The 144179-nt window shown below is 31.9% G+C and overlaps 2 protein-coding genes across 4 annotated transcripts; one reads left to right on the top strand and one right to left on the bottom strand.

Moving 5' to 3' along the window:
- Nucleotides 1-61823: 61823 nt before the first annotated feature.
- LOC143229834 (H2.0-like homeobox protein) lies at nt 61824-92336 on the bottom strand. Of its 2 annotated transcripts, none has more exons than XM_076462651.1 (4): nt 91849-92336; nt 77887-78078; nt 67257-67468; nt 61824-62648 (listed from the first exon to the last, which is right to left on the bottom strand). In XM_076462651.1, exons 1-4 carry the CDS (start codon nt 92153-92155, stop codon nt 62436-62438), a joined length of 924 nt encoding a protein of 307 aa, XP_076318766.1. In that variant the 5' UTR covers nt 92156-92336; the 3' UTR covers nt 61824-62435. The 2 variants fall into 2 exon arrangements, with proteins under 2 accessions (XP_076318766.1, XP_076318767.1); XM_076462652.1 differs by having other exon boundaries at nt 61828-62648; nt 77887-78009; nt 91849-92299.
- An 18173-nt stretch (nt 92337-110509) lies between these two features.
- On the top strand, nt 110510-139639 carry LOC143229833 (alpha-soluble NSF attachment protein-like). 2 transcript variants are annotated; one of them, XM_076462649.1, is made up of 10 exons: nt 110510-110932; nt 124658-124737; nt 126080-126196; nt 129315-129361; nt 134463-134540; nt 135430-135485; nt 136123-136207; nt 137666-137770; nt 138103-138171; nt 139043-139639. In XM_076462649.1, the coding sequence occupies exons 1-10, from the start codon at nt 110841-110843 to the stop codon at nt 139190-139192; spliced, it is 879 nt and encodes a 292-aa protein (XP_076318764.1). In that variant the 5' UTR covers nt 110510-110840; the 3' UTR covers nt 139193-139639. The 2 variants fall into 2 exon arrangements, with proteins under 2 accessions (XP_076318764.1, XP_076318765.1); XM_076462650.1 differs by lacking the exon at nt 137666-137770.
- Nucleotides 139640-144179: the final 4540 nt, after the last annotated feature.

The following is a 144179-nucleotide window of genomic DNA, read 5'->3' as shown; positions in this document are numbered from 1 at the left end:
ACATAAGACCATCTCTACATTTCTAGTATCAAAACAACTATCTGACTCATCACATGCCCATTATATTTTACGAATGAAAAGTAATAGAATGTTTTACAAACACGTGAATGGGGAAGAATAATAACGTGACTATTCAGTATAAATTTAAAACAGTATGTGAGCTATTATCGTTCGTACATGAACTGTTGTAAGATTAATGCAATTATTTCTTACGTACATAGAAGAATGGAAATAATTTCATTAATCTTACATAAAATTAAATACTAGCTAGATTCTTCTGAGTATTTAATTTTATACATAAGTATAAATATATATATGTAGTAAAATATACTGACAATCTGCTATAGTTTTTAAGCTACGATTTTTAAAGGAAAAAAAATGTTTTGATGACAGACTCACACTACAGATACTATGCACTTTTGTATCTTAAAACAGACACAACAGATGAGGTAGGAACTTTCACTCCATTACAGACCTGCTATGGACAATGTACCGCATTACAGACGACATCTAGGTTCTTCCACTGACTGAATAAATCAATTATTTATAATCCCATCATTAACGTGTTCGAAAATTAGTACTAAAATGTTACTAATTTTAATTACTTTAGAACCTATAGCTTCAATACACGCATGCTGTGTGAATCTAAAGATGAACACTGCACTTAGCTTTAATTATCAGCCGATCTTACTTCAGACGACTTACGATACAACTGACGTAATACAATGCAACATAAATTCATGGAATGTTGCATCAGACTACAAATGACGCACCTTTTTTGATACTGATCAACGCCCTTGTTGATATAAAATGAAATTATAAGCCAAAGCTGAAATATATACAGTGGAAACAGGAACTGTTTAAGTATATTTAATAGTAACATTTCTACTACCACTTCCAATAAAGTGTACAGCAATTTTTGTATTTGAAATAAGTGTAAACACAAAATGGTGCGTATGCCAGACAAAAATATATTTATATCAATATTTCAAATTCTAGTTCTTTATTTATATATCAATAATATAAAATTATACTTATTTATAGAAATGATATACTTTTAATCGCAACAACTTAAAATACAGTTCTTTCTCTACCTGTTAAAATAACAGTTCTTTAGCATCACGTTAAATACAACTAAGCGGCCCGGCATGGACAGGTGGTTAAGGTACTCGACTCGTAATCTGAGGATCGCGGGTTTGAATTCCTGTTACACCAAACATGCTATCCCTTGCAGTAGTAGGCACGTTATAATGTGACGGTCAATTCTACTATTCGTAGGTAAAAGAGTAACCCAAGAGTTGGCGATTAGTGGTGATGACTAGCTGCCTTCCCTCTGGTCTTACACTGCTAAATTAGGGACAGATAGCCCTCGAGCAGATTTGTGCGAAACTCAAACCAAAACACAACTAAGTTTCTATGTAATAATAATTCTTCAGTGTCACGGTGAATATAACTACAGCTGTAAGTAATACTAATGAAACAATTGCAGTAACTATTTAAATGTAGCTAAAGCTGCAGCTTATAGAATATTTTTCTAGTAATGATTCCAACCTAAACGTTGCACAAGACTAAAAAACCTCCACTTAAAAATAATTTAAAGTACAGCTAAATTTCACAAGAACAATTATATTTTTCCAGAAAAGTTTAACACACAACTAAGCTAGTCCACGACACTAATTCTTTTAGTGAAACTGCTTAGAGAATAAACAAACTAGTCTGCGAAGTTAACACTTCTATAGATAGAGTTTTAAAATTAATTAAACCTGTCTACTATACTGATACCTTTATAAAATATGTTCGGAACTCAATTAAGCCTGTCTGTAACACTAACACCTTTATAAGAACTGTGTAAAACCCAAACTAAACCTAACCACCTGACTAAAAACTCTTAAAAACTGTTTAAACTAAACTAAACTTACCCGTGATGCTAACATCTTTATAAAACTAATCAAAACACAACTAAGTCTGTCCACGACACTAACACCTCCATAAAAACTGTCCACGACACTAATACTACTACAGAAATACTCTGAGAAAAAAAAACATAATTAAATCTATAAATAATACTGCCTTTTTGAAATAGATTAACAAAACTAAACTTACCCTACTATTATTGTCTCCAGAATAATTTGTAGACACGATGCCATAAGTACAATGTAAACACAATAATAATAATTAGTAGTATCTTAAGTATACAACTGTAACTTTCATTTCTATGCTGACATTTCACGTGGATAAAGGATTCCGTTAATGTCAAAACGTAATAATAAAATGCTTGCTACATCGTGTTTCATTGTAAAACTTTGATAATTTTAACAAGCAGATCTGAACCGGTAGGTTTGTATGGATATCAAAATAGTACAGAATAAATGCACTGTCGTGTTTCAGAAACACTAAGTCTAAATCCTCTTACTGTAGAACTGATGGTGTAGATAGAATGAACTCTTTCTACATAAGCTATTTTGAAAATTATTTGCAATTTATATATAATTAAACCGACGATGACATCAGGCTAGACAAAGTGAAGTCTTATCTGGTTCTAAAGGGGTAAACAAAATAGTGTAAGTATACTTTAATTGAAATATTGTTTTAATGTTTAGTGAATAATCTGTCTCATACTGGTTAAAAATACAAAGTTTTAAACAAACATCAACAAAATCAATATATTTTCACTTTGATAACTGCTATTTTATATCCACAAACGAACCATAGAACACAGCGAGTAGACCTCTTCGAACATGCTGTTACGAACAAAATATCTAGTCATAAATGTAAATTGTGCTATTGAAAAACCAGGCTTAAAAGCAACTAGTGTTTGAGCACAAAACCTTTGAATAAAGATGACCACCTGTTTACAGAGCTGGTTGTTCTGTCTTACCTGTTCTAGTAACAAACTATACAAGTTTAATGTCTTACCTGTTCTAACAGCGAGCTGATCAAGTTTAATGTCTTATCTGTTCTAGCAGCAAGCTGATCAAGTTTAATGTCTTACCTGTTCTAGCAGCAAGCTGATCAAGTTTAATGTCTTATCTGTTCTAGCAGCAAGCTGATCGTGTTTAATGTCTTACCTGTTCTAGCAACGAGCTGCTCAGGTTTAACTCTAGTTTTTCAGTTGAAATTTTGGTCAGCGAATTAAATTTTGCTCTACCCAAATTAGTGATAGTGAATAAACAGTGCTCCCGTGTTTGATAACCTTTGTAGACGTGTGGATTGGGCATCAGCAGTGTGATGCATCTAAATATTTCACGAAACTGTTATCTAATAAGAACTTGGAAAAAGAGGAAGAACTTAAAAAGATACCTGCTGTCTCTCACACAACTCAGTTTGTTAATCTTAAAATTAGGTTACAAGGAAAAGTATTACAAATATGACCCATTGGTCAGCACAATCTTTGTAGACTTCTCCAAGGTCGCTAGAAAACACGATCTGAGATATTTTTAAACTCTCTTCTAAGCTAAAAATAGCATATACGAAAGTAATATAACAATTTTTGAAAAGTATATTTTAATATACTTGAGGTTAATATTCATATCGAAAAAGTGGGTTCATCTGTTGCTTACTAGCAGAAACTGCTCCACCACATGGCATCCACTCCAATGAAGTAACAGCTATTCAACCGAAGGTCTAGCCTTAATTGTAATATTTGGAAGCAACATACCATAATTTTTCCTTACTTGGCGTAAATAAGTTTTATTTAAACATGGACGTAATGAAATGGGAAATTCATTGATAAACAAATCTCGTAATTAAGTTAGTTTCTATAATGTTATTATTTATATTTATTTGATTTAAAGGAAACAGCTGAATGAAGTTCAGTTTGGCTCGATATGCGTGAAATTGTTCTGATATATTAATGGCAAATCCCTTGTTGGAAAGCATCAAACGATTAGTATACAGAACTTTTATTCTTTAGGAATATCTCTTGAAGCTGTTCTATCCTCAGATTTAATACACTATCTCAGTTTAGAAGCTGAAATTATTACAAATAAACGAATGAAACACAAATCTTAGACTGTCGATCCTTCGATATGTTGCTGAACGTAATTCTCGTTTTCAGCTATAAAAATTTCAACCTAAACGACATATTATGCACAAGGACTGAGCGACCAGGTCAGAGTTCAGCTATTTACTAGAATCTGTTGTCGCAAAGCTTTTAAAGCCGAATAGTGATACTGGCGCCTTAATTACATGTCATAAGCAGAGAGTGCGGAGCATGTTTATTGGCACATACAAGGTCACGCCCGTCAACGTGTTATAAAAATGACAGTCAGGCTATTTAGTTAAGAGTACGCTTGTAGGCTGTAGGTGCTTCCGACCGCTTTCTCTTTGTCATAAAAGGATGACTACGTTTGAAGCTAAGCGAAATGACCTGGTCGTTTATCCTAGGTAATGGATAAGGCGATATTTATTTTAAAAATACTAGGTACCAAAATACATAGTGCTAATTAACGGCGGACTCAGAAACAAATAATATTAGTTTCGTTTATGAAATGCTTTTGTATGTTGTTTTTAACGTTTTGTTCAATTGATATGAACATGAAATATATTTGAACTAAAATATTTATAATTAATGTATTTTGAGTTAACTCTTGGTCTGCTTGAGAAAATATACCCTCGTTAACATGCTGTTCTTAAAAAAATAGAAGACTGAAAATTTATTTCAAATGACGAGAAAGAAAGAATTTATATTGTTAATTAACACGTGATAATAAAAATAATTTCAGAAGTTATTTTGATGAATTACTACCATCATAGCGTGTAGTTTGAAAATTTCTTTTTCTTAACGCATCCGTGCCCCCTTGTAGTACAATTGTATATCTGCGGACTTATACTGCTAGAAACCGGTTCTCGATACCCAAGGTGGGCAGAACACAGATAGCTCTTTGTGTATTACAACAAAACAACTTAACGCCTCTGGTGGCAACATGTTAAACTTCGTTGTGATCCAAAAAGAATAATTGGAAACAGCAGAAATATACACTGATTCGTTAATAATACAGTTTATTCTTGGGGTCATCATTAGTGATAGGCTATAAGAGTATATTATATCTGTTTTGTTATATATATTTTATCATATCTATTTCATTATATCTACTTTATGATATATTATATCTATTTTGATATCTGTTTTGTTATATATATTTTATCATATCTATTTCATTATATCTACTTTATGATATCTGTTTTATTATATATATTTTATCATATCTATTTCATTATATCTACTTTATGATATCTGTTTTATTATATATATTTTATCATATCTATTTCATTATATCTACTTTATGATATCTGTTTTATTATATATATTTTATCATATCTATTTCATTATATCTACTTTATGATATCTGTTTTATGATATATATTTTATCATATCTATTTCATTATATCTACTTTATGATATCTGTTTTATTATATATATTTTATCATATCTATTTCATTATATCTACTTTATGATATCTGTTTTATTATATATATTTTATCATATCTATTTCATTATATCTACTTTATGATATCTGTTTTATTATATATATTTTATCATAGTATGTGTATGCATTTGTATTTTCTTTACATTTTAATCACGGAATTTTTCTCTCTCTCCAGTGTATTCTCATAAAACATTATCGAAATTTCTTTCATTTGCAGTTTTAGTCTACATAGTAAAAGAATAAAATTCAGTTTGTTGTTTTGTTATAGTAGTTCTGGTGAACTTGCGTCCAAATGACTTAAACATAACCGTTAATCGATTAGACAGTAACAAAAAAAAATATTATGACAAGTGTTTGATTTATTATTAGAAAAAATTTTAAATAAAATAATCACAATGAGTTTTTCATTACTATAAAGAAACGACATTGTTAAAATATTATTAAGGTTCAAACGATTTGTATTTTTGTTGTTTACAACTAATGCAATTCAAACCAAAATAATAAGTGTGACTCAAAAATTCAAAGTTGGTTAATTTATAATTGCGTGGACTAGTTCAGCATGTTTTTCCATGACTAAATGTGAGGATATACTAGAAATACTTCCAATAATGAGGAATAAATAGAAACTGATTGGAGTTTCTACTTTTTATTTTCTATATTTCACTTGGGAGGAAACCGGTGTTTGTATTTGACAAATTGAATTTAAGCTAGTTATAATGATTTTCTTGCATATTGCAATATGAACTGAGTAAATACTGAAACTTTAATAAGAAATAGAAGTGAAAAAGACGTAAAATATATAATGCCGCTCAAAGGAAAGCTTATTATATAGATAAGAAATTGGAAAGTTAAATGAGTAATCTAGAAATTGATTAGGATAACCCTCTATAATAATGATCATAAATACGTGATATAGTAATTTAATACATCAAAAATCTTATTCCTATAACGATTAAAATGTATTTAATCACCAGCTGAGTATTAACGACATTATCGGCCATATTCCTATTAATGCAACATGAAGTCCAACTAAACTAGAATACTTTACTACAAAACAACGGAACAGTCTGTATCTTAAGACGGCTGGTCATCTTCAGATTAACAAAGAGAGAGTTTGCAACTGACCGTTGCCGGACACATGTTTTAGGGAAGAGAGTGTAAACGCAAAAAAATATATAAAATATTTGGAAAAACTTATAACAAAACACAACATTCCAGTAAACACCACATTTATTCAAAAATTAAATACAAAATTAAAGTCCATTCTATGTAAAAACTACGCTGACAAATACCAACATTATTTACAAAATACAATGCAACATTTGCCATGACTTCTATATTGGAAAAACGAGCAGAAAAAATGGAAACCAGATTCAAAGAATACAAAAAAAAAACACCTTCACATGTCTTTGAACACTGCAAATCAAATAAACACAACATAACCATATAAAACACCTAGATACTAATTAGGGAAACAAATATAAACAAACAAAATCAATGAAGCCCCACTTATACAACAACAAAAACCAAAATTAAACCAATATAAATGAACACCTTTACACCTATTCTAATTAATAATCTGACATATAACTGCAACGTCCCCTACAATCCTGTACCCGTTTATACTCTCGTCCCTAATACATCTACCCAGCAACGGTCAGTTGCAAACTCTCTATTTGTTAACCTGAAGATGGCCTAAGAAAGTCGAAACGTTGTTCTCTGCTTTATTAGTATAAAAGTTAATAGTCATACCAGCCGTGCTGAAATACATTTTTACTTCAAGTGGGTTCCTCGTCATCACAAGCAGAATAATCTATTGGTCACATAACACAAGCAAGCTCCTGTTGTGTGGTCTTGTAGCTTACCAGTACATGAAACGTGAATTAACACATTGAGCATCTGAAATTGTGAACGTTCAAGTAACTAATATCCACAGATAAACACGCTAGCTACACATCCAGCGAATTATGTTTCCCAGCATATTACTTGAATAAGCATATAATTCTACATTTAACCAATTTACATTAACATAAGCTACCACACAACTTTAGTTACTAAGTAATATTTTATATTCGTAGTAATTCGTGTATTTTATTTCACGATTTTGTACTTTCTTTTGTTTATATGAATTAAAACGAAATTAACGCAGAATTGTTAAAGGAGATGAATAGTCTTTGAAAGTTTCCTTAACCGTATAATAATAAAATAATAATTCATTTTAGAACGTTTTGCGTAACTCAATCAATATTGTGTTTACAGCACTTTAGAAAACAATATTAATTCTGAGTTTATGAAATTTACTGGGTTTTCATTTTTGCGTACAGCTATTAAAACACAAACTAAGGTAATTACTATTTTTATATCAAAATTACTACGAACACGACTTTGTTTAATTTAAGTTACTCGGAGTTCTTTCAACATTCTTCTTGTCAAAAGGAATGGAGTCATTATAAAAATTTTCGCCTTCAAGAAATGGGTTCTTACTCCTTATCGTTTATTAATGAGCCGCAACCTCTCCCGTTGTTTTCTGTGTACACCAACAGGAGGCGGGAAGATTCTGAGCGCCCCCAAGTTCCTAGGAAAATCCATCAGGATAGCTAACTAATTAAAATGTCAAGTGAGTTAGAATTTATTTATTTATTTGGAAAAAGAGAAGGTAATAATAGTAATAATAGAAATCATGTTTCGAGTAAACTGAAGTACAATTACGTCGTTTTCATAAAAGACCTTGCATTTGTTTGTAAAAAATGGAAAAAAAACAACATAATAATCTCTTCTCGATATAAGTTATAATTAAACTTAAATTTAAGTACCTGAGAAATGCAGTGAAGTTGACAGCAGTATGCAAACACTTATTAATGTACAGTTCTAAAACATTCTGCGAAACATATGGTTTCTATTTGTTACATTATTAGAAATGCATTGTAAACTCTAAATATGTCACTTTATAGATTCTCAACTTTAAAGTAGTAATGCATGATACATTTAAAAGATTTTAGTTGGTTTACTATGTTGTAAAACTACTTTATATATAATACAAATATCTCTAGGTTTACATTGATATAACTATATTTAATGCACATTGTAATCTTTCTATAGATGCACGCAATCGTTGGTTCATTATATAGTTACTTATCCAGATTTTTTACGTAGGTTTATACAGACAATAATAAAACATTATTTCTATAAGCTGATGTTGGCTTGAGATTTTCATAGGTTTATATAGCCAAGAACAGAAAATTCTTTTCATAAGCTACTAACAGTATGTACCGATTTATTATATGTAAAGCATAATGACCTATTTTTAGGCACATAATAGCTGTAACGTGCTAACCATACAAGAACAAATTGTTAAACCACATTCGCTTGACTACCGTTATTAAAATTTAGAATACCCTTATACATAATAAAGTCGTCAGCATTTTATCTGCCTATTCATCTTTCTTAACAGTGTGCATAAAGTATTCAATGTACCAAATATCATTTATCGTGCCTTGCACTATTTTTGAATACTTAAACTCTCCAACAGCCTTTATATTGGTACATATTGCTATAAATATAGTTTCTGAGCAAGGTTTCTTTTGTTCAAGTTGATATAATTAGGTTTAATAAATAGAACAGCCTTTGTCTATGTTCACAAAACCATAAATTTACTCATGGCTTGCAACAATCACTCTAGACTATCAGTGGTATAAATATAGTTCCAAAGTAGGGTTTCTTTTTGTTCAAGTTGATATAATTAGGTTTAACAAATAGAACAACCTTTGTCTATGTTCATAAAACCATAAATTTACTCATGGCTTGCAACAATCACTCTAGACTATCAGTGGTATAAATATAGTTCCAAAGTAGGGTTTCTTTTTGTTCAAGTTGATATAATTAGGTTTAACAAATAGAACAACCTTTGCCTATGTTCACATAACCATAAATAACTCATGGCTTGCAACAATCACTCTAGACTATCAGTGATATAAATATAGTTCCAAAGTGGGGTTTCTTTTTGTACACGTTGATATAACTAGGTTTAACAAATAGAACAACCTTTGCCTATGTTCACATAACCATAAATAACTCATGGCTTGCAACAATCACTCTAGACTATCAGTGATATAAATATAGCTCCAAAGTAGGGTTTCTTTTTGTACACGTTGATATAACTAGGTTTAACAAATAGAACAACCTTTGTCTATGTTCACATAACCATAAATAACTCATGGCTTGCAACAATCACTCTAGACTATCAGTGGTATAAATATAGTTCCAAAGTAGGGTTTCTTTTTGTTCAAGTTGATATAATTAGGTTTAACAAATAGAACAACCTTTGTCTATGTTCATAAAACCATAAATTTACTCATGGCTTGCAACAATCACTCTAGACTATCAGTGGTATAAATATAGTTCCAAAGTAGGGTTTCTTTTTGTTCAAGTTGATATAATTAGGTTTAACAAATAGAACAACCTTTGTCTATGTTCATAAAACCATAAATTTACTCATGGCTTGCAACAATCACTCTAGACTATCAGTGGTATAAATATAGTTCCAAAGTAGGGTTTCTTTTGTTCAAGTTGATATAATTAGGTTTAACAAATAGAACAACCTTTGTCTATGTTCATAAAACCATAAATTTACTCATGGCTTGCAACAATCACTCTAGACTATCAGTGGTATAAATATAGTTCCAAAGTAGGGTTTCTTTTTGTTCAAGTTGATATAATTAGGTTTAACAAATAACAACCTTTGTCTATGTTCATAAAACCATAAATTTACTCATGGCTTGCAACAATCACTCTAGACTATCAGTGGTATAAATATAGTTCCAAAGTAGGGTTTCTTTTTGTTCAAGTTGATATAATTAGGTTTAACAAATAGAACAACCTTTGCCTATGTTCACATAACCATAAATAACTCATGGCTTGCAACAATCACTCTAGACTATCGGTGATATAAATATAGCTCCAAAGTAGGGTTTCTTTTTGTTCAAGTTGATATAACTAGGTTTAACAAATAGAACAACCTTTGTCTATGTTCACATAACCATAAATAACTCATGGTTTGCAACAATCACTCTAGACTATCTGTGATATAAATATAGCTCCAAAGTAGGGTTTCTTTTTGTTCAAGTTGATATAATTGGGTTTAACAAATAGAACAGCCTTTGTCTATGTTAACATAACCATAAATATATTCATAGCTTGCAATAATCACTGTAGACTATTAGTGGTATAAATAAGGCGAAGGCGCGGTTACGATCAATATTAATACGAATAACAAACATTTTATTTTGACAATTGTACTTGTTGTGACCGACAAACGGTAGATATTGTGCAAAGAAAATGGACTAACGATTAAGAGAGTTAACACAGACGCCATAACATATTTACACATCCGGTTATAAAGATATTTATATGTAAGTTGATTGTTATAAACGGTTATTAGATATCATATTGTTGTTAATGGCTTATGAAAAACTGATCGTCAGTTGTTTAATAGAAAAGAAAGATTGCGAGGAGCAGTCCTCATGATAATGAGTTATTGAAACGTTTGAAGTTCTTACAAATATGCTTATTATGTATTAGTCCAGGATTCATGCAAAGGTAAAATTATCGATATACTTGGAATATAATGTTTGTACCCACCAGTGACTGAGAACTTGTAACCCTAAAAATTAGTTTTAGTACTTGTAATAGGATAGAGTACAAATAGCCCATTTTGGACCTTTGTATTTAACCATAAACACTAAACAAACGAAACTGTTTGTTTTCATTTATTCGTTTGTTTTCTACTGGGACGGAAACATCGTTAAATACCTAAACAATAAGTGAACTTTTAAACTAACGTATGTATATGACGAAATTATTAAAACCAAAAGAAAAAAGGACTTGTAGCGCTTTATTTATATTATTTTTATCAAACCATATTTCAACATAAATTACTAGTTGTTTTTTGTATTGTATTGTAATCTTATGCTCATTCTAATGAAAATAATTTATTTTTATAAACATAAACCAGAAACCCAATTTAAATAATTTATTTTTATAAACATAAACCAAAAACTCAAATTAAATAATTTATTTTTATCAGCATAAACCAGAAATGCAATGTAAATAATTTATTTTTATAAACATAAACTAGAAACCCAATGTAACAAATTTATTTTTATAAACATAAACCAGAAACCCAATGTAAATAATTTATTTTTATAAGCGTGAACCACAAACTCAACGTAAATAGTTTGTTTTATAAGCATAAACCAGAAACCCAATGTAAATAATTTATTTTTATAAGCATGAACCACAAACTCAACATAAATAGTTTGTTTTATAAGCATGAACCACAAACTCAACATAAATAGTTTGTTTTATAAGCATGAACCAGAAATCCAATGCAAATAATTTATTTTTATAAACATAAACCAGAAACCCAGAGTAAATAATCTATTTTATAAGCATGAACCTCAAACCCAAAGTAAATAATTTCTTTTCATAAGCATGAACCTCAAACCCAAAGTAAATAATTTCTTTTTGTAAGCATGAACCACAAACCCAACGTAAATAGTTTATGAGTAATCAGTGATTTTAAACGCTCTTTGTTTTGAATGTTCATAAATTTTCCTAAACTGGATACACGTACGTATTGCTGGAAAATTTAGGTTGTAAATACGTGAGAAGTGATGGTTGTAATAAACAACAAAATACCGCTATGTTATAATGTATTAATGTTTACCCAGCCGAAACATAGTCACTCAGTTCCATCTATATTGCTCTTTTAAAGTCTAATCCAACTGAATATATATAAATATAAGTACTAACGGAAAATTCAGGGTATGAATCAGTGACATGTAATGGCCGAATAAGCAAACAAACATTTTCTTATCATCCAATTATCATTCACTGCATTACTCCCATTTATATCATTGTTTAGTCATTTAACATAATATTTCTTTTCATAATTTCAGTTCGTTCGTAAAATATACCAAACTAACTCGGCCGCCTGACTGCTTATTTAACTCTTATGTTAATGGCAATTATAAACTAAGTTTAGCTAAAATGTATACGTACCAAGAAAATATAAAAGTCCTTTAAAAACGAATGTTAAACTGATGATGAAGAATTCATTCGATCGTTTGTGCCAAATGGTTGTTTTTCAATATGTAAAAACGTTGACTTGCAAATCAGCGATTTTTGATATTATTTTTTTAAATACATTCATAATTATATTTCAAAGTGTTAATAACATCAACAGTACCTGAGTTTGAACTCCGGTGCTCTAATTATCAGACAATAGCGATTATCAGATAACGAAGATCACATACATTCAGGGTAACATTATATATTAAATACTATTACATTTAGTGGTCATCATATGTCAAGTGTTATAACATGTTACTGGACAAATATCAGATGTTATAGGGTGTTAGTTATTATCAAATGTAAAATATTATAGCATATTAGTAACGGTCATATATTCAATGTTGTAGCATGTTGATAACTATTTATTATTGTATGTAGCATGTTATTAATATAATAACAAGATATCAAATATGGTATCATATTAGTAATCATAACACACCGAAAGTTGTAACATGTTAGCAATCATTATGTGTGAAATTTATAGCATGTTAGTAAACATCATGTAACACATGTCGTATCATATTGATAATAAACATATACTGTCTTGTAACATGTTAGTAATAATCAACTATCGAGTGTAGTGTGTTAATAACAATCAATTATCAAGTGTTGTCAAATATATTCTTTACACGTTAGCAGCATTCACACACCAGAGGATGCCAGTTTTCAATCAACAAATCACATTTGTTGCCCTCTCGTACTCTGGTTGTCAGACCAGTGTTATCGAAATAAGGTGTTCAATGCAGTGTCATACTTTTAAATTCGTTTATCTTACTTCAAATTAACATCTTGTCTCTTCAGGTGTTTGTTATAGTAATGATGTCAATCGGTGCTTTTCCTGGTCTGTGAAACATTTTGTGAAAAACGAAAACAAAATCGTACATGTTCTGTTTCACTTTATTTACATAAATTGCTATACAATTGATTAAAACTTTAAAATTATCCACCATACTAATAAAACAAGTTTCTTCATATTAATTTTTCTTCTGATTCATTTTCAGTGAAAAGAGCATAATAATTCAATTGTCCATAGGTTGTTACTTTAATAACTGCGTAACGCTCAAGTTTATACGTAAAAAAGTCATATCTCTTAACAGTAATAAGGCCATTGTATAAGACTGCATTCACACTCGATAAACAGGAAACAACACAGTTATTGTTAGTTATTTTATTCATTACTACAATAATAGCTGTGTGATGGGGTATCACATTCACTGGGAGACGCAACCACCTTTTCATGCCATGAGAGAAAAGATTGGAGAGATAAAAAGCCAAATCACAGAAAAAAAATATTATTTCTTGTCGAACAAACAGATAGGAAAAGAAGAAATTAAAGTTAGATTGAAAAGAAAGTATTGTAAGGAAAGTAATTTTGCAGTAAGTGAGTAAAATCTAAGAGTTACTTATTTATTTACCGGCTTTGTTATAAATTTTCTTGTTAAGGTGAACAATCTATTTTCATGAAGTGGTCTGTAGACAAACTTTTCGACGGGGAAAATTTCACTCGTATAGACAGATAAAAAAACGTAGTTAGTTGTTTTTTTTTGTAAACATTGAACATTTAAGGAATTAGTATTACCTTTACCTGTGAGACATTGTGATAAAGAAAAATGTACTTATATATATGTATTTATAAATATATGTATTTTATATGTATTTATATATATTCCATGAGAATATGGAAAGAAATACATAAACAAACGTCAGGTTTCATAGAAATAAGAAGCAAAAACATGAAAGAGAAATGCGCAGAAGTAAAAAAAAAAAATTAGGTTATCTGCTGTAACACACAGTCATGACCAAAATGTTTGCATACTGTTCAACACTGATGTCATTGACTACACGCATGGAGTAGTTATTGAGATTTAGCGCGAGAGAAGGTAACGTATGATTGGACAAATATGAATGAGTGGTTATTCAGATTTGTATAACTTGTCTTAAGTATTAGTTCCTATAACACACATACAAACTTGTGTGGTATAAAATGATGTGTTTTGGGTATAATTTTTTATGAAAAAAAAATCAGCGCTTTGTTCAGGTAATTTTTCTGTAGTATTTGGTGTAGAGTCAAACCTCGTCACGTGCCACAAGCTATAAGACGTCAAATTGTTTAACTGACCAGATTTAGCATGAAGCAAACAGCCATTGCTAGAACAATGGCGTACCCTCAGTGTTGTACTGTATCCAGAATTCTAAAATATCATACGACAACAGAAGACGTTGTTGGGGAAAGGCCTACTGCTAGATACCGATAATTCACGAGATGACCATGTTTCGATCAGGTTAACAAGTGATGTTCAAAAGAAGTATTACAAAACTTTACAAGAGGTAAGAACACATTCATAACAAGCTATCCAGAAGAACAGTAAATAGGAGACTAACCAAATGAGGTTCTTCTGCAAGAAGAACTATTTGCAAATTAATGTTAACCAGAATACATCGCTGTTATCGTTTAACTTGGGCAAGACAGTGTGTCAACTTACAGTTAGGACACTTCTAACGTAACATAACGTTTTGGGACAACATGGAAACTATTGATCTCACTTGGCTTTTTCATTTTCTAAACTATACTGCTAGGTTATTCGAAAAATAATGGCGGATATTAAATTTTAGCTTTAATAAGAAATAAAAAAGTACAAAGCAGCTTTAATAATCAAAATAGAAACCTAGTGAATCTACAAACTTTTGTCCATGGGAAACAAGATTATTTATGCCATGACGATAAAACTCTGAAGTCCTAGAACTAAAACATTTTTCAAAGTAATTCTCTGCTGCTGCTTTGTTGTTGAATATTTTGTCCAGTAAAAAGCTGTTCGAATGCTTGTGTAAAAAGGGTGAGGTAATGTTTCTTAGCCCAATTCGTTGAGTTTCTGGAGTGCTATTTGAGCAACGTGTGGCTGAGCATTATCGTGAACCAAGATTGGTCCTCTTCGACTGACTAGTGCTGACAATTTTTCATGCAACTTTCTATGCATTTCTTCCAGGTTTTGACAGTAAATCTCCGCAGTGATATTCTGGCCCTGATTGAGCACACTGTTATGGATAATACAAGCCACAGACCACCATACAGTGACCATAATTTTCTGTTGTTAAAACTTTGGCTCTTGGAAGTGACTTGTTGCCTCGCGACGGTTAAGCCATCGTACAGATCGCTTTCTGTTGTCGCGAATGATCCACATTTCATTACAGGTGACAATTTGATCAAAAAATGGGGCATTTCTGTCATTAATCCAAGTTGGCCAAGCTCCACTAGTAACAACCCTCTGCTTTCTTCTATTCAGCCACTCTTCTATCGAATTTGCTAACTTATTCTCCACACCTATAGAGATAATTTTGACAAGTCTTTTCTGTTGCACCTGGTTAAATGCTTTCTAGAAATAGAGATACACTAAATCACTCTTACTCTCATCTACCTTTACACTCACCCTTTCAAAGAATATCAAGTGATTTGAAAGGCAATATTTTTCTTTAGTGAAACTATGTTAACTATCCAATAAAATCCTAAACTTTGTTAAATGGCTATCCAAACATTTTTTATGAGATTTTCCAAAGGTTTTCCCAGAAATGGATAATTTTTATCATCTCCTCTGAAGACATAAGTCATATTAGCTAGCTCCCAATCCTCTGGTACCCGTTCATGATTCAAATACTGACGAAAACCAGTAACAAGTGACCCACATATTCAATATTTAACCTCCTTCGATACCCTTGTGGAAATATTATCTGGCCCATGATCCATATCGTTCTTTAAATATGTAAATTTTTTAACCAGTTTGGAAGTAATGTAGTCGTCTTGCTCGATTTTGTTTACATCAATGAACTGCTGATGTAGAATCGTGCTTACATTTTCGTTAGTAAAAACCAAAGAAAAAACAAAATTTAATTATCCAGTCGTCTCAAAATTATCAAATACAAGTTCTCCTTTTTCATCCCTCAAGCCATTCAACCATATTGTACTAAAAAAGTCCTTATTGTTATATTTTACACTTTTAGCTAACTTTCTCTCGTGCACCTTTTTTGCTATTCTAATTTCGTACTTTCCCAACCTTTATGACCTTCCATAATCTTCTGTCATGGTAGTCATTTTTAAAGCTGTTATGCTTTAATTTGGTTTTATCTCATACTCTTTGTAAGCCAACCAGGTTTTTACTTACATCTAACTTTTTCTTTCTACGAGAAATATTTTATCTTCAATTGTCAAAAAAATATATTTAGTATTTTTTTCACTTTTGATGCAATATTGAATCTAATAAAGCAATGATAACCTGTAGACAAATAATCCCTATCTTCTACACTCTCAATCATTTCGATATTTGAAGCTAACAATAAAATTAAAACAGCATTGTTTGTTGTAGTTTCTTTGGCTAAATAACGGAGAAAGCCATCTTGAACGGTTTCCAAAACCTAACTTTCCAAAGGTTTGACTTTAGCATTTCCCAGTCTATATGTTTGAAATTAAAATCACTCGTAAGTATGACTCCTTAACAGCTGAAGTCTTAATCTTATGGTAAATTTCTTAATAATATCATTTGGTGGTCTGGAAAATGTTCCCACTGAAAACCTTTCTCCTTGATGTTCACTGACATAAACCCAAATGGATTCAATCTACTTGCTATTATATTTGACATTTTCAACTTAAACAGGATGTAACTGACATTTTATGTATAAACCAACTCTTCCCATCTTTAGTATGCTAAATAATCTACAACTCTGTATTTCAAAGAAATTTCTGTCATCAAAATCATATACTTTTAGCTGTGTTTCTGTTATTCCCATGATATCAGAATCCTTCATTCCAACATGTGATCTAAGGTCATCTGTTTTATTTCTTATACTTCTATCATTGTAACTGTAAAAATTAAGCCTACACTTTTAAGCACTTTTGCACTCCTTTCCTATGGTGAACTTTCTCTGTCTCCTATTCTATTTGCATTTAGTTTTTCCTAACCTTCACAATTGTTTTGTTCTAATTTAGAACTTCTCTTATAACTGAGTTACTTACCGTAGGAAACAATCCAGTTCCTGTTTTATTTAAATGTAAACCATACATTCCACCAGTCGAACTAGCCAGTTCTCTCATCCTTACATGCTACTAGCATTTAGCCCTAGTGACAATATTTATGACTAAATCATCACAGTTAATTCTTGGCAGTTAAGGCCTTTTTCTTTAAATGCCTTTATCAACGTCTTTTTATTTATTAATGAGATCCTCTGTTCAATGTTTCCTTACATCATTAGCTCTACATGCACCACAAAAATAGCGTCTCTACTAACCCCCTTTATTATATCTACTGCTCTCTCTGTTATATCCTCCTTCTTGGTAGCATAACCTTATTCTTTTCTTCCCGTTTAACTCACAGACAGTCCTGTCCACAAGTAATCACCAATAACTTTTACTTCCATATCATCTACATCCTACTCTGACCTTTTCGGGTTTTTTTCCTCCAACAGTTCTTCGTCTGCAGAAGCCAAGGGATAAAATTTGTTCCTCAATGGAACATGATCATTACAACTAAACTCACTGCCTTTAGTCCCAGTAGTAACTTCCTGTTAACTGATGTATTCCTTCCAAGTAAAAGTTTAAGCTCCACACCAGCATGACACCTTTTCGTATGCTTCCTGTTTCTGTGTTGTTAAAACTGATGGCAGGATTGGTGTTAGTCGTTTGTCTGGAGAACATGTGGGAGGAGATTGTCTTTCCTGCAGAAACACGTAGGAGGTAGAATAGTACATGTTTGTGTAATTAATGGTCATGATAGAAAACACTGCTCTTTTTATCTTCCAGGAAAATGTCAGTGGCCCTTCTACAGACATCGCATGGAGATAATATTTCTGCCATATGTTAGGAAAGGTTCGGCAATAACTTCGCAGCAATGGTACTGCCCACAGTATGCACCTTGTACAGGAATTTCGCAAACAGAAATATGCTACAAGATTATCATGGCTAGCAAAGTCTGCAGTTTCTAATCCCATTGAAAACGTTTAGACAGAACTGAGCCGCAGAATTATTAACCACAACATGAACGTGCTACTTTAACTGAGTTGCAGCGCTCTCTAGTAACAAGTTGGGATAAAATCATAACTGATTATTTCAATAACTTCATCGACAGCATGCCATGTCGCCTGGCGGAGGTTATTAAAGAACGAGGAGAACCAACCAAGTATTGAATGTTTAAACTGAACTGATATAAGGTTACAGGCTATTGATAATAATTTGGTGTTATATTTTCTCATTATATATGTTTTGGTAAGGTTTTATTGTGGTAGATCAAATGTCGAATTACACATCCTTCTACAGGTATCTCACAAAATTGTTTGTTCTTCTAATAAGTCGTTCACAATGTTCATAGAACCTGTCTTATACAAATTACATATACTTTTCAAAAAAAGAAACGCAAAAGGAATATTTTTTATTTTAAAGAGAAATATATGTATTAACGTTACAAGCTCAGAGTATGTGATGTTACACGTGTTAAGGCACTGATTGTCAGACCAAAATGACAATAAAAGTTGTGCACTTTGAAAATGGAGAAAAACATCGGATTTTTCGCCAAAACGCATTCGTGTCCAATAAATTTGTTTGAGAGATCTACATGTTCTGCATGTGCAACATGTGCAAAATCCCTATAAAAGTGACGGGTTCTCGGTTTCCATAGCTTAGTGTTAAGCCACCGACACGCAATACAGTTACGCCAAGACTGACAGAAGCACAACGCAACAACGCCATTGGTTGCTTGGAAGCAGGCGAATCTCGATCAGATGTTGCCAGAGCTGTGAATGTTTACCCAAGCACCATCACAAGGCTATGGAATCGTAACCAACAACATGGATCAACTCGTGACCGTCCACGATCTGGCAGACCTCGTGTGACCACGACCGCACAAGATCGCTACATCCGGTTACGTCACCTTCGGGATAGGACCACCACTGCGATGTCTACTGCCTCAAACATACTAGGGTTGCGTAGGATTTCCGATCAGACCGTACGCAACCGTCGACGAGATTCTTAGGCCCCATGTGCAACCCATCATGGTGAAAGTCAACGACGTTTTTCAACATGTCAACGCCCGTCCTCACACAGCCCGACTCACTACTGTCTTCTTGAGACACCACAACATCAACGTTCTTCCCTGGCCCTCCAGATCACCAGATTTAAACCCCATCGAACATCTTTGGGACGAGTTGGACCGACGTCTGCGACAGCGACAACCTCAACCGCAGACTCTACCTCATCTTGCAGCAGCTTTACAGGCTGAGTGGACAGCCATTCCACAGGATGTGATTCGTCATCTCATCGCTTCCATGGGCAGGAGATGCCAAGCAGTTATTGATGCTCACGGGGGGCATACTCGTTATTGACGTTGAGTGACGTTAAACTTCAACTAGTGAGCGTGAACTTCGCCTTTGCAGACTTTGGATGCTCAGCAGTGAATGTGCAAAGTTTCACAGATGTCATACAGAACTACCCGGAATAAATGTGTCAACAATTTGTCTCAAATTTTGCCTTTCGCGTTTCTTCTTTCAAAGAGTATATGTACATATTTAATATAGTATGCATTTATCAGTTTGACAGCACTAAATGTATTTGTATTTATCTTAATAATAATGATCTTATTTCTAACAAAATATATAAACATTTTGGCCAAGACTGTATCTTCAATATCAAACACATCATAAAATACTTTGGAATGAAATTATTCTGCTATCACAGCCCCAAACCACAAAACAAAGAGAATGTTTAGAAACTATAAAAATCGTTAAAGCAGACGATTTCTGACTAAACCTCTAGCAACATCAGCTGTATTTGGCAAGGTTTATTCACTGGTCATCCATTTGACTATCTATATCATGTCACTTACTGACGCTATTTCAATTACATTTACTCCTTGTGTCTTTGTGTGTATACACCTTGCATCACGTAGTACTGACCACACTTGAAGAAGACAGACCATTGATCTGGCGAAACATGTACTATGTACCACCATCAATAAAACATTTATGAATCGTTGCTTGCCTACCAGTTACTAAGTGATATATTTAAATAAAACATACATACCTATACCAAATTGAGAATGTCCCCCGTTGGGACAACGGTAAGTATACGGATTTACAACGCCTAAAATCAGGGGTGCGATTCTCCTCGGTGGACACAGCAGATAGCCCGATGTGGCTTTGCTATAAGAAAAACACACATAAATTGATAATTATAATATGTGAGATGGATAATTTTGCATTATAAATAAAATAATTACCTAATACAGTGTGTAACATATGTTTGCTTGTTCTTAAGTGCAATGCTATACAATGGGCTATCTGTACTCTGTCCACCGCGAGCATCGAAAACTATTTATAGCGTTTTAGGCCATTAGACACGCTGGTGAGTAACTGTAAATCTCGATATGTAACGTACTAATCGTATTTATACATATCACATATGAAGAAAAATTCTTCATGTGGAATTTTAATAAAATTTGACTTTGTATATAATAAGCCATTGATATTCTTTAATTCACTTTTTAAAATAATTCTAATTTACCATTTTGCTTTGATCTTATATATTCAAATATAATTCATGATTTTAATCTGGCAATCAGATAATTAGACAGATATTTGGCTAGAAGTCACAAAATGAAACTCAAGCACTCAACAAGACGAAAATCTATTGTATATCTCTGCTTCTTGTTTATTTTTCTTTATGTGTCCAAAGTTTGATGTAAAAAGATAACACTTTTTATGAGAATCTTTTTGTAAGTTAGCTGCATACTGTCTCTATATTTCCCGGGTATTCGTATAATTTGCTTTTCTTTGTGTTTGTAATACAGGGGGGGTCAATAAGTACATTGATATGCAAATAAATCACAAATGTACAATTTTTTTTTTGTTATTATTATTTAAAGTTAGCCACAAAGCGACATAATGGGTTATCTGTGCTGTGCCCACCACGATTATCAAAACCCAGTTTCTTAACACTATAAACCTTCAAAACCCGGCGTGGTCAGGCGGTTAATGCACTCGACTCGCAATCTAAGGGTCGCGGGTTCGAATCCTCATCTCACCAAACATGCTCACCCTTTCAGCCGTGGGGGCGTTATAATGTGATGGTCAATCCCACTATTCGTTGGTAAAACAGTAGCCCAAGAATTCGCCGTGGGTGGTGATGATTAACTGCCTTCCCTCTAGTCTTACACTGCAAAATTAGGGACGGCTAGCTCAGTTAGCCCTCGTATAGCATTGCGCGAAATTCAAAACAAACCAAACCAAATAAACCTTCAGGCTTACCGCTGTGCCACTGGGAGCTTAATGGAGAGCTATATGGAACAATATTGTATAGTGGTTTGGAATAATTCTCATTTATTCAGAGTTTACATCGTTGTTGTACAACGATTTGACAGTTTTTGTTTGTTTTTTCATTTAAAGCGCCTAATTTATTATTGTCCATGCTTTTGCAACTGAAATATTTGGGTTAGGATGCACAGTCATAAAATTTTCTTGTAATATGACCTCTAACATGACCTTAAATAGTTTCAACGATATTATTTCATGGTAAGTCCATAATACTCTATTCAGTATTAATAATTTTATTACCCACCAGTGGCACAGCGGCATATCTGCGGACACACACCGCTAGCAACTGGGTTTCGTACACAGATAGCTTATTGTGTAGCTTTGTGCTTAATCCAAAACAAATAAAAAATAATATAATTATTTTCTTACTTGTCTGTTAATAGGACTTTTTGAATCACCCGGCAAATAAAAGCATGTACTTTATAACGTATTCTCGAACACAAAGATTTACTCTATGATTTTATTTATATGTGTGTGGTTATTATTTGCCAAATGCAAGAATCAGATAAAGTGAAACAACTTCTTTAAATTTGTATTACACAAGAGTGATTTTTCAGTTTAACAGCTTAAACAGTTTAATAAAACAGTCAGAAGATCACCAGCAAGTCTACGTTTTAAGCTAAAAAATCAGGTTTCAATACTCGTGATAAGCACAGATAATCCATTGTGTATCTTTGTGTCTAACTACAAACAAACCCTATACAATTTTGTACGAGTTGTAAACCACAAAAATATTTCGTAGGAAAAAGGCTTCTTTTCATCCGGATATTTGGGCAAAGTACAGAAGAGCTAGATATGTGCACAAGTAGTCCATTATTTTCGATTAACAGGCCAGATAAAATTGACATTTAGTCAATATCACCCACCGCCAACTCTTGAGCTACTTTAATCAAATAGCGGGATTTAATTGTCATTTTTAATACACTAACTGCTGAGCGTTTTTTGTGTTTTTTTTCTTGTAGCAACGAGACTCAAGAATCCGTAATCTCGCAAGGTAGTCACAGGACCACGATCGGATCATAGGAAAAGATGAAAATGGACTAGAAATTAAGCCTAAATCAATATATCAATATTTGATTTTTTTTTCTCATTTGGTTTACTTAAATATACCATATACTTAATGTAACAGTTACAAAGTGTATACTATAAATTGTATCTTAAACACAAAGATATTGTCTTTGTCATTTGTAACACAAACATATGTTGTTGAAGGAAAAAGAAACAACAGAACCATTTGAATTGTAGTTTCAAACTTACTATATAAGTATAAAGACATGAAGATTGAGTTATAATATACTGGCATGTTATGATGTAACAGATAAACAAATTCTTAGTTTACTGAAACAAAATGTTTTGAGGTGAAATCCTGACTAAGCACAAATAAACAGTACGTCCAAGTGAATAAAGCTTATCACAGTGTTCAGATTAAGTAATATTATCTACGAGCACAGATAACAATGTGTGACAATCTGGGTGTGTTTGAATAATGAACACGTATTACTATGGTTCCGCCCACTCTTTTTGTGGGTAATTATAATGTACTTATTACATTGTTTTATACAGGTTTCTGTTATATTTACATAATTAATCTGTCAACAGCCATTTACAGTTAAATCTCATTGTATTTTAACGCAAATGATTACTACAGTCATAGAATAACATTCCATCTTTGGATACATGCCGTTGTTCATAAAATCATACTTTAAAAAGATTATACGAAATACTACACTACGGACAACCCACAGAATAGTTTGGTTTGTTTTGAATTTTACGCAAAGCTACACAAGGGCTCTCTGTGCTAGCCGTCCCTAATTTAGCAGTGTAAGACTAGATGGAAGGCAGCTAGTCATTACCACTCACCGCCAACTCTTAGGTTACTCTTTTACCGTCGAATAGTTGGATTGATTGTCACATTATAACACCCCACGGCTGAAATGGTGAGCATGTTTGGTATGAGGGGATTCGAACCTACGACTCTCCGATTGCGAGTCGCGTGCCTTAACCACCTGACCATGCCTGGCCCACAGAAGAGTAACCTAATATTTTTAACAAAATTACTTTGTTTTGTTGAACTTAGCACAAAAATGGTAAAAAAAAAATTATATTAGAAACTAACTTTACACACAGGATATAAATCTAGCAACCACACTGTTAAGTAAATAAAGTAAGAACAACCACAATGGAGATTCTTAATGGTATCAACCAACTTAAGACAAAGATAAAATACTGTAAAATCAATTCGATTACTTGTGTTTAGGATCTTTTTTGTTTGTTTGGGAATTTCGCACAAAGCTACACAAGGGCTCTCTGTGCTAGCCGTCCCTAATTTAGCAGTGTAAGACTAGATGGAAGGCAGCTAGTCATTACCACTCACCGCCAACTCTTAGGTTACTCTTTTACCGTCGAATAGTTGGATTGATTGTCACATTATAACACCCCACGGCTGAAATGGTGAGCATGTTTGGTATGAGGGGATTCGAACCTACGACTATCCGATTGCGAGTCGCGTGCCTTAACCACCTGACCATGCCTGGCCCACAGAAGAGTAACCTAATATTTTTAACAAAATTACTTTGTTTTGTTGAACTTAGCACAAAAATGGTAAAAAAAAAATTATATTAGAAACTAACTTTACACACAGGATATAAATCTAGCAACCACACTGTTAAGTAAATAAAGTAAGAACAACCACAATGGAGATTCTTAATGGTATCAACCAACTTAAGACAAAGATAAAATACTGTAAAATCAATTTTACTTGTGTTTAGGATCTTTTTGTTTGTTTGGGAATTTCGAAAAGCTAGTATCTGTGCTAGCCGTCCCTAATTTAGCAGTGTAAGACTAGAGGGAAGGCAGCTAGTCATCACCACCCACCGCTAACTCTTGGGCTACTCTTTTACCAACGAATAGTGAGATTGACCGTCACATTATACACCCCCCACGGCTGGGAGGGCGAGCATGTTTAGCACGACGCGGGCGCGAACCCGCGACCCTCGGATTACGAGTCGCACGCCTTACGCGCTAGGCCATGCCGGGCCTGTTTGGGATCTACTCGCTCGTTTGTTTTTGATTTACAGTTGTCCCACTAAACTATAGAAAAGACTATTTGTGCTTCACCGTCCCTAGTTTTAAGCTGACAGAACAGGAAGATGATATCATATCAAAAACAGTTACCGATATATTCTGAGCTAATCTTATCTGAGCAAAAACTACGATTTCACCATTACTCTTGAAAAAAAAAAAACGAGATGCCTAGCATGTAGCTGTAACGCCACCCATATATTATAAAGGCAAAATCTTGTGTTTTTTTTTGTTTCAGTTTGATTGTTTCTCTGTCATTTACAAATACGAGCCTTGGAACACAAATGGCTCCCTCTTTTTAATAAAACATTTAATGTTTAACAATTTTTCTAACTCTATTCATAGTATTCTTATATTAGTAATTGTCCTAAAGATTGTTAGATTTGTCATTTTTCATAGATTTGCTGCAGATGGAATATATATAATTCAGAAACGTTCCTTAAAGATGGTTACCCTTGTTGCTGATACTCTACCATTCGCTATCAACTTACAATCAAATTACGTCACAAAATGGCGCGCATGTAGCTGACGGGGTCGCGGGTTTGAACAAATGTGTTTTGCGCGAAATTGAAAAAACAAAAAAAAGTAGCTGTAACGCCACCTATATAGGCAAAACTTCTCGTCATTTACAAATACGAGCCTTGGCTCTCTATACCAAATGCCACATCGGTCCTAAAGATTATCTGCTGAGTTCACCGAAGGGGAGAACTAGTAAAATAGCTGAAGAGCAGAATTTTTTTTTTCAAATAAAAAAATCACTTCAAGTGAATTACTTATGTTAATAATGGACAAGTTCAAACTTTTATACATTCTGAATACATGCATCAAAATTCGTCTATAACAACAGCAATATTATATTCTTTCTTTGTTCCCTTTATTGAATTTCGCGCAAAACTCTTTGAGGGCTAGCTGAGCTAGCTGTCCCTAGTTTTGAAGCAATAGAGGAAAGGCAATTAGTTAAAATCACCCACCACCAACTCTTGAGCTACTCTTTACCAATTAATAGTGGGAATGGTTATCACATTATAACGACCCTTAGGCTAAAAGTGCGAGCGTGCTTGATGACAAAATGTGAGCCGGCAGCTCTCATATTGCGAATAGGGTGCTCTGACCTTGTTTTAGATTTATAACGCAACACTGATCAATATCTATAAAAAATATTATCTTATTTGTTGATTAACTACTTCGTATGTGATCATTTATAATTTGTAAAATGTGACGATTTAAAAGATATAAATAAATATAGTTTCCGATTCGTCGTTACTAGTTGAGCTGCTGTACCGTTTCTATTGTTTAAGAAAATACCAGAATTATAGCAACGAATAGAAGACCCCCGAGCTAGTTAAACAAACAATAGCTGATCACCATGTGGGAAGCCTACCGAAGGTGTATATGTGTTAGCTGAACCTTATGTTTGCTTTGTTATATAAATAGACTAGAAGCCAGCTACTGAATGGGTTACTAACTTTTATTCTTGTTCAGCTTTTATCCAACTAACAGCAAGCAAACATAAGGACATAAAAACAAACATTATTGTATTCAGCCATCGTTGTCTCATTGAACGTACAAACACGTAGGCGTTTCTGTACCATCGAATCAACTTTCGTACAAACTTATACAAAACTCCCTTCATTAATTTTTTTCATTCTAAAAATGGGTAAGGAGTAAATATAAGACCTATATATTATACTGGTCAGAAATGAATTACGACTGTAAACATATTTAAATTATTTAACCGAATCATTAAATAATTATTGGAATAAATCCTAAGTTATGGTATTTCATCGTGGTCTGGTTTCCTTGTAATTTTAAATGAAAATTTCTTACTGAGTTAAATATTCGAATTAAACCTACAAGGATACATTTAGTATATATCTTATTTTTTTAATGATAAAAACTAAAGAAATAAAGACCGTGGTTCCATAGAATATATCAATATATTTTATTGGTCTGAAAATGTTCCTCCATGTTTCTTTTCAATAAAAATACAACAGAGACCTGAATAAGAAGTGGCCATTACTTTGATTATAAGTGATAGACAGATTATAAGAGATTAACTGTTAGAAAATATCTGCACCGAGCAAGTTAATTCTGATATGCTGTGGTCTAAAGATTAAAAGCGGGAGTACCGCAAATTCCCCTTGGATACCATAGAATTAGTCAAAGATGTTTTTGCTTTTGGTTTGTTTGGTATTTTCAGAATTATTCTTGATTTTTTTATTTCTTCCCAGAAACATATTTAACATAACTGGAAACGTCTTTATGCCACCTTGCAGTGAGTTATAAAATATGTTTCCAGAAAAAAAACAGACTCAGCTTTAACATTGGTTTGTCTATAGTCCAGGTAATTCTTCACAAGTATAGTAAACGTATTTTGTCAAAGAAACAACGTATAATAAAAGTATCTTCATAGATACAGCACTAGAGTGTCTGAAATACGAAACTGGACAGAGAATAACGTCATAAGTGTAAGACAACTCGTCGTCACCACCCACCGCCAACTCTTCGGCTACTCTTTTACTATTCAAGAATTGGAATGATCGTCACATATGTCACTTCCCCGACCAAAATAACGAGTATGTTTGGTATGACAGGGATTTGAAGCCGTGACCCTTAGATTAAGAGTCGAGTGCCCTAACCACCTAGCGAAGCTAGACCAACATTAAGGTAGAAGAAACAGGTGGAATAAACTTTCTATTTGGGATTCAATATTACGCAGTTATTTCAATCTTGGCTACTAGTTTTACTTTCTTCAACACAAAACTAATATCGAATTTTGTGAATACCGGAAAAAGGATAAAAATATAATAAAATGTTGTACATTGAAAACTTTGTACTTGAAATAACGGATAGCACTTAGACTAATAACACTTAATAAAAACAAAGTAATAGTTGTTTCTGTGCTTTCATTGTAACTGTTTTCTCCGTTTCTATCTTGCGCAGTTTGATTGCCATAGTAACGCATTAATAGCCGACGCCACAATTTTTATTATAAAATGGGTGTGTTGTCAATTTTAGACCACATATCTTGACAAAATATCCTTTATTATATGTAGACGTCAGCTTCTTTGACTATGCCTCACCAGCTCAAATACATAAAATCTACTGAAGCTAAATCGAAAAACGTGACAGTTGTGTGATCGAATGGGAATCGTGTAATTCGAATTTCTTAAACCATTATTCTCATGACAACACTTATTGATTTTGATGTTCAGCTAGAAACTTGTAAAAGTACTTTAACTGTAAATCTTTTTATGTTTATGTTGTTTTGTGTGTTTTTCTTCTTCAATTCAATAACTTCTGGGGCCAGAAGGTTCTTTTTCGTAATCGCAGTTTTCTTTTATTTTGCATGAAGGGGTTTTACCAGATTATCATTACGATTTGGATCTGAAAATTGTTGTTATCCTAAACTTTGTGATATAACGGTATTTTCGCTTCCATGAAGAATGCTAAGAGCTCCATTCTTCGAATTGTTGGATCTTTTGAATAGAGCATTTAACAATCTCGCTGTTTGAGCATTTCTACTTGAAAATAATTTATATATATCTCTACTTATTAGTGTTTCCAGTTGTAACATTGTAACCTATCAGTTGAAAAATCGTAATGACCCAAATGTATAGATAGCACTGCATTAGTATGTATAATAATTGTCCATATAAAATGCGATTTACACTCTAATTTGAAATCAAGGAAAATCTTACCAATTTTCAGTCGCCGATCACACAAAAAGTTATCATAATGACCTATAATGTACAGTTGTTTATATCATTATACATGTTTATATATATGTTTATATCAAAGCCTGAAAATTTTAGTTGAGTTATATCTCTGATCATTCCAACCATAGAAAATGATATTGTGTAATTCTACTGGAGTTGAAGCATTTTGAAATTAGACTAAGCCTTTATACTGATACAATAGTAAATTATATAAAAGTCTAATAACTAGCTAGAGGAACAATTACAGCAAATCTTATGAATGATCAAGGTCTTTCAGGCACCAGGGAGAGAAAGCTGAAATATTCTAAAACAACTTCTGCTCTTCGGTTTTGCCTAAATCTTTTACAGTAAGATCTATAAATACCCTTGTGAGTTGAGACCCATATTTGTAATACAGTTTCAGAGAGGGAAACGTTTCTTATAGTGGCTGTGTACTAATTAAGAATGTTTAGTTCCGCATCCACTCAACAAGCATGACCTTGTCTTATGCTAAATTAATAAAACTGTGGGCCCGGAATGGCCAAGAGTCTTAAGATGTTCGACTTATAATCTGAGAATGGCGGGTTCGAATCTCGGTGGCACCATATATGCTCGACCTTTCAGTCGTGGAAACGTTATAATGTTACGGTCAATCTAACTATTATTTGGTAAAAAAGCAGCCCAAGAGTTGGCGGCAGGTGGTGATGACTAGCTGCCTTCCCTCTAGTCTTACACTGCTAAATTAGGGACGGTTAGAGTAGATAGCCCTGGTGTAGCTTTACGCAGAATTAAAAAAAAAAAGCTGTATTTCAATGAAATAAAAAAAAAACACTTTGCATTAGAATCGAGAAAGAACTTGGAAACTGTTACTCTACGTTCTGGCTTTATGGTTGAAGTACACCTGGGTGGTTTACTATTGCAAGGAAAAAACAACAGATATTTTAAAAGTTTGAATACATTAATTGATACTAAATCCAAAATTCAGATTATAATGACCACTTTACACAATTCTTTAAACTTTTTAAACACTCTAAGATTTCAGGGCTAAAATGTGCAAATTATATTAACAATGTAAACTAGTTGATAAAATATCTTACTACACTAACTTAGGTGATATTTTTATTTATTGATTATAACTCGGTAAGTTGGTACAAGTCTTCTGAAAGAGAACGCTTAAAATATTTTAGTGTTAATTAGAATTTACGACTGAGTGTTTAAAAATAGTGTTGAAATCCTTCATAATAACTGAAATTCTCATTCGATATATAGACTGGTTTATTAACATACATCTAAAGTTTCGTTTTGGTTTTTAATTTCGCCCAAAGATACACGAGGGCTATCTGAGCTAGCCGTCCCTAATTTAGCAGTGTAAAACTAAAGTGAAGGCAGCTACTTATCGCCACCGACCACTAACTATTGGATTACTCTTTTACCAACAAACAGTGGGATTGAGCGTCACATTATAACGCCCCCACGGCTGAAAGGGCGAACATGTTTGATGATGAGGATTTAAAACCGTGACCCTCAGATTAGGAGTAGAGTGCCTTAACCAGCTGGCCATGCCGGACATACTGAAAGTCAAAACCGACTTCTTATCAGAAAAACCCAAAAGGTTCATTACTTCATAATCATAGCCAAAAGCTAATATCTCATCAGATCAACCCAAAGGAGATCATTACTTTGTATCCAGAATCAAGATTGATAAAGATAAGGTCAACTTAAAGTGTTCATTAGCATGTATCTAGAACCAAAGCTAATATCGCATCAGAGCAACCCAAAATATTTACTATTCTGTATTTAGAGCCAAAAGGTAATTAAAACGTTGCTGAAAGTAACGTGCAACCAAAAGTGCATTAGAATCAAATCAATTTGATTTAATTACTACAGAAAATATAAAGCCAAAGTGCGTAACCGTTAAGGTCAATTTCAACAATGTATTAGTTTAACAATAAGAGAAAGCCTTTAAAAAAAAGAAGCTTTTACACTAAAATAACAAACAAATAACTAAATATAGTTTAATAATAAATAACTAAATATAATTTAATAATAAATAACTAAATATAGTTTAATAATAAATAACTAAATATAGTTTAATAACAAATAACTAAATATAGTTTAATAACAAATAACTAAATATAGTTTAATAACAAATAACTAAATATAGTTTAATAATAAATAACTAAATATAGTTTAATAATAAATAACTAAATATAGTTTAATAACAAATAACTAAATATAGTTTAATAATAAATAACTAAATATAGTTTAATAACAAATAACTAAATATAGTTTAATAACAAATAACTAAATATAGTTTAATAACAAATAACTAAATATAGTTTAATAATAAATAACTAAATATAGTTTAATAACAAATAACTAAATATAGTTTAATAACAAATAACTAAATATAGTTTAATAATAAATAACTAAATATAGTTTAATAATAAATAACTAAATATAGTTTACTAACAAATAACTAAATATAGTTTAATAATAAATAACTAAATATAGTTTAATAATAAATAACTAAATATAATTTAATAACAAATAACTAAATATAGTTTAATAACATATAACTAAATATAGTATAGTAACAAATAACTAAATATAGTTTAATAATAAATAACTAAATATACTTTAATAACAAATAACTAAATATACTTTAATAACAAATAACTAAATATAGTCTACTAACAAATAACTAAATATACTTTACTAACAAATAACTAAATATACTTTAATAACAAATAACTAAATATACTTTAATAACAAATAACTAAATATAGTTTAATAATAAATAACTAAATATAGTTTAATAATAAATAACTAAATATACTTTAATAACAAATAACTAAATATACTTTAATAACAAATAACTAAATATACTTTAATAACAAATAACTAAATATACTTTAATAACAAATAACTAAATATAGTTTACTAACAAATAACTAAATATACTTTAATAACAAATAACTAAATATACGTTAATAACAAATAACTAAATATAGTTTAATAACAAATAACTAAATATACTTTAATAACAAATAACTAAATATAGTTTACTAACAAATAACTAAATATACTTTAATAACAAATAACTAAATATACTTTAATAACAAATAACTAAATATACTTTAATAACAAATAACTAAATATAGTTTACTAACAAATAACTAAATATACTTTAATAACAAATAACTAAATATACGTTAATAACAAATAACTAAATATAGTTTAATAACAAATAACTAAATATAATTTAATAATAAATAACTAAATATAGTTTAAACAAATAACTAAATATACTTTAATAACAAATAACTAAATATACTTTAATAACAAATAACTAAATATACTTTAATAACAAATAACTAAATATAGTTTACTAACAAATAACTAAATATACTTTAATAACAAATAACTAAATATACGTTAATAACAAATAACTAAATATAGTTTAATAACAAATAACTAAATATACTTTAATAACAAATAACTAAATATAGTTTAATAACAAATAACTAAATATACTTTAATAACAAATAACTAAATATACGTTAATAACAAATAACTAAATATAGTTTAATAACAAATAACTAAATATAGTTTACTAACAAATAACTAAATATAGTTTAATAATAAATAACTAAATATAGTTTACTAACAAATAACTAAATATAGTTTAATAATAAATAACTAAATATAGTTTAATAATAAATAACTAAATATAGTTTACTAACAAATAACTAAATATAGTTTAATAATAAATAACTAAATATAGTTTAATAACAAATAACTAAATATAGTTTAATAACAAATAACTAAATATAATTTAATAATAAATAACTAAATATAGTTTAATAACAAATAACTAAATATACTTTAACAACAAATAACTAAGTATAGTTTAATAACAAATAACTAAATATACTTTAATAACAAATAACTAAATATACTTTAATAACAAATAACTAAATATAGTTTAATAACAAATAACTAAATATACTTTAACAACAAATAACTAAGTATAGTTTAATAACAAATAACTAAATATACTTTAATAACAAATAACTAAATATACTTTAATAACAAATAACTAAATATAGTTTAATAACAAATAACTAAATATAGTTTAATAATAAATAACTAAATATAGTTTAATAATAAATAACTAAATATACTTTAATAACAAATAACTAAATATAGTTTAATAACAAATAACTAAATATACTTTAATAACAAATAACTAAATATAGTTTAATAACAAATAACTAAATATACTTTAATAACAAATAACTAAATATAGTTTAATAACAAATAACTAAATATACTTTAATAACAAATAACTAAATAAAGTTTAATAACAAATAACTAAATATAGTTTAATAATAAATAACTAAATATAGTTTAATAACAAATAACTAAATATACTTTAATAACAAATAACTAAATATACTTTAATAACAAATAACTAAATATACTTTAATAACAAATAACTAAATATAGTTTACTAACAAATAACTAAATATACTTTAATAACAAATAACTAAATATACGTTAATAACAAATAACTAAATATAGTTTAATAACAAATAACTAAATATACTTTAATAACAAATAACTAAATATAGTTTAATAACAAATAACTAAATATACTTTAATAACAAATAACTAAATATACGTTAATAACAAATAACTAAATATAGTTTAATAACAAATAACTAAATATAGTTTACTAACAAATAACTAAATATAGTTTAATAATAAATAACTAAATATAGTTTACTAACAAATAACTAAATATAGTTTAATAATAAATAACTAAATATAGTTTAATAATAAATAACTAAATATAGTTTACTAACAAATAACTAAATATAGTTTAATAATAAATAACTAAATATAGTTTAATAACAAATAACTAAATATAGTTTAATAACAAATAACTAAATATAATTTAATAATAAATAACTAAATATAGTTTAATAACAAATAACTAAATATACTTTAACAACAAATAACTAAGTATAGTTTAATAACAAATAACTAAATATACTTTAATAACAAATAACTAAATATACTTTAATAACAAATAACTAAATATAGTTTAATAACAAATAACTAAATATACTTTAACAACAAATAACTAAGTATAGTTTAATAACAAATAACTAAATATACTTTAATAACAAATAACTAAATATACTTTAATAACAAATAACTAAATATAGTTTAATAACAAATAACTAAATATAGTTTAATAATAAATAACTAAATATAGTTTAATAATAAATAACTAAATATACTTTAATAACAAATAACTAAATATAGTTTAATAACAAATAACTAAATATACTTTAATAACAAATAACTAAATATAGTTTAATAACAAATAACTAAATATACTTTAATAACAAATAACTAAATATAGTTTAATAACAAATAACTAAATATACTTTAATAACAAATAACTAAATAAAGTTTAATAACAAATAACTAAATATAGTTTAATAATAAATAACTAAATATAGTTTAATAACAAATAACTAAATATACTTTAATAACAAATAACTAAATATACTTTAATAACAAATAACTAAATATAGTTTAATAACAAATAACTAAATATACTTTAACAACAAATAACTAAGTATAGTTTAATAACAAATAACTAAATATACTTTAATAACAAATAACTAAATATACTTTAATAACAAATAACTAAATATAGTTTAATAACAAATAACTAAATATAGTTTAATAACAAATAACTAAATATAGTTTAATAATAAATAACTAAATATAGTTTAATAATAAATAACTAAATATACTTTAATAACAAATAACTAAATATAGTTTAATAACAAATAACTAAATATACTTTAATAACAAATAACTAAATATAGTTTAATAACAAATAACTAAATATACTTTAATAACAAATAACTAAATATAGTTTAATAACAAATAACTAAATATACTTTAATAACAAATAACTAAATAAAGTTTAATAACAAATAACTAAATATAGTTTAATATTAAATAACTAAATATAGTTTAATAATAAATAACTAAATATACTTTAATAACAAATAACTAAATATAGTTTAATAACAAATAACTAAATATACTTTAATAACAAATAACTAAATATAGTTTAATAACAAATAACTAAATATACTTTAATAACAAATAACTAAATATAGTTTAATAACAAATAACTAAATATACTTTAATAACAAATAACTAAATATAGTTTAATAACAAATAACTAAATATAGTTTAATAATAAATAACTAAATATAGTTTAATAATAAATAACTAAATATACTTTAATAACAAATAACTAAATATACTTTAATAACAAATGACTAAATATAGTTTAATAACAAATAACTAAATATACTTTAATAACAAATAACTAAATATACTTTAATAACAAATAACTAAATATAGTTTAATAACAAATAACTAAATATACTTTAATAACAAATAACTAAATATAGTTTAATAACAAATAACTAAATATAATTTAATAATAAATAACTAAATATAGTTTAATAATAAATAACTAAATATACTTTAATAACAAATAACTAAATATACTTTAATAACAAATAACTAAATATAGTTTAATAACAAATAACTAAATATACTTTAATAACAAATAACTAAATATAGTTTAAACAAATAACTAAATATACTTTAATAACAAATAACTAAATATAGTTTAATAACAAATAACTAAATATACTTTAATAACAAATAACTAAATATACTTTAATAACAAATAACTAAATATACTTTAATAACAAATAACTAAATATAGTTTAATGACAAATAACTAAATATAGTTTAATAATAAATAACTAAATATAGTTTAATAATAAATAACTAAATATACTTTAATAACAAATAACTAAATATACTTTAATAACAAATAACTAAATATAGTTTAATAACAAATAACTAAATATACTTTAATAACAAATAACTAAATATACTTTAATAACAAATAACTAAATATAGTTTAAACAAATAACTAAATATACTTTAATAACAAATAACTAAATATAGTTTAATAACAAGTAACTAAATATACTTTAATAACAAATAACTAAATATAGTTTAATAACAAATAACTAAATATACTTTAATAACAAATAACTAAATATAGTTTAATAACAAATAACTAAATATAGTTTAATAATAAATAACTAAATATAGTTTAATAATAAATAACTAAATATACTTTAATAACAAATAACTAAATATACTTTAATAACAAATAACTAAATATAGTTTAATAACAAATAACTAAATATACTTTAATAACAAATAACTAAATATACTTTAATAACAAATAACTAAATATAGTTTAAACAAATAACTAAATATACTTTAATAACAAATAACTAAATATAGTTTAATAACAAATAACTAAATATAGTTTAATAACAAATAACTAAATATAGCTTAACAACAAATACTAAGTATGGTTTAATAACAAATAACTAAATATACTTTAATAACAAATAACTAAATATAGTTTAATAACAAATAACCAAATATAGTTTAATAACAAATAACTAAATATACTTTAATAACAAGTAACTAAATATAGTTTAATAACAAATAACTAATTATAGTTTAATAACAAATAACTAAATATAGTTTAATAACATATAACTAAATATAGTTTAAACAAATAACTAAATATAGTATGGTAACAAATAACTAAATATTATTTAATAACAAATAACTAAATATAGTTTAATAACAAATAACTAAATATAGTATAGTAACAAATAACTAAATATAGTTTAATAACAAATAACTAAATATAGGTTAATGCGATTATAAACAATTTTTAATTGCTTTCTTTCTTTATCTAGTGTACCTGAATTTACTACGCACACGTGTGGTTAAAGCTCCAGGTAGGAATCAAATGGATGAGCAATAGACAAGTAGATTGAGGTCTGTTCCTATTCCCTTAATCTCAATTTACTCTAGACCAGAGATGGTTTCCAAAAATAGCATCAATGTTTTTCTTAGTTCCTTCTTTTAAGTAATTTTTTCTTCAAATATTTCTCAGTATCATCCGTGTTTTGCTAAAACCGGTTTTACTGAATATAAAAAGAAAGCGTGAGAAAATTATATAGTAGTAAGTATTGTTGTTTTACTAAACTCTAGAAGATATTTATCGATTTAGTATACTTTGGTGTTGTTGTTTTTTTTCATTTAACTTCCAGTTCAAAAATGGACATGGCCAGTGGGCTAGGGCATTCGAATTGTAATCCGAGGGTCACGGGTTCGAATCCCCGTCACACCAAACATTTTCGACCTTTCAGCCATAGGGGTGTTATATTGTGATGATAAATCCCACCATTCGTTGATAAAAGAGTAGCCCAAGAGTTGACGGTGGGTGGTGATGACTAGCTGCCTTCCTTCTAGTCTTACACTGCTAAATTAGCTTTGCCCTAAATTCTAAACAAACCAAACCAATCAAATATTGAACTAAAGTTTATAATGTTAGCTATACAAGTGATCAAACCAACTCTATCTTCATACCAGAAAAAGTATTTCAAAAAACTGTTGGCTAACGACGTCGGTCTTAACAGTAATTCTTGAATGGATCCTACGAGAAATTAGAAAAAAAACAACTGCAAAATAAAAACAACCAGTATATCTAATTTCACTTTGGCAGGTCATTTTCTACGTATAAAATTTGTAATAGGAGGGTCGTGTGTTGTACAGAGGTTAGCTTGTTGGTTTTCGTATGGGAAGATCTAGGGCTCGAGACGTGATTCTGTCGAACATATTCTGCTTGTTTCGTTTCATAACATTATAAAAGTGATAGTCATTTTCATTATTCTCTTGTAAACTTGGGTGTTGTTTATTACTTACAATTCATCTGCTTAGTAGTTCAAAGTTAGTAGGTGCAGTTTATTAGCTACCTATTCTCTAGTCACTTGTTCAAAGTTAAGGAAAGCCCTACTTGAATTCCTGGATTTCCAAAATTTTTCTGTCACTAGGTGTCTGGTTTTAAGATAAAAATCAGGTTAACATTATCTTCTTGATTAACGAAAAACAAAACGTCTGATGTGAGAATTCCAGAGTAACGTTATTCGTTTGTTTGTTTTGAATTTCGCGCAAAGCCACACGAGCGCTATCAGCAGTAGTCGTCCCTAATTTAGCAGTTTAAGACTAGAGGGAAGGCAGCTAATAATCACCACCCACTACCAGCTCTTGGGCTACTCTTTTACCAACGAATATTAGGAGTTACCGTCCTATTATAACGCCCCTACTGAAAGGGCGAGCATGTAGGGTGTGACGGGCATTCGAACCCGCAACCCTCAGATTACGAGTCGAGTGCCTTAACTTCCTGGCCATGCCGGCCCTTATAGAATATGTGAAAAGTACTGATGTTTCTTCACCTAATGATCTTGTAACCCACTCAAGTTATCGTAGTTGATAAAATAAAACTAGGAAATATTTCAGTGCCTTTTCTTCTTCTAGTATCTCTATGCTAAAGTCACTACCTATTAAGATGGTTTACTGTCAGTGACATTCACTTGTAACAGTTCTTCACTGATCAGTAATACTCTAGAATGAATCTTCATCAAGCACTATCACTCAAGAATGTTTTCTCACCTGTTGGTCTTAGTTGTTCATCAAACATTATTATTCTACAACTGTCCTTCACTTATTCACTTTCACTTCTAGAATAGTTGTTTCTTTAATAACCAGTCCCTCTAGAATTGTTTGTTTCCGGTCACGATCACTCTAAAATGGTTCTTTATATAACTCTATTATCCAAGAACAGAATTTCTTAAATCCATGTTACCCTAAAGCGGATGTTCGTTTATTCACTATAACTTTACAATGGTTGTTTCTTTTATAATTATCACTCTAAAATTTTTTTCTTTAAATAACTATCACTCTAAAACGGTTGTTTCTTTTATAACTATAACTCTAGATTTTTTTTCTTTTTACAACTATTACTCTAGAAAAGTTCTTGTTTTAAACAGCAATCACTCTAGAATAGTTTTTGTTTTAAACAACTATCACTCTGAAAGTCTTTTAAATTTAGAATTATAACTCAAGAATGTTTTTCTTTCCGTTTACCACTATCACTTCAGAATGATTGTTCCTTCTTCATTAATCATTATCATATAAAAGCTATTATTCCTCAGTCACACTCACATTAAAGTGCTATTTATCAATCACACTCACATTAAAGTGCTATTTATTAATCACACTTACATTAAAGTGCTATTTATCAATCAACACTAAACGGTTATTATTCAATATTAACACTTTATATTTATATTTTTCATCACAGTTTTTTATGTTTTAATCATTAGATGTCGCCTTTAAGCAGTCGTTTTGTTTGTTTCTTTGCTTTCATGTTTTGCTCCAGATATTTCTAAGTTAATGAGTGTCCTATATTGTGAAATAAAATGAATTTACTATCAATTGTAATGCGTAAAACACTAGTTCAGTGTTCACACGTGAACCTGTTCAGTTAGATAATATTGTCACCTGTACCTTAACTGTTGTTTTTTTGACAGGTTTTAATTAGTCATTGTTTTAAATATTATTAATAATGATTTAATAATATTCAGAAGTTAATCCAAAAATAACATACTTATTCTAATTGTTGTTATATGATGTTAAAGTGTTATTTATAAATACAGATTTCTCCATATCAGTGGGGAATTAATTTCCTCTTCTCGTGGGCGTTTTCAAGCTAAACCTCATTCGACACTTCGTTCCGCGCTAGCATTGCACATGATTCTAGGTTTCTAACGAGCACGTGGGTTGAACAGTGATTGATTTAAGTGCTTTACACAGTCCAGAAGTTTTCAATGATAATATCTTCAACGGCCAGAAGAGAAGAAGAATGGATAGGGACTTTATTTCTCTCCATATATACGTAATTGACGTACGTATGACGTCAGGCTTTATGGCGTTCTGGCGTTTTACGTTAGGAAATAAAGACAATACCATAAACGGAAACTTGTTTGTTTGTTTGTTTGTTTTGAATTTCACGCAAAGCTACTCGAGGGCTATTTGCGCTAGCCGTCCCTAATTTAGCCGTGTAAGACTAGAGGAAAGGCAGCTAGTCTAGTCATTACCACCCACGGCCAACTCTTGGGCTACTCTTACCACTATTTTCGTTTACCAACGAATAGTGGGATTGAACATCACATTATAACGCCCCCACGGCTGAACAGGCGAGCATATTTGATGCGACCGTGATTCGAACCCACGACCTTCGGATTACAAGTCGAACGCCTTAACACACTCGGCCATGCCGGGCCTAAACGGAAACTTCTTGTTTTTAGTTAATTCTTCGGTCTACTTTGATAAGTAATTACAACAATCAGTTTAAAAAGGTAAATCAGTTAAAATACAACACAGAAATTAGAGTCAATGTTGTATTGTCTGAACAACGTGCACATATAGTTGTTATATATTATATAGAACAGCTACAACAGTAGTCATTTAAAAAATCGAACATCATCTAGAAAAATTTAATTTCGTTGAGCGGCCTGTAACTCGAGGTTTATTGAAGACATTAAGGTTTTTATTGGTAAATATACAAGAAGGAAAAAACAGTGACTTGAAATAAAAACTGCCAACACATTTTGATCTTAATCTCAGAATTACGATGTCTCACGTGATTAAGTAATTCTTATTAACATGGTATAAGAAGAAAGAAATTGAATTTATCTTTTAGATTTGGAATAATTAATCGACCTAGCAAGTGCAGCTCCACTTTTAAGACTAGTGTGTTTTAACGCAATCTCCTATAATTAGTTTTAAATGTAATGAATTCAGAATTCATCTATATTGGTTTATTTAAATAGCACACGACAGTCGTTGTAATTTCGTTACTTTCAAAAATAAATTATGTATTACAACACATAATCATTAGTAACCATAACAGCTGATTGATTCACAATTACTGACAAAATGATAATCAAAACGCTGCATTGAGCATTTATACACAGATTTGTTAAAATAATTTCTTTTGCAAACAGAATTTTTCTCCAACGACCCTCCCAGATCTCCTCTAAGTTGTTTTCTTCTGCAGATGTACGTCCACCGTTAGTACAGCGGTTAGTCTATGGATTTACAACGCGAGAATTAAGGGTTCGTTTCCCGCCGGTAGACACACCAGATTGTCCCATTCAGTTTTGCTTGTTTGTTTTTGAATTTCGCACATAGATACTCGAGGGCTATGTGTGCTAGCGGTCCCTAATTTAGCAGTGTAATACTAGAGAGAAAACAGCTAGTCATTACCACCCACCGCCAACTCTTGGGCTACTCTTTTACCAATGAATAGTGAGATTGGCCGTAACATTATAACGCCCCCACGGCTGAAAGGGCGAGCATGTTTGGCGCGACGGAGATGCGAACCCGCGACCCTCAAATTACGAGTCGCACGCCTTAACACGCTTGGCCATATCGGGCGCCCCTTCTTCCATGTGGTTTTGCTATAAGAAAACACACGTACTGCAAATTTACACTTACCCCCAATCACCCTCCCAGCTGGACTTTAAACAGTTTTTGTCGCAGATTGAAAATCCTCTCCTTCCCCCCACCATCCTTTCACATGGTGCCTGAGTTGTTTTCTGTTGCAGATTGAAAATCCTCTCCTTCCCCCAACCATCCTTTCACATGGTATCTGAGTTGTTTTCTGTTGCAGATTGAAAATCCTCTCCTTCCCCCCCACCATCCTTTCACATGGTGTCTGAGTTGTTTTCTGTTGCAGATTGAAAATCCTCTCCTTTCCCCCCACCATCCTTCCACATGGTGTTTCAGTTGTTTTCTGTTGCAGATTGAAAATCCTCTCCTTTCCCCCCACCATCCTTCCACATGGTGTCTGAGTTGTTTCCTGTTGCAGATTTAAAGTTTTCTCTGCTATTTTCCTCAATGTTTCATTACGTTCAATATTTTATCATTAGTACTGAAAATTTCAAATGTTGCAGAGCGTTTCAACCGGAAACTGAAATTTGATTTTTAAAGCATTTAATGATATGAAGTTAACTATCAGTATTTCTGACTAATTTAGCAAAGATGATATTCTGCTAAGCCTTATGGGTAATTAACTCGCTATACAATAAACAAAATCTCTATTTACATGGCTGACTGAAAGACAAAAGAAAATTGGTCAGCGTCGTGTTTAAATATTTCACATAGCTGATCAATGTAAAAGTTCTCACTTACACCAAATCACCACTGTTGGGTGTTGAAAGGTTACTTATAGTGGCCACCCACTTGTATTTTCTAATGTGAAAATTAAAGCATTGCATAAATTCTACAAATGAAGAGCTAATAAAAACAAACTTAGAAATTTTAATGGATGAGAAATGCAAAATTATGTAATAAGTTAACAAAACCTAAAATGTTTTATATATATAATAAAAAACAGAAAGAAAGTAGGAGTGGTTAGTTTCGAATTTCACGCAAAGCTACTCGAGGGCTACCTGCGTTAGTCGTCCCTAATTTAGCAGTATAAGACTAGAGGGAAGGCAGATAGTCATCACCATCCACCGCCAACTGTTGGGCTACTCTTTTTCCAACGAACAGTAGGATTGACCGTCACAATACAACGCCTCCACGGCTGAAAGGGCAAGCATGTTTTGTGTAACTGGGATTCGAACTGACAACCCTCATATTGCGAGTCAAGCGCCCTAATCACTTGGCCATGCCGGATTCTGGTGTTTCGCACAGATTGTAAATCCAACCTTACTTATTATTCTATGTTATAAAACTTTAACATTGAATATTGAGGTTTAGTCTACAAAAATAATTATATTATTTGCTTTTCCTTGCATGTAAACACTCTTTTGTCTTATTACGCAGTTGAAAGTTAAACTGACACTCGTATAAAAAAATATTTAATAAAACATTTCTGTCTGTTCTATTATAAATAAATAATCAAAATTCTCATCAAAAACTAAGTTTTAAAATGTTAAGTTGTAATCCTATAAAAGTAGAGTGTTGTAACATTCAGGGTGAAACCGTATAATTAGAAAAAAATTAAACTATATACAAGAAATGTCTGCTGCGCTTCAAAACGATAAAACCTTTCTGTTTCTTGTTACGTTATAAGAAGTATATAATTTATGCTTGGAACAGGCTGCGAGATTTAGGTGCTCGAGTAGAAATTAGATTAAGAAACAAAATGAATCCTTTTTGTGTTGTCATGGTTCTCCTGAGCAGAACCATTGTTGGAAGACTTAGAGACGAGCTTCATTAAATTAAATTGAGTGTCTCAAATGGTTCGTACCAATAAAGGTTGCGCGAGTGTCTTTTTGTAGAGATCTAAGCTATGCTTAATCTTTTACAGTGACTTCTTTTTCTCCAAGCCAAATAAATTTCAAACCTCTCCAAGTATTAGCCGAAATGATAACCCAGGAAACAAAAGATTAACTAACCTCATTTAATTTAAAATCTGAACGAATGCAACTACCTCATTATCGTACGATTAATGCTACGTTATATTTTATTTTAGTTCTTGTAGAATTATTTAGAAACATCTAGTAGCAATTCTCTAAGTAGCTAGTACAGAAAATCACAGATTGACACTAGATTAGCTTTAATACACCATCACTCCCAATTATAATTAGACGTCATTCTTTGTGCCATTGTACAGACAACAAAGAATAACCATTAACAAACGGTTTCGCGTGCTTACGTAATGTGCGAACTTAGGTGTTGTCTAGAAAATGAGAGATTTTGTTTGTTTTTGAATTTTGCACAAAGCTACTCGAGGGCTATCTGTGCTAGCCGTCCCTAATTTAGCAGTGTAAGACTAGAGGGAAGGTAGCTGGTCATCACCACCCACCGCCAACTCTTGGGCTACTCGTTTACCAACGAATAGTGGGATTGACCGTCATATTATAACGCCCCCACGGCTGGGTGGGCGAGCATGTTTGGCGCGACGGGGATGCGAACCCGCGACCCTCAGATTACGAGTCACACGCCTTAACACGCTCGGCCATGCCGGGTCTAAAATAAGAGATATTGTCTCATAGGATTAAAACAGCTTAGCAAATTAATGTGTCATATGTGTGGGTTTCTTTATTGAAAAATTCATATAATAACTGTAAAGTGCCACGATAACAAAGCTGACATTGAAAAGCAACGACGTATTCCTATTGTAGCTCCTAGGTTCGTAGTCGAAATTTGTTGTTGTTGTTTTTAATTAAGCACAAAACTATACATTGTGCTACCTCTGCTCTTCTCATCACGGCTATTGAAACCCGGTTTTTAGCCTGGTAAATCCACAGACGTACCGTTTTGCCACTGGAGGACAGAAGTGGAATAACTGCGTTCAAAGAACATCAAACAATTTAAGCAGAATTTTGTGAGTTGCAGGAAACAAAAGTTACGTTTTAAATTATATTTTTTACATTACTTTAATTTTGAATCCGAAATTTATAAACAAAGAAGAAACAATTTAAAAAAAAATATTCAATTTACGTAATATGCATCACAAGGTTTACTCATGTGTACTTTAAAGACGCCCACATTGGACACGTGTACGTTTCTGCCAACAGAGCTGAATCCGGTAACAGTATTCAGCTCAGTCTTAGATTTACGTTTCTTCGAGATATATTTTAATAACTTTGATTTATTTTTAATATTTTTCTAATCAATAAACAACTAGTCATATACTTTTCAACTAACAGTTGACCATCCAGTCACAATTTACTAGCGAATGACCATCTCGTCACGTACTTGTTTACTAATAAATGGACGTCTGTTTGTCCATTTTATCAGTAATACATTTTTTTCACTGAATGTATTGTTAGATTGTTTATATTAAATATTTAAATAAATTATTCCAGTGGTTTCTGTCATTTAATCTGATATACTAATATGTAGAATTTTTGGAATTATTGACTTAACGTGTTATAGTTGTTGATGTAGTGCGTAATATTATTCGTAAGACTAATGTATAGTTCATTCTTTTAGTTCTCAGGTTTGTCGAATCTTCATAGGTCATTCGTTAGTAAATACCTTTAATGTGAATTTAAAAAATGTGTGTATAATAAGTCTTTATTCTCTATAATTATGAATATCAAAAATAGATCCGTTAGTTCATTTACGTATTGCTTATCTTATTTACGCTATACTCGTACGGCTAGACCCGGCATGGTCAAGTGGTTAACTCCTAATCTGAGGGTCGCGTGTTCAAATCCCCGTCGCAACAAACTTACTCGCCCTTTCAGCCGTGGGAGCGTTATAATGTGACAGTCAATCCCACTATTCGTTGGTCAAACAGTAGGGACGGCTGGTGCAGATAGCCCTCGAGCAGCTTTGCGCGAAATTCAATCCAAACTCCTAGGGCCCTCTGTTGGAGTTAATATAAATATGTTTCTACAACTCTCGCAACCATCTACAGTAATAAACAAACCCAAATATCTTGTAGACCCTTTTGGTCCTTTAAACATATGTCTAAAAATATTTTTTTCAGCTTGTTTCTTAATATTTAAATTTCTGTGTTAGCAAAACTGTACGCTCTACAAAACTTTATTCATACCCTTGAGGAAAAAAAAAACTTTAAATAAAGAATACTATTCCCCAAATCTAGGATTTATTTTCAATTAAAGATTACAAATCATGTATTATTCAAACATCAGTAATTCCAAACTTTATTTTTTCAAAATATGTGTCATCATATTTTACATTTCTGTAACATTATATTATGTATATTTAAGTATATATATATATATTTTAGTCTTAAACTTCGAAGGAGCTATGAAACATTTTGGACAGTGTTTGAATCATATTGGGAAATCTATATTATCATATTGAAATTATTTGTGAAGTCTCTATTACTACAGATGTTTTTTATTAGAAATGATATAAGACTTTAATTGTGTGTAGAATGGTACAAAAAGTAATTAAACAAGATTACTAGGCAATAATTTCTTATCATTGTCATGGCAAGGTTTTTGTTACCATAAAATACCTACTTTACAAACACAACTAAATTCTAATATCCATTTGAACATCTTTCATGTCCGAAGTCACTTGACAATATGATATACTCCCAAAAGTGTCCCATCCATATCCAATAACCATGAAGGTCGCTTCATTCAGCCACCATTTTCTTTTTTCTTCAAGAAATGTATCGTTCAACTTAACATGGTGTTATCACCCTTTAGGCTAAAATCAATTGCACTCGGTGTGAAAACGCAAAGCTGTAGAATGTGATCCTTATCACATGTGGCGTTAATGATACTTTTCCACAGAAAGCAGAGGTTGATACTTTCAACAATCTTTATTTCTGTTCACACCATATTTTTACCATTTCCACGTGCATCGTATTACTATGTGAAAATGAAGAGGATCTGGTTTCCGATTCTCTCCAAGTGACGATAAATCTCTTAGTTTACTTCAAAGTGAAGCAAGAAATTTTTGTAGCAATAATAGTTTTCGTGTGTAGTTCATTATTTGGTCATCTTATTGACACGACGTGTTCTGAAGCTTATTAGAAACAAAATACACCACAGTAGACGCCTGTAATACAAGATGTCTTAAGAAATATGTTTCTCGTCTTTTGTAACCTGAAAATGAAAAGGTCGAAACGTTGTTCTGTACTTTATTTTAATTAAAATTTCAATACCAATACAAGTCGTCTTCAGAATACATCTTTACTTCAACTAGGTTTCTCGTCATAATGAATCCACAACCCTCATGTTGTAAAATATTAGTATATAAATACCATGACAGTGGCTTCAGTAATTTTTCTTGGCTAATGCAATCATTGACCCTTAACTACCAGGATTATTTTTTAGGATGGACTTGAACATTAAAATCACAACTAAAAGTCTTTTCTGTATCCAGAGCCGTACTGAGGTATAGCATCACCCCACCACCTATTTAACTGCACTATCAATTTTCCTAATTTATGTACGTATAATACGGACAGATACATTTTGGCTGATAAGAACATTTTTCGACACCCCGAGTCTTAGAACAGCTTTTTTTGGAGATAGAATTCCACGCCATATTCTTAAAAAGCAAGTATATAATATTTAAATTAATGTATTATTTTGCATTTTATGTCTGGTATTCCTCGTTAATGGAGGGTTAATTACGAAACATGATGAATTAAATATGTTAATAATACATTAATAACCACGTAATCAGTCACATGATCAATCAGCAATCTTGACTGGTATTTCAATATGGTACAATGGATTTCGGCAACCTCATCTTACAAAATTAAATAAAAACATACATTTGCCGCCTTCTTTCGGTGTTTTTTTTTTAATTTTCCTCCCTAAACAGCTGTCTATTCTGCTTATGAGTTAATGCGGCCTTGTCTGTGTCTGTAAACTAACTGCAGACCTAATAATTAGATGAAATGCCAAACAAGATATTTGTCATGAGTCGCTTGAGCTTTGCCAATTCCAAGTTATTGTCATAGCGAAAGTTGTACAACTCTATACTAGTTGAAGACTCCAATACTGTGCCAGTTATTGTATATAGAGAACACACTTAAATAAGTAAATATAAAGATAATATAGCATTGTTGTTAATTGTAACATCTTAAGAAACTAGATTATAAGACAATTCAATTTCGTCATAATTAAAAGCGTCACCAAAATCATGGTAGAAAGCGTGAATATTGTAAAATATGTCATAGTGATACTAATAGATACAGATGTAAAACCGATAATGTAAGTGAGTGTGTGTGAAGAAAGAATGAACAGCGCCCTTAACAAATACTTCTAACACAAGGTACGTTTCATAAAGAGAGAAAGCGAATATGTTATCATCTTAAACGTGTTTAAAAATTATGTTACTCTTTAAAGATTAAAAAAGTGAATAAAGAAAATTGATATTTAAAAACCAGAAGATTAGAAAAAATATTCTAGCAGTCCGACAATAGTTACATATAAAAATTTAATGAAACGTTTTTTTCTATCCTTGTAACTATTAAACACAATAAAAGCACCAAGTACAAGTAAGTGCAGCCTATCGTTAATAGACTTGTAAAATTGTAAATTTCATTTTGAGGTAGGCTTATCACATACTAACTTAAAGTTTGTTGCTTGTTCATTCTTGCATGGCTGAACTGGTGATGAGATAATTTAAAATTACGCAAACCCACTGCAGACATTAACCTACTGAATCGTGATACATGAGCTGACTAGAGATGTGTTTCATAGGCTTTTTCAATGCTTTGAGATTTCCTGCTGAACAGTTTTGCTGTTTTTGCTCATTGTTAAGTACAACTCTACATTGCCGGAAATTTATACCATGCCCACAACAAATTTCGAATTTTGATTTCTTGTGTTGTAAGTTCTCAGACTTTTAACTATATTTCCAAAGAGGCTTTCCGTACGAAACGTAAATATCGTTTCCATAAATGAAGAACGCTAATAGGCTGTATAAACAAAAGAAAAGAGCATGTAATCCAGGGTTTATCTGTTTATGTTGCACACACTTCTTTCTAAGAACAGACGACAGGCTTCACTTACGTTATTCATTGATATAGGTAATAAAGAACATTACTGCTTGTTTGGTTGCTATTAAACACAAAGTTACGTAACAGGTCAAATGTTATCTGCCCATCGCGGGTATCGATACCTGATTTTTAGTGTTATAATCCCACAGACGTTCCTTTACGCTACCGAGGAGAAGAGTAAACACGAGACATTAAAGTCGAACTACGTGTGTTAGTTTTGTTGCAACAGAATTCAAAGTGTAAACTCCTGAGTGAAGTAATCTCAAGGTCTAACCTGAATTTTCAAATTTAACTGGAACTGCACCATCATTAACCTTGTAACAACAGTATCCGATACGTCTAATCTAACAAAACAAAGACCAAAACCAGTTCAGGTTAAGTGGCTCAACATTAATTTAAGATTGACTTAAAGTCAAACTTCAGTCAAGCTATTGCTATGTCTGCTTTTGTTCCTTCTTTGCTCTAAGAAAAAGGTGATTCTGGAGATCTAAGCCTCAGAACACTTTTTGTTTCGACTTTTAGGAGAAATAAAAATGTGTTTCACGGTTTGGCATTTATCAAGGATGATATCGTCAAAAGCTGATTGTCATTAAACTTGGAATAACTTAGAGACTTATCTGGAAGGAATATTGATTCTGTCTTGGCTAACGTTAATGACTAGTTAGAGAAAACAGTTGATAAAAACCACCAGCTATTTGTTGCTATTGTGGGAGCAGTTCTTTGAGGTCAATGAACAATTCAGTACAAAAGTATCGTGATGAAAGGAAACAATACAGAAAAAGTTTAAAAAGTTACTAAAACATGGACTCAAAAAACAAAAGAAGACAATTGTAGAGCCTTATTACTAAACAGATTTGTTGTTAATAATAAGTTAATTGAAAATCATTTAATCTCAGCTCTAAATAAATGCTCTTTTGATTACATAAAAATATTCCAAACGATATAATTAACTAGTATTATGATGATACTGCTATAAAAAGACAGTAAAAAAAAAACAGAAAGCCAAAATGTTACAGTATTTCGGAAGGTGAAACCACAGTAGTTACAACAAGGGAACGGTTAACTTTATCTGTAGATATATTTAGACATGAATAAAATAAAACTCAGAGAATAATTTCTATTCATCTCTAGTGTTGTAGACTTAATGGATAAAAAATTATAACAAACGAGATTAGATACCCTCTCAGAGCTCAACGTTTTTCTAGTCACTTAGAGTCCAAAGCTACTATGGAAGTATAAAAATGTCAGAAACTTGCTATGACGTAGAAACTCCAATTCGAGGAAAGCAACTTGGGGTTACAACATTAAATCGTGTTAAACTTTCGATATCTTGTTATGTTCAGCATTAAACCGTGTTACACTGTCCATATCTCATGTTCAGCACTAAACCGTGTTACACTCCTTACACTCTCTACATCTTGTTATGTTCAGCATTTAACCGTGTTACACTCCTTACACTCTCCATATATTGTTATGTTCAGCACTGAAACATGTTACATTCCTTACACTCACCAAACTTTGTTATATTAAACATTTAAACATATTACACTCTTCAAATCTTATGAAATTCAACACTGAAACTCACCTGGATATTGAGTTCTTTAGAAAAAGATTCTGTGAAGCAAACGTTTTTGAAAATCACGTCGAACAAACATTATCAAGAACAAATTGAAATCATTTTGTAAAATCAGTGAACAGCACGTAAAGCATCTTTTCTCTTGTTTCACAAAATATCCCAATTATCATGTTAATTTTAAAAGAATGCTTTTTTTTTTTTCCTTTCCATCCAGCTCATCTGGATTCCTGCCTAATACTGAGGTTACATCGTTTAAGCAAGATGTTTAATTATACCAAACTTAATAACTTTGAACATTAATTTTGTCTTACTGATTTCCACACCTATTTGTGAGAAATATTCGTGACTTTATTTACACAGAATTTTCTGCAATATCACATTTAAAAAGATAGAATATATTTCATTATAAGTTGTGTATTTTAAGTTATCGCCTCCAAATAGCTATAATGTTAATATTACTTAAACATTATGACACCAAATAAAACAAAAGGCCCGGCATGGCCAGGTGGGTTAAGGCGTGCGACTCGTAATCTGAGGGTCGCAGGTTCGAATCCCTGTTGCACCAGACATGCTCGCCCTTACAGCCGTGGGGGCGTTATAATGTGCAGTCAATCCCACTATTTGTTGGTAAAAGAGTAGCCCAAGAGTTGGCGGTGGGTGATGATGACTAGCTGCCTTCCATCTAGTCTTACACTGATAAATTAGGAACGGCTAGCGCAGATAGCCCTCGAGTAGCTTTGCGCGAAATTCATAAAACAAACAAACATAAAACAAAAATTTGTGTGGAAAAGCATTTTCTAACTAATAATGTAGTTTTAATAGGAAACGTTAGGAAATTATTTTTTGGACAGAAATAATATTTCTAATAACAAAACTTTAACGAAAAATTTAAAGTTTTCGTTTTATTGCAATATTTATATGTGATTATTTAAGAAGTTGATTGTGAGACTTAGGAGTTTTCTTTTTTAAAACTGTTTATCTATATATATATATATATCTACAGGAAGAGTGGACGTGGCTTGTCCTCGTGATTAAGGTGCTCGACTTGTAATTGTGAATTCGAATTCCCCTCTTTCAGTCGTGGGGGCATTATAATGTGACGGTTAATCTCCACTATTCGTTGTTAATTGAAAGATTGGCGGTGGTTAGTGTTAATCAGGTGCCTTCCCTCTAGTTTATCAATGCTAAATTATGGACGGCTAGCGCAGGTAACTCACGTGTAACTTTGCGCTAATTCATAACTTAACCAGTTAACAAGTATAATACAGAGAAGGCAATAGTCTCCGTTAATCTCCGTATAGCTGTTTCTCTATGGTTGTACCAAAACAAAATCTTAAGAAGGAGAGGAAAACGAATATAAGTGGTGTTCGTTTCAAGGTAGACAGCAGAAATTAACCTGCATTATAAAAAATACAAGCTTACCGTCACTTTTAACCACAGCATGTACATCAGGTTTCAAGGCCGTGAAAAAAACAACTCAAAATATTCTAATATCCATTTAAAATAGGGAAGAACCTTACTTACTTTTTTATGAAACACTTGATGTTAAACCTATTACCTTCAAAATCTGTTGTATAATGATAAGTAATACGACTCTTATAACATAGTCATTAGGCGTATAATTCAAAATTCAATTCAAATTTCGTGTCACTGGCTTTAGCGTATACCAGAATTCATTAACATTGATCCTGATATTATATATTTTCATGATAAATATACTACGTAATTACTCTAAATTCTTACACAGTTACTATTAACTCTCACATAACTATATTTAGTTCTTAAATAGTTATTGTTAAAACATCAAGTTAAATTACCTTTTACTATATCGTTTTTAGAAGGCATATTGCAAAGCCGTTTAATAAAACAGGTATTTGATTCAATAGTTTTGTCTCCAATACTCGTGGTATAAAATAAACACATTACAGCAGGCTATAACAAGTGTAGCCACTGTCCATTTGAATTATGAATTTAATTTGTATCTGCTCTGGTTTTACCACGTAGTAAGAACAGTTAATAAATTATTTAATATATTCTACATTGTAGAGTGATTAAATCTTCTTCAAGTTAACTGATTGCGTTGAAATGAACATGAATAATGTTATTCACAATTTTAGTAACTTAGCCATAATTTATATTTAATTTCTAAATACACCAGATGAATTAAATATTATAGTTTATCGTGCAGTTATAGGTCAGCACTAGAACTATTTATTATGTTCATCTTGTTTCACTCTCACCAAACGGCCCGGCATGGCCAGATGGGTTAAGGCGTTCGACTCGTAATCTGAGGGTCGCGGGTTCGAATCCCCATCGCACTAAACATAATCGCCCTTTCAGACGTGGAGGCGTTATATGTGACGGTCAATTTCACTATTCATTGTTGAAAAAGTAGCCCAAGAGTTGGCTGTGGTGGTGCCTAGCTGTCTTTCCTCTAGTCTTATACTGCTAAATTAGTGACGTAGTAGCTTTTTGTGCGAAATTCGAAAACAAACTTTCACTAAAAATTTTTTTCGCTGTTTGTGTCATGAAACTGGTGGGACAATACATAAATTAGAAGCTTTTGCTCTTAATAAGAACATTGTGAAACAAAAGTAACATTCGCATTTTCTTACTAAAAACGTAATGTTTGACAAAACATTTCTGTTTTCCTATAAACTGTGTTTAACATTCCGCTAAACGCTGTTATGCTTTCTAACCAAGGTAAAATGGTATTAAATAGCGTTGATAGGTGGCAGCAGTGTTTTTAATATTACAGCCTGTGTGTACACACATACTACGAAAACCAATGTTCCTATGTGTTAAATCTTCGTCCAGGATACGACACACAATAACGTTGAGCACATTTAAATATATACGACTGTTATGTTACAATTATTCTGTATATAAGACTGTTTAAATCACAGACGTAGAAAGCTATTGCATTTAAAAGTTAACGACCTTCAGGTTTTCAAGTGAAATTACATAAAAAAGTTACCATTTTGAGCGAAATTTTTCAACTGAATAAAAAATCGGAGTTGTGTTTTTTTCGAGCAATGTCACATTAGAACATCTGCTTTTTTCACTGTAAGGTATTGAATCGCTTATTTTTAGCATAGTAAATTCGTAGATTTATCACTGTTCCATCGAGAGATATGAACGAAATGTATTCACATATTAAGATAACCCTGTAACAATTAAATTATATGTACATGCATTTAACAGTGTGCACGTTTACTCATGTTATGGCATTGCTTTAATTCAGATAAGCTCTAGGTACTAACTGATGCTTTTAGGAACACATAGCGTCTGACATATTATTAATTTTAGTTTCCGAATAAATGTTGTTTATAAACTTTGTAGAATTCAGCTTATTTTATCAAAACATAATCTGCAGTTACTTTGAGAGTATATATGTGTTGTACTTAAAACTCTAAAGATGTGATTTTTTTTTAATTTACTAATAACTTAACTTATTCCAGTTCAGTATTATTAACTGCTATTTATAACCAAATGTTGAGAGTAAAACCAATAGTAAACAATGCTGTATGTTCGTAAATCTAGTAACTTTTGAATATCTGTCAATATGGATTTTGGCTATACAAAATGTATCATATCATATATTTGTTAAGACGATATACTCCAACATCTGTCTCCTCAAAGTGGCACAGCGGTGTGTCTGTTTTATTATGCTATGAATCAATTCCTCTGTATGATTTTGGAAGTCAGAGTAAACGAATAACACATAAGGTATATGTACATGCTTTCATAAGCTCAGTAAACAACTGGAACTTTCAAAATTGTCTTATGCTTGTTTGTTTTGAATTTCACGTAAAGCTACTGAAGTTCAAAAACAATTAAACACTCAAAACATTGTATACAAATAAAAGACTAACAAATTTATTTTGTTGTGTATTATGTTAATTTTGAATCAGTTTTTATTAGTAATATCACAAAATATTTTGTTCATAAACTTGTTTTCCACTCCACGGAAACTATTTGAATCTTGTTTGACTGGTTGTTATAGAGTAAAGCCACATCGGGATATTTTCTGTGGACAACTGAACTCCAGAATTTTTGTAGTAGCTCCGTAAATCATTCGCTGTCTCATCAGGGAACGTGCAAGGTTACACAATGGGCTATCTGAGCTCTGCCCACCAGGTGTATCGAAAACCGTTGTCTAGCACTTGAATCTGTTGAATATTAGCCGATATATTGTTAAGTTTTATTTTCTTTATTTGATCTAATTCAAGCTAAGCCGCTTTGAGTGATTACTTGTTTTATACACTAAGAATGAATACGGTCGTTTCGTTTTTATGGTTGTTGTTGTCTTAGTTGTTCATAATATATGAACAAAATAATGTTCTAATTCTTCTAGCTGAGTTTTTGTTTTTCAAGAATACGTTCTTTAAGTTTCCTTGAATGGAAAACGTTTCTTGTTCTATGGACCTACAGCACTTTTTTTCTTTTCGATTTTTAATTTTCGTTCCGCAATACTTTCACTTCAATATAAAAGTGTGATGGTTTTCGTTTTAAAACTGGAACGAATGTGTTTTGAAATATCTAAAATGAAAACGGACGTCGCATAGCGATTGGACAAAATATACTTCTCATGACACGTATATCTATGTTACTATAAAACTTCAGCAACAATACATTGAAAAAACAAAACAAATGAAGACATATTATTTCAAGATTTCGAGACCGAGAACAATAAAACAGAGTGCTTTATTTAAATATCTGTGTCGGATATTAAAGGACAATCACATAAGTGTTGTAAATGTTCGAACAGCGGAACAAAAATATTTCTATAGTACAAACTGCTGTAATTTCATGGAAATATTATTTTCGAAAGAATAATATTTCAAATTTTTATCAATTCTGTAAATTATAACTTATAATACAGGGTGGCCCGTAAGTCCCTACCCATCCATTGCAATTAAGTTATATTCAATTACGCATGTATTATAAAGTTGTTTCTTTTTTCAGAGAAATATGGCCTATGTAAGCCAATTTACACTTGAAGAGCGTATTGTGACATGGCGTTGCATAATATTGTGCAGCGAGAATGAGGGACAGCACACAGATACACTGGATGCATAAGATATATGGATGGGTAGGGACTTACGGGCCACCCTGTACAATAAAGCCATAGAACACAGAAGAAGAAAAAAAGTCACAATAATAAAAACCCAATAACCTAATTGCTTTCGAAAGATACACCTTCCTTCTTCAGAGACGAAAAAAATTAAATTTACTATTGAAAAAATCTTTGTATGTTCTGAACTCATTAAAAACAAACGAAAAATTTAAATTTGAGGAGTACAGTTTTCTTTTCACTAAGATTTTTCTTCCCTCCTAATCGCCCAACGGTAACTCTGGGGGATTGTAACGCTTTATTTAGTTCAGATATTGGGCTTAATAACATACCCACACATACAAAGAAACAAAGACAATATATTTTTAAAGACAAAATTTGGAAGAATAATCATATTTAAAATATACAAAATTTCATCTAAGAATTCCAGGAAATGTTACTGAATCCCATGGTTAGAAAATTACTTAAACCATATAAGAAAAACATTATTTTTAAAAATGTGTAAGCCAGCTTAAATAAAATTAATAAATAATTGCTATATTTCTTTTATTTTAAAGTTTCTTACTAATAGCACTCTATTTACTATTGTCTATTACTATTGTCTTTTGTTTTTAAAGGTGAATTTTACAGAAAAAAGAAAACTTTGCAGTCAAAAGAACTCTTCGTACTGATTAATTTTGCAGGTTCATATTTTTTATAAAACATATGTGCTAATAAATGAAGCATAGAACTTGGTGCAGAAAGAGCCCTTTCCGAGCGGCAGTCCGAACGTTTTAGGTTTTACGTTTGCCGCTAGGAAAAGTACCGTGACGTAATAGTTGCCAAACAAACCGCCAACGCCGCACGTTGAATGTAAATAAACATGGCCAGTGCATACGGAGAAACAGAGGCGGAGTCTGTTTTGACTTTGTACTTGTACTTTTTAAATTATTATATTATACTAGTTATTGTTTATCGCTTTATACTGCACACATACCTTTAAGTTTGTTTTTTTTCGTGTTGTATCCCATTTTAGTGAGGTCATGGCGAACAGTGTGATGCTATGGCCAGCAGGAGCTTTGTGCTAACGTGAAACACTAAGAACAGTTTTAATCCTCTTACATGGCATCAGATTATCATTAAACCTTAAACATTCTTATATTTATTAGGATTAGTAGTATTTCTGGTTATTCAACCGATTTTACGTTGCTACTGCGGGTAACAACCAACCTATTAACACGACAATTATGTTTATCGCCAGTCTCACTAAAACAAAAGTCATTCTTACCGCATATCACATAGTAAGTGATACATGTATATGATCTCTGTGGCCACATACTTTTATACGTTTAGGTGGCATCAAATAATTTTTGTGCGAAAAACAAATAAATAAAACAAAATTACTTGATTTTTGCTCTTACCTTTCATAATCTTGCTAGACTCCAACAGGCTATATTTCCTAATAAATGACACTGAGAAGACTTGACTGTCTTGGACTATATACACCTCTCTAAATACAGGACTTTTATAAGCACTGTAACAACCACTCTCGGATCCTATACATCTACTCATGCTATTACATACAGCCTTTGAGGTTTAATTTTATGTTATTTCAAAGTTATTAACTTTATTATTACGTTATTGGTTTTCAGATGAAAATGATAACTTAGCTTTTAATTTATAAACGACAAAACTCAAGAAGAAAGGTTATTTTTATATATGTCAATGTTTTAAACGAAATACATTAGTTTCACTAATATCTGTCTTTTAATATTTTTGTCTCGTTTATAAATTGCTTGCTGTTTTAGAGGAAAGTCACATCGGGCCATCTGCTGGACTCACCGTGGGGAATTCAAAACCGGATTAATACCGACATTTTACTTCCATACATCTACCACTTTTCACCCGACGTACTGTTTATGGCTTATACTTGATTAACTGTTAGCATCTCTGACATAAACATGTTGTTGCTCAATTAACTTGTTTATAAATAGTGGGCCTGATATAGCCACATGGTTAAGGCACTCGATTCGTTAACCGAGGGTCGCGGGTTTGAATCCCCGTCACATCAAACGTATTCGCCCTTTCAGCCGTAGGGGCGTTATAATGTGACGGTCAATCTCACTATTCGTTGGTAAAAGAGTAGCCCAAGAGTTGGCGGTGGTTGGTGATGACTAGCTGACTTTGCTCTAGCCTTACGCTGCTAAATTAGAGATGGTAGTGCAGATAGCCCTCGTGTAGCTTTGCGCAAAATTCAGAACAAACCAAAACCTTATAAATAGGCTTAAAAAAATACTATAAAATCCCATATGACTTTGCAAAAAAAATTAAAAATACAGAATGACTTCAAAATATGTTCCACTAAAATAAGATAAGATTTTGTTGTGGCAACAAAACTACATACTTTTTTTAGAGCTTTTTGGGAAAACAGGTTACAAGAAACTAAACAATTGTCCCTGTCAGTTTGGACTCATGAACAGCTAGCAACAGTGTTGTTTACTTAGTTTAGTATCAAAGTCTGTCTACAGTAATATTCAAAGAATAGACTGTTGCTACAGAAGTAACTATGAAGTTCGGTGTTATTTAGTCTAAATGTTTTGAACTTTCCACCAGCTCAGTTCAAATGCGTGTAAATGCTTTAATGCCATTTGAATGGGCAGGATCTAAAGAAATAGCAGCCACTAAAGTCATGATGCGTAATGCGTGAAGATACGTCATGTTCTTGTAGTTTATTATTTATTTGTTTTCTTCAGTATTTTGCGTAAAACTACGTTGCATGCTACCTGCTAATAACCGTTCTTAAATTTGACTGAAAAAATATGTTTAACAATTGTTTTATTGAAGTAGCACCATTTCTGTGTAATAAGATTCCAGTTTTATACAATAAAGTGCTGAATTTTTGCAACAGTGTGTAATTTCTCATCTTTAAAAATACAAACTTATAAGATTGTGAGTCCATAGCTATTGGTCACAGGGTAACTTATTATATATTATTCATAAATAAAATGGAAATACTAATATCATAATATTGCATAATTCTCACTAAGTAATTGCTATGAGTGTTATATTACATCAGATAAATGCGTAGAATTACTCTCAGTTCATACAATATGCATATCCTACTTATAGTGAAGGTAAAAAACCAACTTCTTAACTTGTAAGTTAATTACACAAGGAACATAATACGTGGACCCTCGTAGATATTTATAACTAACGTTATTATTTATTTACTTTAAGTTTTTTATTTAGTTTTTATATCATGTTAGAGTCAACTGTGATTATGTAATTATGATTGAATTTCTGTGATTGTTTTAAAATTAAAATTCAAAAAGGATAAAATATGTCTGACTTGCTTCTCACGTACACTAAACCTTAGAGTTGCATGTAATTTCATACAAATATAAAATCATAAAAGGAATCTTTTAAAGGAAGTTTATAACTAAATTCAAGGTGGGTAAAACGGCAATGAACTTATTTCATCTGACTGTTTCCTCATATAAGAGGATAAAAGTGCTTCTGTATAGAGGGTGTTGATATAACGTACTATACTGAGTATATTATATTCAAAGACGCTTCAGATGATGTTATATCGTTAAAACCTGGGCAATGATATATCACATGACCACGAAGTCAGTCTATATAATCAATAAATCTTTAAGAAATTTTCGCTTGGTCTTTTTTATCACTCACGTTGAAAGATTCATTACTGCGATGATCACGGAATGGTAACGAAACGGATTTCTTACACGAGAGATAATAGTATGTTTGGGTTAAGCAAATAAATGAAACCTGGGCTGGAGGGACAAAATTGGATGACGCTCAAGAGGTGCTGAAAGGTCCATAGTACTTCGGTATATCAGTATTCTTTAGAAAACATTGGTTGCTTCATTAGAAAGAGCGAAGTATGACCTTTTGTCAGTCAGAGGTGTAGACCCAAACATTTAGGTTGAGGATCTGAATTACAATGTTAAATCAATAAACATTACCCTGCAACAAATTGCAGTGCAAAAAACTTAGAAGAGGCCGCCCACACAGACTGTCACGTGGCATTAGTTTAAGTGCGTGAAATGATATATCCCGTGCTCTTGGTTGTTCAAGCATCCTAGTGCTTAATATAGTTCTTGCTGGTTTAATTGAGAAACTGCTTGGAATACTATTACAGTTTCACAAAGACTGAAAACCCAGAGAGAGTTATACATTCAGTGAAAAACTTTTAATTTTATTCTAATAGTTTATTAAAATTAAGTCACACACAGGAATATTTTTTCTGCTATTTCTCTGCTTACAAAGAATCTAACTGTCGCAAAATTACGGCTGTTCATAGACATTATAGTGTTAAATTTACTACGAGTCTCGAAATGCATGTAGCAACCGTTTACTTAGTTACAAAAACATTTATTACTAAAACCTTTAAACAACACTAACTCCCTCTAATAGAAGTAAACTCGCCGTCACGGAATTCGCAACTGGATTTCATGGCGCATTCCTTTTCTAGGACTTCAAAGACTTATAGTATTCACAAATACAAATTAAAAAAAAAAAGAAATTACGACTACAAGAGCTTCCAGACTTTCAACGAACAATATTTTTTATTAGTTTGGATGTTTAACACATTTCAGATTCCGACTTATACCAATATGCTGAAAAAAAAAAAAAAGAATCTCACTGTACGTGCTATTGTGGAACATTGGCTTGCTGGTTCAAAATCTATAATTTAATACCATAAAATATGCTTTGAAACAAAACTACACATGCGGCATCTGTCGTCAAGAGTATCAATCAGAAGTAGAGACCAATGCATCCGCTAAGTACAAGGAATGTTTTTGTTTCTTTCAGAGCAACGTCCCATCGGGTTATCTGCTGTGTCCACCGGAGGGATTCGAGCCCCACATTTTAGCGTTATAAGTTCGAAGATTATCAATATCCCACTGATAGAATGTGCCAGCAACTCCTTATTTATCTTTTCCAAAAGGATTCCAAGTTCAGTGCTTGAAGCCATGTTCGTTTGTTCATCATTATAATGTTTTTTACTCCATTGTTTTACAAGCTTCGAAGCTTTGATCTCACTTTTAACAACACAATCAAATAAATGTTATGAGTAGGATAATTATTTTAACCTTATGTAACTCAGTTACGAACAGTATAATTTATGTGTTACATCTTGCATGGTGGTTTCTCTTTACTGTAGCCACCATAGAAATCAGCTCCCGCAGTTTAATGTTATAAGCGCTCATTTTCCTGCTGAGTTATAGGGATGTAATAAAGCTGTTAAAAATCTGCTTATATTCTCTGTATCATAGCTTTAACAGGGTTAAAAAAAAAAACGTATCATACCAATTCACAATAAAATATAATAAGCGGTTTTAGCTTAGAATTAGGCTAAATATTCAGATACAATACCCTTAATTTTGACTATATTGAACAGAGGCATGGTAATTAGCCAGAAATATCGTGTTCAGCGTCATCACGTATTGAGTACTGGACCCTTACACACAGAGCTCCAAATTTAGCCCACTCAACAAAGCCCAACCAGTTTTAACTTGGAAAGAAACGAAAATACAACAGATTTTAGTGTTGTGGTTTCACCTATTTACAGGACATAAAAAGAAACGTATCTTCTATGTTTTAACTTGTCTTCGTGGAAACATTGGCAGATACTAGGCTTAGTCACAATCAATAAAGCAATCTTATATTATTCCAGATCTTTTATCATTTTTCTTATTGTCGTCTTTTAGCCTTAAACTAGAACATCCATAAAATTTATTCTAGTTTTTTTTTTCTTTCTTTTATCAAAGAATGTAAAGATAATTCTGCTCGGTTTTTTTTTAATTTATTTAAAGTGAGAAGTTTATAAATATCTTGGTGTGTTGATTTTACGTTTCCAGACGTGATTTATAATTACTTATATGGGCTACAAAAAAGTCGGAAGCATTGTTTGCAAAAGGTGTAATTATTATACAGTTTGTTCTGGTTTTAATTCCGCTCAAACCTACGCGAGTGCTATCTGCGCTAGTCGTCCCTAATTTAGCAGTGTAAGATTAGAGGAATGGCAGCTAGTCATCACCACCCACCGTCAACTCTGGGGCTACTCTTTACCAAGGAATAATGGAATTGAAAGTTACATTATACGCCCTCACTGCTGAAAGGGCGAGCATGTTTGGTGTGACGGAATTATTATATGGAACTGTTCTATTAAGCAATAGTGACAACTTATTCTACTTCGATGTGACTTGAACATGGATAAACTAACAAGTAGTAATTTAATATTTAAAGAATAACAGATCTTATTGGCAGGAATCTGTAAATAATTTTATCTATCTGAGGATTGTCCATATATATATCCTTCCAATAAATTCTATTTTTTCGATGAGACAAGACAAGAATACCAAATAATCAACAGAAGTTTATCACATTACAAAACCAAAAAAATCTCGTGTTCCTCGTGGTCTCGAGTTTTGTTTTGTTTTTTGCATTACGCATAAAATAACTATAGATAAGTTTCTGAATGTTGCGGATCTTTGAGGTTTTAAATCATATGTTCTTTTCGCCCACGAATAAATTACTTCCGGTACTTGTAATAACTGGAGATCACTGTAATGTGTTTATATCAGTTAACGCTCGTGTTGATATAAAACACTTCACAGTTTAGTTAGACTTTTTTGGAAATCCTAAGGATCTGTACCAGGACATCCGTTGAGACCACGTCTTTCTGTGTATGAAGTAAATACCTAATACGGGGTGTATGTAATAGAATAACTTAAGAAGTCCACTAATGAATGCACAACAACCCTCGCAATACGCTTTTGGTTATTTTCTGTATGTTATATACATGTAAATAATAAATTCGCAAAAGAACATAGGAGCAAGTGATAATGAAAGCAGTTTAATCTGCCAGACAAACATATTTTTTATTTGTGTTTATTTTGCCAAAAACTGAACGCGTTTCATACTTAGAAATGACGAATCGAAAGGTTTTTAATTATTATCTCAAAACAAAATTATTTGGTGGATTTTTTTAAATATTTTATTCAGTTGTCAATTAAGCAATGAAAAATACATTCTTGAACAAGTTACATATTGAAACACTGAAATGATATTTTTCCTTCTGGAGAAAGGTTTCATTTATAAAATACTTATATAAAAATTCAAAAGCCTCTGTTTTTACATTATAAAAAACACACATTTAGTTGTTGTGGGGTATCAATTTAACAATACTTTTCTTGTGTTTTCATGGTTGTAAAATCAAGTAAAGCCAACAAACACTTTATATACGTTTTATCACTCGTGGATATATATATATAGCCGTTTTTAAAGTTGCAAGAACCAACATTCTAAGTTTCGGTAATTTATGTATTTTGGTATAAAAGCCAACAGAGAATGTTTTTATTAATGTAGAAGACATGTGATGTAGAATTCGTCTCAAATCAAAGTATTATTTTCACCTCTCAACAATGAACTTCAAAAATGAGCAAACCAAGTTAGCACCTGTTGGGCCGGTTACTATTCAATATTCATTTCTAATGAGTGATTCTCTACATATTATATATTTTATATTATCATTATTAAAAGTTGACTTGATCCTGTTTTGGAATGTCAAACGTTTATGTCGTTATTCATTAAGAGACATAACGTTAGCAGGATCAGGTGCATCCTCTTCTTCGGTGGTACAGTCGGAATCCACTATCCTCTTGGACAATAGTTCCTCTTGTGACCATCGTGCAGACTTGAGGCTATTGGTAACTGTATCTTGATTCATCTGGTCTTCACGACCTTCCTTGGAATGTCGCCATTTCATGCGTCGATTTTGAAACCAAACCTTGACCTAAAAAGAGGAAGAAATATTACAATCGGTAAAACTGATAAAAAAACTTAGAGAAAACGAAGAGTGTGTTTTTTTATAGCAAAGTTACATCGGGCTATCGGCTCAGCCCACCGAGGTGAATCGAACCCCTGATTTTAGCGTTGTAAATCCGGAGACATACCGCTGTACTAGCGGGAGGCAGAAAACGAAGAACATACATTTTAAAACAAGATAATATTTCCGTTAGTCCTTTGAAAAGTTGTAATGAAAAGCAACAAGAACTCATTGGTTACTTATAAAAATGTACATATACATATGTATGAGGCTGGATACCTAGCATCACATCTGAACTCTGTTTTGCTTAATATAACACAATCATATTTGACCGATGAATTCAATATTTCAGTTGAAAAATTACGACAATTAAATTACAAAAAACTAATACAAAAACATATTTCAGGTTAAACAGTGTTTATTTCTTGTGAGTACGTTATGTTCAAATGAATCTGGAACCTGTCTTAGACATTCTACTCCATGTCACTGCATACAGTCATACTTTATCCGATGACTATGTATATTTTAGGTGACTTGAACAATATATTTCTTCTCATTGAATTGTATGAATACCTCTTTCATTCTCCATCTGCTTGATCTGTATGATATCTGTACAGAAACATCGTGGATGAAACATATGTACATACATGCAACTTATGTCGCTTTACAAACACACATCCTTTTTAGTCATGCATCATGTTGAGCTTTTATTTTGCGACTTAAGGTGAAAGAAATATAAAAAAATTCAAACGTTTTGGCAAATATAGTGGTATTGTTTAAATGGTTTATATTTCTTTTACGTTAAGTCGCAAAATAAAATAACGATCATATTTGTTATTATTAAAATGAATTACAAATACACTTAGTGCTGTCAAACTGATAAATAAATGTTTATTAAACACTTACATATGTAAATTTTATAATAAAACATGTTGTCTGGACATCATGAACGATTTGCTAGACCATTGAACAAGTTTCTCAGACTTGTAGAAAGATGTGTAATTCAGCATCTCAAAGCATACACTACAGCAAAATATAACATCAAATAATAAATAAGTAGTGTATGTGACTTTATATCAGTTCTTATTAAAAACCCAGTACTTAGTTTGTTCTACTTTTACTCTAACAATTTCATCAAGGTGTCGTGATATGCTCCCGATAAGGTTATTGATGCAGTTCATCCTGATTTCATCTAAATGCGTTACTAGAAGATATTGCAACTCAGATCCAGTAGTTGGTTTAGTGTAGTGGTTAGCAATTAACCAGCCCAATTCTGCCTACAGCTCTCAGTGGGAGTACAATCTGGAGACTTTACTGGCCATGGTAATCTTCTAACATTCTCCTGTTCAAAATAATTCTGTACAATATATACAATGCAGGCAGTGTCGTTATCACACTGAACACAGTTATTGGCAAACCTTGTCCTATCATATCAGGCAGTGTAATTATCACACTGAAACGCAGTTATTTTCAAACCTTGTCCTATCATATGGCAGAAATATCGTCGCCATATGATGTCTCAGGGAGGCGCCATTGACGTTTCTCTGGAAAATATGAATATCAGATATTCCACCATAATAAATAGCTGCCCAAACTTGTACTGCACCACCTCCTGTGGGAAAGAAAGTCTTTCCTTATCTGTTCTTCAAACAAACGGCAAACACAAACCCTACCATCAAATTTAATAAAACTAAAACAGGACTCATCTGAAAACATGACATGTTATCAATGTTCAAGCTATAGGTTAGAATGGCAGTGAATTTTGGTTAATATTGGTTTGCAGATAACCTAACCCTTCTGGTAAAATAACTTTGTTTGGTCAGTATCTTATACACTTTTTCTTGATAGCCTGGAATAAACTTGTTCATTCTACTCCTGTCGTCAGGTGTTACAAGACTTCTTTTGACCTTGTCGTGTTAACCTTATAAAATCAAAGTTATCTTGGACAATATTTTTTCATGTCTATCTATCAGTATACTTTCCTAAAATAACGTTTTATGTCGTCCAGTGACGTTTCAGATTTGTGTATACAGTACATTGAGGTGCACCATACTCTGCTTCATATCATTTCTGAACAATTGAACAACATATAGCTTGTGATGCGTGACGATGCAAGTACAAGAAAACTGCTTGAATTAAAACGTTGATCTGTTTAGATTACACTAACAACACACTTTTATACAAATCGTGTTTACGTGTGTTTTAACGTATAAATACTCAAATCAACTTACACAGACCAGATTAATAACTCGTACATGACTGTCCGACCATAAGCTGCCTTCTCTGTTCCTACTAAAATAGTTGCTTAGTAACTACTCCATGTATGTAGACAATAGCGTCAAAGTAGAACAAAATGTAAATATTTGTACCAAGAATGTATTTTGCAACCATTAATGCAACAAACTGCTCAGTATGGATGTGCTTTTCCACTCAAGTTCCATGAACGTTTTTGGAAGGTGATAAGAAGTCTTTGTAGTGGCTTATATCTAGTTTTATTACAAATTCTGGAAACATATTTTGAGACAGAAACGACAATACATACTTATACAAAACAAAAACATATGTGCTTCTCACAACTAGTTATTCTGAGAAGACTGTTAGTAAGTCTACAAATAAGCAGATTCGAGAACTTATTTCAAGCATTGGATGTCATATTTATTGAAGCGTGAGTGATTGATGACACTATATTTAGTGTCATGTAAGAAACAAATCTGTTTATTATTTTCTGATAAGAGCAGATGGTAAGAGTGATTCTCTGTCTAACATACTGTTGCTACATCGGTTACTGCTTTTTTGCCCTCCAGTGACACAAAGTTGTGTCTGCAGACTTCCAGTACTAGTAACCGGGTTTCAATACTCGTGGTGGGTAGAGCAAATATAGGCCATTGTGTAGATTTGTGGTTAATTACAAACAAATCCGAAACATTGTTTTTTGTTGTTGTTGCTGTTGTAGTTAAGATCAGATTTATTAAACTTATTTAGTATTTATTGATAAAATAATTATATTTTATTTCACTGATAGAAGTATTGCAAATCAAAACTGAAACGGTTAATCGACTTCCATAAAAAAAAAAAAAAAAAATAGATGTATTACTTATAAACAGAAGCATCAACTTTGAAGGTTACCGTTTATATATACTAACCACACCACATCTGCTACATCCGGTGCCAGAGAGGCTCTTCGCTAACAACATGGAATATTCAGAACACCCGGATACAGTAGACATAGCAGTGGTTGAGACGCCATTAGGCCTGGCAGGGCCAAGCGTGTTAAGGCGTGCGACTCGTAATCTGAGGGTCACGGGTTCGCATCCCCGTCGCGCCAAACATGCTCGCCTTTTCAGCCGTGGGGGCGTTATAATGCTACAGTCAATCCCACTATTCATTGGTAAAAGAGTAGCCCAAGAGTTGGCGGTGGGTGGTGATGACTAGCTGTCTTCCATTTAGTCTTACACTGCTAAATTAGGGACGGCTAGCACAGATAGCACTGGAGTAGCTTTGTGCGAAATTCAAAACAAACAAACAAACAAAAGAGACGCCATTTTTAATAGCAAATTGCTTCAAAATAACAATTTTGGGTTAAACTAGATTAAGTTGGAGAGGCTTAAATTTATCAGTCTTATTTATCAGTGATGTCGAGAAAACTAACTTGTAGAGAAATATATATGCAAAAACGGCTCGTTTGGGTTGAGAAAATATTTTACATAGAAGAGCGAACAACGTTTCGACCTTCTTCGGTCATCGTCAGGTTCACAAAGAAAGAGGTAACTGACCGGAAGCTAACCACATGTTTGAAAGGGGTTGTGCAACTGAGTGTCGGAACGTATAGGGCGGTGTTAGATGTTAGAATATATAATTTTATTTATTTTATTATATTAATATAGGTATAAAGGCGTTCCCTTATATTGGTTTATTTTGGGTTTAAGTTGTTGTATAAGTAAGGCTTCTTTAATTTTGCGTTTGTTTATGTTTGTTTCTTATTTATGTTATTACATATCGGAATGAGAGTGCGCATGTTTTAAGAATATATTTTATATATTTAATGTAAAATCTAATTGTTTATCATTAATCATTTATTTGCACTTGAACAAACCTGCAGTCATTCAGCGTAGAGCAAACGAACCAATTTTATTGACCCCAGGACGGACCAAACGGTCACAGCAATAAATATAACAACTGAGTAAAAGTAAAGAAAAATATATGATAACATACATAAACCACAACATCTACTGTATTTATTGCTGGGAATATAAAGTCGCCTTTAAATCTGAATGTGAACACAACGTTGCCCTCTGTCTTCTTCTATTTGGTGTTTGTTTGTTGTTGTTGCTTTTAATATCGCGCAAAGCTACACGAGGGCAACTGCGATAGCAGCGTAAGACCAGAAGGAAGGCAGTTAGTTATCACCACCTGCTGCCAACTCTTGGGCTACTCTTTGACCAACAAATAATGGGATTGACTTTACATTATAATGTCCTCACAACTAAAAAAAAAGAGAGTGTGGTTGGTGTGACAGGGATTCGAACCCGCGACACTCAGATTACGAGTTAACCATAACTTGGTCATACAACTCACCTGGGCATCTGTTAGCCCTAATGTGGCGGCAAGCTGTCTCCGGTCAGGTTTGGTGATGTACTTCTGAATCATAAAACGCTTTTCTAGACCTTTTCTCTGTAGATTTGAAAATACAGCACGTGACCAGGAACGTTTCCTTTTCCCCATTGGCGTCTGATTACTGATAGGAAGGGTCTTCATTGAAAGGCTTTCTTCAGATGCTAGATTCGTACCTTGAGAATACAATGGAACGAAAATCACAAACATGTGGTATTGAACTAAAATTATTTAACTTGTCAAACAACCCTTTGCACATGCAAAATTATTTAAGTTTAGACGGCAGCCAGTAGCTTATGCCTTAACTAAAGCTTGAGCTTAGTATGCTTAAGGAAATAATTTGTGGCAAACTCACTTAGACATAAAAGTCCCACAGTGGGTCACCGTTAATTTAACGACTTACCATGATAAGGTTCGGGATTCGATTTCGCGTAACGGACATGAATCCAATAGCCCATTTTGTACAGTTGTTCTTAAAACACAACTAATATTAACAAAAGAGGTACTTTTCGTGGTTTGTTTGTTTGTTTGTTTGTTTTGCTTTTGAATTTCGCGCATTGCTACTCTAGGTTTGCCTGCGCTAGCCGTCCCTAATTTAGCAGTGTAAGACTAGAGGGAAGGCAGCTAGTCATCACCACTCACCAACTCTTGGGCTACTTTTTTACCAACGAATAGTGGTATTGACCGTCACATTATAACGCCCCCAGAGCTGTAAGGGCGAGTATGTTTGGTGCGACGGGGATTCAAAGCGGCGAGCTTCTTATGGAAGTAAAACTGTTCAAAGCGAAACATACAATCATTTAAAACCTTTTTTCAAATTTGAAATTAAATAAGATATTGCAGTTGATATGGACACGTAAAATAAATATTTCTATACAATAATAGAGAACAAAAGCGTAGGATTCTCAATTTGAGTAATAATTCTGTTGGGGAAAAATTATTTAGAAATATTAAACTGGCAGTATTGTCGAACACTAAGCTTATTAAGGCAGCTAATTCAGTAAATATTGTATTTTGCCCCTTTTAACTTGTTCCAAGTTGCATATGTGTCGGCCTGGCATGGCCAAGCGTGTTAAGGCGTGCGACTCGTAATCTGAGGGTCGCGGGTTCGCATCCCGGTCGCGCCAAACATGCTCGCCCTTTCAGCCGTGGAGGCGTTATAATGTTACGGTCAATCCCACTATTCGTTGGTAAAAGAGTAGCCCAAGAGTTGGCGGTGGGTGGTGATGACTAGCTGCCTTCCCTCTAGTCTTACACTGCTAAATTACGGACGGCTAGCACAAATAGCCCTGGAGTAGCTTTGTGCGAAATTCCAAAAACAAACAAACCAAAACAAGCATATGTGTCTCCAAGGGGCTAAGAGTAATAAAATGGAATACTAATTATTTGTAATCATAGCTTAACAAAATAGAACATTATTTTTGCTCTGTACTTAGTCTTAAATATCTAATTAACTTTAACTGACAGGTTTTCGTGATTGCATGGAAATGTTATATCAATTATCTTGTCGTATGTAGAGCTGTGCGATCATGAGTCTATCTCAGAAAACGCTTAAAAACTAACTTCTGTTTTCCCTTACTGTTGGGCCCAGCATGGCCAGGTGGTTAAGGCACTCGACTCGTAATCCGAGGGTCGTGAGTTCAAGTTCCAGTCACAACAAACATGTTCGCCCTTTGAGCCATGCGGGCGTTATAAAGTAACGGTCAATCCCACTATTCCTTGGTAAAAGGGTAGCCCAAGAGTTGGCGGTGGGTGGTGATGACTAGCTGTCTTCCCTCTAGTCTTACACTGCTAAGTTAGGGGCGGTTAGTACATATAGCTCTCGTGTAGCTTTGCGCGAAATTCGAAACAAACAAAACCCTTACTATTTCTGTTTTGTTTTGTGACCTTATGATAGATAAGCCTGTTGAACTCTTAACTAACTAGCACGTGTTACCTGTGTATCTATTTCACTTATATATATACAAATAACATAAACTAACACGCACCGCCGTGCTTATACCAGCCAACTATAGCACCCTCTGGTATAAATAATTGTAATTTTACTCTGAATGATTCAGTGGTCTGCCTTGTTTCCTATGGAATCATTTTCCTTCTTTTCGTCTATGTGTATAACCTTGTAACTATTAATAGGATTAAAATTAACCTTTAAATCATTTGAAAAGTTTAAGATTACCAATATATCACTCTTTTGTATCACAGGTAATTATTTTCAGTTTTCAACAAAAAATTTTCTGATAAACGAATAGAAGATACATGGATCTCCTATGACACGTAGCATATCACCTTGTATCATTTATCAGTTGCATTTAAAAGTGAAAAACAAAATAGTTTGGTGTGCGTTGTTCATTTTAATTTGTGAGCAAAATATTCGCAATGGTTGATACTAAATGTAAATTGTAGTTCCTCTAATAATAAAATGTAATATAATATCAGATCATCTTCTGTCAAGTAAAACAATAGGCAGTTAGAGTACTTTGCCTAAAGATTATGTGTACTCTTTACATTAGGTTATTTATATCTTTACTAGAGTACATTTACATAATACTAGGTTTTGTGTGTGTTTCCTTATAGCAAAGCCACAGCGGGCCATCTGGTGAGCCCACCGAGGGGAATCGAACCGCTGATTTTAGCGTTGTAAATCCGGAGACACACCGATGTACTAGCAGGGAGCACTAGGTTTAGTTTGTTTGTTTTAGAGTAGAGGAATGTTAGGCTATTTGTTGTGTCAATCTTACGGAATCAAACCCCAGATTTTAGCGTTGTTAGTGCGTAAACTCAAGAGAGGGCTCTTTGCATGTTTATTTTGCTCAAAGTTGTTTTTAGGTCTAAATGCATAAGCCTCACAACCTGAGGGTCGAGCCATAGTCACCAGGCCATGCTGTGTCAGCTTTTTGTTTAACACGAATGTCGTATTTTCTGTTTATAGCATTGAAAAAAAAAAAACTCACAAGCAGAAAACATACTGATGTTTTCCTTATCGATTTATAGATTATAAATCGTTCGAAACGTGGTTCATGAAACGTGCGCATTTACTAGTTCATACAAAAAAAAAACACGAAGAAATAGAAGTGGCTTTGGATGGTCCTTCGGTACCAACGGCGTGCAACATGACATTTTTTTGTATCTTGCAGTTTCTACCTGAAATGTCATGCTTGAAATATTTTGTATCTTTTTAGTATGGAAGGTTCATTCGATATTATTTTTATTTGTTGCTGTCTTTGTGTGCAGAAATTGTTCTGTTTTATGGGTATTTAGTTTTACCTTCAAATTTACTTTTATCCATCTTTCTTCGTAAAACGAATAAGGGTGATAGAACAGTTTTACATAAAAAAATTAAAGTTGGTTTTGGTATCAAATTCTTTATTGTTGTGTTTTGCACGTGTTTTATGTTTTATGTTATTTCCTAAATTTATATTATCTTAGTCTTGTCTAACTTAGTCTCATTATTTCTACAGTACTGACAAGAATAGATGAACAGTTTCTTTTTCTTTTATGAACACTACTGTTTTGGGTATCACAAGGCGTGGCCAACCCATGTTTTTCCGTGACAACACACGTGTCGACAAAGCACATTGCTAATAACAACTTAGATAGTGATTATCGCAAACAAACTGAAGCTCTACAAATAGTAAATGGATTTATTTACACATTTACATAAACATTTTATAATAGAAATGATTGAATAACACATTACTATATTTTGGAAAATTTCAGAGTCTTTAAAGTAAAAACGTCTAAAGGTTCTCGTATCTAGAAAATCAAATTTTGCAATATAGCTAAAATTATTTGTTGTACAGAGGACTAAGATGTCTACTTCTCACTGTTATAACTGTTTAGAGGTATAAGAATTATTAGCAATTAATATTGCCTTTCTAATTCTTCTTATCGTGCAATCTCTTGTATAACCCAGTGGCACAGTGATATGTCTCCGGATTCACACCATTAAAAAGCAGGTTTCTGTATCCGTCGTGGACAGAGAACAGATATCCCATTGTGTAACTTAATTCTAAGCAAACTAACAAACATTTTTACAATCTGTGGTGTCCTCCAGTAACTCTGTGGACTTGCACCGCGAAAAAGCAGGTTTTTGAAATACAGATCAGATAAATTAGCGTTCTCTAATTTTGAGTTAATTCAATATAGGTATTTTGCATTTTTCTAATTTTAAGTTAATTCAATATAGGTATTTTGCATTTTTCTAATTTTGAAATCATTCAATACGGATAAATTAGCGTTCTCTAATTATAAGTTGTTTCAATTCAGAAGAAAACTAGGGTTCTTTAATTTTGAGCTGATTCAATACAGGTAAATAGAGTTTTCTGATTTTTTTATTTGATTTAATTCAGATAAATCCGTTAGCAGAAATCATTCATTATCAGCTTTTGGATTCTTCTCTTATGATCGATTTGTGAGATTTTAACGTCACTTGTATCGTACAACCACGACATCAATGGCCCCAAAATGCAAAAATACGTTTTTGCAACAAAGGTTCCTCCAGTCCCGACCTTTGCCCTGACATTTCTACCAGATAATTTAAAATAACTCACCAACAAAAGAAAACTGCTACAATATTGATTCAGTACACCTTGTCTAGGCCCAGCATGACCAGGTGGTTAGGGCGCTCGACCCGTACGTAATCCGAGAGTCGCATATTCAAATCCACGTCACACTAAACATGCTCGCGCAAAGCCGCACGAGAGCTAGCCGTCCCTAATTTAGTAGCGAAAGACTAGAGGGAATGCATTTAGTCATCACCACCCACCACCAGCTCTTGGGCCACTCTTTTACAATTGAATAGTGGAATTGACCGTCACATTATAATTAACTCTAATGGCTGAAAGGGCGAGTATGCTTGGTGTGACGAGAATTCGAACCCGCGACCTTCAGACTGCGAGTCGAGCGCCCGAACCACCTGGCCATTTTGGGTCCAGAATAATGAACAATGAGGTGACGAAACAGCCAATATATCCGACATGTTCAAAGTCCTAAGAAAGTATATATTTGAGCAACATACTCACTTGTTGCATATAAGGTTGATATTTCGTCAAAACATAGCTCAATGAAAGCTATAAAGAGAGTATGTTAACTGTATTCGAGATTGTGAGTTTTGCAATTCAATTGATACAAAGAGATAATTAAGGATTGTCTCATCTATCTTAGAATTAAAAATTCGAACCATTTTTCCAGTGCATAAAGAAACATTTTGCAAAAAAAGAATCTAAAAACGACTCGACTGATTGGAACGTATTAATGGTTGCTGCATTTCATTGAATGGTATTGTATTTACTATTGGGTCATGAATTTAATATTCCTTAAATTAAACAATAAACACGCCATTAAACTGCACAATATGACTCGCTGTAGAGCTTGTATTTCAACAGAGGTTTTCATTGTAAACCGATCTGTGTTGTGCAGTCGAGGCTTCGAAGTTCGCATAGAACTTTGCAGCCTTCTTAAACACCAATGAAAGTTGTTGCTAAGCTCTATTAAACTAGTCCTAATCCGGTTCAATAAACGAGACAATAACGTTTCTTCTTCTTTAAACTATACAATACACAATATTTTTCACGAAGGAACTTAAGTGTTGCTCTAATCTTCTTACAAAAAACAGATTTATTATATAAGCCTAACAGTAATTAAGACTATACAAATAAATTTGTCAACCCAATTAACTACGAAAAGTCTAAAATTATATTAGGTTGAGGAATAATTCGTGAGCGTTTTTTAAATAATTTCATTCAAGCATAACATGCAAGACTATACAATACTTCAATGCATGAACACATTACACCCAAAACATTTATTATGATACTTTATTTCATGTAATACCTAGGTATATAGTATGCATTGTTTTAAACGAAATTGCAAGAAATTAAATGTGAAAAGCAGATAGTGTCGAAAATGCTCGATTTTGTCCACTTGACATTCCATTTAATGAGCTGAAAATGAAAGCAAAAATTAAAGACATATGAAAATCAAACACACCATCTATTAGAGCAAAAATTTATCTACCAAATGACATGAAATATTTTGCGAAAGCGTTTCATTTATGAATATATTTTTTTAACTTGAAAAAACGCTCACGAATTATTCCTCAACCTAATATATAATACATATATATACTGGTGAAATAAGTAGGAATTTAAAAATAAGATTTACAAACATTAGAAGGACTATCAGCTAACACGTAGAAAACAACTTTACCATATAATAAATAACAAAGTCATAAATACATTGAGTAAAGAACAAGGATGTACATACAAAAGTAGAAAACTCAAGGCAGCATCATTAATTAACTTACACAAACATGACCGAAATATTTATAAAACATTTTTGTACGTCCAGTATCATACATGACGTCTGTTCAAACTACTTAAAAGTTGTGTTTCTTTGTAGATGAGTTTTGTAATATTGTTGTTAAGTCCAAAATGGGCTATCTGTGTTGTGCCGACCATGGGTATCACAGCCCGTGCTCCACCGTTATAAGAATTCGTGCTTATTGGTGAACCACGAGTGGGCTAATTTAAAAGCCAATGTACAATAGTTATTATCTCTTATCAAATGAGAAATATTCGATGAAAAAAAATGAAACTATTTGCTTTAAGATTTCTTTTCAGTTGGCCTGCTATGTCTAGGCGGTTAAAGCACTCGATTCGTAATCCGAGGGTCACGGTTTCGAATTCACGTCACATCAAACATGCTCGCCCTTTCAGCCGTGTGGGCGTTATAATATAACGGTCAATCCCACTATTCGTTGGTAAAAGAGTAGCCCAAGAGTTGGCGGTGGGTAATGATGACTAGCTGCCTTCCCTCTAGCTTTACACTGCTAAATTAAGTACGACTAGAGCAAATAGCTCTCGTGTAGCTTTGCGCGAAATACGAAACAAACCAAATCAATCTTTTCAGCTACTCTAAGAAATGTGAAGTTTTTCTTTCCAAAATAATCGAATTACAAAAGAACAGTGATAAAGCTTCGTTATTGCAGAGTGGAAATCTTACAGCTCTCGGCCACACGCAATCCATGCGAGTGCGTTAGGCATTATTTTGTTTTTTTTCTACAAATAAATGGTTAGTGTCCGTGAAACTTAAGTTGCACTAATGTTCGTTAGTCGTGAATGTGCTCATTCAGAAATTACTTGTTCCCAAAGCGGTTGAGAAATAAGTACAAAATAAATTAAAGGTTTTCTTTTATTCCTGTGTGTGGGTGGTTCTTATAGTAAAGTCACGTCGGGCTATCTGCTGAGCCCACCGAAGGAAATCGAACCTTTTATTTTAGCGTTGTAGATTCGTAGGCTTACAACTGCACTAGCGGGGGACTTTTGTTCCTGAAAACAAGATATGAAATATCACCTGAATAAATGACCACAGACTATAGCTTACAACACGAAGGCATATTATTATTATTATGCAATTCTTCTATGTATTTTATTGCGGAACTTGCTTTTTCTTTTCTTTTACTTGTCTATAAACCGTGTATTCAAACATTTTAGGCCCGGCATGACCAGATGGTTAAGGCGTGCGACTCGTAATCTGAGGGTCGCGGGTTCGCATCCCCGTCGCGCCAAACATGCTCGCCCTTTCAGCCATGGGGGCGTTATAATGTTTCAGTCAATCCCACTATTCGTTGGTAAAAGAGTAGCCCCAGAGCTGGCGGTGGGTGGTGATGATTAGCTGCCTTCCCTCGAGCCTTTCACTGCTAAATTAGGGACGGCTAACGAATATAGCCCTCGTGTTGCTTTGTACGAAATTCAAAAACAAACAAACAAACAATCGAACAGCTGTGAGTTTGTAATTTCCGTTACATTTTTTATGTACTGTAGCATTTCAAGCAACAACGATACGTGAAATACACCTCTAGAATGCTGTTTTGAAAGAAATATTTGGCATATGATAGTTTTGCTATCACGTTTTGTCATAAATTAATTTAGTCTTTGCCCGCTAGTAATTCTTAAAAGGAATATTTCGTTTAAAACCTCCTCTAGTATAAAAACACAACTCCTCAGCTGTTAAACCAGGCTTTAAATCACAGAAGGGGAAGAGTGAACAGGCTTTTGAAAACAAACAAAAAATACTTTCAAAGTAATCAATGTATCGATTTTATAAATTAAAACTGTTTTTTTTTTTTTACAGCAAACATTCACTGCAACTGCGTGAATAGCGTTTCTTTAAAATCGATCATCGAGAAATGAGATAAAATTATAACTTTAATCTCGATAGGTTCTCGGAATGTCCTATAGGGGAACTGGAAATACTTCACTTCATCATATGTTTGTTTGTTTTTTAATTTCGCGCAAAGCTACACGAGGGCCACCTGCGCTAGCCGTCCCTAATTTAGTAGTATCAGACTAGAGGGAAGGCAACTAGTCATCACCACCCACCGCCAACTCTTGAGCTTCTCTTTTACCAGCAAATAGTGAGATTGATCGTCACTTATAACGCCCCCATGTCTCAAATAGCAAGTATATTTGGTGTGACGTGGATTTGAACCCACGACCCTCGGATTACGACTCGAGTGCCTTAACCACCTGGCCAATGCGGACCTCATCATATGTGTCTATATATTAGTGTGTCCTGAAATTTGAAAATTAAATGTACTGTCGTGTTAGAATAATATCGTAAAAATCAAAACAGACGTCATTATACGTATCACAAATTGCAGATCTTTTTCAGATAATCCATAGTACCTTATTAAATAATTATAGGGTGATCATATACAGTTTAAGTTACAAACTAATAATTTATTTCTGATACCAGGGAAGTTACGAGAACTAGCAGATTTATCTTAATTCTTAGATAAGAACGTATATGCTAATTAATAATAAACATGGTAAGAAAAACTATTGTTATATCTATCTTTTAAAACAATATTTGTATACAACAGACAGAAAATTAAATGGTTTGTTTATATTTGTTTGCCAATTTAGGAATATATATTAGGAGTGCAGGAAGACCTAGATACTCGTCTATATGTACATATATTTTAGTGAAAATCAATACATTTTAATAAATTTAAATTAAATCTAGAACAAGGAACTGTCAATACACAAAATAAACAAATAACAGAATCCATTCAATATCAGAACCTCAGACTTCCTACTCTTAATATCAGAACCTTAGACTTCCAACTCTTAATATCAGAACCTGAGACTTCCTACTCTTAATATCAGAACCTCAGACTTCCTACTCTTGATATCAGAACCTCAGACTTCCTACTCTTAATATCAGAACCTCAGACTTCCTACTCTTAATATCAGAACCTGAGACTTCCTACTCTTAATATCGGAACCTCAGACTTCCTACTCTTAATATCAGAACCTCAGACTTCCTACTCTTAATATCAGAACCTCAGACTTCCTACTCTTAATATCAGAACCTCAGACTTCCTACTCTTAATATCAGAACCTCAGACTTCCTACTCTTAATATCAGAACCTGAGACTTCCTACTCTTAATATCAGAACCTCAGACTTCCTGCTCTTAATATCAGAACCTCAGACTTTCTACTCTTAATATCAGAACCTGAGACTTCCTACTCTTAATATCAGAACCTCAGACTTTCTACTCTTAATATCAGATCCTCAGACTTCCTACTCTATTAGAACCTAATATCAGAACCTCAGACTTCCTACTCTTAATATCAGAACCTCAGACTTCCTACTCTTAATATCAGAACCTCAGACTTCCTACTCTTAATATCAGAACCTCAGACTTCCTACTCTTAATATCAGAACCTCAGACTTCCTACTCTTAATATCAGAACCTCAGACTTCCTACTCTTAATATCAGAACCTCAGACTTCCTACTCTTAATATCAGAACCTCAGACTTCCTACTCTTAATATCAGAACCTCAGACTTCCTACTCTTAATATCAGAACCTGAGACTTCCTACTCTTAATATCAGAACCTCAGACTTCCTACTCTTAATATCAGAACCTCAGACTTCCTACTCTTAATATCAGAACCTCAGACTTCCTACTCTTAATATCAGAACTTCAGACTTCCTACTCTTTTTTGACGTTTCGCTTTCTCCATTAAACGTTCCTTGCTCATTAACGATTTAGCAACATTGTAACGTGATTTTGTCCTCATGTTTAATAAAATATTATATATATATATATACATACATATATTGAGAGGTAAAGTTGTTGTTTCTTTCTAAGCACAAAGGTAAAAAAAGCTATCAGTGCTCTGCCCGTCACTGTTTTCTAAACCCGGTTTCTAACAACACAAGACCGCAGTTATACCTCTCTGCGACTGGGGGCGAGAAGGAGAGATATTTCTGTGTTCGTACATAGCGATCTAATTCGTGACGGTTAAAAAATTAGTTAACCTTGTTGAACTGTATCGCTTCAATAGCCTCATATACATGTATTAGAAAAAACAAATGTTAAGTTGATTTTCACAAAAACAATTGACAACATAAATATGACGTAACTGTAAAAAATTAAAAACTCATGTATGCGTCCCGCTATGGGTCATCAGTAAGTCTACCTCACTTATGGACGATAAAATACAAGGTTCGAGTACCTGTGGTGAATAGATCGAATATATTCTATTACGTCACTGCGCATTAAAATCGATAACAACTTACCTGTGTAACCAGGCAAAGTGGAAATATAGGTAACAGGGTACGTCGGAACTCCTGCATTGGCAAAGGAAAACACTCTGTGATACTCCTGGCTGTCTCCATGACACGCAGATAGAAGACAGTACCCTGGGAGTGAAGCAGTGTTAGTTTCTATACATAGATCACAGAGCGATGATTTTGTAAAGGATAGTAGTTCTGAAAAATTTAAATACACTTATTTCAGCGATACAATAATATCAGTAGGAAACGAGTGGTATTTTTGATTAAAAATATCAATGTATAGAAACTTAGTTAATACTCATGAAAACATTCAACTACAGTGTATAATCCCAAGTAAATGTTTTGGTAAGTTTTCTTGTTCATTGTATGTTGAATTTCGAGTTAGACTGCCTGTGCTAACCGTTCCTAATTTTGAAGTGATGGACTATATACGGAAGGCAGCCAATCAAAATTATCTACCCCAAACTTTAAGTTAATTGTCTCTGACAGAATAGGAACAAAGCAAATTTTGTGGTAGGGATCTCGGTTAAGAAGACCTCATCCGAAACATAGAGCAAATGTCATCGTGCCTGTTCAGAAACACCTTTCTCTTCTTCACACTCTCAAGTTAGATGTTGTTGTGCGCTTCGTGAGAGAGGAAAATAAAATAATGATAAAAGGAAAAATAAACATGGTATAAAAATAACTTTAAAATAAATTGAAATCTAAACACAGTGATGGTTTCACAACAGTATAAGTACATTTACTTGAGATAAAATTGACTTGGAGTAACTTGAGGCAAGCAACGGCGAAAAAAACAACCAAAACAGGCACCGACGAGCATCACAAAATCAATGGTATATTTGGGACTTATAGTCCTTCAGGGTGGCAAGGGTTCTGTAGATCATATGCCAAGAACTAGATGTGAGAAAAACGAGAAAACTCTGAAAAAAACCCACTTTCAACACCCGTATACCGAATACCTGTCCGTGAAGTGCCTGAGCTGTGTAAGTGAAATGAAATTGAAAGTTTGACCGTCTCTCCTATAATGTACACACTATCGTAAAGTGGGAGAGTATTATCTTATTTATTTCCATAATCAAACATCCCCCTAAGTATTACTAAAAGACCCACGTGAACTGTCACTATATATGTCGTCAACATTATATTTTTTATTAAAGTTAAAAATATTTGGAATTCGTCCCTGTTGTTGTCCATTAACACAGCTACAATTCGATCACCAAACTGAATTTCTAATTGTTTTTATTTCAGAGATAGTGTTTGTAGTGTCATTTTCTACATCACTTAGCTTACTAGTCGCACTATTATATTATTTGTTTGTTTCTTAATTTCGCGCAAGGTTTGTTTGTTTTTTGAATTTCGCACAAAGCTACTCGAGGGCTATCTGCACTACCGTCCCTAATTTAGCAGCGTAAGACTAGAGGGAGAGCAGCTAGTCATCACCGCCCACCGCCAACTCTTGGGCTACTCTTTTACTAACGAATAGTGGCATTTATTGTCACATTATAACGCCCCTACGGCTGAAAGGGCGAGCATGTTTGGCGCGACGGGGATGCGAACCCGTGACCCTCAGATTACGAGTCGAGCGCCTTAACCACCCGGCCATGCCTGGCCGATATCATATTAAAGTGTATTAATAGAATTTATTTTTATAACCTCCTCATTTATCTAAATAATTTTTCCAATAATATAAACTTACTTTTTTGTAAGACGAAAATATTAAGGGGGTTTAACCAATCATGTATGATTTTTTTTTCTAATACAAGTAACAAAAAGTTGACAAATACTAAATTATTAATGTCATCTAATGATAAATATCTTCTATCAGTATTCAAGCATAATTTTTGTTTGTCATTAAGCACAAAGCTACACAGGTGGCTATTTGTGCTCTACTCACCACGAGTATCGAAATCCTGTTACTAGTTGTATAAGTCCGCAGATAAACCGCTGTGCCTGTGGGGTACTTCGAGCTTCATACTTTATTAAAATTATTTCATTCTTTTTTTACTTATTATTAGATCCATTGCTTTATATATTTCTTTCTACCCAAATAAACAATAATTTTATTCATCGAATGCAATTCTAACTTTAATAACACATTTTTTTGCATTTTTCGACTTCGACTTTTATCATCTTAAATTTAAGCCATACAATTTAAGCTATTATATTTCACTTCTTTTCATCTTAATTTCACACAAAATTGTTTTATTTGCTAACAAAATTCCATAAGAATTTTCATTTTGATAGTCTGAGGTATCAAATAAACTAGCATCTCCTTTCATATCGTTATAAAGGTCGTCTGTTCTTATTTTATAAATATTACAATCATTAACTTTGTATAATAATTTTAAGTCGTTACCACACTTTGCTTTCATGAATCCATTATGAATATCATACATCAGTGCCTTTGAAAGACCTAAACTGCTCATATTAACATCAATCGGTTTATTGAATATTATTTCATATGAGCAGCAGATCACATTTCCGTAAATATTCATCTATTCTTTAAGTATTGTTAGCTGTTAATTTTTCTAACATTTTCCATTGTCTTTCTAAATTACCTTCCAGTGCTACAGTGGTATATCTGCTGACTCACCAATAGGAACCAGGTGTCGATATCCGAGATGGGCAGAGCAGAGATAGCTCATTGTAACAATCCATCAAATCTTTCCAAATCCTCGATTATTTAACAATTTATAAAAAATTATTAATAGCTTTATTTCTCAGTTGTGTATTTAGGTCAATATATATTCTAAACCAATCAGATTGTTTGAGTTCTAACAATCTGTGAATTTTCTTTAGTGTATTTCCAAATGATAATTATTGTTTCGAGTATCAATATCGAAGCACATGATTATTCTTATCATATAAAGTTGTCATTATTTTTATTTTCTATTCACTATTTTCTTTTCTGATGCCAGGGGTATATTTTAAACCTAATTCTAAATATGACCTATTTCAGTATAGTCACTACTTTCATTGCATCAATATTTGTATCATCCCAGTTAAATCTTCCATAGGATTGACAGTTTATATTTGAAATATAGATGTCGCCATTTACCTACTTATATTTAGAGTATGTTGAAACTCAGTGCCCACTAATGTTCCAGTTATTTACTTCTGTATACATTTCATTACAAGTAAACACTTATAAGTAGAATTAACAGATCACCAATACTTTTAATCTGTATTTCATGATACATACATTGACTGGTAGTTCAAACGGATACACCTGCGGGCAACAGTAGAATTCTCTGTTTATTATCGTATCAAAATCTCGATCATATAATTTTGTCATGTAAGACAAGAGATATAAAAAATCTCACCATCTTCTAAAGATTTCTTTTTCCGAGGAGCGTACTTATAAAACAATATATCTTACATCTGTCTTCAAATTCTATTGAGATTAATTATGGTTTTTGTGGTATTTTAAGTACAAAGCTCACAAAAGGCCACCTTCCCTTTGTCTACCGCAAGGAATCACATCCGGATTTGTTTTATTTAATATTTAAAAAGGCAACACGTTAGCCGCTATAAAATCTCTTTACACCAAATGATGATAAGAAAATGAGAAAAAAGCCAATTATTTGATTTCTGTATTGTGGTGAGGATCCTTCTTCTCTCCCTTACCATAATCTGCGAAGGACGTTATGGATTAGAAACCGATAACCAAAACTAACTAGTCTTACAACCAGTGATCTCAGTTGCAAAATATAAACAGAAAACAAAAATGGCTTCATTGATATTGAGAACTCAATTTGTGGGTTATAAATAACTGTGAAGTGGGTTAATAACAATTTGTGGGTGATAAATAACTGTGAAGTAGGTTAATAAATTACTTTTCTATATGGGAAGTCCACCTACATAGTCTCATGCAGTAAAATGTTCTCCAGTGTATATATCATCAGTTATGAGGTACTGCCGCCTGGAGTAATATACGGGTAACTAGTGCTAACGTGGTCCTGTGCATAAACATATTGATTTGTGAGCTAGAATGTAAATATTAACAGCGAGACTTCAAACAGCAAAATATGCGTTATAAACACATTTCAAGGTTACTGATTTTATGACATAACGTGCGATTCTATTACGATGAATGGCTAAGGACAAGACACCCTTTTCCCCTGCGGAACGTTTTGCCTCACACCATGACATACATTTTCACAGGATTCGATCACAAAGTATGTCATTGTCTCACCGTAGTACTTACGTTATTTGACTTACGTCTTTGTTCCATACATTACTTGTTCCTGGTGCAAGGCTTGCTGGGATCATTGAAATATGGGTTTAAATTTTGATTTCATGTAATGGATTACCTTAGGTAATGAAATATTAGTATTATGTGTCATTTTTATTGAATAAATTATGTTTTTATAATATGGTTTGATACAAATTATTTTGAGTTGTTTATTTTGTATAACAGTTTTTCTTTGATGATGTGTTGTTGTCAATGTATTGTAGCACTGCTTGTTTTGTTTTTTATATTATTGTACTGTTTTGTTCAGTCTTTGTCCGCTTTTTGTTCCAGGTAAATGTGATTGTTCTGTCAAATGTTTCAGTGCTGTGTGTGTGTGACGTCCCATTAATGTAAACGGATTGTCAACTTTGAGTGTGTGCTGTTTAAATAAGATAGCTGTTCGCATAGAGAAAATAAGTTTATGTTTTAAGTTTTTTTTATTAGATATTTATTTTAAAGTATTGTGTAATCGGGATATCCAGATATATAAATAAGCATTTATAAACGCGCAATTTATAAGTTCATATTTTTCTTGAGGTTGTTTTAGAATGATGTTATCACAGATTAAAGTTTAACCCAAGGCTGTAAGGATTTATCACAGGTTTAAATCAAGTAAAGTGTATTTAAAAATCGCTTACATTTGATGAATACAATAAAACATTGTATATTGTTTTAGTTCTTTATTTAATCAATACAATAAAATTACTTAATCTTGAATCTCTTTTTAAATGTTTATTATACTAAATACCCGTATTGTCTATACTGTATAGTAAACATCCGTATTGTTTATACCATATACTTAAACACCCGTATTGTATATACTGTATAGTAAACATCCATATTGTCTGTACTATATACTAAATATCCGTATTGTTTTTTCTGTATACTAAACACCCATATTGTCTATACTATATACTAAATATCCGTATTGTTTTTTCTGTATACTAAACACCCATATTGTCTATACTATATACTAAATAACCGTATTGTTTTTTCTGTATACTAAACATCCATATTGTCTATACTATATACTAAATATCCGTATTGTTTTTTCTGTATACTAAACATCCATATTGTCTATACTATATACTAAATATCCGTATTGTTTTTTTCTGTATACTAAACATCCATATTGTCTATACTATATACTAAATATCCGTATTGTTTTTTCTGTATACTAAACATCCATATTGTCTATACTATATACTAAATATCCGTATTGTTTTTTCTGTATACTAAACATCTATATTATCTATACTATATACTAAATATCCGTATTGTTTTTTCTGTATACTAAACATCCATATTGTCTATACTATATACTAAATATCCGTATTGTTTTTTCTGTATACTAAACACCCATATTGTCTATACTATATACTAAATATCCGTATTGTTTTTTTCTGTATACTAAACACCCATATTGTCTATACTATATACTAAATATCCGTATTGTTTTTCTGTATACTAAACATCCATATTGTCTATACTATATACTAAATAACCGTATTGTTTTTTTTCTGTATACTAAACATCCATATTGTCTATACTATATACTAAATATCCGTATTGTTTTTTCTGTATACTAAACATCCATATTGTCTATACTATATACTAAATATCCGTATTGTTTTTTCTGTATACTAAACATCCATATTGTCTATACTATATACTAAATATCCGTATTGTTTTTTCTGTATACTAAACATCCATATTGTCTATACTATATACTAAATATCCGTATTGTTTTTTTTCTGTATACTAAACATCTATATTGTCTATACTATATACTAAATATCCGTATTGTTTTTTCTGTATACTAAACATCCATATTGTCTATACTATATACTAAATATCCGTATTGTTTTTTCTGTATACTAAACATCCATATTGTCTATACTATATACTAAATATCCGTATTGTTTTTTCTGTATACTAAACATCCATATTGTCTATACTATATACTAAATATCCGTATTGTTTTTTCTGTATATTAAACATCCATATTGTCTATACTATATACTAAATATCCGTATTGTTTTTTCTGTATACTAAACACCCACATTGTCTATACTATATACTAAATATCCGTATTGTTTTTCTGTATATATTAAACATCCATATTGTCTATACTATATACTAAATATCCGTATTGTTTTTTCTGTATACTAAACACCCACATTGTCTATACTATATACTAAATATCCGTATTGTTTTTTCTGTATACTAAACACCCATATTGTCTGTACTATATACTAAATATCCGTATTGTTTTTTCTGTATACTAAACATCCATATTGTCTGTACTATATACTAAATATCCGTATTGTTTTTTCTGTATAATAAACACCCATATTGTCTATACTATATACTAAATATCTGTATTGTTTTTTCTGTATATTAAACACCCATATTGACTATATTACATACTAAATATCCGTATTGTTTTTTCTGTATACCAAACATCCATATTGTCTATAGTCTATATTAAACATCCGTATTGCATATCTATTGTACTAAACACCCATATTGTCTATAGTCTATATTAAACATCCGTATTGCATATCTATTGTACTAAACACCCATATTGTCTATAGTCTATATTAAACATCCGTATTGCATATCTATTGTACTAAACATAAAACCAGCCTCGTGTCTTCATTGTTTATAGGTTAAGCTCACTTTCGGGTGTTTTTTATATTATATTAGAAAATGTATTTTTTGTCCCGATCCTTGTATATCCTATACTAAATACATTTATTATCAGGTCTTCAAGCATATTAATTTATATATTATACTCAGTCTCAGGTTTATATTACAGCCATTCTCAGATATCTTATTTTGTATTAGGTACTGAAAGTAATCTTCTACGATTTCAGAATATTTGTATGAATCCTAATTAACACTTTCAGATCTATAATCTCTATCAAAAGCATTGCAGTCATATTCGTGTTTTTATCTATTACTTTAGGCTCTGTATTCAGAGTTGAGATTTTGACGGTAATCATACAGGATTTACTAAAATTTTTATTGGTCTTGACGTGACAACAAATTATTGGAAAATATAAGAAACACCAATTTAGGTGTACGTTATGTAAGCTTAGCTACGTATCGCGTCTTAAAGCTGGTTGAGACCTGAAAATCCACCCTTTCGTAGTTGGGGTGATGGTTTGAAATTGCAACATTAACAACACTTGTTTAATACGAAGATATCGAATAAGATTCTTATCATTTAAATTACTAAACACAGAAACGTTTCCTTTATTTCCTGCACAAACTAAAACTATTATTCGTCTGCGTTACTTATTTAGTTATATAACGACTTCTCCAGTAAAAATATAAGATATTTATTTCGAAATATGTCTCTGATCTGACTGTTTAGTCTACGCGCTCACAAGTGGAGTTCAGGTTCAAAATATCAGTTCCGATCATGTTTTTATATGTGGATAAATAACAACACTTTCTGTAAGGAAACACCCGTAAAACTAAAGAAAAATAGAAATTTCGTAATATTTTCAAATACTTATTAAAACAGCTCATCTGCGTATGTGTTTTCATATAGCAGAGCCTCATCGGGCTATCTGCTGAGCCTACCGAGAAGAATCGAACGCCTGATTTTGGCGTTATAAATCCATAGAGTTACCGCTGTATCCAGCGGTGTGCATCTCGGCTGTAAGGTAGAAGACATGGTAGTTTGATGCAATTTAAACAGTTTGTGTACAATGAAATTTAAGAGTCCACCCCTTTTACAAATACTTTGCGATTGCTTTTTCTACTAGCAATTTTTGCCTCTTAACAATGTATATTTACCAAACTCGATATATTATGAAATACTACATGAAAGGACGTGAATAATCATATAAAATACTTTTTTAGTATTATCACATTTTCATAACATCATAATAGAGTTTTATGATTATTTTATTATGTATAAAGTTTGGAATTATTGATAAAAATATTTTGAATGAAATTATGAAAAAAAAGAACAGTCATACCAACCAATGAAAAAACATTAACCGTTAAACTGCCGGGAATATAAATTTAAACTAGTTTATTTCAAATGTTCCACTAGCTGTAATAGAAGTACTACAATATGCTTGCAAGTTCTTTGTAATTACATAAGCATATTTAAAAAAAGAGCAGTACAAGGACAGAGCGAGAAGAGCAGTTGTCCAGAACGCAGCTAGAATGTGGGTGCAGTTCAAGTGCTAAGCCTGTTATTCAATAATATATTCATAACAATAGCGACTGGAAACTTGGCCAAAAGGAATGATAAAATGGCTTATATGGCTTTGTTTGAAAGGATTACTAGTTTTGTTAGAAAGAATCACTAGTTTTGTTTGAAAGAATCACTAGTTTTGTTTGAAAGAATCACTAGTTTTGTTAGAAAGAATCACTAGTTTTGTTAGAAAGAATCACTAGTTTTGTTAGAAAGGATCACTAGTTTTGTTACAAAGAATCACTAGTTTTGTTAAAAAGGATCACTAGTTTTGTTAGAAAGAATCACTAGTTTTGTTAGAAAGGATCACTAGTTTTGTTAGAAAGAATCACTAGTTTTGTTAGAAAGGATCACTAGTTTTGTTAGAAAGAATCACTAGTTTTGTTAGAAAGGATCACTAGTTTTGTTAGAAAGAATCACTAGTTTTGTTATAAAGGATCACTAGTTTTGTTATAAAGGATCACTAGTTTTGTTAGAAAGAATCGCTAGTTTTGTTAGAAAGAATCACTAGTTTTGTTATAAAGGATCACTAGTTTTGTTAGAAAGAATCGCTAGTTTTGTTATAAAGAATCGCTAGTTTTGTTAGAAAGGATCACTAGTTTTGTTAGAAAGAATCGCTAGTTTTGTTAAAAAGAATCACTAGTTTTGTTAGAAAGGATCACTAGTTTTGTTAAAAAGGATCACTAGTTTTGTTAGAAAGATTCACTAGTTTTGTTAGAAAGGATCACTAGTTTTGTTATAAAGAATCGCTAGTTTTGTTAGAAAGGATCACTAGTTTTGTTAGAAAGGATCACTAGTTTTGTCAAAAAATAAATGTAGAGTGCATTTTTTCCTTTAATGCTGCTTCCCCCCAGTTGTTCAGCGGTAAATTCTAGGGCTTATAAAGCTAAAAACAGAGTTTCGATATCCGTGTTGGGCAGACTACCTTTAGTTCTCTTTTCTATGTGCTAACAACAAAATGTTGTCATGCTTCTTTTAAAATAAAACACAATCTATGCTCTGCCCACAAATGGTATCAAAATCCGGTTTCTAGCGGTACAATACCTCAAACTTCTTGATGACAAAAAACCCACTTGAAGTAAAAGTGTTCATACCCATACCGGTAATTATGAGATACATTTTTACTCCAAGTGGGTTTCTTATTTTCACAGGCTTCTCAGTGGCACAGCGGCAGGTCTACGGAAAATTAATATCCTAACAAGTTCTGTGAAATGAAAATGTAATGACATTGTTATATTAACTTGTCTGAACAAATCCCATTGGACAATATGAAATTAATGATACCACTTTCTGCACCTGTGAAGCGTACCTTTAGTAAGCTGGTAAATGAAATCATAGAGGTACTGCTGTATTACTCAAGTCAGTTCAATGTCATGTTCCCTGGCATCACGTATTAATACAAAGCTTTGTTACATATAGGGTAACAAGAAATTTTGAGAAATATTCCATATGTTGGTGTAGAGTAATTTTAAGACTTCTTTTGCAGGTCAATACAAAGCTTGTACAGTTTCTTCCTTAAAATGTCCAACACAATCCTGGCCGAATAACTTCAGTCCCATTGAAATGTAAAAAATTACACAACTGGAACAATACTGTGTTAATGTACCGACTAATAATAAACCTGATATTTGAAATTAAACGAAATGTGTTCATTAATTAAACCGATCTTCACCCCATAACACAGATTAACTGAAATTACACAGAAAATGTCAGTCACCTCTACTTCTTCATACACAACTTCGATTATGGATAGACACGTGGCACACCAAGTGGCGTCGCCGTCGATTCTGAGAAATTTCCAAACAACATATGGAGTATTACACCCATACATGCTATGTTGAAGCTTTTCATTTCAATCAAAAAAGGTTAATGATTGAGAACCAGTCTAGTTACATTTCTGATGTCCATATTAACATCATAAACAGTAAGGTGTGAATCTCTAACAAACACGACGCGTGGTTGGCTATCCATGATGTTTTTCTAGATTTGTTTTAGCCCACATACCAATTATCTGAACGAATAAATTCTACAGAGCTGAGTATATTAACATGCACTAAGACAATTCTCTCTTCGGTTTCCAACACTAACAGTATGTAAATACTTCTGTCACAGGTTGCACCGTTTCTTAACTTTATGAACGTAATAACTAAAACTGATCCGATCAACAAGACAGTACATCATGAAATCGGAGGACGAAATAAAAATGCGATCTTTTCAAAGCGTATAACAAATGTAAAATGTGTCAAAAACGCATCCTTTTAAAAAGACATGCGACAAGCGCACAAAACTAGTAGCATCTTTGTTCAATTACATTTAGGTGTAATTTTAATGCTGTAAAATATTTACCTCCTTAAAGTTTCATATTTATATACTGATACTAATTGTCTAAACCGATTATACGTCTGTGGTAAAAACTGTGAAGCCCCCAGTAGCACAACTGTATGTCTGCGGACTCGCACAACTAGAAACCAAATTTTGATATCCGTGATGTGCGAAGCCCAGGTGGCCCATTGTGCAGTTTGTTTGTTTGTTTTCGGAAGTTCGCACAAAGCTACTCGAGGGCTATCTGTGCTAGCCGTCCCTAATTTAGTAGTGTAAGACTAGAGGGAAGGCAGCTAGTCATCACCACCCACCGCCGACTCTTGGGCTACTCTTTTACCAACGAATAGTGGGATTGACCGTCACCTTAAAACGCCCCCACGGCTGGGAGGGCGAGCATGTTTGGCGCGACGCGGGCGCGAACCCGCGACCCTCGGATCACGAGTCGCACGCTTTACGCGCTTGGCCATGTCAGGCCCACCACCCCATTGTGCAGCTTTGTGCTTAATTCTAAACACACAAACAAATAAAAACTGTGAATCACATTCACAATGTTTAAACCTTACTAAAAAAACTGAAGAGATGAAATCGATATTTAATTTACTAATTAGGGTGAATATATGAAAATATTACTTAATTCAAAAAGACGTTAAATTATTTAACAAATAATCTTACTATATAAGATTTAGTCCAACATATGTAAAAATGAGTCATCAATATTTTTTAAGATAAAATATTTTACTGTTTGAAGGAAAAAAATGTTTTCTTAAAAATGTATTATCGTTTTTATGCCACCTTGAAACAAGTAATCACATAGTGGTTTTAATTTCGCGCAAAGCTACACAAGGGTTATCTGCGCTAGCAATCCTTAGTCGCCCGCCGCCAATTCTTGGGATACTCTTTTACCAACGAATAGTTGGACTAACCGTCGCATTATAACGCCCTCACGACTGAAATTGAGAGCATATTTAGTATAAGCGGGATTCAAACCCGCAACCCTCAGATTACGAATCGAGTGTTTTAACCATCTGGCCATGCCGGGCCCACACAACTACCATGCATTGATAAAATAAAAGAATCGTTGAGGGATGAAATAATCTGAACTGATGGTGAATAGAAAACACATCAGTTGAATGATCTGAAACATTTGCACTGTAACCAGCCTCAACTGTTCTAATCAAAGCACTAATGTAGCACTCACGTTTTGTTCCTGGGACTACACTAGAATAAGAAATGGTATTATATTTGTTGTCACTAAGCTTAACCTGAGCTGTGTTATAATCACTTCTCACTTATTCAATTGGTAAAATTGGTGAAATATATTCTTCTTTTTCATCAATCTCTTGACGCAAAGTGATTTTGACCTGTTCATTCTGTTCGTGATAAAAATTCTACAAAATGTTAAATAGCTGAATTCAGATTGAAGTTCCGCAACGTCTGAAAACGATTTTCCTCAAACTACCATTAGAGTGAAACAAAAAAAAACGCAGACTAGCTAACTAACGAATGAATATTTGCCATAAAATTATTATCAGTGTTATAAGTGTATCTATCAGTTTGGCCGTTAATTTTGATTTCATTCCTTTAAGTCGCACTCTCAATCCTTTTTTGGCCTTACTTTTTTTTCATACCTAAGGTGTTATTGATTACGTATCATGACTTTATTGTCAATAAACATCAACAAGCTACAAGAAGTAAGAAAGTGACACTCAATAGTAACCAACATTAGTTTTAAGATCGCAATCCTATTATTTGGAACAGATCTTTACCTTCGAGAATTCTTTACTACACACGGTGGTAGGTTTTATCTCTAAAACAGTGTTAATAGCTTCCTTTGTAGTAACGCCATGGAATTTAAATTAGTAGTTTCTTATCATCGCCGCATGCAATCAGTACAGCAGTATGAAACATCATTATTTATGTTAATTACTTAAGCTAATATCACGTGACGCTAAACGCTCTTTATTTAGAATAATTTCATAAAATCTAGTAAATTTGTGCTGAAAAGTTAGCAATGTATAATCAATTATAACCGTTCACCCATATGATTATTTTGAAAAGTTAAGCTAGAATGTTCTAATCTAGACTGCTTAGCCTAATCAAGAATCATGTATCCGCACGACCTTTTACCTTATAGTTTTGCTGTTCTAAATCAGCCGTCTTTATTCCTAATGACAAAAACTAAAAGTGATCCACTTTTACTATCATGTGAAGATGTAGTAAAAACGTTAGACCGATAGTTAAAGTGACTTTTCGCTTCAAATTTGAGTGTTTTTTGTTGATTAACTTTACACATGTCACTGATATTTAGGTCAAGTTTGACATCTAATTATAGGTTATAAAGATTTATCAGTGTACTAAATTTCATAAACATTCTTAAAAGTTAAGAATATTTTCTTTCAAATAAAATTTTCGTACTTTCAGTGTGAAGAAAAATTAGAAAAAAATTCGATCCATATTAGAGATTTTGATATCTCATGTATTAATGGATTACCTTGAAAGTTGGTACGTGAATTAAGAATCCAGTAACGGACATCATCGAAAGAGTTTTGATAGTTTGGTTTACCATTGCCAGAGGTATAGAAAGTGGAAAACTGCTAAACTATTATTTTTGTTAATGACACACTGTGGGCCCCACAGACTGTTTTTCCAGCACAACATTTTAAGCTTCTGTCTTTATAAACTTTAAAAAATTCGTTACTAGAACACTTTTTAAAAATTCTAGGACTAATAATAAATAAATATCGTCGTACTCGTACGCATCAACTCTATAAATGCTTGAGCACCCCAATCATTCCATAACATTAACACTAATGACCATAATACTGTAAATAAAACAACATCAAAAAAGAAACGAATAGATATTGGTACCTTGAAGTGAACGAGCAAGTGACATCTTTATATAATGGTTAGCTCAACGACAAAACGAAACAAACAAATATTTACAATAAAATAAAAGAAATGTGAATTAATTAGTGTATATTTGGAGTGTTTCTCAATTACATATTCAACAAGCTGTGCTGTACTCTCCAGTTATACGTGGTTTTACAGATACTTAAAATACCATTTTGTCAGTTTCATAAACCTGATTTATTTAAAGTATATATAAACTATATATATATTCTATTTCTAAATGAACCGAGACTTTGATATGTTTGATTGTTTGCAGATTAAAGTCTATGTAACTTACCTTTTACTTCTTGTAAAGGCGAACTTTTAGCCAGAATTCTGTCCACTCCAAACTTGAGGTCACGACTAGAAACTGATGTGGATACTTGTTGAGAAAAGAGCGGAGTTGAAACACGCGAAACAGCTGCACGTGTGGCTCTCTGAGGGACAGAAACATGTTGGGTTGAAAGGGGTCCAGTCACGGCCGATGACTGTTGCACTTTTTTCTCTGAACCTCCATGAAATAAACGGCTGTAAGATGCCGTCAGTACAAGCGAAGGGTACGTAGGAACGGACTGACATAACATACAACTGCTAGATACAGACATCAGTGATGTCTAACAACACCTCAACAAGAAGCTGTATTTATACTTAGCTTATTGCTTTCTAATATTTCGGTTAGAGACGCCTAGCTAGGTTTGTGCTATTACAATACTATAATTCACAACCCAACAAGAACTTTTGCCTACACTTCATGACCCAGCCTACTGACGTGTCAGAAGCGACAGTAACAGCTGGTGTCGAGTGCGAAATATTAGTTCGCACGTGCCACGTGTGGGGCGGCTCGTTTGTGGACACGCAACAAACATTAATTCATCATACCTAAACTAGTGACTGATTGGTCAGATGGATACGCCTCGTAGATCTAAGACCCATCAAAACATCGAAGTAATCCACACGTCCCATATTCAATCCAGTAATCGAAATATTTGTCTGTTTTCGAAAATTTAAACAAAGGTAGTCGAAGAGTATCTCGATGGCTGTCCCTACCCTAACTCTGAATTAATAGACTAGTAGGAAGGAAGCTAGTCAAAAGCACCCATCGCCAACTCTTAGTCTACTCTTGTTTGACCAAAGTAAAAAGCGTGCTATTTTGTTGTTGGTGATGGTGTTATATTGTTTTGGCAGTGGTAGTGATGTTGTATTTTGTTGTTCTTGTTTGCAGTAACAAAACACGAATTAGGCCCCAATGGATCCGTAGTTCGGTAAGATAATTCGTGGATTCTAGGCCTTAATCTAACAGCTCTCCGTAATTACTTATTCCGATCAGCATGCGCCTTCCAGTGTGCCACGTTTTATCATCGGTATCCTAACACATTTCATCATAAATAGTATCTACTTTGAAGGACAACGTCAAAACAAGTCAGCAATAGTTCTAGCTAAAACTAAATCGTGACATGCTTTATCAGACTTCCATTTCTTAGTTTAATAAACGACGTTAAAGTCGTTGCTAGTTTCTGTTGTCTTTCTTGTGTATTCACAGATTATCTGGCTTCTAACCACAATTTAATGTCATGAAGTCTTGGCACTGGGGATCCACATATTAACTGGCTTAAAACACAGTTTAAACTAAGATCGACTTGGAACTGTTTATCCCTGAGATTCACAGATTATCTAGCTTTCAAACAGATTTTAAACTCATGACAACTTGGCACGAGTTTGTCATGTGGATTCACATATTATCTGGATTTTAAATAATGTTTAAACCATGATGACTTCACGGTATATCTTATACATTATCTGATTCCTTTCTACACACAGTTTAAACTGATGACGACTTGGCATGCTTTTATGTTTCCATGAAGTTTCAAGTTAAGAAATTTGGCATGAGATATAAGTTACAGTACAGTCGTCAACCAGTGAGTGAGTAATATAATTCACGTTACAATATATTAATGACTTAATGAGCGAGTAATATAATTCACGTTACAATATATTAATGACTTAATGAGCGAGTAATATAATTCATGTTATAATATGGTAAAAACTCAGTGAGGGGGTAATATTGTTCGTGTGACAGTATGGTAATAATTTAGGAGAAAGCAGTATTTTACACATCAAACTGGAGCAGTGAGTAACATTGTTTATATTACACGTTTATGACACATTCCGATCTAATAAAAAACACATTTATGTTCCACAGATGCAGTAAACATCATCTTGTTTAGACTGTTCACACAACACTACACTTTGATAAATATTATACTTTTTGTTATTCGTTTTTTTTCTTTATTTTACTTTTAAGGAAACAGGCAGTATGAGTGAACTTACATTAAAATAGCTCTAAGCTTGCTCGGAAGTTGCTTGACATCTGTTTAAGTTAAATCGGTATTGTTGTGAGAAATCGTCATTTCATGTTGACACATATGGCTGTTTGTGATACTTTGTTAGGCTTACTATAAACTCGTTCATAAGGCTGTCTTGCGCTTTACTTGTGTCTTTTCTTTGTTTTTGCTCATTAGTAAATTGGTAGACCCTGATATTGTGAATTGAGTTCGCACGATTAAAGTAGTGGTCACTTATATTATCAAAAACAAGGAAGTATTCTTTAAATAAATGCAACCTTTTTTATCTGAATGTTGTCCTAAGGTGACATCATTCACGAGACTGTAATGTATCTGTTTACTTCAATAATTTTAGCTTCCACGTTCCTAAACATATCCAAATTAAAGAAAGATTTTATTGTAATAAATTGTTGAGGGTGGTACCTGGCGTTAAGCGATTATACTATGTATCTCAAATATATCTAGTTCGTATATTGATATATATAGACATATATATGTTATTTTTTTTAATCAAGAAATGTTTACAAAATCATAAAAGTCAGTAATAGGAGGGCCCGGCATGGCCAAGCGTGTTAAGGCGTGCGACTCGTGATCTGAGGGTCGCGTGTTCGCATCCCTGTCGCGCGAAACATGTTCGCCCTTTCAGCCGTGGGGGCGTTACAATGTCACGGTCAATCCCACTATTATTAAATTAAAAACAACAACAAAAGATATTTGTGTATATAGACACGACATAACAAAATGTTAACCAAAAAACACTTGTTTTTATCTTGCAAAAGTAAAGCACAAATGAGTAGATAGCTTCTCTTTTCTGCTCCATGTGGCAAAGCACTTACAACGCTATAAACCGGGTTTCGATACTCCAGATGGGCAGAGCATAGATAGTCCTTTTGTAGCTTTGTGCTTAATAACAAATAAAAATTAAGCTTGAATGCTGATAGATGTATATTACTAGATAATATTACTAATTTAGCTTTGTGCTTCATTATAAAGAATTAAACTTTTATTTTTTTATTTTTCACATTAGAAATGGTCATTATTGTTGCAAATCAAAGTGTTGAGAAGCAAAAGTCTGTAGTTTTATTAATGTTCAAAAGTGAATAATATATTTTTATGCTTACTGTTTAAGTTCTTAAGAAATTGAGAAGCCAGGTTATAATTTCCGAAAATAGCAAAAGTATCATCCATGTATCTGTAATAACAAAGCGTTTTGAATTATTTCAGGTAGTTTAATTATTTCGACTATGGGTTTTCATGATAGCACAGAAGGGTGCGCTAGTGTAGAACCAGATGCAACGCCATAAATATGACTCTAAAGATTGCCCGTTAAAAAGAAAATAGTACACTTTTAAAAGTTAACAAAGTTCACCATCTCCCAAAACACATATTAAGGAAGGGTCAAACTCTCAGAACTGTTGTTATTATCAAATATCAGTTTGATACTTAAGTGTCTTGCCTCTTACAATAGAATGTTTGTATTTAACAACTTGTCATCAAAGCTGGCACAATGAACATCCTTTCAAACGTTATTTGTTGTATTTTACTGGAAGATTCAAACTTCCTTTCAACATCTATTCACTGGTGGTCAAAGTCTTCAAAACATGGAAACATGAGCCGAAAAATCAGCTGAGACATGATTATAAATTTCCACTTTTAGAAACAGCGGGTCGTAATAAACAATATTCTTTATGGTCGTAATAGAAAATATTCTTTATGGTCGTAATAAACAATATTCTTTATGGTCGTAATAAACAATATTCTTTATGGTCGTAATACAAAATATTCTTTATGGTCGTAATACAAAATATTCTTTATGGTCGTAATAAACAATAATTTTTATGGTCGTAACAGACAATATTCTTTATGGTCGTAATAAACAATATTCTTTATGGTCGTAACAGACAATATTCTTTATGGTCGTAACAGACAATATTCTTTATTGTCGTAATAAGCAATATTCTTTATGGTCGTAATAAACAATATTCTATATGGTCGTAATAAACAATATTCTTTATGGTCGTAATAAACAATATTCTATATGGTCGTAATAAACAATATTCTTTATGGTCGTAATAAACAATATTCTTTATGGTCGTAATAGACAATATTCTATATGGTCGTAATAAACAATATTCTATATGGTCGTAATAAACAATATCCTTTGTGGTCGTAATAGACAATATTCTTTATTGTCGTAATAAACAATATTCTATATGGTCGTAATAAACAATATCCTTTATGGTCGTAATAGACAATATTCTTTATTGTCGTAATAAACAATATCCTTTATGGTCGTAATAAACAATATTCTTTATGAACATTAGAAATATTATAAAGAACTCCCGGATAGCTAATTGATGGACTAATGCTTAAATATTGTTTTTCATTTAACATACTATCCTTCCACAGTTTTAATAAGTATCTTTATAATTTTGCTTCACTTTTATCAGTGACATCATTGTGTAACTTTACACGTTTAACAGAATCACTTAAATATATCTCCAGCTTTTCTTAAATATTCACCTTTATCCAAAGTTACATAACTATTACCTTTGTAAGATTTAGAAATAATGATACTGCCATTTATAATCATATCTTTCAAGACTTATACTTATTTTGAATTTAATTTTAAAAATCTTTTAACATTCACAAGAGTCCGCCAGTAACACACCGGCATGTCTGAAGAGTTATAACACTGTACACCGGGTTTCAATACTCATAGTTGGTAGAGAACATTGTGTAGCTTTGTGCTAAAGTACAAACAAACGAAAAAAGTATCAAATCTAAATATCTAATTTGAGTTATAATGTTACTGGACAATTGATTAGAACAAGTCAGTGAGTATGCCAACCAGTGTAACTTTCTTTAGTCTCGATAAAATAATCTCCAAATCTTAACTTATAAATTTATCATAACTTATGAATTTTAAATAATCAGTTAAAACATTATTCTGAGTACCTTTCAGAATATACTTTGAATTATTAGCGACTATATCATCACGTCATTCTATAAACACATTTATGCCTAATTTTTGCCTTAGACTGAATAGCTGAACCAACTGTTTTTCTACATTGTACAAGAATGTTATCATTTTGTGTTTCAATGATTGATTTGAAACGTACAAGACTAAATACCCTACTTGTTCAACCAAAAGACTGTCTCGATAAGAACTTGAATAGGCTTAGCATGGGTAGGTGGTTAGGGCGTTCGACTGGTAATCTAAGAGTTACGGGTTCGAATCCCCATCATACTAAACATGCACGTCTTTCTAGCCGTGGAGGCGCTATAACGTGACGATGAATATCCTTCGTTGGTTAAAAAGTAGCCTCAGCGTTGGCGGTAGGTGGTGATGATTATCTGCCTTCCTTCTAGCTTTGTATTGCTAAATTAGAGACGGTTAGCGCAAATAACCCTTTGTGCGAACTTCGAAAAACAAACAAATAATTTGAATAATTTATTCTTTAGCCTAATTTAGAAAAATATTATAAACTCACATTCCTCAAATTTGATGTTTCGTTTCTTCGGTTTGTGGACGAAGTTGCTTAATTATACTGCGATACGGTTTGTCTTGTCCTCTTCGTTCAGGGCAAAACGAACAATGTTGTATTTTCTGTGTTTGTCTTATAAATAAAATTATACTACCGTACAAACGTTCTGTTTCGGCTTATTGTCCTTGCTAAAGGTAAATCTAATTATTTTTAGTTTTTAGCTTGTGGAGGAAGTTGCTAAAATGTACTAAAGTACGACATGTTTCCTTTTTCTTATTACAGTTTGTTTGTTTATTTTTTGGAATTTCGCACAAAGCTACTCCAGGGCTATCTGTGCTAGCCGTCCCTAATTTAGCAGTGTAAGACTAGAGCGAAGGGAGCTAGTCATCACTACCCACCGCCAACTCTTGTGCTACTCTTTTACCAACGAATAGTGGGATTGACCGTCAGAAATTTAATGCCCCCACGGCTAAAAGGGCGAGCATGTTTGGTGTGACGGGCATTCGAACCCGCAATCCTCGGATTACAAGTCGAACGCTTTAACCCACCTTGCCATGACGAGCCCCATGTAATATCTAACTCATACTGAGGTTTTCATACAATGCTTCGTAACGTCAAACACGTGTTGTGCAATTAGTATTCTCTATTAATGTTACTGATAGAATACTTCTTGACTATCTGAACAAGCGTAGTTTTAGTGAACCATCTGCATAGAAATTTACGATATATCTTGCCAGATGGCCCGGCATGGCCAGGTGGCTAAGGCACTCGACTCGTAATCCGAGGGTCACAGGTTTGAATCCTCGTCACACCAAACACGCTCGCCCTTTCAGCTGTGGAGCGTTATAATGTGACGGTCAATCACACTTTTCGGTGGTAAAAGAGTAGCACAAGAATTGGCGGTGGGTGGTGATAAGTAGTTGCCTCCCCTCTAATCTTACACTGCAAAATTAGGGACGGCTAGCGGAGAGAGCCCTCGTGTAGCTTTGCGCGAAGTTCAAAATAAACAATCATGCCAGATATGAGTAAATATTTTTTTTTATTATTAGAACAAACAGTTAAGAAGCGTATTTTCACAAAGTTTATCCTCAAATACAGATGAGATCTTATTATTCTTAACTTTGTGTAATGCAGACTAGAGTATATTATGAGATATTTGTATAAATAAAATCACTAGGCATAGCTCTAGAATATAATTGTATTAATTGGGTATCTTGCTAGTACAGCGTCATCATGAACTATCGTTATCCTAAAAGCTCACTAACCCAGTCAAGTCTAAACTGGAACACTGTCATTCGTAAATCGAACATTGATACACGTGTTTTTTTTTAGTGTTTCTTTAATTTCGCGTAAAGTTACACGATGGCTATCTGCCCTAAACGTTCAAAATTTAACAGGGAAAGGGAACTAGTCATCATCACCTACTGCCAAATCTTGGGATACTCTTTTACCAACGAATAGTGGGATTGATTGTAACTTTATAACTCTCCCACGGTTGATATGGCCAGCTTATTTGGTGGTCCGTGACTTTCAGGTTCGGAATCAATCGCTCAAACCACCTGGTCATGCCGGGCCACTCGTGTTTAGAAAAAGTTTTAATCATATTAAAATAACACCAAATATTTTTGAATTTATACTGTTAAGAAAAATCGAACCAGCAATGTTGAATAAATACCACATGTAAACCAAGAAGCAAACTGTTAATATTATTGGATTTAGAATAGAATAAGTTACTTATTTAAAACAACCCTTCATATTTGTATTCATAAGTATTCTTCTATCTTATTTTATCAATTAATACATAAAAGGATGTCTGAACACACATTTCAAATCTCATAAGTGTGCATACAGATTGCTTTGAAGTTCAGCTTACAGTCATTAACATCTTCACAATAAGCAGCAACCTTTTTATTTGTTCATTTTAGATTTCTTTTCTTGGTTAAAATGGATTATTTAAGTCTCCTGTTAAGAAAATTATGACATATAGATAAGACATTGACATCCGAGAAGATGTTACCTGCATGTGGTAGGCCACGTTCTTTCCCAAAATGTTCTTCAATAGGATTATTTGTACTGCTGTTTTGGAAGTTACGAACATGTTCAGATATTCTATCGTGTACAAGTCCACAAGTATCTCCTTTATTCAATCAACGTGTATCAATGTTCGATTTACGGATGGCGACGTTCCAATTTAGATTTAACTGTATTAGTGAACTTGTAGGATAAAAATAATTCATGACGAAGCTACAAAAGCGAAATATTGAGCTAATAACGTTGCACCTGGAGATGTAAGTCATGATTTTATTCAAGTTTACAGAAACAGCTGAGATGTATTTTTAAAAGTCATCAAATGATAGTTTGTCTTACTGTCTGATGCTGTCAGCATCACCATTCTTGGTCCACTAAAAGAACATTTTAACCTCTATGATCAAATCATTTAAATTTGAGATGTGCATCTGAATCGAGTGTACTTGAACCCAAGATTAATATGTGTACTTAAACCCAAGACTAATATGACGTAATTGTGCTCTTTAGTTACACAGGCCTGCGATAGTTTTATTGTCTTAAAAGTAATACATGCTCTACAATAATTTCTGTATGCTGAATCCGCAAATAATATCCACCTTTTCCCGTCATCTACAGATTTTCACAAAACGTCGTTTTTATTTTTACATAAGTGAATCATTTTCATTAAAATCTGTTCACATTTTCTTATGCTCAAAATATTGACAACCACTGACTGTAGATTTCTCTAGACCAATCGCGACGTGAGGGTCTTATCAGTCGTTTCAAAACCCAAACATAATAATAATAAATATTAATTGTGGTAAAAGAAATAATAATTTGATCTAACGAACAGTTTTTTTTTTGTTTTTTTTCAAATTAAATAATCCGTGTGTGACGGAAAGAAATGACTATTCTTTTCAAAATCTACGTACATGAGTTGTAAAAAATCCGTTATTAAAACAGCAACAAAAAATTATAAAGTCTCAATGCGCAGGTTTGTGTTGTTTTAAGACATCAACTAAAGCTAATGATAAAAAAGACTCTGTATGAAAAGAATGTGCTTATTCACAAAAGTAAACTACTTCCAAAGATATGAAACGTTTTACATCGGTGTTTACCCCCTCCAGTAGCACAGCGGTATGTATAGATACTTATAATGCTAGAAACTGGATTTCGATATCTGTGGTGGACAGGGCACAGACAACTCTTGTGTAGCTTTGTGCTTAACTACAAACAAACAATTGTTGGTTTTTGTTCGAATGTAACTTGGAAGTGAATGAAAAATCAGAAGTTCGCCTACATTAGACACACACATGTTTGGCACTGGCTTTTTACGTCATTGAGGACCTGGGTTTATCAGGTACATTTCCATGAATTAATGATTAACCGTCAAATGCTACTGATAAGCAGGAAGATTGGTTTGAACTTCTCGCACAGCTACACGAGGAATATTTGCATTAGCCGTCCGTGGTTTAACAATGAAAAACTAGAGGGAAGATAGCTGGTCATCACCACCCACCGTCAACTCTTGGGCTATTCTTTTACAAGCAAACAGTGGGATTGACCATCACATTATAATGTCTCTACAGCTGAAAGTACAAGCATGTTTGGAGGGATGTGGATTAGAACCAGCAGCCCTCAAATAGCTAGTCAAATTTACTAACCACCTGCTCATGCTGTGTTGACAGGAAGAAACAATAAGGGTTTAACTCATTTATATGCATAATCTGTTGGAAAACATTTGCAATTACAATTAGAGTTTGATTTAACGGGGACTCAAGGTACAAATTATAAAGGAAAACAAGCGAAGCTAATGCTAAAATGAACAATTTAACGGCCAAGGTAGAAAAACTACTTGTTTATCCAAATATTTTTATTTTATCTATTCTGCTCTGTATTTTTAACTACTAAATTTATTTTAGAATATTTATGTTTCTGTAATAATAAACCTACAATTTATGGAGTGGTCTATACTGTATTGATTTTGTTTGTTTGGAATTTCTCGTACAGTTACTTAAAGGCTGTCTGCTCTAGCCATTCTTAATTTTGAAGTGTAATAGACTAGAGGGAAAGCAACTAGTGAGCTACACTAACCACATACCATTGAGCTACTCTTTATCAACGTATAGCGAGATTGATCATCACATTATAACGCCTCCACGGCTGAAAGGACGAGCGTGTTAAGGGAAGAAATTGAAACCAGTGAGTCGAGCAACGTAAATATAAGGACACACCATGTCCAGTTGTATTAAAAACGGGGCGTATATTCCGACTTTTATGGTGCAAATGGTGTTAAAGGAAAACAGTAGACCTTATGAGTCAGATTTTCTGCAAATGAATGTTATAAATGATTTTATAAAATAAAAACGAAGCTTTATTTGTTTAAAGTTAAGTACAGCTATCTGTGCTCTGCCCACCACGGGTATCGAAACCCGATTTGAAGTGCTATAAGACTGCAAACATACCACTGTGCTACAAGAGAGAGAAAATGGAAAAAAAGAGACGAAAGAAAAAGAAGAAATTCAAAACTTTTTCTGTGAAACTTACATACACTATTAGAACTTATGGCTCAGTCATCACATAAACATTCTTATAACACTATATAATATTATAGAGTTCATATGACCTATTGGGGAGATATTTCGATTAACAATACGAACCATCCCAACATAGACAATGCTACAGTCTGCATGCTTGTTACGATGTGTGGCGGCATCTACTGAGAGAAGTTATAACTGTAACTCCTATGTTATGTGTTCGAACCTCAATATTCTGTGAATATTGTATATCAATCCTATAACTCTTTACAAAAACTATAAAAATTGAAGGTTATTAACTCATACATATTACCAACAGTCTAAGTAAATTACGAGTAAAGTTGTGAATAACTTTTACGTTTTATTTATTCAAGGAATTAATATGTCCTTACTATTTAATGATAACTTAGTTGAGTTTTACTTTATGATAGGATATTTTAACACTACTCATTTTTCTAACGGTAACAACGAAATTATGTTCTGGAAGCTCATCGTAACCCAGGAACAAAAGTTTGTATTACCTAGTGTTCAAATAACTTTTGTATAAAATTTCAATTAATTTACTTTTATTGTTTGTTTTTCAATTTCGCACAAAGCTACTCGAGGGCTATCTGTGCTAGCCGTCCCTAATTTAGCAGTGTAAGACTAGAGGGAAGGCAGCTAGTCATCACCACCCACCGCCAACTCTTGGGCTACTCTTTTACCAACGAATAGTGGGATTGACCGTCACATTATAACGCCCCCTCGGCTGGGAGGGCGAGCATGTTTGGCGCGACTCGGGCGCGAACCCGCGACCCTCAGATTACGAAGTGCACGCCTTAACGCGTTAGGCCATGCCAGGCAAATTCACATACTAAATCGTGATTTTGAAAGAGACACAGTTAGCTGTCATCACATTGGTGATAAATCAGAAGGTCCGGAGGTCTGAAGGCTATTTTATAATTCTTGTTATCTTCAGTTGACCCACTCAGTCGTCATAAATGATAAGTATATGTTGAAAGGATTGTAAGAGTTTTTCCTTCTGTAAGTGACGTTTACTCTTAACTGTACCTTTATGTTATACGGCTGAAAACTAAGCTGTCGTTTATCAATATGTTATTTATTTTATTGTATATTTCTCCGTGTTATATATAGCCAAGCCAATGAATAATTAAATTGTAATGTTTTTGTAGGTTGAGCATGCACATCAGAATTTCAAACTGCTTTCCTATATTTATCATAAATAAATAACTTTTCTTTTTTTAAAACAAAAATGTTATGTATATATTCTAATCTTGTTACTTTCAATATCACATACAATTAATTTTGTCCGTTATGTAAGAGTAAAGTATTACATTTACAAAAACATTACCCTTGTAAAGATAAAGTATAATAACCAAGTTAGTGGTAGCATTATGTTCTTATAAGTGATTATATAATAGCCATGCTTATGATAGCAGTATACTCTTATAAGGGTTGTGATAATAACATTGTTGTTGGTAGCATTATGTTCTTACAACAGTTCGTATACCAACCACGTTACTGGTAGCACTATGTATCTAATAGTGTTAAGGTTATCAGTATGGAGAAGATTTATCCATGTATAAACAGTTGAGGCGCGTTTTTAAACCTAATTTTCTCTTTAGTTCTTTTCTTTTTCATATCTTCAATCTTCGCACCAAACACGCCCGCCCTTTTAGCCGTGGGAGCGTTATAATGATACGGTCGATCCCACTATTCGTTGGTAAAAGAGTAGCCCAAAAGTTGACGGTGGGTGACGATGACTAGCTGTCTTCCCTCTAGATAGCCCTCGTGTTGCTTTGCGCAAAATTTAAAAAAAAAACAAAAAACAACAAAAGGAAGCAAACAATCTTCTTTATTGTATGTAAATTCATTTGTCATCACTGTCAGATGGGTTATATTAGTTCAACTAAGATAATGTTAATAATTCGTCTAGGCCTTTAGCTAAGTTTAACATACTTACTTATCTCCTGAGTGAACATAACATCCCTGTCAATTATAGTTTCTTTAATATCTTGGATAGAGCAAAAAATGAACAAAGGATTCTCTGCTGACTTATAAACTGAGGACAGCAATCAATGATATCGGTTCGGTTTATTAAATAACGTTATCATTTTAGAGTAAAATAAAACAATATATCTTAAAGTTTTGGTAACTAAATACATTCTGATCCTTTTCTCACCCCCCTCTCTGTATTCTTTCAGTATTTTACTTATAATATGGTTTTGGTAAAGTTCATGCAACTTATTTTGATCAAATTGAGTTTTTTGTTCAGTAAATAAACCTTCATAACTCTAACTCAGAATAGATTCACCACAGTAATTTTAAAGATAACTTTATCTTAACATATTAATTCTCTTCATTATTTTAATAAACTTACTTTTAACTTTCTAGCAATCCCCAGTATCATGCCAGGCAGTACGTTTACAACTTACAACTCTATAAACCGGGTTACAATACCCGTAGTTGGAAAAGCACAGATAGCTCATTGTGTTGCTTTGTTCTTAACTTCAAACAAACAAGTGATTTATAATTCTGCAATACTGCACTACAACTTTCACTGTAATTGAAAATGTGATACAACTATAAACATTTCTGAATGTCTTCTGTGTGTTTCAGTAGCTGAGCTTAGTTCAAGAATTACAAAAGTTGTACAGTTAAAAGGAGCAAACCCCAGCACATGTATTGTGTGATATATAAAGATATTCATGTTGTTTTGTCTTTCTTTTGTTCGTTTTATTCTACTCTTCGTCAAGCGAGCTTTATGAACCTCTACTATCATGAACTGTTAGCTGTACTTAAACTTTACTGTACCACAAAAACGCTTGAAAAATTACAATCTATTTTATAGGTTTATTTTCCTCCTTTCATTTCCTTCTCTCTTATCGAGATGTTATTCATTGATATTTCTAAACTCTGTCTACAGAGGTAACTGAAGTTCAAATTTACTAAATGATTATCTATACGAATCATATTTACAATTTAAATAACCATAGTTCCAATGCAGTAAGTACGTTTTATTCGAATTTAAGGACACTAAAATAAGAAGCAAGGTTAGACCTATATGTGATGTACACGGTATCAAATGTATAATTTGATATTATTAGTATTGTGGTTCATTATTAGAAGTATCGTGGTTCATTATTAGAAGTATTGTGGTTCTTTATTAGAAGTATTGTGGTTCTTTATTAGAAGTATCGTGGTTCATTATTAGAAGTATCGTGGTTCATTATTAGAAGTATCGTGGTTCTTTATTAGAAGTATTGTGGTTCTTTATTAGAAGTATCGTGGTTCATTATTAGAAGTATCGTGGTTCTTTATTAGAAGTATCGTGGTTCATTATTAGAAGTATCGTGGTTCATTATTAGAAGTATCGTGGTTCATTACTAGAAGTATTGTGGTTCTTTATTAGAAGTATCGTGGTTCTTTAGGCAATAAAATAATGACACTGGGTTGTTAGTTTGTTAATTTGGTGGTTTTAATCCGTTCATCATACATTTACCATAAAATACAGCCATTACATGTTGTTATAACCTATATTTTACATTAGGCTTGAAATATTAAGAAATATTAACAGATAAGTTTCCTGGGACACGTAGTCAACAAAGAAGAAATATCTGCATGTCCATAAAAGATCACTTCTGTGGCAACTTGGTCCAAATGAAAAAAATTGCATAAGGTAAGAGGATTTTTTGAGCTATGTTCTTAATATTGTCGTTTTCTTAATAGCTTATTTTCCATACAAATTACTTGAAAGGTCAAATACATTTTGTTTGATTGTTGATTGTGAATAAGCACCCAATAAACTTTAAAAGGAATTGATCACTACTATTTTACACGCATACCCAAGTCTGGGAAATCCAATCATTTTTTATTCGGATGCCAAATATTTTGAAGTCGCACCAGTATTGTCACAAGTACAACGTAGGAAAAACGTAACTGCTTACTCTAGCAAGGTAATAAATGCCACAGAAAGGAACTTCTGTAGAACTCGAAAAAGCTACTAAGTGTAGTTTGAGCTTTGAGCCACATCCATCATCACTATCGAGACAGACATAAGTTCTTGCTCCAAAACAATCATGCAACCTTAAAGTTGTCAATGAATTTTCGTAATCCAGACGGTAAAATAATAAGATAACTCTAGATAGAATAATAGGAATTCTGGAGCATTATCTAGAAAACAATGTGTTAATAAAGAATGTAAACATTGTGAGAGGAGAGAAACACGAGACAGAAAAGATCACCGACCTAAAATATAGCAAAGTTTAGTTCAAAATTTGGCACAAATAAATGATGGTGAGAAACTAATGTGTTATAATATTAATTCAATAGATTCTTAGGCTAAAAAAAATGCAAGTTAAGACTAATTTTTCAGTGTGTTTTAAAAATAGTGCAGAAAGACCGTCATGGCAAAAAGTTGCTCCATGCAGCTCCATACATGGGATTCCTCGTGCTTAAAAGAGATCTTATTATATCAGAAATGTAAAAATACCTGTGGACAAAAACAGCGACTACAGTTGGTACTGCCCCTGTTTCTAGATTCGTAAGCGCTTTATCATTTGTATAATCTGCCAACTTGAATGTCAAGAAAATACTAGAGCAGGTAAGAAAATGTTTCTATTGGCTTGACACCAATGAGCTGTGGAGAATGACTTGAAAAAGTGTGAACTTTGCTGATGGCAGGAAGGTGGTATATAACCACACACAATTAAATCATTTAGCCACATATGAGAATAAATATCAGAAAAAATGGAATCAAGATTTTCCACAATTATTGATGAGTTATTGTAAACCAGTTCACAAAACTATCAACAACACGATATCATCAATGATGTTTGTTAGGTACTATAATTTGTCTCGGACGAGTCTCCGATTTGTTATGTTAGGTATGTTATGTATTACGACCTCAAATAGCCTGAAATTTTAATTTTAATTTAGAAGTGAAATGAATGTCAATATATATCAAATTTAGTATATTTGAAAATACGATTGATTCACACAATTTTCTTTCTTAACGCGAATGTATTTTAATATATAAAGAACAATACAATTTATGATAACGATTATTACAAATAACGATTTATATACAAAAAAATTTCCAAACTTAAAAACGAAGTCCAATCTTCTGGAACTAAATATTTTATCGATGGTCTAGGTCCACGACGAGAGAATAAATTCTGAGTTGATATTGTTAAACTTGGCTTAAATTAGCTAGCCTTCTATTCTTGGCTGATCTTTCGCTGCTTACAAGCTGACTTTTTACCGACAAAAATATTTAATGTCCTCATCAATATTCTAATATTTGAAGCCAATTCACTGAAAGTAATTAAACGGTTTGTAATGTTCAAAATCTATACATTTTCCCGGTTAAATATCTGTGGTTTTCCGATTAATAAACATTTATCGCAATTATAGCTTCCGAGGTTTATAATATACTGACTGCAGCAAACCAACAATATTAGACTGTCTCCTGGCACGTCGATTTGTAAACTTTATGCGAGGTTTTCGAAAGTTCGTTTGGCCCAGCAATACCGGTATATACGTACATATATACATTGTTGCTTCTTATACTCGAGTATCTTCTACAAATTTAAGAGAACAGGCAGGACTTTCGCAATACACATTTAACAATGTAAGTTACATGCATTTCTAAATAAATATTAAGCTGAAACAATATAGATATTAAAGTCAATATATTATATTTAAATTCGTTACATTCTCAGGAGAAAAACTGAACCTTTTATACTTTCATTCAGAGAAGAAAGACTCACAAGAGTCTTACAAAGAATATTTAGAACAATTAAGGAACATCGTCGATATCATACCTGATTTTAACAAAGAAAAACTTAAATCAACTAGTGATGAAATTAGAAATTGTTATAATGTTCATTTTGAAAAGACAAAATTACCCTGAAGTGATATTGTATGGTTGTTTAATCCTCATCACAAGACGAACTCCAAAATTAAGCAACTGTTGGGATGGGCTATAAGCTGTGCCGAAAATAATCATTGATATTGTTTACAGAATCCAAAGGAATAGACAATCCAAGTCAATGATCGCTCATAATGATTATTTTTTCAAGAATATAAATAGGAGAACAACTAATTTTAAAAAAGTTTGTCAATAGAAACTCAATCTGCTGAATGAGCCTTGAACACTTGTAGATACTACTTCTAATGAAACAACAGAAATTAAGCCACAAGTGGTTTCAGGCTAACCATCTACCTAGGCAGAAATACTCCAATGAAAGGAAGGCCAGTGACAACAAAAGACGAGATGTCATCCCATCAAAACACCCTTGCTCTCAAAAGAGAAAAATCACCCAAAAAGCTTGGTTTAGTGTATTGTTTTTGTAGTAAAATTGTTTACGAGATTGCACAGTCCAGAAGAGGGACAGTATGCAAAGCTAAGTTTTTAATATTGTAATGTACAGTTTCGACCAAAATGTTTATATATTTTCTAATATAATGAAATGGAATATGAATTCACACAAAGCTGTCAAACTAAAAGATGCATATTGTATTAAACACATACATGTGTAATCTATATAACTATACAGGTTCTATATACATATATGACATCATAAATGATTTATTACAATGGAAAACAATTTTATCATACATCTATAGAAATATGTGTAATTCAGCTTTCATCTATCACAACAAAACCTTATTGAAACATACATGATGACAAAATTATAACGTAAAATTATTATCAATATTATCTATCTTTTTTATGTTTCACTATTTCAAAGTAAGCTTATGTGCCCAATTAACTATGTATCCCATCTGTAAAATTTAAATCTTGTTCTAAACATATTAAAAAGCCTTTTGTTCATTAATATTTTAATATTATAGGATTAATGTGATTTTAACATGATGCGTCTTCTAGCTAACATATACAGTTTGTTTGTTTATTCGTTTTTTAATTTCAAACTAGTCATTGGTAAAAGAGTAGCCCACTGCTAAATTAGGGACGGCTAGCGCAGATATCCCTCATGTAGCTTTGCGCGAAATTCAAAAACAAATAAACAAACAAACTGTATATGTTAGCTAGCAGACGCATCATGTTAAAATCACATTGATCCTATAATATCTAAAATATTAATGAACCAGAGGCTTTTTAATATGTTTAGAACAATATTTAAATTTTACAGATGGGATACATAGTTAATGGGCATATAAGCTTACTTTGAAATAGTGAAGCAACCAGAAGATAGAGTTTATTTCTAACTGGTACAGTGAATCAATCAGTTTGTTGGTGTTTTTGTACCTTTTTTAGCTGTCGCGCATGTTGAGTCGATTTTTACATGTAAGTTGCTTTTTATATTAAAATAGTGTAGACAGAGTGCCCGTAAATATAGACAAAAACGAGTTATAAAATGTTAAGGAGGAAATGTATGTATTTGTGTATGTGTTCTGATAACAAAGCCACCTCGGTCTAGCTGCTGTGTACACCGAGAAGAATCAAATCTTTGCTCTTAGCGTTGTAAATCCGAAGACTCACCATTTCTCACCAGGTGACTGAGGTAAAAATAAAATTAATTTGATATTATTATACTAAATACACATTTAATTATTTCTACCAGATAATTTAAAAGAACCCATCAACGAAAGAACATTGCTACAATATTAGTTCAATACATCTTGTCTAATGTGTGTATAAGACTATAGAATGTGTTTTTTTTTAATTTAGTTATTATAGGCACCTTATTATAATACTTACCTGTATTCTGTAATGTTTAATTTCAGATTTATACATTTGTTTATGCGTGTTTAACATTTTTTTGCATTTCGTCAATAAAATAGCTGAAACTTTATTTTAAAAAAACTGGAGCTCAAATTTCTGTTTTCAAACATTCAGACAAAGTAATATAGGTAGTGCTACCACTATTTTCTTACGGATCAAAGGATTCAGTTTTCAAGACTCGCTGCTTTGCGTTTGTTATAAAAGTAGCAGTCATTTTTGTTATCCACAAGAATTTAATACAAAAAACAAACAAATTGAAAACTATAAATATATAAGAATAGAGCTCAGTAAGTTTGTTTTGTTTTTTTATATTTTTAAAACTAACCTTTTTGTTCCGAGTGCTACTGCTCACTGGGTGCCTTTTCCTTGGCTAATGGTTTAACTAGGAGTGGTTTGGTGTGAATTTCATGTGGTAAAGTTAAATTGGGTGATCCGTTCTGGCCGTACCTAATTTAGCAGTAATAGACTACAAGAAAGACAGCTAATTCAGGACCACCTACAGAAGATAAATAGTAGAATTAACCATAACATTATCACGATCCCTTGGCCGAAATGGCGAAACCCGCAAAGTGCAGATTTTGAGTCGAGCGCCCTAACTCTAGGCCATGCCAGGCCTCACTAAGAAATACTATGGCTATATACACAAGAAGATTAGTCTCAGATCAATGCATAGGAGACTGTTCAGATTGTAAACTTTATTTTGGGTATTGAAATATTTAATATATATGATGAAAAAAGAGAGCGAGATCAAATTTAAACATGCAAGATCAATTTAAAATGTAAACATTTAATAAGAAAATGACGTCATAAAACTTATTGTTACTTTTCCTATTGTAAATTAAATTATTTTATGTCATTAAGAACCACATATTATACTGTAGTGAATTCTGCACAAAGGATTTTCCATGTGTTTTAAAAGTGAGCCAACTTATATCTGCACGCTGAATGTTTTTAAAATTATTTTACATATAATTATTATGCATTAAAAGGCATGATACCGAGGTTATAATTTATCCTGTGTGGTTCAATCGAACGAAATGAGCTGACTGACACACAGGTGGAGTGTCTTGGAAATTGTATTCGATGTGTATTTAGTGTTAAAAAGTTATAAAATTTGTTGACATTTGAAAATTTTCACTTGTTTTTCATAACTGGCGAATTTTAGGATGGCAGACAGTGAGCAAAAAGCAATACAGCTTATTAATGACGCTGAGAAGAAAGTAAATTCTGCTCAAGGATTTTTCGGTCAGCTTTTTGGGTGAGTCAAAACACAGTTGCAGACTTGTATTTTGATAATTGTTTCTTCCATTATATATATCATGATATCGATATACATGTTCTTATATCTCAAATCTAATCAAACTCAAAAGTATTATTTTATCAGAGCTCAGCGTGTGAGTTGAAATTAAATTAAGTCAAGTAAATAAGGCAATGACACCAATGAATGACTTCTAAAATATTGTTTTCTGTGTCTAAAATACATTTTAGGATAAACAAGAACTAAATCAAAACGAAAGTCATACCTAGATAAAAAGTCTCGCCCAGTGTCTTGTAATACTTACATGGTCATTTAAGGTAACACTGGCACTTAGTCCAAAGCAAAAATTGCTACTATTTTTTAAGACCTTGAATTGTGGTCAGGTACCAAGAGATTGAAAACTGGCAAATGTCTTAGTTTTTTAAGAGAGGTGATAAAAATTGCCCCAGTTATTATAGACCCAATAGCCTTAAATCAGTTGTGGTAAAAGTTTTGGAATACCTAATAAAAGATGTTTTATGAAACCATTTAACAAAGTTTAGAATGCTATTGGATTGTCAACATGGTTTCACTGAGGGAAAATTTCATCTTATAAATATTTTGATGTTATTTGAAAAGGGTACTGTATACATAGAAGTAGGTGTATCTGGATTTTTGGAAAGCATTTGACAAAATATTGTATAAAAGGTTTGTAAAAAGTATTTGTAGGTATAAAGAAAAAGTTAACAAATTTGTGATGATGAAAAACCCATTTGAAGTAAATTTTTTTTTTTTTCAAGACAACTGGTGTGGGTATTAAAACATTAATTAAAATAGAGTACAGAACAACATTTTGACCTTCTTAGATCATCTTCAAGTTAACAAAAAGAGTTTTCAAGAGTTTGCAATTGCAAACTCTCTTTGTTAACTTAAAGATGACCTTAGAAGGATCCCTTGCTGGTACAGCTGAAAATATATGGATTTAAATTGTTAAAATCAGGGGTTTGATTCCTCTCAGTAGACTCAGCAGGTCTCCCAGTGTGGCTTTGCCATAAGAAAAACACACACCTAGGAAGGTTGAAATGTTCTATATTTTATGTTGATTAAAGTTTTAATACCCATACCAGCCATCTTAAGAATACAAGTTAACAAATTGTATAGAAGAATGACTGGATGGAAGAAAGCAGATGGTTTTTTTATAAATGGAGCTCAGTCAAACTGTATTAATATTACAAGTGGAGATTTCTCAGGGGTCAGTATTAGAACCTTTGCTCTCTTTTATTTATATCAGTGATGTAGATGAAGGAATGGTCAATAAATAAATTAAATTTACAGATGATATTTAGGTTTTGGGTGGTACTAACTGTGAAAAGAATACTGTTGATTTACAAAAATATTTGGATTCTTTCATGAGTTGGGCAGATAAGTTTTAAATGTTATAAATGCATGATAATGTATGAATTATTATAATTTGAATTATAGATATAATTTGGATGGAAATAACCTTAACAGTGATCTTAGTATAATAGTTAATCAGTTTAAGTCACCCAAGCAGTGTATTATTGCTAGTGGAATGGCAAATAGGAATTTAGGTTGTATCTAGCAACAAATCCAAAGACTTTATAAGTTTATTATATAGGTCACTGGTTAGATTACATTTCAAATAGTGTGTTTAATCTTGGGGTCCTAAAATTAGGAAGAATGTTGTATTGTTAGAAAGGCTTTAGAGAAAAGGTTACTAGAATGGTGCTTGGGATTTGAAGGGTTATCATATGAAGTGAGATTGTGATCTTTCAAACTGTTTCCTCTTGAAAAAAAATTAGAGGGGATCTGATTAAGTTGTTTAAGATTGTGAAGGTAATAAATAGTGTTGATCCATTATCTTTTTTTATACCTAAGCAGTGAGAGTAGCAGGACAAGGGGACATAAATATACATTTTTGACAGGGTATGAGTGATCTTTGTACAGAAGTTTTATTTTTCGAAAAGGGTGGTTGGCCTTTGGAATAATTACCTTATTGATGTTGTTGAGGTAGTAAATTTAAATGAGTTTTAAACAACACTTAAAGGATTGGCTTTATGATTTTTCTTTTAAATTTTAATTATTAATAGTTTACGTTTAGAAGATGGGACAACCAAAATGAACCAGTAGGTCCCATATTGCCCCAAAACATTGTTGTAAATTAAGGTTCTATGGTTTTATTCATGGAAAAAGAAAATTGTTTTCAGATGTAACTGAACAAAATAAATTTCATTCATGAAAACAGCTTTTAAAATGTATTTTTATGATGGTTTCTTTAAAAAAAATGAGATTATTTCTTCTACATTAAGGTATATCATGACACTTGTTTAAATGTTCAGTTTTAAATCAGTGTTTCTTGTGTCATAAGTAGTTAAGATATTTTGGAAATTTTTGTGTTCTGTATTTGATTTTTATGAATGATGTATAATTTCAAAATCACCCCTTATCAAGTAAGCATTTTTGAAATATTAAATATGACTCAAGTATTAAAGCAATTTTTGATGAAAGAATATATTTCCTACTGTCAAGAGTAACCTAGAAAGTCAACAAAATGTTCATTGAGTGTTATCATTTATGGTTGGATGTGCTATGTTTGTAGTTACATTATTACAAGATACTTTCTTTAACTGTCTTGAAACTGATAAATTTGTTTGAAAAACTCACAATATCTAATAAAACATACAACTTCTTGATGATAAACCCACTTGAAATAAAAATGTATCTCGGAACAGCTGGCATACAACTGCTGTTTAACAGAACTTTTTTTCTGTGCTATTAAGTTTTTCAGAAAGGAAGTTTTACATTTTCATGCAAGGTATGGCATTCGTAAACTTAATAAAAAAAATTATAGTGCTACTTATTTTATATTTTTGTTAAAATGACAAATGCATGACACCAAAATTAACATACTTTTAAGCCTGTTGTCATCCTTACTATTGAGTTACATTATCTCACAAATATTTTCCATTTACTTCCTAAATTCCATCTGTGTGGCTAAAAAAAAAAAAAAAGCACAAAGGTCCATAAAGTGAAGATTTTGGCCATTCTTTATATTTCTTTACATGCATATATTATGTTCACTTTGACTTACAAATGTCAAAAAGTACAAAAGTGACCATAAAAGTGCTTTTAACTTCTTCATAATTCACCCATAATAAAAATGTCATATTTGCAAAATTTAACATGTAAAACAATCTAGTAATTAAGAAGAGCAATTGTTTCATAGAGTTTGTAGGTTGGAGGATATATAGAGGCAATAGATAAGTGTAAACTGTGGGAAATGGAACCTGGATTTCAGGAAGAAGTTACTCATTTGCATGTAAGGGATACATCACCTAAAAGTGACTTTCGAGATATTAAAGTTCTGTTTGAGTAAAAAGTAGTGAATTCAGTTGTAATGATCCTATTCTGTTGAGTAACAAATTTCAGCTCTTGGCTTTTGCAAGCAAGGTACTGTTGGGAGGGAAAGGAAACAAAATGGACAGAAAGATGTGAATGATAAATTTTAGGAAGTTACAGGTGGTTCCTTGACAAGGTATATGGATAGAATAGTCTACTTGGTAAATGGAGAAAAATAAATCAGATTATGCTATTCAGGAGCACAGGTGGAGGATATAGCTGATACAGCAGGAGATATAATAAAAGTGGATGGCAATGATGCAAATTTTATTTGGTGTGTAGGGGCAAATGATGTAGGGAATGATATGTTAGAAAAGTTAATAAGTAAGTGGTTGAAACCATTTGAAGTAAAATGCAAAAAATTAATTCTGCCAAGGATACTGTAGGCATGGAGTTTTAAATAGGGCTAAATGCTAGGCTTAGGTTATTATGTAACTATGAGCAGATAGGCTGGATGGATTAGTTCAGTGAAATAAGAGATTTTTCTTAAAATGGATGGTGTATATTTAAATAGGATAAGGGCTAGCTTGTTTGCTAAGGCTGTTAACTCAGCTGTAAGAATTTTGACTGTCACCACTGTCTAGTCTTGGTTTGAGATAAATGCAAAAGAATAAGAAGGCAGAAAAACTGAGCAAAGAAGTAAATTTTATTGTTACTGCTGTAACACTAGAAGTTTAATAAATAAAATAATTATAGCAATACCATGAATGGGCAATTTTGATTTAAGAAGATTAATTGAAGCACATGGTTAAATGTAGATGTATTTTGATGATAGAAGTTTCTTTGAAATGCAGGCTTACAGGCTATTTAATATGGATAGTATTAAAAGAGGGAGTGGTTTTATATGTAGAATGTGAGTTGCATCCTGTTGAAGATATTAAAGATAAGAGCAAGGAGATTTAATTCATTTTGGTTTCTATTACTGGGTATGAAGGAGAAAGGCTTCTATTGAGAGTTTGTTACATGCCATCATATAATATCTGAAATTAGTGAGAATTTATGTATTACCCATATTTATGGGTGATTTTATTTCAGACATGTAGATAACAAAATGCTAGAATCAAACTGAGTTTCTTGTACACTGTTCATTATAACTTTCTTTACCAGTTACTCAAGGAACCTAGTAGATACAATACTATTTTAGATTTATTGTTAACTTCAAATATAGAAATGGTCAAGAAAATAGAATGGGAGGAAAATCTGGATGCAAGTGATCATTGCTCTGTTAGGTTCAACATTTTGCTGTTTGTAGAGATAAGGAATAACAAGATTTTTTGGTAATAAATTTCAAAAAAGCAAGTTTTTTTGAAAGGATTTGTCAAGAATTATCTATTGTGATTTAAGAAGATGAATAATTTAGACATTAATTAGATGTCAAAAATCTTTAAATATTCAAGATAAATATATTCCTTATAGAAAGAAAAGTGTAGCTGCAAGTAAAAACCAGGTTGGCTAACAAAGTATATAATGAGATAAAATTAAAGAGAAGTATCATAAATTTAAGAAACTGAATTTGACTGGATGTGACAGGTGACTTGGTATAACATAGAATATCAAGAAAGTTGGTGAAATGGTGAGTTAGAATATGAAAAAATAATTTTTGAAGAAAGCTTGGTTAGAGATGAAAATATTAACATTAAGGATTTTTTTAAATGGAGGTAGGACTCTTGAGGAATGATAGAGTAAGGATGTTATCTGATGATTTTGAGATGGTTGGGTTATTAAATTTTGCTTTTTTTGTTCAGTTTTTGCTAACAGAGGCTTAAGCAGTATTCAATCATGAACCATTGATAAATGAAACTAAGAGCAAATGATGAGAGCATTAATATTTAGCTGGTTAAGAAAATTTGAGAAATATTAAAGCAATAAAGCTTCTGGGCAAGATATTATTTTCCTCAAGGTTTTAAAGGTGAAGGATTGGATGTATGAACCACTTGTCACAATTTGTTTTTCTAAGTTCTTGAATAGTGGACAAGTACCAACAGATTGGAAATTAGCTAATGTCGCTTCTATTTTCAAGATAGTTAACAGAAGTTGCCCCAGTAGTTATATACCTATTAGTCTTTTATCAGTTGTGAGAAAAGTTTTGGAAAGTCTGTTAAAAGATACTTTACCAAAATCATTTAACAAAGTTTATAATTTTAATGGATTGTCAACATGTTCTGACTTGGGGAACATCTTTCCTTATAAGTATTTTGACATTCTTTGTAAAGGTTACTGCTTACATAGATGAGGATAAGGGTGTAAATTTGGTGTTTGGATTTTCAAAAAGCATGTAACACATTACTACATAAAAGGCTTGTAATGAAACCTATCTCTGTAGGTGTAGAGGATAATTTAACTAATTGGATAGGAAATGGCTAGATAGAAAAAGACAGGATTTTTATAAATGGAGTTCAGTCATTTTGGATTAATACTGCAATTGGTGTAACCTTGGAGCTCAGTATTAGGAACTTACCCCTCTTTGTTTTCTTCAATGATAGAAATAAAGGAATGGCCAATGAATTACATTTGCAGATGATATCAAGGTCTTGAGTGTTATTGGCTGTAAAGAGGATGATACTGTTTTTTTATAAAAATATTTAAATCATTTAGTGAGTTGGACAAATTAATGGCAAATGGATTTTAATTATGATAAATGCAAGATGATGCATATGGATCATCATAATTTGAATTATAAATATAATTTGGATCAGTATTACCTTAAGAGTGTCATGAAAGAGAAGAATCTTTGTGAAATGGTTGTTCTGTCTCGAAAGCCATTCCAGCAGTGTACTGTTGCTAGTAGTATGACAAATAGGATTTTAGGTTCAATCTACAGAAATACTGAATACATGTCTAAAGAGGTTACACTTTCATTGTACAGATCACTGGTTAGGCCACATTTGAAATACTGTATTTAATCTTAGGAAAGTCACTGAACTGTTGGAAAGGGACCAGAGAATGGTCACTAGATAATACCTGGGAGGGAAGGATTGTTATATGAAAAGAATTTGAAATATTTCAGCTTGTTTTCTCTTGAAAGAAGAGTTAGCAGAGATCTGGTTTGAGTGTTTAAGGGAATTGACAGTGTTTATGCATTTTTTTTCATATTAAACAGTAAAAATCATAGAAATAGGGACTACAGTATAAATGCTGGTAGAGTAAGAGTCATTTTCAGCTAAGACAGTTTTAATTTTACAACAGGATGGTTGGCCTTTTGGAATGGATTGCCTTCAGATGTTGTACAGATTAATTTTAAGCAGCAAGTTTAAGAAAAACTTAAACTCACTTAAATGAATTTAAGTATATGAATGAGAAAGGCTAGCTTTAAGACATTTATTTTAATCTAGTTTAAAGGATGGAACAGCCAAAATGGACCAATAGGTTCCATGTTGTTCCAAAACAATACATGAGCCTTTCTCTTTCATCTAGGGTAGATCACTAAACATTGGGTGGGTGTTTGTCGACTGGAATGTTAGAAATGTTTCTGTTTTGAAAGGGAGGATAAATTATTAGTTAGTCTTTCTCTAACAGTGAGAAAAGTTCTAGTTCGATACAAGAAGATTTCGGAAGTCATCTTTATAACGTGTATCATAATAAATAAAATAAAATATGGATTCACTTGAGGGAAATGTTCTCTTACTGAATTATTAAACTATTTTCAAAGATATTACATGTAATGTCAATGATTAGAAAGAGTGCAGACATGAAGCACTTAAATTTTTCAAAAGCTTTAAATAAGGGGTGTTAGATTGAAAACTATGAAATTGAATTTTTGAATGGTTGAAAGACTGGAAAACCAATACTTTGTTAATAACACTGCTCAACAGTTTTTTTAAAAGTTTTGCTTCCTGAAAAGTTTTTGCTGATTGTGACAGGTACCTGGCGAGTATGTACAAATATAGTTTTGGTTTTGCTTCATCATGTAGGAACTCTGAGAAGTAGACAGTTAACTGTTTTCTGGCAGTAACATATTTAATTGCGTTTATGTTTCTAATACGCTATTAAGTTCAACATAATTAAAAGTGGTTTGCTCCTGATTTTTGTTTGTATTCAATGTTCGGTGCATCACATTGCAGTGTCCAACAGTAGTCAGCAAGCATTGACGGATTCCAGTTGCCCTGATGTCGTTTTTCCATTGTAGCAATGTCCTGATGAAAGTTCAGATTTCAATGAAACGGTACGTCATGGGCAAATTTGGATGTGATTTTCGTGATCAGCAGCCAAATATCTATAAAGAACACCCAACAGTGTTCAAGAAGCAAAAACTTTGTTGTGCAGTGTTATCATTCAGATTGAACACTTTTTATTAGTCTCACAGGGCAGTACTCGATCTTTTGTGTTTTATTATTTCTGTTAATAGTATTGATAGAAGTAAAATTAATAGTTTGGTTATGAATTATCTTGGGTATTTTTAGCTGTGTTGGGGTACCTATAGTGGACTTAAATCAGTTTTAGTCAGACAAGTATTTGGCAAATAACTGTTTATGGTAAGTGCGTGAATGTGCATTTGGGTTATAATTTTAATCATATGTTAGATTTGGGCAGTCAACTTGATTGTTCAATATAACCAACTCTGTGTGATCATGAATGAAATCAGTGAGTATCACATAATAATTAACTAAAATTACTATTAAAATTATTAATTTCATAAAGATAATCAACTATTGTTTCTTGTTACTATTGTTTTTGATTATCCCAACCATCCAGTCATTGAAATTACCATTAAATCAATTAATGTTATCAAAATAATCAACTAATCAGTTACTTTTTCTGGTTACTTCTATTTTTTATTATTCCAACTGTCTCGAGTAATAAAAAAATACTGCCATTAAGTTTATTTGTCAAACACAAAGCTACAAAATTGATCAAGATCTTTTATTTTCTCTTGATATAGAAGGGACAAGAGGTTATTTTACTGAAGCTTGCAGAATTATTTAAGGTATTGATAGGATAAAGACTTGTGTGATATGTTTCAATAAAAGTAGGACAAAAGAAATACAAATTTAAGGCTTGGAAAAGTGAGACTAGGCTACTGCAAAGACTTTCTTTTTCTTTCTTTTTTTTGTAACAGGGTGATTGGCTTATGGAATGTGTTACACTGGAAATAATGGAGGTCTGCACTTAACAAGTTGAGAAGAGAAATAATTTATTTCCTAAGTTAAAGGATAGGTTCAAAAATGTATCTCGGAATGGCTGGTATGGGTATTAACACTTTTATTGATAAGCAGAGAACAATGTTTCGACCTTTCTAGGTCATGACTGTTGCTGGACACGTCTTAGGGAAGAGAGTATAAATGGGTACGGAATTGCATGGGACGTTGCAATTGGATGTAAGGTTATTAATTAGTATAGGTATAAAAATGTTCCTTTATATTGGTTTAATTTTGGTTTTAGTTCTTGTACAAGTAGGGCTACTCTGATTTTGCATTTGTTTATATTTGTTTCCCTACTTAGTATCTGGGTGTTTTCTATAGTTATGTTGTGTTTATTTGATTTGCAGTGTCCATAAATGTGTGGTGTTCTTTGTGTGTGTGTGTGTGTTCTTTGAATCTAGTTTTCACTTTTCTTCTTGTTTCTCCAATATATAAGTTATGGCAGTTGTATTGTATTTTATATATTATGTTGGTGTTTTGTTTGTCAGTGTAGTTTTTTACATAGTATAGTACCTGGTTTTTGAATAAATTTTTATTACTGAAATGTTGGGTTTTAAGTTTTTTCCAAATGTTGGTTATTGTTTTGCTGATGTCAGAAACATATGGTATGCAGCAGTATAAGGTTTTGTAGTTTGTTGTATCTTGGAGTTTATTGTTGGTTGTTGGTCTAGATATGCGCTTAATTTTTTTCCACAGTTTTTTTTGAGGAAATTTTTTGATGTTGATGAAATGTTTTATTTTGTTGATTTCATTATGTTTATAGTTTTGTGTGAAAATTCTTTGAAAAGATTAAGATACTGTTCTGAGATGTTTCGGGAAATAGATGTTTTCAGTAATATATGGAAAGATGGGTTGTTGGTGTTTGGTGGAATTGTTGTCAAAGTTTTCTTTGTGGTGGTTATTTTCTGTTTTGTTGCTGTTGTCAGTTTTTGTAGGGTGGATAACCAGTCTTCTAGCTAGATCTTCCAGGCAGGCTTTCATTTCAATGGATGGAATATTCCTAGGTGTTACTGTAAAGTTGACTCCTTTGTTGAGTAGATGTATTTCTTCATTGCTTAATTTTCAGTCAGATCTGTTAATTATAAGGTTTGCTGGTGATTCGTCATGTTGGCATCTTTTCTGCCTGGAAGACCCAGCTAGAAAACTGGTGATCCACTCTATACAAACTGAAAACACCAAACAAACAATGAAAAACAAACACCAGAAAGAAGACAATTCCACTGACAACCAACAACCCATATTTCCACACAGAACTGAAAACATCTATATCCCTGAAACACCCAAAACAGTATATAAACAACTTTTTCAAATAATTTTCACAAAACTAACAACATAATTTCACAGAAAAGAAAAACTAAAAACCTCGCATGAAAAGATATTAATTCTATAAACAACTTAACACTCCTACGAAAAGACGTTTCTAGTCCTGATTTCTTCAAGCCCGTTCCCCTGGCTGTGGTTTTGCTAGATAGTAGACAGGGACAGTGGGAATCTCGATAATCCATTCATTAACGGATTTAAATGGCATTTTCATTTAAATACAAAATTATTAGCCTAATATTAATAACCTTTCAAGTTGCTCTGGGGCCTATTAGGCCCCACTTTTTGTAGGAGTGTTAAGACAACATTAAAATTCTAAAAGCAGATAAAGGCAATACTATAGTTGTCGTCAACACAAATTAATACATTCAAAAAATGAACATCGTATCAGATATAAACAAATTTAAACTAAATTTAAACACAAATTCAACAAAAACATGTGAAAACCAATTAAACAAAATACTATGCCAAGTAAAAAAAACCAACACAATTTCAGAAACCTTTATTCTTACCTACAAAAGACCAACTCACACACACCACAACCATACAGCACCCCCAAACCTCACAAACTTGATTATCTCCTGCTACCCATAATGTCAACCTACAAATTATTTAACTACAACCTCAGTAAATATGTAGCGTGGACATTTTTTAAACATGTAACATCAGCCTGCTCCTTTTTCAAAGACTCTTTTAACTTTAAATCTATTCTTTATCAACTAAATCATAAAGCCTTAATTTTGATGTAATCTCCCTCTTCACATAAGTCCAAATGACTGAAGTCTGCAAGATAGCTTTAGAACTTTATATCTAAGACCCCAACCTATTGATACCCATCCCCAGCAACCCTTATAGAATTCACTACCACAAAAACTAACTTTATGTTCAATAACCAATACTACTTACAAGTGATCAATTCAGCTTTACATCTTCCACTATACTGGTACAGGTATGTTGTTGATACAATTACTGGATCACATCTAAAGAACAGTTTTCTAGTTCGTATTAACTTGGTACACCTCAACATTAAGCTCACCTGTGAACAAGAAAAAAAACTAACCAAATAGCATTTCCTAACCTCAAGATCACTAGAACCAATACACAGTTCAAAACAGAAATCCACAGAAAAATCACTTATACTGAATTATACATTCTCTTGGGACTCAGCACATAAAACAAAAACTCAACATATTAAGAAATCAAATAAACACAGCCATGAAACTATGCTCATCTGATAAAATTAATGATGCAACCAAGAAAATAAAACACTTCATCAACATCAAATTTCCTAAACAAACTGTGGAAAAAATTATATGCACACAGCTAGACCAACAACAAACAACAATAAATCCCAATATACAACAAAATACAAAACCTTATAATGCTGCACACCGTACATTCCCAACATAAAAATAACCAACATTTGGAATAAAACTTAACGAAACACAACATTCCAGTAAACAACAAATTTGTTTGAAATCCAGGTACAAAACTCAAGTGCATTCTTTATAAAAACTACACTGACAAACACACCACCAATATAATTTATAAAATAAAATACAGCAACTACCACAACTTCTATATTGGAGAAAGAAGCAGAAAAATGAAAACTAGATTCAAAGAACAAAAAAAATCACCTTCACACGTTTTTGAACACTGAAAGTCAAACACAACATAACCACAGAAAATGCCCAGATACTAAGTAGGGAAACAAATATAAATAAATGCAAAATCAAAGAAGCCCTACTTATACAACAACTAAAACCAATACCTTTATACCTGTGCTAATTAATAACCTAACATCCAACTGCAATGCCCCCTACAATCCTGTACCCTTTTGTACTCTCGTCCCTAAGACGTTTCTGGCAACAGTCAGTAGCAAACTCTCTGTTAACCTGAACATGACCTAGGAAGGTAGAAACATTGTTCTCTGCTTATCAATAAAAGTGTTAATATCCATACCAGCTGTTCTGAGATACATTTTTATTTCAAGTGTGTTTCTCATCATCAAGAGAAGGTATGTTTAAGTGTTTACTTTTCCTAGGGATTTGAAAGTGCAGGAATCGTTTTGAAGAACCAGATGGTTCTTCATTGTCCACATGTTATAATAGCCAAAACCATATTGTAATATATTTTGTTATTTATCTCATTTCCTAATGATGAATAAAAATGAGATATTATTAGGTTGAATATGCTGCTTAAATTGAAATATGTAAAATGTTGATAGGTAGCCTTAAAGTGTACAACAAATACACAAGTAGACATCTGAAATTCAGTACGGAACAAAAGCATTGGCATGTGACAAGAGAAGATTATTTCTGTAAACCTACCCCATAATAGATCAATCAGAGGTGGGACAGTCTCCATTATAACTTATTTTTTTGCCATTCCTTGCAGCAAAATTGTACTTTAAAGTTTTGTGCATTTGTCTTAAAAATTATTTTTCATTACTGATTTCAGCCAAATTTATTTATGGTTATATATGAACAAAAATATATTTTATATTTACCACATTGACCTTCCAGTTATGCCTACCTAACATTGCACAACTTGCACTGACACATTGCATGTGCACTTAGCTAGGTAGTATGAAACTGACCTTTAGTTCTTCCCTGTCTAAGTTGTGTTTTAGTGGACTAGTATTTTGTAATATAGTCACATTTCAATTATTTTGTGTGTGTGTGTGTGTGTGTGTGTAGATTATTACTATTAGAAGTAAATTATTAAATGGCTTAAAATATAGAATAAGTCAAGAAGTGAACCAAACAATTACCTCTAATTGTTATGACCTTGGTACTAGTTTATTGCTGGACATAGGATGCTGAACCTTTTTAAAAGTTGGCATGTGGAGGATATATTTACAAAAAAATTTATATATACAGTTGAATAACCAAAAAATAATAGCTTCATTGATACCATAGAATTTCACTATAATTTATTCTGCTTAGTAACTAAGATTTATTTAGATATAAAAAAAATATGAAATTTTGATTAAACTAAAGATACAACCTATCTCCTTGAAACTTTGAATCAAAAGTATGTAACAGCATTTTTAAAGATTAAAATGGCTGATAAAGCTACTGTGAACATTCTAAGCTGCTGATTGGTTATTGATATCATATACTGTAGTAAAAGTATATAAGGGACCATTTCAAAAAATGTAAAGAGTGGAATGGGGTTATCATGTTTGATTCAGTACATAAACCACATCTCAGCAAAATAAAAAGATGAAGTTCTTATTTCATATTCCAGCTTGTCAAGATTATTAATTTGAGTTCCTGATTTGTATGAAATTATAGGCTTAGTATTTTTACATTTCAAACATCTAATTTTAAACAGTGCTGCATTCAACATACCACATGATTCACTAAAATCTATATTTAAATATGTCCTTTTATTATTTGCTTTTAGGGAATTAACTTGTATATAATATTCAAGTTCGAATTATCTGGAATTTGATTCCAAACTTATTGAGATGATTTCATAAAATAGTAGTTCAATAAAATTGTGAATGAAAGTCAACAACTGCAATAACATAGCATTTGAACCCTGACCCATAGAGAAAGGGTTAAACATGAAAAATAAGAATTGTAAAATAACAAAATGCAATATTCTTTTTTAGATAGCCCACTTAAAACAATTTAAGTTGTCTAACAAATATTACTTGACATGTAAAATTAGCCATTAAATTTTACAGTAAGAAAAAAAATCAGAGGTTAGTCTAGTTGCTGGAAGAAAGCATTTGAAGTTGATTGTTTTGTATATTGTCTTAAGAGCAGTTTGTACAATTTAAAAGTTAAAATTGTAGAAAGAATATTTTCTTATCAGCACTAATGCATGAATTAGTAATTATGTTGTTTAATGTTAGAGGTTCATCGAAACTAGAAGAAGCCTGTGAAATGTATACAAGAGCTGCAAATTTGTTCAAGATGGCTAAGAAATGGACAGGTAAGTGTGAAAAACCTCAGAAAATGGTTGTATTGAACCATCATCTAATTTCATATCTGATTTGAGAAAAATTACTAATGATGTGTATCCTTCAACAATGGAATGAATTATGTAACCACTATTGTTAGACATTTTATTTTTAATAATTCTTTCTATTCTGTATTAGTACCTTTGTATTTTTATTGCACTTTGTTTATTTTTCAACAAGTTTTTATTTAGCTGGTTAATATAAAATTTGTACTATGAAAAGCAAATGTGGAGAAATGTTATTTTTAAAGGCATAAATACATATGTTTTGCTCTATTTTAAATGTAATCAAGGATATTTAAAGATTGAAATGTATCTTGTTTCTTGGTACTTATTAACCTGAACTCGAAATTTTTTAGTTCTGTATATGCAAAGAGTACTATTGTTTGAACCTTTCTTCACTAGTATCCTTTTTGGTACAAAAAAGGTGTCATTTAGACCCCAGAATGGAGAGTTAAAATATTGAAGTGATAAGGTTTTTCATTGTTTTCTGTACTTTTGTTTGGAAAAGTCCCTTAATTAGTTAGATCAAAATTTGTTGGACTATTAAGATTTTTATTTACTCCATAAACATGTATATAGCAAGTCAGGTGGCTTTATATGTACAATAAGGTTTAGTTTCACTTAGCCAATACTGTGAAATGGTTATTGTTGATATTCAAAAAATTTAAAGGTAGTTTTAACCTTAAGTTTTTATATCTACCATTTTATCACAGTCCTTACAGTTAATTACTAACAGGTTTAATGAATAGTTATTTAAAAATTGAGTTTTCTTTCTACAAAATAATTAACGTTTGTTAATAACTTGCCAATTTTTGTGAAAGTACTATAACTAAATGTATATTTTCATCGTTACATAGCAGTTGTAAGGTTGGTCAAAATGACCAAGTCCATAGTATTAAGCTAAGCTCCCGTAATTCAAGCATGAAACTTTAGGTGTATAATTTGTTGACTGTGGATACAAATAAGAAAAGAATATCAGACTATTCTATTATTTCTTTCCTTTATTAATTTCTTCAAGTGGTTTCATGACTTCAGGATATAATCTTGCATATATGCAAGAGTATATACAGTTTATTACCATACAGCTTGTGGGATCAGAGGGTAAAAAAGCTTAACATTTATTCCTGTTATTTTTTACCTTGTCAGCTCTAGTTATTACTGATGCTATATACTGTTTTTGCTATAGTTTCAGTTGTTAAGGCTATATTTAAAGTGGTTATTTATCTTTACATGTATATTGTGAAGAACATGAAAGATCCTTAACCTTTCTTGATACAGTTATAGTGAACCTAATAGTTGTTTTTCATTTCAGCTGCTGGAAATGCTTTTTGTGAGGCTTCATCTTTGCATCTAAAGCTTGGGAGTCGACACGATGCTGCTACATGCTACGTAGATGCTGGAAATTGCTATAAGAAAACTGATCCTCAAGGTTAGCCTTCAAATCTTTCAAAAGACAAATATGGCTATGTTTATAAAATTTCCAACAAAAAATTATAGTATTCAGAAGTTTATTTCAGTTGTTTTTGCAAACTTTATTACTGTAGAGGATTGTGTACAATTTATGGTAATGACACAAAGATGAGTGCTTAGGTCTTAGTTTGTTTTTGTTTTTTTTTCCACCACTACTGATTCTGTATGATGGACATGATGATTAAGTGTTGCTCTAAGGAACATTTCTACCACAGGAAAGTTGTGTAATACATGAACCTACAGTGCATGGGTAATAACTTTCCAAAGCTAATTTGCACAAACCAAAAGCAAAGAAGTCCATAGAAGATTAATTTTGTAGCCTGAATTTGCATTTGAACAAGCATTTGGTGGTATTCTTTGTATTAGTATCAGCAACTTAACATTAGAATACATAGAGTTCAACATGGTGTTTTTGTTTAGCTCCCCAGATTTTTCACTTACCATTACAATATATATAATATAAAAGCATCAATAAATCCATTATGAAACATATGCAACATGTTCTCAAATAGTTGAAATGAAAATCAGGACAATATTAAATCAACTTAATTTTATTGCACACACTTAAATTTGACTTGTTTCATTCATTGTGTTGGCATTATTCTGTTTGTTTTGTGCCAGCTACGAATATTGCAAGTTTCTTAGTTTGTCTTCCATTTATTTGTATGCATTGGATTAAGCTTGTAAATTTAGCTCTTGTGCAGCTTTTGTACACCTTCAATGTAAGTGACTCACTTTGTTGATAGTTCCAAAATAGGTTCCCTTCCCAGGCACTAGGATAAGAGACAGATCATGTTTTATTGTACTATAAACAAGTCTATACAGACGATTAATCACTGTCACAGATCATGTTTTATTGTGCTATAAACGAGTCTATACAGACGATTAATCACTGTCACAGATCATGTTTTATTGTGCTATAAACGAGTCTATACAGATGATTAATCACTGTCACAGATCATGTTTTATTGTGCTATAAACGAGTCTATACAGACGATTAATCACTGTCACAGATCATGTTTTATTGTGCTATAAACGAGTCTATACAGACGATTAATCACTGTCACAGATCATGTTTTATTGTGCTATAAACGAGTCTATACAGACGATTAATCACTGTCACAGATCATGTTTTATTGTGCTATAAACGAGTCTATACAGACGATTAATCACTGTCACAGATCATGTTTTATTGTGCTATAAACGAGTCTATACAGACGATTAATCACTGTCACAGATCATGTTTTATTGTGCTATAAACGAGTCTATACTGAAGATGATTCACTATACACATCCTTACCAGAGATAATGATTAATCATCTGTATAGGCTCGTTTATAGTACAGTAAAACATGATCTGTCTCTTATCGCAGTGGGAACAGCAGTAATTTAAGGTTACAAACTTTGACACTAAAATTTTGGGTTTAATTCCCTTTGGTGGACAACAGATAGCCTTAATGTGGCTTTGCTCTTAAACAAGTAGTCAATTGTATCTGCCAGATATTCAATACAGAAACTAATGTACATGTGTATTTCTTAGGTAAATCCCACTTGCTACTACTTTTCTTGCTCTGTAATGCAACTTTCACAAAAATTTTAATTGTTTGTTTTATTTTTGATAAAAAGTAAATAAAAAAAATATGGAAAATAGAAATTGTCTGTCAGTATTACCATACATGGTCATTTAATCTGTATTTGCAGATTCTGTACTACAATTTAGAAATATCTGGATGTGATTGATAAATTTTAACATTCATGAAACCAGATCTTTCAGTTCCATTAGAAAGTCTCTAGGTTTGTCCTTTATTTCCCTGTCAATATAATGTATTTAAACATTTCTTGGAATACCTAACATGATTTTCTCAGTATGTGTAAGATGCTAAAACTTTAACTCTGAGAGGGTGTAGCAAATAGATTTTCAGAACTTATTAAAATTTGATACAGAACATTTTGCAATATTCAGTTATTGTTCACTTACTGTGATCAATACTGTTTAAATGCTTTAATGGAATTTTATTGTACAAAATAAGAATAAAACTAGTTTTCTAAAACTACTATTGGAGGAGGACAAAAATTCACTTCTTAGAATTTTAAAAAGTGTCATAAATTTGCTTTACAACAAATTAACTATTGCTTTACTTTGTTTAATATAGCACATAAGTGCTCTTTCAGAATTATTATTTTGAAAGGACTAAATTATGCAAATTATAACACCACTTCTAAGAATGCATAGAATACTTTTTTTTGATATATATCTCTAAGCTTTTAATGATTGTTTACAAATTTTATGAAGCAGTAGCAAATAATGAGAGCCATCTATTCACTTGGAAAATAATGGGTGAATTGAGTTTTGTGGGAAAACAGGTGAAAGGCTTTAACTGTACAAGTGTCATGTGAATTATGAATGATTTTAAAGGTGTTGTAGGTGTTTGCTTGTTTAATAACCCCACATATCAAGACATTTTAAATAATTTCCAAAGATAGTGGATGACAATTTAAAGTACTAAAGGAAAATATTCCATATGACAAAGAATGTACCACCTGTGCTAAGTTTCAAAGTAACAATGTCAACATTTTGTTACTGGCAACTTGCTGCTAATATCTCAAATTTATATAACATTTTTGGAATAATTTGGAGAGATTAATTTGGAAAAATACACTTCATACCTTCACAGCCAAGCTTTAGAAACAGCATTGAGAACAAATTACATCTAACTTTTTTTCTTTTTTTTTAACTACCTAAAGAGCATCTTTGACTAAAATGTAGTAATTATTCCAGCCAAAGACAGTGCTACTTAAGACCAATAAACAAGTTCACACTAAGATTTCTCCCTTTATGAGTCAAGGTATCTTTAGCAAAGAAGTTGAAATGTATTTTGTTGAAGTTAAAAACAACCAGACAGTGCAATCTCAAGTGTAATAGTGTCTTAACTTTTTTTCCTTCTGAAGGGTTTTTGTTTCATGAAATCTGTTCTCTAACGGAAGTTTCCCTGTCATTTCAATGTATTAAGTAGCAGAATCATATCTGAAAGATTAACTTGTCAAACATACTTTGTACAATGGATTAATATTTTTCAGAGGCAGTTAATTGTTTCCTAAAGGCTATAGAGATCTACACAGATATGGTAAGTAGAATGTTTTAGTTTTCAATCAGGATAACAATTCAGAACTATCTGTGTTACTTAGAGGTTATATGGTGTGTTTTAATACAGTCAGTTTGTATATTTAGTTACAAAACTTAGCTGTATTTAATTTTTTATTCTACATACTATCAATGCAGACTTCTCTTGTTTACAGTTATGATATACTTACTGATCATTGTTAATATTATGCAATGATACAACCTTAAAGGACAAAAAGGAACTATTTAGCCCATCAAGTCCATTTTGTACATTAAATTAAATTAAACACCAAAACAATAAAGCTCAAACCCAGCTTGTATCATTGAAATATTTACAAAATTTCCTCTTGAACTCTTAACTTAACCTCTACCACATCTGAAGGTAACCCATTCCATAGGTCAACCATCATGTTAGAAACATAAAGCTCAGGTGAAGATGGCTCCAATCTTGCCAGAATTTCTTACTGTCCTCATCATTGAATATAAAACAAGATACGTTAACACTGTTAACTCTTTTAATAATAGTAAATGGCTTGATGAGATTCCCTCTCTCTCAAGAGAGAAAACAAGTTCAAAGATCTTACCCTGTTCTTGTATGATAAGATTTCTGTTCAAGATGTTATCTTAGTAGCTTTTCTATGAACCATTTACAAGAATTTAGTGTTCTTTATATGATAAGGAGCCCAAGACTAAGTATATGAAATATGACCAAACAAATAACATATGCAATGACATAATCTCTTTTGGACTTGTATTCAATAATTTTTTGTGGATACAACCTAAAATCCACTAGTTGTAGCACACTGCTTTGAAGGTTTTGAGAGAGAGATCAGTTAGTACATAAAGATACTTTTTTTCCTTAATACGGAGGTTAATCCCATCAAAATTATACTTGTATCTCAACTTGTGATATCTGAACTGCATTATGTAGAATGTATTATAATTAAGTCATCTGCCATTTGTTTGCTTAACTTGTCAAATAATGTCAATCCTTTTATACTTAATTATACTTGTATCTCAACTTGTGATATGTGAACTGCATTATGTAGAATTTATTATAATTAAGTCATCTACCATTTGTTTGCTTAACTTGTCAAATAATGTCAATCCTTTTGTAAAGTAGTGGTATCCTTTTATCAGCCAGTGACACCAAAAACTTTAATCATTGACAACTTTAAATCTCTTGACCATTTCTTCATCTGTCATTGATGTAAATAAAAAAAAAAAAAAGGTCCTAATACTGAGCTCTGTTGATCTAGTTTCATTGAACTCTGTTTATAAAAACTTTTGCTTGAGAGTCACATGAAAAAAACCTTGTTAAAAAGCTATCTCTGTAGTACCTCATCAGATGCTTTCTGAAAATCCAGGTACATAAAGTCTATTTTGTCTATTTAGCATCAGTCAGACTTAAGCTTATTTAATCAGATTTTCTTGAACTCTTCCACCACTGATATATAGGCCAATAATTACTGGAAAAATGTTTATCACCACCCTTGCAAAGAGGATCAGAATTATTCAACATTCAACCTTCTGACACCTGGCTGTTATTCAAGGACTTAGAAAACAATAGTAGCAAGTTGCTCATATATCTACTTCTTAAGCACTCTCAAAATCTTTGATAAACATCATCTTCTCCGTGAGCTTTATCATTCCCACTTCCAAACTCTTATCAGTTTTAGAATTAATGTGATAATCTTATTCATATAACAACTGTGCAGGATGTGGAATATCCTAACATTTTGATTCAGATTAATATAATTGGAAAAAGCCTTGGTGTTAATTTTAACATTTTCAACACACCTTTTTTCATATACATTTTTTGATTTCCTAATTTCCCATTTGACTTACACTCTAGAATTTCTGCAATCCTTCAAATCTTGCACCACTGCAATCAGTTGAAACTTATTTATAACACTTTTCTTTCATTTTTTTCCCTTAAACTCTTTATGAGCCAACCTGATCTTTTACTTGCAGCTACATGTTTTTGTGTAAAAGGAACATGCCTATTTTAAATATTTAAGAATTTATTTTTTTTTTTTTTTTCCATATCGAGGAGTATTGCCAACTAAACTGGTTGTCCAGTTCACAGGAGATAATTCTAGTTTTATCTTCAACATTTCCTTTTATTCATTTATTTAATTATTCATTACCTTCCTATGCATTGAGTCTAATTGAACAGTGATTACTTGTACCTAGATATTCACTAACCTACTTTATCAACTATATCGTCATTAGAGTTAACAAGATATTCTAAGATATCATTGTTGCTGGTAGGTTCCCAACACCATCTGTTGAAGAAAACCATCTTGAACAGTTTTTAAAAATCTGTCTTCCTCATGATTTGGCTCTGTAACATTTAACAATACATATTTCTTTGATTAGAATTCCCCATATTTATAAACTCATTAATAGTTGAATTTTTATTTTGCTGTAGTTTCTCCCTTATTTTATTTTCATAAATTATCTATAACAAATTCTGACTTAAAAACTGTTTTCTCTTATAACTACTAACAAAAACCCAAATATATTCAACCTTATTTCTATTAACTTTATCATAAGCTTTAACAAGCTAAACTAAGTTGAACAAATTTGGCAGGGGTTTAGTTTAGAGAGAGATGCCTGAGGAATGCCCCGAGAAAACCCATTTTCACAGGACAGGTGCTGAATTTTACCTGTCCTGTGTCCAAATATGAAAATAAATACATATAAATATAAACATATATTCACCTTATTTATAATTATGTATTTTGTTGAGTGGTTTGTAATTGTTGAAATATGTTGTATGGTGAAATATATTTTGTAAGTGCACTGAGTAATTTACATAATGACTCAGCTAGTTTGTTTCTACCTTCTTTTAAGTAATATCTGTATGATATTTCTGTGAGTCTGTGTCTGAGATTTTGTGTACATAGTTGACAGATGTGTATGTTGGTATTTGGTTTGCTGCTCTTAATATTTTATTTTGTTGTATTTGGATCTTCTGTACTGTGTTGTTAGACACATTTTATGTTACTTGACATCTGTATTCTATCAATGGACGGATGTAAGCCTTGTATTTTTGAATTATTGTTTCTGGTGAGCAGTTTGAGTATTTGCTACTTATGGTTATCAAATGTGAAATGCAATTTTTGATGGACAAATGTATGTTGTTAACATGTTTTTTTCCATATTAATCTGGAGTTGAAAGCTATACCAAGGAATGCAATGTGCATGCTCATATTAATAGGTGTGTTGCCGAGTGAGATGTTTACTTTTTCTAGAGTTTTTCTGTGCCTTTTTAATTTCCTATAAAAAGTGATTGCTTGCATTTTTGTTGGGTGTAAAACCACTCTCCAGCTGGCAACAGTACTTAGTGTTTCCCGAACGCGAGACATGGCCATTAGCAGGTTTCTAGAAATACTCCATTTAGCAGTGTCATCTGTGTATTGTGAATTGTAAGTTAGACTAGGAAAAGGTATATCGCTAATGAAAATAATGTAAAGGAGTGGTGAGAGGACAAATTCTGCAGTTATTTGAAAGATTTTGATAACGTTTTGTTGACTCTTACTGGAGGTGTTCTATCTGTTAAGAAGTTTGACATCCATTTGAAAATAGTTTGATTTACTTTCAGATTAGTTAATTTATACTTAATGGCGTTATGCCAAACACTGTCAAATGCTTTTTTAACATCTAAAAATACACCTATGGTTACCTGATTGTTATTAAATGATTTGTAAACTGATTCAGTGAGTCGTGTGAGGTGATCTAATGTTTGTCTGTTTTTCCTGGAAGTGTTTTCAGATTCAGGGAGGATTTTATTTATTTTGCAGAAATGAAGGAGGCATTTTTAAATTATTTTCTCTATCAGTTTGCCAAGACAACAGACTGATGGGATGGAAGTTTTCAGGATTAGTCCTGTTTGTTTGTTTCTTTGGAATCGTGGTGAGAATAGCTTTTTCCCAAGTGTTGAGGTAATAACCTGTTGTTAGTGAGTGATTCATGATATTTGTGAGATGTTGTAATAGGAGATTGGAGCATTTCTTGAGAATACTATTTGGTATTTGATCATGACCAGGGGGAGTGTTTTTCAAACTACAACTCATTTTATTTATAAAGTCACTCCCCCTCTCCCTTTTGTTTTTGAGTACTCTTTCCCTATTAAACAACCTATAACCTTGTAATTCAAAGAAATCTGTCTTCAAAACTATTTATATTTAGACAGATTTCATCTTTTCCTATAACATCAAAATCCTCTGTTCCCTCCTGTTTTCTAATGTTATACTTATTTCCTTTACTTTGAGCATGACAATAATAACAGTTTAATATGTTATTAAAATTATCTTTGTACTTTTCCCACATTATACCACTCTCTACATTTTAAATTTCTTTGTTATTCTGGCCTAGTTTAAAGTTATTACAGTTGAGTTAACAGCCCTTGTTAAACAAGCTATTCACTACTTAAATGTAAATCATCCATTCCAAGAGCTCCATTTTCCCACTTAACTATTCCCACAGATTCAACCAGCAAATCTGCTCTTTTTTTTTTTTTTTTTTATGTATTAACCTAAGCCTAGTATTTAACCATAGTGATTTATCTATAATACATCCTTGTTAGTATATCAACTGTTGATTTACATTTCTCTATCTTTGATTAGAGATAATATAGCTTTTAGGGAAAATAGTTTGTTACAGAAATTAGAAAAAGCTACTTTGTAATTACCATAAAGGAAAGTCATGCTTCTTGTCCAGTTGCTGTAAAAATAGCTATGCACAGATAATTTATGATGTAGCTTTTTTGTGACACTTTACAGCAAACCAGTTATTAAAAGTTTTAATTTAAGATAGAGATACTAGACTACCATTTCATGACCATTATTTTTAGTTATTCATTTCCAAATCTGAATATTTCCTGTTAGTTGTATAGTTATTTGTAAATTCTATTAAAAGCTATAAAACATCTCTTCTTGGACACCAGTTTTGAGAAAATGGCCATTTTTCATTAATAAAAAGCAAATTTTGTTTACTTCTCTGATGGGAAAATCACCAGAAAACTCTCCTTATAGATGCTTACATATTTTTTATGTATATTTGAAAATTTGTATAAATGTTTTGATTTTATTTAATAGGGCCGTTTTGCAATAGCTGCCAAACATCATGTAACAATTGCTGAAATATATGAAACAGAAATTGTTGATATAGAAAAGGTATTTTTTGTTTTTCAAGATAATCTTCATTTTCTTGAAATTCTTATTTGTGTAAAAAGTGCATATAATATTGTGTAACTGGTTAAAGGCATAACCTTGTTTGACATGCACGTATTATAAATGTTTTGAAACTTGACTGGTAATCTTTAGGTTCTTACATAAATACATGCAGTATTAGAATTTTATCAAGAACAAAATTCAAGTTTTATCTAAACTATTCCTTAACTCTTTATTATACTGAATAAGTATTATGTTTGCTTAAGAAGTGACAACATTTCAAAAAAAGATGGGAAAATGGTTTGACTAATCTTCTAGATTTTTTCATCAGTTCAAAGTTGAGAGTTAAATTTCCTTTAAATCTCTTATGTTACTGCTCTTTATTTCTTTTAGCTTTTGTGGAAGCTTTTACTGTATAAGATTAGTATGGTATTGGTAGATGTTAGCTAAACTCAACAGATGCTTTAATTCCTCTTAAATTAATTATGTACACTGATTGATGAGGAAAATCGTGTTTTAGTTACTTTGTAAAGTCCTTACTTTGTACAAAATTAAAGTAATAAGATGATAATCTCTGCATCAGTGTGTTCATAACACTGGTTGATGTTTTTCAACATATTTTATTAAACAAAATAGTACACTTTACTGTTAAGTTTTGAGGACTTTTTCTATTTTTTGTCTATAACCCAAACCAACAATGTTTTGGTGTGTAATACAGATTTTTCAAGGAATTATTATAAATTTTAATTGTTTAAAAATATATATTAAGGATATGTTATGCTATTTAAACAAGATGTCTGAATGTTCTTAGATAGAGCACTAAAAAGAAAAAATAACTTAAAATAGTTAGGTCTAATGCTAAGGAGTCATTAATTTTTATCTTTCTTTTAAGGCTATCTCACACTTCGAACAAGCAGCAGATTATTTCAAGGGTGAAGAGTCAAACAGGTGAGAAGTCTTGATTCTTGGCAAGTCAGTTTTATCTTTTATGTTTGAATATGTTTTAATGTATTTATCAAGCAACTAAAGTTATGTTTATGAAATTTATTTTTCATGTCTAAGCTATTTTAAGTACTTTTTAGTAATGTTCTAAATGTTTTGTAATAATAATGGTCACTAAAAGACTATAGCTTTTCACCCATTTTGTGAGTCCACCTCCAGTTATGCACTTGCAGAAAATTTAATTTCCAGTTGCAGAGTGGCTATTTTTCATTATCCTCTAAAGTTTAATAATAATACATTATAGCAAGAAAATGACTTTCAAAAACTGTAAATATGATGCTTTTTAGCAACTGCTTGCCTTTTTTTAATTATTAAATATTCTATAGTGTTTAAAGAGTATCATATGTATGATAATAATCCATTGGCAGGACATTACGCATTTACTATGTAAGTGGATGATTTGTTTTACTAATTTAGTGTACTATTGAAATAATTTGATTAGTAAAATGAAGTTATTGCTCTCTGACATTCTTCCCTCTCTTGCTGTTTGCTGCTTTTTTTATATACTTTTGTCATTTTCGACATATGAGCTAATTTTTTAAAAACCTCAATATTCATACCATTTTATATTTTCTACTGGTAGTTCAGCCAACAAATGTCTTCTTAATGTTGCAAAATATGCTGCTCAAATGGAACAGTACCTAAAAGCCATTGAAATTTATGAAGAGGTAAGACCTTTACTATAGGAGGTGTTCAATGTTCTTTTATTTGCTAAGTCTCCCCCTTACAATAAACTGAATACAAGTCTGACTAGAGAATAGATTTTAAAAAAGAATATGGAAGTTTGAGTGTAATGTGGAATATTCATTAAAATATGAACAGTTCAGTGGTAATGTTGCATAGATTTCTAAAGTTTTACAGCAAAACTGACTCTAATTGGATATGTTCTTCAGTTACCCAAATTTTTTTTATATTTTTAGCTTTGTTTTCTTTACTTTTGAATTAAACTACCTACCATCAGTAATATCAAGTAATTATTAATGTGAAACAGTACTAGAAAATATTTACTTTATACACCCTCTATTTGTCAGTCTCGCATAAAGAAAGTAAAGAAATAACAATAGAATTTAGAAATAGAAATTAAGATAGACTGAGATGTGGGTGTTAAAGCCCACAACATCACACATCTTGTTTTCCTAATTTCTATATTATATTGTTGTTCCTTTACTTTATTTCTTTATGCGAGACTGGAGAATTGGTGGTTAAGACTCACTCGCTCGAGAAATGTTTGAGCCAGGTTTGTTTAGGTGCAGTAAACAAGTCTTTTATTAACTATCATCATTAAGACAGAAATGAAAGAAAAATGTTAATTTTTTTAATGTTTTATAAAATGAAGTTTCAGTAAGTACAAGGTGTGATCAAAAAGTAATTCAAAGTAGTCTTGATACACACCTGTTCCAACATTTGTCATTTTTAGAAGCAATGCTGGAAGTCTATGTGACTAAGTTCTGCTTACACATTATTGTGGATTGTTGTAATGTCATCAGATCTTTCCTTTTGACTTATTTTTTTATTTTTGGGAACAAAGAAATTCACACAGGGTAAGACTGGAAGAATTCCTGTGTGGTATCACAGGAATGTTTTTTTTCCTGCCAAAAATTCTTCAATAGACACAGCAGTAACACTGTTGTCATGATGAGGAAACCAGTTACCATTTTCTTATGGCTCACAACATTTTTTCTGGCTTTCTCACTCAAGCAAATTAATACCTCTATAAAAGGCCTGGTTAACTGTCTTTCACCTCAGCAACCATTTTGTCAGAGGATGATGTCAATGGTCTCCCAAAATGTAGGTCATCTTTGACTGATTCCTGACCATCTTGGAAGCATTTTGTCCACTGATAAATTACAGCCTTACTTAAGCAGTCATCACCAAAGGCAGTTCTTAACATTTTGATTTTTGTTCTTCCTATACCATTTTTCACACAAAACTTGATACAAACAAGATCACTATTTGTATTTTGTACACACCTCAGTGAAGCTCGCTGCTTCTGTACTGGCATCTGTAACAGAAAAAGTCTTAGAAGTTTTTGATGAGACCTCGTATATGATGATGTATTAAAAATAAGTAGATTTGTGTAGACAGAAAATATTAGAAACCTGTTTGATTTTTATGTATGCATACAGGTGGCAGCATCATCTCTAGAAAGCCCATTATTAAAATTCGGTGCAAAAGAATATTTTTTCCGGGCAGCCTTATGTCACATGTGCATTGATGTGCTTAATGCTCAGGTACTTTATTGTTTTTTAATTAACTGTTTTCTTTCTATAATTTTTTATTTAAAATAAATTAAAATGTTTTGTGTTTTGCAAATCTTATTTTAAGAATCTTTGTGGTTTGTACATAATGTTAAAGAAAAATCTTTAGTTTATTATATGACTAATTATATAATAGTACTTCATTAAAATTTTGTATGTGAGTCAACAAATGTGATGATGTGGTTTTTGACGGAAAGGGTTAACTATGTTAAATGACTTTAGACTGTAGTTGTTTGAGTAAACTATAAAGAAAGTTTGTTGTCCTCAGATAACTGTAGTGAACCATGTAACTTCCCTTTTCATAGCATTCTGTTAACAAATATGAAGAAATGAACCCATCTTTTATTGATTCAAGAGAGTGTAAACTGCTCAAAGTAAGTTCTGTGTTACCTTAAGATTTGAAAAATCATTATCAACTTTTTTATTGATTTGTTTATGTATAATAATAATAATAATAATAACTACAAACTGAACCTTACATATCATAATACTGTAGAAAATGTAAAGATTTATTGTGAGGACATAACTGTATTAACTACTAACAATAAGAGTTTGGAATTTTTCAAATTAAGAATTAAACTTTACTGAAATGAATCAATAGATAAATCTAGTAATATTTACAGAAAACTTATCTGCTGTTACCTGGAAATTAAATACAAAATCTTCAATACTTACTGTAAATTGTGCAAAAAATTACCCATTGTAGACTTTGTATACTGTTTACATTCATGTGCTGCGATACAGTAGAAATCGTAATTGTAGATGAATTATAAGTACATACATTTTTCAGAGTTATTAACGGTGTTTTTTTATTAAGTCAGCCAGTAATGTGAACCTTGTATAATATGGAAAAAGCTTAAACTTTTTTTATATCTAAGAATAATTTAAGTATAAATTTGAAATAAGCTTACAACATATGTTGAAAAAGAATAGACCCTACATCTAAAATAAGGCACAGTTACAGTTCATAGAGTTTAGTTGATTAAAAATTTTAAACAGTATCCAAAGTTAATACGTTAATTATACACCTCAAATAATAAACAATATAGTGTACTTAGTTAAATAAGATTTAACTTTGAACTTTATGAGCTGTTATACGTAGATCATGCTACAATAAATAAATATATACAAGTTTTTGACACTGCTATACACACGTATATTTTTTCAGGTAAATATATATAAAAATGTAATTGAATATTAAGTTTATTCATATGTTTACCAGTAATTATCTCTTACATATTACAGGTACTTATAGAGAAGTGTGAGGAACAGGATGTTGATGGATTTACAGATGCTGTAAAGGAATATGACTCAATCTTCCGATTAGATCAGTGGTACACCAGTCTGCTGCTCAAAATAAAGAGAAACATACAAGGAGCTCCAGATCTTTGTTAATAATTGTTTATATTTTATAAAGAGAGAGAGAGAACTAAGTAACCATGGTGCATTAGTATGATCTTCCCAAACAAAATAAGCCTTCAGAAAATGTTTAATCATTCATTTTGTAAAATGAACTAGTTTTATAAGCAATGTGAAACTTGTTAACAAGAAACATCAGCCAACTAGTTTCTTGGAAAGTCTTTGACATTAGTTGCTGCTTTTTCTTGTACTTATAAGTTTGTTTCAGGTATAGAGGTAAAGATCATAATGTGCCTTATAATAACTTATAATACAAAATCTCAATAGGAAAGTAGTTTACACAGGTGAAAAAAAGACTAAAATACTCTTAGTTTATATCCAGATTTCTTCCTAAGAATTGATGTGCATTTTATACCCTTAAAATGAATCTTAAGTATATGTATTATTCTATTTCATATTAATAAACATTAAATATTTTTCAAATTGTTCTCTTTGATGTTGTGAACTGTGTACAAAAAAAAAAAAAAAAAAAAAATGCCAATTTCTACTTTACAGTGTTAGGAATAATGCCTACCTTAATAATGAAACTAATTTGAGCACAGGAGTGAAGAGGTTGAGAACATTATTTTAAAGTGATTTTATCATGTCCAAAATACACCATTCTTCTGTGCTGACCTTCCATAATCCACTTAAGGACAGCAGTTTCCTATTCCCCATTTCACCAGTCTTGATGCGTGAAAATCTGTAACTGCTGCATTTGATTGTCTGTATTTTTGTATGGAATAACATCACTACCTACTTAATTTTCTAGTTGTCTCAGGTATGATTATATTTTAAGTGTATGAATATTTTGTCTCAGAAAGAATGGTCTTGTATTCTTCTCCAAAACAGTCAAATAGGTCTAAAAAAGTTTGGAAACTTTTAACCTTGATACTAGAGTTTTTGACTGGCATCCTTCAATGAAAAACATATATATAATTTTTTTTAATTAATAAAGTATTCTACAGTTCAGGGTACTAAGAACCAGTATCAATGTTTAAACTAGATGTCAACATAGGTACTTAAACCTAGTTTATCTTTGGATTTTTTATTTGTTGAATCAATCTGTTTTCATGTTATCAGATTAAATGTAAAAAGTAAAAGTGACAGCTATGCAAGTGTGGGCATGGATCTCTGACTGTCATGATAAGGATGAGGTTGAAGCAATTGTTTTCAGTACCAAAAAAAGATCAGGTGAGCTCATGTGCTCAATAGATGCTTCTTGACACCAAGTCTGAGAGCTCATGATGCTAAAAGTCAGGTTTTAGTAGCCCACCAGTGTACAGCTTTTTTTACTGAACAACAAACTAAAAATATTAATATTTGTGATCAATTTAATGTAAATTTGTTTTTAATTACCTGAACCAAGGCCCAGCTAATTTTTTGTGGTGGATACTTTGGTTCTCAACCCTTACTGATCTCTTAATGAAATGATCTTTATTAACATGTAATGTGTTTCAAAATTCCAGTGTTGATAAATAAATAATTAAAAGGCATGAACTTGTATTTAAGGTAATTGTTTTTGTGCCACATTTTTTTCTTATTTAAGGGATTTAAAAACCAGATCAAACAAAAATATGGGATCCTTTTACACATTTATTTAGCTTTTAGATTAATTCCTTCATTGCTGGCTATAGGGGGTCATTTTAATGGCAGCTGATTCTTTGTAATTTTGTATATGTGTGTGTTGTGTTTGCCTTGTTTATCACACTTTTAGTTGTAGTTGTTCATCATGGTTCATAATGTTTTCCTTTTTTTCATTCTTGTGTAAATAGGAAAAAAAAGGCTTAAGGCTTCTTACACAGTTTTCTGTACTTCTAAAAGTTGAAAAAAAAATTAATATGATACAATAATTTTTCTCAATGTTTGTAAATATAATTTTATGATCAAATTATTCATGTGTATACATCATAAATATGTTAAAGTTGTAAGTGAAAGTAACATAAATAAGTATTTACTTATTTAAGCACTAAAAGAAATGAAAGTAAAGTTGATAAAGCAGTAAGACACAAAATGTGGAATGTTATATTCAAATAATAAGTTTGGAAACAACAAATCAATTGTCATTTTGTAAGATTGCCATTAAAATCCTTGAATCTATCATTGTTTCAAAGAACGAAAGTTGACATAAAATGTTCAAACTTATTGCTGTTTGAAATAACAGAAATATTAAAAAGTTTGTAATTATTTGCATTAATGGAAATATACATAATATTGAAACCTATCACTTTTTGATATAGTGAAAATCTGCACAAAATATTTGAAACTAATATTATTTGAAACAATGAAAGTTGACGTAAATTCCTCAAACCCATTGTTTCAAAGAATGTAAATTGATATAAAATACTCAAACCTTATCAATGTTCAAAATAATGATAATTCTCATAATGTTTCAACCTGTTATTGTTCAAAATAATTGAAATCTCAGTTATATGTTCAAACCTATCATCATTGTTTGTAATATTGGAACGTTTTTGTTTTTCGGATTTCATGCAAAACTACAAGAGGGTTAACTGCCCTTAATTTAGCAGTGTAAGACTACGGGGAAGTCAGCTAGGTATTGTATAGGGCTGATAATTTCTTTCATAAACTTATCTATAATGGTTGTACAATGTGTCATTCATCTGTATCAAGTATTTTCATTTGGAGCCGTACACTCACCAAATGAGTAAGTGGTAAGCTTGAGTTAGGGCTTATAATGCTAAAATTCAGTGTTCGATTCTTGTGGTAGTTCTAGCAAATGTAGCTTTTTTTTTTTTTTTTGTTAAGCACACAGCTACACAATGTAACGTGATGTGACTATTGAGAGATCAAAACCCGATTTTTAGTGTTATAAACAATAAGACTTATTGCTAAGCCATTGTTAAACTAGCATTAATGTCTATTTTGAAGAGCATTATAAAACTTTCTAAAAGGGAATAATAATTATACCTGTAAGTATCTTTATATAATTATAGTTTGAGTTTTTATATTTCATTCATGGTAATTTTTATATTTATTTTCATTCATGGATTTATTTTACTTCATGTTCAAAGAAACTTTTTATACAGGTATTTTGTTTGTCAAAGAAAACAATAATTTTAGTTTTTATTTGTGGTAAGTCAACTAAGACTATAATCTAGAGGGAAGATATCCAGTCATCATCATCCAAGCTTGGAAATGAAAAATATTAACACAACGTCTTCGTAGCTTAAAATACAGTGAATATTTTGTGATATCGTTTGAATTCGAATTTTTCTATCCAGCTCAAACCTAGTTTTACCCACGCCTTTAAGAAGAAAAAAGTTTCTCCATAATATATTCTCGTATTGCAATGTGATTACCATCAAGCACATATTTCAATATAATAGCCGGCAGTTACTGATATGTGAAATCTTATTCAGGATTGGTCCGAGATGCAATAATATTTCTTTATATCATGACACTATTGGTCTGGTCGGGTTGAACGTTGTGGTGCAATGCAGTAACACTAGAGCGTGACTATATCAGATGTGTCGGGAAATCATCTACCTGCACCAGTAAGCCTCGCGCCGTGAGAACGTAAGCGTCATTTGAAGAAGGTGACCTTTGTCCTGTACTGTTGTTAGATGTGTCAACACTTTTCCTTCCCTGTATCAATTGAAGCTTGTGTGAAAACCTGAAATCTGACTTGAACGGAAAAAAAAATTTATCTGGGAAACTGCACTATGGTTGAATTTAAATAAAGGAAAACTACTGATTTTAGATAAATTTGTTTTAAATTTCGCACAAAGCTGCACGACGGCAATCTACGCTAGCGGTCCCTAACTTGCCAGTGTAAGACAAGAGGAAAGGCAGCTAGTCATCACCACTCACTGCCAACTCTTGGGGTATTCTTTTACCAACGAATAATGGGATTGACCGTATGTTATAACGCCCTCACGGCTGAAATAGCGAGCATGTTTGGTGTGACGAGGATTCAAACTCACGACCCTCGGATTACGATTCGATTACCTTAACCACCTGGCTCGGCCAGGCCCCACAAAATCATTGGTTTAAAATGAGAGTGCATGAGCCGACACAGTTTTAAAATAGTAGCAGCGGCGTCGCTAGATACTTAAAATATTCGAGGATCGAACGCACAGCCCTTACACCTAGAGGATAATTAGGTATTTAGGTTTTCTATTCAGTTTTTTCAAGACACCAACTGGAGATTCGGGACACTATCACATAGAATTTCGGTATGGGCCCCTGATATAACACCTAGCAACACCTCTGCGCAGTAGGATTGTTTCAGACTTACAGCGCAAGAATGATCAACAAATGGGAATAAATGCAATTGATATTTTGGTATCGAATAACCAATTATATGTAATATGTTTCAGTAGAAATTAATTTTTACATAGTTTTGTGAATATTTGTTCCCGCAGAGAAGGGGTTTAAACACTAACAAAATAAAAAAAAATGAATAACGATGATTTTGACAGTTTTACCTTGTTTGATTATAGTATGATCACTTAATTTTCAGAAAAACTTGAACAAAGCAGTGTAGTTCTTATATTCAGCTGTAGGTGTCGCCCTTATGCTCGTTCATCGCATATTATATTCAAAATCGTTGTTCGTTGTTTTGAATTAGGCTCAAACTATACAATAGACTGCCTGCGCTCTGCCCGCCACGGGTATCGAAACACAGTTTTTAGCGTTGTAAATTCGCAAACATGCCGCCGTGCCAGTAAAAGATCATTTATGGTCGGACTTCTGTTGAAAACTATGATTACCTTCAAAACAAATGAGTTAATGTAGCAAGAAACTTATTCTTAGCGTGTGACTTTAACCACATAGAAATAATATAGGAACATGTTCTTCAAAGAAGGTTTGTAAACAAAAGTAACCTCAATTCAAACACATGGGAAACCTTGGAACTTCCAAACTCCTTCCTCTGGTTACTCACGTGCCACAGGAAGTGTCGAGTGGTGCGTTACGGGTGATTGGTGTTACGGTTAGCAAAACGGCAGACATCTTGTCG

The sequence above is a fragment of the Tachypleus tridentatus genome, chromosome 10, assembly GCF_004210375.1.
Source record: "Tachypleus tridentatus isolate NWPU-2018 chromosome 10, ASM421037v1, whole genome shotgun sequence".
Taxonomy (NCBI): domain Eukaryota; kingdom Metazoa; phylum Arthropoda; class Merostomata; order Xiphosura; family Limulidae; genus Tachypleus; species Tachypleus tridentatus.
This window is presented reverse-complemented; position numbering and strand designations above follow the sequence as displayed.

Excerpts from the sequence above, each read along its gene's own strand:
- LOC143229834 (XM_076462651.1), bottom strand. The coding sequence starts at position 92,155 with ATGTCTGTATCTAGCAGTTGTATGTTATGTCAGTCCGTTCCTACGTAC. Across the intron at positions 78,079-91,848 it reads GCCTTTACAAGAAGTAAAAG|AACTACTATCCTTTACAAAA; the intron begins GTAAGTTACATA and ends TAAATTTTTCAG. Across the intron at positions 62,649-67,256 it reads TAGGGCTAACAGATGCCCAG|GTCAAGGTTTGGTTTCAAAA; the intron begins GTGAGTTGTATG and ends TCCTCTTTTTAG.
- LOC143229833 (XM_076462649.1), top strand. The coding sequence starts at position 110,841 with ATGGCAGACAGTGAGCAAAAAGCAATACAGCTTATTAATGACGCTGAG. Across the intron at positions 135,486-136,122 it reads AAGGGTGAAGAGTCAAACAG|TTCAGCCAACAAATGTCTTC; the intron begins GTGAGAAGTCTT and ends TTCTACTGGTAG. Across the intron at positions 136,208-137,665 it reads CCATTGAAATTTATGAAGAG|GTGGCAGCATCATCTCTAGA; the intron begins GTAAGACCTTTA and ends GTATGCATACAG.